This window comes from Synchytrium microbalum (assembly GCF_006535985.1).
Source record: "Synchytrium microbalum strain JEL517 chromosome Unknown SmJEL517_scf0018, whole genome shotgun sequence".
Classification (NCBI taxonomy): domain Eukaryota; kingdom Fungi; phylum Chytridiomycota; class Chytridiomycetes; order Synchytriales; family Synchytriaceae; genus Synchytrium; species Synchytrium microbalum.
In genome coordinates this window covers 282,884-424,999 of record NW_022158367.1, presented here as the reverse complement: position 1 = coordinate 424,999, position 142,116 = coordinate 282,884, and the positions used below count along the sequence as shown (strand labels likewise).

The following is a 142,116-nucleotide window of genomic DNA, read 5'->3' as shown; positions in this document are numbered from 1 at the left end:
AATGTGATGACTGCAAATGAGGGCAAATATATATTTAGGAGGGTGGGATTTGCCATTCAGAAGGGTTTGGCTGTACAATTAGTAGCCAGGTTCTAGGGCGCGATAAGGCCCAGTATTTATGAAATATTGTAACAATTCTCGTAATAGAGAGGTTGCGCAAGTGCCCATATGTTTGTGTAGAATGGCGCGTAAATGCTGCGCTCAATATATAATATATGTGTGAAAAAGGCGTTGCGCATTTTAGTAGTTTGTTTTGAAAATTATGTGTAGACGTTTCAGGGAAAGACACGTATTGGGAGACCTCAAGGAGTTAGAAAAATCGTGTCGTTCAATGTTAATTCAACATGGATCCATTATATGAACTAGGTATATCTGGAATACTGCGTGAAAGATTGTGTAGTGTCGTTTTTGTCGATTTAGTCATTTGATTTACACACCCAGCAGGTGATGAAACTTCAACGGTAGATAGCTTAGTACGTGTTCGTATCGGTGGACTAATGGAATTGACCTTCTTCCTACGACAATGATGCGTGTTACGTCTCCATTCATCCACCACGAATATTAAACGTACTTTGGTGGTATCTATGATCACGGGTATAAAGTGGCCAACACGAGCTCGGGTGATAAACTAGTATCATATGACAACGGTGCATTCTTGGTTAAAAGATCCAATAATGTCTATCCACTGGACATTAGTCTGCACTCTCCTGTAGTTGCCAATGTCTCTCTCTTGGACATAACAACCCTATGGCATCGAAGACTTGGCCATCCATCTGTCAATCGTATGAAAAGCACTCTTCCAGACATCGACTTTGACTCTCATTTGCAAGAATGCCGCTCTTGTATTCGTGGAAAGATGTCAGAGGACTCGTATCCAGCATCTAAATCACCTAATCCATCTGTCTTGGAAGTATTAGCAGCCGATGTTATGGGTCCATTCCGTAAAGCATCTAGAGATGGGTCTATTTACTACTTGGCTGTCATAGATATTGGTAGCCACTATGGTTGGATTATCCCATTGAAGAACAGGGCAGATGCTACTCCTCGCATTGCAGATCTCATTCGCCTCCTAGAGACTCAATACAGCGACCGTAAAATCAAGGGCCTAGAGACCGATAATGCTCCTGAATTCACCGGTAAAGTCATGCAGGAATTCTTACGTAGTCGAGGGATCATCCATCGACTCACTATGGCTTACTCGCACGCTCAAAATGGTGCTATAGAACGATACAACCGCACTATCCAAGAACGTAGTAAAACAATGTTGGATGCTGCAAATTTGGATTCTCGTTTTTGGGGTTGATGGTATGCTCACGGCTGTCTATTTGGAAAACCGGACTACTACCAGTGCTCTCAAAGCTCATATCACACCATACGAAGCTCTCAACGGCAAGGCTCCAACTTGTGATAATCTTCGTATCTTTGGGTGTGATGCCATCTGCCACGATCCAACACAGCTCGATAAACAGAATCCACGAGCCATAGATGCTGTCTTTATTGGCTACGAACCTACTCCATTTGAATCAATTAGAGGCTGGCGTTTTTGGGATGTAGAATCACGAAAGATTTTTTATTCACGAAATGTGATTTTCTTGGAAGAATCTAATGATACCATGCCAAAATCTAAATTGTCAGACGTAGCTGGTATAGATGCATCTGGCAAACAAAGCTTATCTCCGGCATCACGTAAATTGGCTGCGAAAAACACTGATAATCAGCTCTCGACGAGATCAGACTTTATGGAATTCCTCGATGAATCAGCATCCGACACCGATAAACTTGAACCTCCTTATCGTGCTCCATCTCCTCAACTGGTTTTGAGAGCTTTAGCCAGGAATCCTGGCCAGCAACGCCGTGTAGAGGTCCGAACACCTTCTCCAGAGTACGAAGATGCTAATAGTAACCATGATGGAGATCGAGGCGACGCCTCTCCTGAGCCAGATCCTGCTCCTGCTCCAGGTTTTAATGAAGATGAAGAGGAAAACCAACCTCGTCGTAGTCGTCGTGAGAATGCTGGGAAGATTAAACCATGGTGGATCGTCAATGCTGCTACCCTTAAAGACGCACCCAGTAACCATACCAACAGTGTCATCGTACCTCACTCCTTTAAAGCTGCCATCAAGTTTGATGAGGCTACTTCATGGATCACTGCTATGTCTGAAGAAATATCTGCAATGGTCGCAAATGACACTTGGGAACTAGTAGAAGCTCCTCGCTCAGCACGCATTCTTCCTGGCAAGTGGGTATACACTCCCAAACCAGATAAGTATGTTGTTGTCACTCGGTATAAAGCTAGGTGGGGTAGTCCACGGAAATCGTCAGATTGACGGAGTCGACTTCACCGAGACGTTTGCTCCAACATCCCACCTTCCAACTCTCCGAATTCTTATCTCGTTGATTGCTGCTCATGGCTGGCATTCTAGCGCTTTCGACATTACTACTGCTTTCTTAAACGGTGAAATGTCTGAAGAGGTGTATGTGCGTCAACCAACTGGGTTTGACGATGGAACTGAACGTGTCTGCCGTCTTCATAAATCACTGTATGGCCTTCGTCAAGCTCCTCGTGTATGGTTTCAGCTGCTATCCTCTTGGATGTTGGAACATGGTCTTTTGCCGTCTAATGGTGATCCGTGTCTGTATGTTGGCAAGTCTAGTCATGGTCAAGACATGTATGTCCTAGTACATGTTGATGACGTTTTGATCGCATCGCCTTCTGCAGAAGCAATTGCTGAACTAGAGTCATACTTGGAGTCATCGTTTCGTTTGGAGAAGGGAGGGGACCTTGTATGGTTTCTGAACATCAATTTCGAACGTGACTTCAAGAGGAGTAAAATCTACATGTCTCAAGTCAAATATGTTGACGACATTCTCGGAGCATTTGGAATGACTGATTGTAATGCCCAACCGACACCTCTAGCACCAGGATATGATACTCCACAACCAGACTCACCACCTTGTGAAATGCCTAAATATCAAAAGGCGCTTGGAATGCTGCTCTATTTAGCACGATGCACTCGACCAGACTTAATGACTGCTGTCTCCATTTTGGCCAAGTACTCATCTAATCCTACCCAGTATCATTGGGCTGGTATCATCCATATCCTTAGCTATGTAAAAGGTACTCGTGAATACCGACTAAGTCTTGGTGGTGCTGATCTGCTAGTTTACTCAGATGCGGACTGGGCCAAAGACGTCAAAGATAGAATCTCTAGATCTGGTGTCGTAGCATTGATGGGGACTGGAGCCGTATGTTGGAGCTCTAGGAAGCAACAACCTGTAGCCCAGTCGTCAACTGAAGCCGAATACTATGCTTTGGCTGAGGCAGTAAAGGAAGTCTTATGGCTGCAAACTCTGTTGAAAGGCATCAACCAACCAGTAAAGCTTCCAACTACCATTCACGAAGATAATAGAGGTGCTCAGCTAGGATAGTGGCTGAAAACTCAGTCTTGTTAACCCGTGTAAAAGATATAGATATCCGTTACCACTTCTTGCGACAACATGTTGCTAATGGGACTGGAGTCTTGGTTGCTATAAGCCGACAATTGAACATATAAGAGTATTTGGGTGTGAGGTATGGGTTCTTGTGCCTCCTGAAACAAGGCGAAAGTTAGACAAACGTGTCACAAAGAGAATTTACGTTGGCTGGATATCCAAAACCATAATCAAAACCATGGACGGTCTAACGGGGCGGGTACAAGCTGCTAGATTACAACACTGCGTGTTTCGAGAAACAGTCTTCCCATCCATCAAAGATCATTTCACATATGACAATGATGACTTTGACGATGAGCCAAACGAAGAGGAAGCATCGCAACGAGTTAAGTTTCTACTGAGCAAAAGAAACCAACTGTCAATTACAACAACAAAGAGAAAACGAGATGTCGACACATACGATACAGAGGAAGAAGACTCCGCATAAGATTCACAATCTGAGGACGAGAGAATGCCTGATAGTAGCAGTGACTGACTACTCAGACGATGATCTGCATGACACAACAGGTGTTAACAGAAACATGAAAAGTGTACCAGTCAACGATCCCAACGAACTACCTCACCAGAAAAAGAGCTCCAATGTCAAAAATACACTGTCTGCTAGTAATTCACCGTGGCGAAACCCCTCTTTCCGTCAGGGGGAGTTGGCTAGGAAACCACCGATTGACGTGAGCAAAAGTAGGAGCACAGACAAACAACAAAGGAAGCAAATAGCTCCGAAAGAATTTGTTGTCGATACAAATATACCTCGACTTCGACAAAACCCAAAGAAGAAAACAAATTCAATAGCAGCAGAGGTTGATGAACCAAACTACGTGAATATGTTCACCATCGAGAATGTCGATGTGCGAACCGCAAGTGAAACAATTCCGAGATCGATTGCTGAAGCGATGAAACTTGCGTCATGGCAAAGTTGGAAGCAAGCAGTCGAGAAGGAATACAACAGTCTCAACGAAAGACAGGTGTTCAGCGAACTAACGGAACTACCGAAAGGTAGAAATGCTATAGGTAGCCGACTATTGCTGACACTCAAGACAAGCCCAAGCAAGAAACACAAAGCGAGACTGGTTGCAAAAGGGTTTATACAGCGACATGGTGTAGACTACACGCACACTTACGCTCCAGTGCTGCATATCAATACATATAGGTATTTAATCGGCATTGCAACTCAATGAAATGGGAAATGAGAGCACTTGATGTGGAAACGGCATACCTCCATAGTGAAATAGAAGAAGAGCTGTACATGAAAGTGCCTGACGGAGTGGAAACTCCCCAAATATCAAAAACCCTTGCGTTAAAGTTCAAAAATCACTCTATGGGTTGAAACAAAGTGGAAGACAATGGTACCAGAAGTATGCAGATGTCTTGAAACAACAAGGATTCATCACAACCGAGGAAGCACCAACAGTATTCTTCAAACTGTCAAAAGATGGTCCGTGTATAACCAGTATATATGTTGACGACACCAACGCAATGGGGACACCAGCAGCAGTGGATTGCACCACACAAATGCTGAAGAATACCTTCAAGATGAAGGACTTTGGGACAGTAACGGCTTGTATAGGCGTTCAAATTGATCACTTGAACGGAGGTACATTCTTACATCAGACCCAAATGGTGGATAAAATCCTCAATGCAACAAACTTGGTTGACATTCCAACAGAGACAACACCATTGAAAGTTAAAGGTTCGGTGGGATGATGATATCTACCGAAGTCTAACAGAAGATGAAGAAGCATATACGTACATTGAGTCTTATAGATCAATCATAGGAATGTTGTCTTATCTTGCCAATACGACACGGCCTGATATAAGTTTTTCAGTAAACTTGTTGGCGAGATTCTCGAACAAGCCCAGCAATCGCCATTATGAAGGGATTAAGCATATTTGTGCGTATTTGAAAGGCACAAGAGATTATGGGTTGTTCTTCAGGAGAACGACAGATACAACTGTAAAAGTCATGGGATATTCTGATGCTGGTTACTTGTCAGATTCGCGTACAACAAAGTCACAAACGGGATATGTGTACACGGTTAATGGAACGGCCTTCTTGTGGCATTCATGCAAACAACCCTTGAATACAACATCCTCGTATGAAGTAGAGCTTATGGCAATGTACGAAGCTTGCAGAGAATTGACATGGTTGATGAAGTTCTCAAACACAATGCAAGACACGTTGAAAGAAGGAATATTACACAAACCAATTCCAATGTACATGGATAATGAAGCTGCCTTCAACAACATAACCCAAGGGTATATTAGAACTCGTGCGAACATGCATATACAACCAAAGTTCTATAAGACTAAAGAGTACATTACTCAAGGTCTAATGAGACTCAACCATATACCTGGTGATGACAACCCAGCTGATATCTTGACCAAAACACTACCCACATTGGCGCATGAGAAGCATGTGGCAAAGCTAGGGCTTATTTCGCAGAAATCCCTATTTGAAGCTAGCTAGTGTTGAGTGGGAGTGTTGATATCTCCGTGTGATAGACAACCCTAGCTGCGCTTCATCCATTTGTAGTGGTTCCTGATTGGTATCTGACAATACAATCATTCACACACATTGATCAGTGCAGTTTCGCGTATAGCTCAACACTCAGCTTAATCATCTTCACATGTCTGCGCACTCATCACAACCAAAAAAAATTAAGCTATATGCCTCCAGGTTCTTTGTTTAGAATCGTCTTTTTTCAAGGTACTTTAGCTGTTCAGCTCGATCTGCTGCCTTTGGTCGTGATGCCCTCGTTTTTTGAACGTCAAACTCAATTTCACTGCCTCTCAGCTCTTGCCATATAATGTCCTGCTTTAATTTGAAACATGGGAGATTCAGCAGGGTCGCCATGCTTCCTCTGTTGACATTGAGAATTGTGGAAGTTGCGTTTGTGATACATGAGCGTACGTGCGAAGCGAACATTTTTTAAAAAGTATTCATCTGATTTTTTGATTTATCATTGGCCCTTCTGTGTCCGTATAATCATTCCATTATTATTATCACTTATTATACAGTACATCTGACATATCAAATACTTTGACTCCAGACTTCCACTCTTAAATCTACTCTCAAACACTTCACTCAAAGTCTACTACACTACACTCAAAATGACCTACTTATCTCTCTCTATCTCTGTGCTTCTTATCACTTGTTGCCTTCAAAGGCTAGACGTGAATTGGTTTGTCAAGATTGATTGTATTGTGTCGCAGTCTGAATCTGGAGCTTCTGCTTGGCAGACTTTGACTCGGGAATACATCGTCTGTCACCACTCTCTTCTATATTGAGGTAACTCAATAGACAAAGAATCGAATAGTCAAGAAAGTCGACACGATCAAAACAACACGACGTGTCATAATTCTACTCATAAAAATCATCAGGTCATTTATATTTTTTTTTTTTTTTTTTTCAATAGTNNATAGTATAATAATATAAAAACCATAGGGCCACATACACCGGCCTATTATATCCCTTGGGATACAGACCACCTATACACGTGGTTCAAACACCTTAATGTTTAAACCACACTAATTTATATCAGGTCATTTATAAAGAAGCACGGCAACAGAAGGACTAGTACTATGGGTAAAACTGTTTCAACGAGCTCTCAACAATACCTTTGATGAAGTTGAAGGCCTACAGGCAGCAGTAAGGCTACCAGCAAATCGTACTGTCTATGACCTGTTGGACTTTCTCAAGAAAGATACCTTCAAAGACGATCTTCCTGGTATCGGTGCTGCTAGACTGGAAGTTTTTGTGGATGATACGTTTCAGAGGGCCTTGCTATCATCGATCAAGAACTTCAGTCCACCAGACGAGGCCAATATGTATTGTCAGGCCACCTCCTCGTGACGGTATGTCCCTGCTCACTAGTTGAGTACTCTTTGTCAACTTAATTCATATTTGCAAACTATTTGCAAACTTTTGGCAGCTACCAATGAAAACATCGTCGCAGAAGAAGGACGTATTGCCAGGGAATCTTGGGACTCGTCTAGGCGAAGATGCATATGGTGCTCAAGGTGGTGGAAATATCCTTTCTTTATTTACGGTAAAAACGTTGAACTTTCTATGCACTTCAGATTTTTCCAATTTATAACGCTCCGTTTTTGCAGCGTCCTCGACGCTCTCTGGTCACGTCTGAATGGATCGAATTAATGAGCGCTATATTATCTGTATTTGGGGGTATAGTGACCATCGGTATCACCGTGTTTGGTTTGGAACCTTAGGAGGTGATCGTGGTCGCTACTATAGCTGCCATTATCACAGCTTTGTTGATGTACCCATTGGAGGTACATACGAGTCAAGGAGCATATATCTGGAAGCTACGCATAAGTATTACACGTGCTGTTCGACCAGAAACAGCGGTTCCTCCTCCACCAGCTCAAACGTAAATTCACCAAAAACATTTGGTAGAAATAACAGAATGCTGATTCTATATTTCATGCCCAATAAACATTTTCAAGCATCTGAAACCCATCACATGTTTATTGAAATTGCGTTTTTTGTTCTCATGGCCAAACTGGGTCATAAAATCTACACATCGACCGAATGTAATTCTGCAGAGGGTCAAGAGCTGGCACTCTTCTTCTTTTTCTTTATAGGCTGAGCCTCCCCGCCAATGAATTTTAGCAATTCGTCGACTGGAAGATGTCCTCGTGAGGCTCCATTTTCTGCCGTCACTGACTTGACTAGTTTCTGTTTCCTTTCTTGTCTCTTTTTGGATTCCTGTTCCTTTTTGGCCTATGTGGATGTAGATTGAGGTTGTTAGAGTTCAGGTGTTATGTCAGCAAAGAAAAAAGAAGGCTGTTGATGATATAAGTATGGCCCAAAAAAAAAAGCTAGGGGTAGGGTAGGGGTAGGGTTTTTTTTTGGGCCATACTTATATCATCAACAGCCTTCTCAGTAATGGTTCTCAGCAACGCTGCAGATTCCTGTGTTCGAGGATCATTCAAACCAAGCTTCTCCTTGTAAAAGTTGAAGGCAGCTCGTTCAGAAGCTAATGCTTTGCGATAGTCACTCATCAAGAAATACGATTTCGTCAATGACTGATATTTCGTCAATGACTGATATGATACTGCTGTCAGAATAGCATCACGACCAAGTAATTCTTCATTTGTTGCTGCTGCTCTTTCAAAGAATAGAGTCGATAATGGGTAGTCCTTGAGTTTTTGAAGCATGGTAGCAATATTGGCCTAGATTTTTTGAAAAGGAAAAATGAGAACAAGAGATTGAAAGACATTTTTGATGAAGCAAAGTTTTCTTACATCTGCTGAGGCATCCTCAGGATGTTTATCACCTCCAGTCAACATCTCCCAATACTGAAGAGCCCAACGCATATACTTGAGACCAGCATGCAAGTTGTTGAGTGAGTATTCAAAGTATCCCAAATTCATCTGTTGAGGGAAAAAAGACCACAGTTGTTACATTAATGTGAAACACATCAGGATCTCAAAAATTGCATCTTAACGATCACTAACTTAAATGTTGTTGTAAAGTATCAGGATCATCAACGCCCAAAGTCCGTTCCAAAACAATAACACCCTTTCTCTGCAACTCACAAGCAGTCTCAAAATTCTTATTGCTGAAATGTATCATTGCCAATTGAGCCAACGCACGACCCGTCTCAGGATGCACAGGTCCATATACTTGTTCGTTAATAGTGACAGAGTCCGTGATGAGTTCTACACCAAAATCTTTCTGGCCTTTCGACAAGGCCATTTTACCATGCTCGGCAGCTTCTTCGACCATACCAGATCGGGGTTCTGGGGCTTTTATGATTGGATACAGGTTGATGACATCGGATGGTTGGAAGGATACAGCTTGTTGAGCTAGACCATAATCCCGAGCTTCGATTTGAATACCAACTTTGATACATATAGATCGTAGCAGGCGTAGACGACGGGACTTCCACCATGATGGTGCGAGGGTGTATCGGAATCGAGACAGGACTTCTCGTTGTATACGTTCGTGTAGTAAAGCTGGTGTTAATGCAGCAAACGGTGGTGGTGCATTGGAGTTTGGCAGGAGCTAGTGGTGTGTGTTGTGAGCAACTACGTTTGCATATGACTTGACCCGTCATTTTCGAAAGCGACAAAAAACGAACCAATGGACTTTTCAAGATTACTTACAGAGGAGTGCAGAGATTCAACTGGTGCCGTAACAGTGACTCCGTCATCAGAAAACAGACAATGCAAAAAGTGACTGACACAATGAGACCAGAGATAGCTTGGAGTATCCTTTAGATAGTCTCGTAGCACCTTCTTGGCACCTCGAGCCATCATTTCCTGTTAATATAATTCCAAGGTATACTTGATACCATAATTTGGAAGCTTGGTTTCAAAGAATTCGGCGAGGTATCCTAAATACCTCATATTGATGCCTCTGGCGTGCATCTTTTTAGTCAATGCTTTTCCATCCAAAGGGTGTGTAGAAGGGTTGTTGATTACATCGACGATCTAATTGCGATATGAAGTGAGACCTTCTGTGCACATTTTTTTGTCTGGTAGAAGAGCTCTGAATTGAACTTACGAAACCGGGTATCATTTGGTCAGTGATGTACTTGGAAGCTTGACGGACGATTTCATTTTCAGCCTCAATGACCTCTTATCTGAAGAATCCTTTGTTCCATTTTGCTCAGTCTCAGCGACACCATTCTCATCTGATCCATTTGCTCTTGATGAATCGACACCATTTTCGACAGCATGACCATTTCCAATGGCTTCAACTGGATCATTTTCTACAGCATTGGCCCTTTCTGCCTTTTCTGCAGCAAATTCTGCCTCAAGCTAGGACACAATTCATAGGAAGATGTGTTTTAGTTCAGACTTGACAGAACACGAAAAAAAACCTTACTAGACGATCTGTCATTCAACTTACTTGAGGACGATTAGCCAACAAGAACTCTCTAACTTTAAACTCCATAAAGTTTTCAATGAGCTCATGACGTAAGAACACCATCTTGTGCGGATATGGGTTCTCAGCAGCTTCCTTCTCGACTCTTTCCAAGAATTCACAACCCACTGCTGTCAATCGATACAAGTCCAGCAAGTACATGCGACCATCATTACCCAAAATTCCTTTAGTATCTACTGACGTCCATAACGAATGCGACTTGCCATCCCCGTCTTCAACGACATGTTCGACCAGATGCAAATCGGTAGCAACTCGTTGAGCCAATTCATGGAACTTTGGATCGCTGGCAATCTCTTTACCAGAATCGACCGCACCATACGTGACTGCATTCTGCTGCTGCTGACTTTTACGTAGCAGGCCAGGTATGATTGTTTGAGCGAGAATACGACGACCAGCATAGTCAATCAATGCACTCTCTAGTGTATAACACCCTTCAATTTCTCTCGAGTTCAATACACGGACACCATCAACGTCTTTTGATATAGTGACGTGGGCTGCTTCTGAGCCTCCAAAGCTTTCCAGTCTACGATCAGCATCTGCACCAGCAGAGAAGAAGATGTTTTCGTGGATGAATATTTGATGGGATTCAGGCTCTTGAGGATTGATTGGCTGTAGGGCCTTTTTGGCAATAGCCAAGGCACCTTTGATGGCAGCATCAACGAATTCAACATGTAGTTTGGTGGATGTGGCGTCTCTTATTATACGCTCCTGTTTGTGCGAATATTGGCAGTTGTCAGTGTTGAGAAAACACATCACCTCTTTTCTTGTTTGTAAAACTTGCCTGTGGTGTAGAATGTGGCAACTCCCGACTACTTTGAATATCTTCATTCCAATCACGAGCGCCCCACAGTTCCATCGCATCAGTAGCTGACATATACACATCTAGAGTTCTAGCTGAATCAGCAGAGTGTGGTCGAGACTTTACACACGAAGGATGAGATACGACGTTGGAAGCCACCAACATGATTTCGAATGGATGACGTTTAGCAGTGATTTCTTGCAATATAGTAAAATGCGATGCAAATAATGGAGATGCGGACGATAACATGCCAGGAAGTGTATGCCAGTGATGCGATTTCGGTAATGCTGGAGCTGGATTAAAGACTGTATCGGTTGAGCTGTTTATGGAAAGAGCGGATGCTGAGCAAGTTATGTGCAATTGTTCGTTTTCTAGCGAGGTTGCTACTAGATATGTAAGGCCGCCCATCATTCGACGTTGATGAGGTATAGTAGGTGATCGGACGCCATCTGGTACAGCATGTTCAAGGGAGGATGTTGGTATATCATCGAATTCATAGTCATGAAAGGGATGTTTGATTGATGGATTGGCAGTCTCGTCAGCGTTTGCTGCTGCACGAGAAGGAGATGGTGCGTTGTGTACATTTTTTTTCTTGCCACTGCTCTTTTTAGGTGTCTTTGTCTCCATTAAAGTTGCTATATCGACATTCTCGCCAGATATGGCAGTCAAGTAGGAGATTCCAGCATCGACACCGTCTTGAGGCAATATATTGTGAAAGTAACTTAACACTTCCCGAAACCTAGTTACGTGTATCCTAACATCTGTCCGAGTATGGATCTATATGATGACGAAAGTGATTAATCTGATTCCAGTATTCTTCGATTCCAATGTTGGTTATATGTTGAGCCCACTGAAAGGGCCAGCAAGCGTGTTCGGCTCAAACTGGCTTCTTTCAGAAGGCATCATTTGAGAACAAGGTTCAAGAACACATTCAAACTTCGAGTTCACACATTTGCTGCAGCAACTTGAGGACGATCTAGGACGATCATATTGCATGTTAGCATTGAACAAATAGGACAGTCCTCTCAAACTACATTCAAACATCAACATTTCTCAATAATATTCAGACCTGTGTTGCTTCAAAGCATATGAACAGGGTGTCGAGGAAATCAGACATTTGGCACCATTTGATCCAAGAAAGGGAGCAGCAAGGAGTGAGTTTATGATACCGGATCGATTGCCGTTGACCGGACCTCCTCGAAACGCCAAAACTTGGTTGACTGTCAGGCTGAACTTCGCTTGAGTTGTCGATGTTCTTGAAGAGAGTGCGGAAACCTAACAGATTTCACTAAGAATGATTGTAATATGTTAGTTATGTGTGCATGCATGCTCTGCGCTGCATCCCTCCTCCTCCTTCTCGAAAACTGTGAAGCAGGTGGTTGGTTTTGATGTTCAGAGTTTGACTGTCCAGTTCTCCATTGATCCATTGGGGGAGCAGTGTGAGAAGCGGTAGCGGCTACGTGTTGGGCATGCAGAAGAAGCCGTTCTGGTCGAAACCGCTACTGATCCTTGTCTTTTCTGAGCGAAAGTTAAAATCATGAAAACACGGTTTTGGATATATACTTCTAATGGAGGAAGTAGTCGCATGGGTCAAGCTATACGATGGAGGTCCCAAGAGTGTCTTTGTTCAAGTTGAAGGCATGCGTGCAGCTCAAGTAAGGCTGCCACCAGATAGGAATGCTTACAATTTATTGGAATATCTCGTAGAGGATACATTCAGGGATGACTTGACTGGTTTTGTTGCTGCTGAATTGACTGTGTATATGGACAAGGATACAGAATGGAAGACGCCTGTGAGACCAGACCTATCATTCGCCAACATTGCTAAAACATCATCTTACAAGTTTCCGCTCAAAGTTGTCAGACCGAAAAAACCACAAGGTGTGTCCATGCTCCCTATTCAAGTATGCTTCAACAATTTTATTCATCCCTCGTACTCCTATCCCCATCAAGTTTATTCATCTCGTGTTCCAGTTGCCCGACCACGTCCACGTCCAGCTTCAGCTCCAGCATTGGGTCCAGGTATTTATATATACGTTTAGATTCATTGGTTTCACTAGTCTCATATGATTTAACGACTTTGGTATTTCTTGTCTCATAGGATTACTCAATCGGTTCATGGTAACTCAGAGACAGCCAAACAAAGACAAGAGGAGATTTATGGAACTCACATTTGGTTCAGACCCTTTTAGGAATCATGGGAAAAACTGACGCTCGCGAAGCGCAGCCTAGTTCTGGCAGTGACGACGCCTTGCGCAACAATGGGATACGATACGATTATAGTGGGGCGCTTGATGGGAACAGTGGAGGAGGCAGTGGTAGCCTTGTGCAGACTGTTGGTGGGGATAATCGTGGGAGTGGTATTGGTCGAGTGGGCACCACCCGAAGGCGCGGGTTTGTGAGACGCAATTTGTAGCTACAATTTATTTCGCAGAAAGGATCATTCATCTCTTAGAGTCAATCTTGTAATTGCGGCTGTTGTTAGTTAAAACTAGTCTGAACTGCAGGATTTTGATTTCCTGTTTGGATGTTTTTGTGGTGACAGAGCCACATGGAGCAAACGAACACAAGCGGCTACATGAATCATCAAACATACCCTCTCGATGGTCTCATCACCTTCAATGAGCTCTTGATATCCCTTCTTGGATGCTGGATCCAACAATGAATAAACATCTGGCTCATCTTCTTCTTCCAATACAGACTCTGCTGGTGAACACCTAAGAAGAATACACAACTTAAAGGAATCAATATTTAAATGGGCATATTGATATACGGACATACGGACCACTGCTAGGTAGCTTTATAGCATAGTAAATGCTTGCTCTAAAAGACTGTTTGCAAAAGTGCAAACTCGAAATTTCAGGTCCTGCAATACAAGATGAACGAAACGCGCATGTTTATGTAGAACTTGGTAGTGGCACGTAGACATGCTTAAATCAGTAATTAGCGCGTAATACCTTCCATGGACCCTCTATCATGCCAAAAGTGTTGAGAAGCTCGTCGTTCCTCAATTTTTTGCATCCACGCTTACAAGAATCATACATATCAAACTTGGACAAGGAGAGCACACACGTTATAATTAGACTGGTTCCTAACTGATCTTGGTCCTCTCCGTCTCCCTTAGTAGTCGAAAAGGCTAGAAAGATGACGCAGCAACCAGCAGATCAGATGCAAATTGGACGTGGCAAAGGATCATCGATATTCGAAAACGATGTCATTGGTCGTGACGAGCTTCGCTATGCTGGTAAAAAACTCACAGACCCAATCAACACTGCCGAAGTCAGTTACATTTCTTGTGTAGTTTTTTTTAGTCATTTTTTGAAGCTTTGGTGTTGATTCTTGGTCAATAACTCGTTACGTGCCTAATAGGATAAATGGCGTCTATTACCAGCATTCTTGCAAACAAAAGGGCTCATCAAGCAACATATAGATTCCTACAACTACTTCATCGAAACGGAATTGAAGAAAATCATACAAGCAAACTCGAGGATCGAGTCTGATGTGGATGATCGATTCTGGCTAGAGTGCGTCTAACTTTTTGAGTACATCTGCTATTAGAGATGCTGTCTCGTGATGCACCGCGTCAAAGTTTGATACGCGATAACGTACTGACTCATTCTCAACACCCCTACTTAGATTCAAAGACATCCGTGTCGAACCACCCACAGACTATGATTCTCAAACAGCTGTTGCTCTCAAAGTCACTCCTCAGATCTGTCGATTACGAGATGTCACTTATGCTGGTAACATTGTCGTTGACTTTCAATACACCAAGGGCCTTCAAGTTGTGTCTGCCAGAGGAAAAGCTATTGGTCGCATGCCAATCATGCTTCGATCATCCAAATGTGCTTTGAATGGATTGAATCCTGAAGAGGTCGCTGGCAAGGGTGAATGTCCACTTGATCCAGGTGACTACCTTGCTCGCTCTGTTGCGTTTTGTGCTATCATCGCGTCATACAATAAATGGGAACATTTGAAATCCATGGGCGGCTTCGTTGAATGAAAGACCATTCCTTCATTTGGAATTTATAATTAACTGCATTCGTAAACCTCAACCGCCACCTCACTCATTATTACGCCGATTCATTTAGGGGGATACTTCATAATAAAAGGTGTCGAAAAGGTTGTCTTGATTCAAGAACAATTATCAAAGAATCGTATTATTGTTGAAACAGATCGTCAAGGTCAAATCTCTGCCAGCGTCACCTCTTCAACTCAGGAAAAAAAGTCAAAAACCAACATTGTATATACTAAAGCTGGTCAAGTTGTATTAAAACACAACTCTCTTACTGCTGATATACCCATTGCCATAGTAATGAAGGTGTGTGACTTGTGCTGAGAGACGTGTTACGGTGTGGATGAAGGTGTCCCGTAGGAATGTTGTGGGCTGCTGCGTTTTTGCCCCACCAACTCCAGATTCTCTAATCTCCCTCCTATAACTTAGGCAATGGGAACTCATGCTGATATAGAGATTGCAGAGTTGGTCTGTGGAAGTGACCAGGCCTACTTGAAACTCTTTGAGCAATCGATTGAGTGCCCAACGCCATCGGACTCACCAGTCCTTACTCAAACACAAGCACTACGATATATCGGTCAGCGGGTGCGTCTTGGAAGTAAAACCAATCGTGTGGGATTCAAGCTGGACTGGGTATCGGAAGCACGAGATGTGCTTGCCAATACCGTCCTCGCTCATATACCAGTAGAACCAGTACATGGTCGTTTCAACTTTCGACCCAAAGTTATATATGTCGCATTGATGGTCCGTCGTGTCTTGCAAGCAGTGCTAGAAGGTGGTGCGGTTGATGATCGGGACTTTGTCGGCAACAAACGTCTCGAACTAGCCGGTCAACTCTTAGCTCTACTCTTTGAAGACCTGTTCAAGTCGTGGACCACGTTTGTAAAACGAGCTATAGATACCCAACTCAAAAAAACCAACCGTAGTTCAGTATACGATGCAGCCACTTCCGTATCGCAATCAACACGCTTCATTACTGAAGGTCTCTTCCGAGCTATATCAACTGGTAATTGGAATGTGAAACGTTTCAAGATGGAACGTGCTGGAGTGACTCAAGTATTGTCTCGACTCTCATATGTGGCTACTCTTGGTATGCTCACTCGTATCCAAAGTCAGTTTGAAAAGACTCGAAAGATCTCTGGGCCACGTTCACTTCAGACATCACAATGGGGAATGATTTGCCCTTGTGATACTCCTGAAGGTGAAGGTTGCGGTCTCATCAAAAATCTTGCTCTGATGACACATATCACGACTGACTCGGATGATGCGCCATTAAAGCACCTGGCTTTCCAATTGGGAGTCCAAGAAATATCTAGGATGATAGGTCTCGACTTGTGGAATCACCCAAACACATATCTTGTATTTTTGAACGGTGTCATAATCGGCGTCCATCACTCTGCCACTGTATTTGTACGTCAACTCCGTCTATTGCGTCGTCGAGGACGTATAACTCCATTCGTATCTGTCTGTAAATCCGATCCTCAAAAGTCTGTACATATAAGCGCTGATGGTGGTCGTATCTGTCGACCATTGATTGTTGTCGAAAAGGGCAAATCAAAGATCGGTAAGAAGGAAATCCGAGATATCATGCGAGGATTTCGTACATTCGAAGACTTAGTAGCTGAAGGCAAAGTCGAATACTTGGATGTGAATGAAGAATCAGATGCTATGGTTGCCATGTATGAAAGGAATGTCATACACGTAGCTGAAGATCATCCTGACTTTGAAAATAACACTACTCATTTGGAAATCGCTCCGTTTACAGCCTTGGGTGCAGTAGCAGGATTAGTACCCTTCCCACATCACAATCAATCAGCTCGTAATACCTTCCAATGTGCTATGGGTAAACAAGCTATGGGAGCGATAGCTTATAATCAGCTCAATCGTATTGAAACTCTCTTGTACCTGTTGGTGTATCCAGAAAAGCCGCTAGTAAAAACTCACACAATTGAAATCATTGGATATGATAAATTACCAGCTGGTCAAAACGCTACCGTCGCAGTCATGTCATACTCTGGATACGATATTGAAGATGCTCTGATCTTGAACAAGGCATCATTAGATAGAGGTTTTGGCAGGTGTCAAGTCATGAGAAAGCATGCTATCGTCATGAAGGAATATGCCAACCGAACACATGATCGTATTGCTGATCCTCAAAAGAATGCGTGGAGCCAACTTTTCCCCAAACACAGTATTCTAGATCCAGATGGTATTGCTTATGTAGGAGCCAAAGTTGAACAGGATGCTATCTTGATCAACAAGGAGGTCCCCACTTCCATATCAACACGGGTACCCCGTAGTGATGGAGCTCCCGAATTAGTGGTTGATCCATCAACCATCCCACATAAGCCAGAACCACTTGTATATAGGTATCCCGATACATCTGTAGTAGACCAAGTAATGACATCCATGAACGAAGAAGGCCATCAAGTATTCAAAATGAACATCCGACAAACCCGTCGTCCCGAAATTGGAGACAAGTTCTCATCTCGTCACGGACAAAAGGGTGTTTGTGGCCTGATTGTAAGTCAAGAAGACCTCCCCTTCTCTGACGCTGGAATTGTACCCGATATTATCATGAACCCACACGGTTTCCCATCTCGTATGACGGTTGGTAAATTGATTGAATTTTTGGCTGGTAAAGCAGGTGTATTGGAAGGAGAGTTCCAATATGGAACTGCCTTCAAAGGTGCCAAAGTGGATGACATGTCGGAGATCTTGGTGAGAAATGGATTTGCGTATTCAGGGAAAGATTGTTTTACGTCTGGGATTACTGGCGAGCCGCTAAAGGCTTATATATTCAATGGGCCAGTGTATTATCAAAAGTTGAAGCATATGGTTGTTGATAAGATGCATGCTCGATCAAAGTAAGTTCTTGAATGCGTGAGAGAAGGATGTATAGTCTTGAAGGCCCAAAAGCCTCTGCAATAGAGAGATGCATGAAACCTGGATCTAACACTCGTTTCCTTCAATACTTTATTAGAGGTCCCAAAGCAGCATTAACTCGTCAACCTACCGAAGGTCGTTCCCGTGATGGTGGTCTTCGAGTTGGAGAGATGGAACGTGATTGTCTCATTGGTCATGGAACCGCTTCTCTCTTGATGGAACGACTCTTGTTGTCATCAGATGCATATGATGTCGAAGTATGTCGAGAATGTGGAATAATTGGTGCTTGGCATGGTTATTGCAATTACTGTGAAAGTCGTGCTGAAGTTGTGTCCATCAAGTTGCCTTATGCTGTGAGTTTGCAATTTTGAGTAGCTCTTAGATTTGTTTTTGGTTGCTTGCTTGCTGACACTGTTCCTTGATAGTGCAAGCTTCTCTTCCAGGAACTGATGTCGATGAATGTGGTGCCTCGAATCACTGTAAGTTGCGTGTGCAAACTGCTGGATTTGCGTGTAACTTTTTTTGGCACTCACTGGAACCAAACACAAACTTATTAGGTACAAGAATGGGAATAGAAATCGAGTTGCTCTCGTGTATAAAATCATTGCTCAGGTGTATAAAGGATGACGTAGAACCTCAAAATACAAACAGAATAGCATCTATGTTTGCTACGCGATTTCACGACGGCAAGGGTCAGAAGCAATTGATCCAACTGACGTTAACATTATGTGTCATTCCACTTTGTTCCTTCTCTTCAGAGATTCTGGGTATTCCTAAACTCAAACTCCAAACACCCCAGTATTCACAAACCCACTCGAAAGCTCAATCAAGACACCACATTCGCTCAATCCAAGGGCCTCATCCCCTAGCAAGGCACACGAAAATGAGTAATCCCAATGCAGCAACAGCAGAAATGGGTGCTCTACGTCTCTTTGTCGCAATGGTTGGAAGAGCAGTCTATCCAACGATGCCTGAGCAAATCATCGCCCTGGATAATATCTCTGCTGTACCATAGTAAGACTTGTATTATTAATCGGATTTGGATACGATTAGACAGACTTGCCTTCCGTCTTCTTAGCATTCGCGACATTGATCTTGCACGATTAATGTTGATGAAGATCAAGGATTTACATAAAGTCGCTGGGCGATTGAAGGGAGATGGATTGATTAAGATGTAATTTGATTCGTTTTGTCGCTATATGAGCAAGTTGGAACTGAAAACGTTTGTCTGCTAGGGAAACACGACAATACCAAGTTGCAACAAGTACACATCGAGTCCCGCACACATTCTACACTGTCGATTACGCTCAATTCGTCAACGTTATCAAGTACAAGGTTGCCAAGGTGTCTAGTACGCTTACGCTTGGTGAAGAAAGGGTAATGTTCTTGCTATACGATTTAAGTTTTGGCAGTTTTTTTGACTCATGATGATTCTTTAGGCACAAAGCGAAGCAGGCTACAAGTGCCCGAAATGCAGCTGGCGAGTCGATGCAACAGGAGCTACACGAGAAATTGATTTTAAGACTGGACTGTTTTTGTGTCAGATGTGCAAGACTGTGCTGGAAAGTGAACATGATTTGGATGATCGGGTTGGGAGATACAAAAAGTAAGGATTTCTACCAAGGACGTGGTATTTTACAAGTTTTTACTTTACTTTTTTCTTTGGTAGGTTTATGAATGGGATGAGACCTATTGTTGACAAGCTGAAGGAGTTTGAGAGGTTGACTTTGCCAGAGTATGTTATTAGATATGATTCGCAGAGATGCAGCGCATTGTTCTCACTAGCTATTGAATAGATACAATCCGGGTATACCTCCATCAACTGGTACCAAAGGTACGATGACGAGTCTTGTAGAAAAACAGCATGAATCGTGAAAGATGACCTGAGCAATGGTTTTACTCTCCATTCTTAACGTTTAGGATCTACTCCTGTCCCAACACCAGAATTATCACACCAAGTTGCTGTGGTTCTCGCGTAGGTTTCTTTTCGTACAGAGAATGCACTCAGTTATGCTCACCTTCATATACATTTGTAGTGGTGAAGACAAGACACCACCAGATTCAAGAGAAGGATCGCCTTCTGGTCAGTTTTAGAAGTTTTGCATCAAATACCACATCCTGCCTTTATATCACTAACTTGGAACATACTTCTTTGATTGAACAGTATCATGGTACGACTCCTATCGAAAAGAAGCAGCAGAAACAGTCGATGAAGATGAGACTCAAGTCATGGCTAATGCCAATTCCACTTTGAAACGATTGCATGAGGCAGATGAGTTTGCCGAGTAAGTGATACAAAAAAAGACACACTGCTTCCCTCAAAAGATCATAATAAACTCAGCCAATGGTTTCTCACAGGTTGCGTAACGTCAAGATGGAATTCGAAGGAGAAGACGACGATGACGATGATGACGTGTTTGAGGAGGTCACCATGTGAGAATTATGTACAAAGAAACACACACAATAATTTAAAAACGAAACAATTGTTTGCATGCAATATGATACAATCACTATGGTATGGATGTCTTTACGTGGTGGTATTTGGGCAGTACTTCGTGTAGATAGTCGAGGTGCCGTTGGTGCAAGGCGTTTTGTGATGTCGGTTGTGTTCGGCGACCTGTTCCAAAGATTATCGTATTGTTTGGCAGGGTTTCGTCTGGGCGTGTTGAGCAGTGCACTCCTATGATGCAGTCGTCTCCTATGGTCGTTCCTGGGGATACTCGACCTGATGAAACAAACATAGTGGTGCTGGTGGTGAGCTTTTGTGATGCACAGTTCATAATTAAACCGTTTCAGAGCACTGAAAATTCCGAGTTGCGCAAATTGGCATACATACTCTTAGCTTCAAGCGTACAATTACTCCCCATTCTAACTCCCTCAAAGACGCTTCTCACTCCGAAATGGTTTCCATCTCCAATAATCAATGGCTGGATCGTTCTACGCCACAAAGGTAAGAATCCACACGTCAAGCAATAGATCCCAGTTTGCATACTTACTTGTTGATGATAATTGCATTCTCCTCAATGATATTGTTCTTGCCAAAGATTATTAGACCATCGTTCATGCTCATGATTGTGCATTTGGGGTGTAGGACGTTGGACTGGCCGATCTGGACGGAGCCGGTAATTGTACACTCGCAGATGGTGCTGGTGCCGTCGTCGCGGGACTCTAGGCTGTTATGGGACATTCTTGCGATGTTTGTGTTGCTTGGATTGTTGGACAGAAGGAGGGGGAAAGAACTCAATTGCTCAATATGACGAACATAGGATACTTTACCAAAGGATACAGGATACTTTAAAAAGGGGTTGGCTTCATACTCTGTTTATTGTTTATTTACTTGATCGCGATATTTGCTACCTTAGAAGATGCAAAAGCCCCTTCCTGTTTGCTGCTACACGACAAAAGACCACTGAATAGCTAACCACTGTACGTTGATTGTATCGCTTGCTTTCAATCCCTCAACCTTCCCGCAATGGCACGTTGCACGAAGACTTGACTTCGCATGGGGCAAGTCTTTCATCAGGAGACCCGGTGCTGACCCATCCCAAGAGTTACGAAAAATGAATCTGAAAAAGCTATATCAGCCTCATTTCACAGTGCTTATGCTGTGACTGCTGTTGGCGAAGCCGGCTTTAAATCGGTACGCTATCTTTTTGTTTCGTGTGATAGTCATGCACATTGTAGATCGCAAGGGATCAAGGACAGGGTGATGTTGCCATAAAATTGCTACGTGATGCAGCTTGTTAAGATGGCTGGATTCTTCTTCAAAAGGTTCATCTCGTGACTTCCTGGATCCCATCCTTGAAGCAGGAACTTTCTACATAGCGCGGATCGTTGTCTAAAGAATTCCGTCTGTTCATGACACAGTGAAGCCCCTTCGGGCTTCTCATTGAACCTGTTACAATCGGGTGTCAAAGTCACTGCGGAAGCTCCTCCAGCACTCAAGAAGAAGCTTCAGAGAGCATATGATGGATGGGATGTAGAATTTACTGAGAAGGGTAGTGTGCTCACAGCACAAGCACTCTTTGCTTTGGCGTGGGTCCATGCTATATTGCAAGAGAGAGTGTACCTTTGAAGAGTGCAGTTTGGAGTTGGAGAATCAATAAGTGAAATCGCTCAATTTGGCAGAGGAGTAGATTACGTGTCAAATCAATCTATATGAACATCAAACATTTCACCCTTGAATCTATCATCGAAACGCCGTCTAGAATCTACAGCTTCGCTCTGTCAATGTTTAGATCACGTCTGAAGGATCATAGTCAGTTCTGCCTGATCTTAGACAGCGAAATATGTGCTTCGCAAACCGATGAAGTCACCGCTAAATTCCTATACTGATCTCATAGCTGTCCCGCAGATTTGAGACAGAAGGCACGTGAATAATTCACATCAACCACCCTCGATGGCGGAATTGAAGTTCGCAGTAACAAGGAGGACCGCGGACAGGTTCACAGAGTGACTTGTATCCTACCAGAGTTGCGATATTTACTACTTGGACTTGGAAGGCGTGTGGACCACAGGCTTCGCAGAACATATTCAGCTCTAACCCGAACGTCTAACTATTGGAAGAATGCTGCAAACATTACAAGGTGGATGAACTTGTCGAATTGATTATCGACTTCGTTGTCCATTCAAACTCTTAAAAGCTCAAAAGGATGGACAATATGGATAAGGATCACCAATGTTGCCTAATGAGATCAAGCACCAGGTGCTAGAATATCTTCTAGACAAATGGGGCTCGAAAGAGTACGTCAGTCTTGGTGAAGTAGCTGTGCTCTCAAAGGAATGGAATGAATGTGTATGTTTTTTCACTGCTGTTGTCGTTTTATTCCGTCACCACATTATGGACGTCACTCTGCCAAATCAGACATCATTCGGCCAAGATGCATTGAGTCATGTCAAGACGCTGGTGATGTATGGAAGCCCTATTGAAGACGTTGATGTTGTTGGTACGTGGTGAGTCACAACTTCGCTACAATTCATGTTACAATTTTGTTTGGAATATCTCGTAGATCCAAATCCGTGAGTTTGTAAGCACTTTTTGCTGTTGCTCGAGTAATCATACGAGGCTTGCCATCATCGTGTTTGGTCTTGACTGTGATTCGTTGGTCTGAATGAGATTGGTAGTACTCTTTGCGACAATCCAAGCAGAGCTGAAGGGTGAAGTCCATCGTTGTTGACCAAGTATTTGACATGTAAGGCAGTAGATGCTCCTCGACCGCGACAGAGTGTGTGACAGTGGTCCCATAGATTCGGAAAGTATTTCAAGTAGACTTAGTATCATCAACAGCATTAGTACTGATATTTTGATATGTCTAATCTGAGGGAAAGATGATTCAGTACATGGAAGTAGATCTTGATGATTACATTGTGCACGAGGCTTTGGTGGTGGTAGAGAAGCTTGTTCCATGACACCCTTCTGAAGACGAGGAGTATAAACAACCTGATACCTTTTGCAAAATCGAATAGTCAAATGGACTGGAAGCTGAACACCGCCACTGCTTGTTGAGCACCTGTTCAAAGCTTATCTACCCTCTTGAAAGCCAAAGATATTAAGGGCAGTCCATATAGTAGTCCAGAATATGAGTAACGACATCAACGCTATAAATTTGCGGGAGTGTCAACACACTGACACCAAACTGTCCAAAATTACAACGTTTTCACTTCAGGGTCAGGCTTCTTGAACCTGACCTATGCAGGCTTCCTAGTCTTTGGCTTCGTTTCCGGCTTTGGCTCGTCTGAGAGTAGGTATGGAAGATGGATCAGAAAATGTATGGCGCCGTTTGAACGATTGATGTCAATTGTACAAATAATTGCTTGTACAAATTGCGCGATTAGTACAAACCTCGAGTCGTGATACAGGCGACGGCTTTTCGAGTTCATTTGGGGTATCGGCTTGTAGTTTCCGCATCTATGACCCAAACAGAAGTGTATGTCGATACAAGCGAACGGCCACTTTCTACTCGAGACGCCTTCAAAAACAACAATTTTTCTTACCAGCGCCAATAACGACAGGCTCACTTTGGGCAGGCGATGGCTGACTCTCTGATTCTTCAGCAGCCTGACTGCGCTTTTGACGCTTTGCTTGTGCCATTTTGTTTGATGCTGGATTGATTGTGGATCATACTAGAAAGTTGTGAGCGACGAACGAATGCTTCCAAAACGTGTCATTAATACATATTTGGTATCTTTTATTTCAAAAACAAGCATTACTATACACTATGCTATATTTGCATTTGCATGTGCAAATACAGCTTGGCGAGGTTACAGTGAGGATCGAACGTCAGAGTTGGAAAGCTTAAACTCTTCAAATTCCGCCAAGTCCGGTCTATTGGGAGCCAAAAACATCCGATGATGCGTCACGTCCATAATTATACCAAAGATGGTCTCAAGGCGTAGTTCTGGTGGGTAGTCAAGATTTGCACAAACACAGATGCTAACACACGAATAATAACCTTTTCAGCGATGGAGCACGCCTGCATTTTACTCAACACAGTATACTCACCTATGAACACCATCTTTCTTGTCCCTCAAAAGCGATATGAGATGGTTGACATCGACTGTACCATCGTTTCCCAGTATTGTTCGAGCTCTATCGTATCGAGGAATGGTACTCGGCAGATTGATGTTTTCCATTTTCAGAGTCTTTGGGTTCAATAAGTGATTCGTGTGAACCACTCGAGAGCTGTTCATAGGAGCTACAAAGTCTGCACCAGCTGGTGTCATTTCGGCACACAAATACGAAGTGGCATCCGCTATGGTTATGCAGGAGCTGGCTCCACCCTTCATGTGGCGAGACAAGTAGGCTTTTGCTTCAGCTACACTCTTCTTCTGCAGGACGGCTCGTAAGGCAACGTGAACTGGGAGTCCTGGTTCCTTTGCTGCGTCCATGGTGGTTATGAGGATGTTCAACGTTACGCCGAGATATGCGTTCATGCCACATTTTACTAGCATGCCTAGTGAAAGAAGTGTGGTAAAAGTGAGGCCAGACGCCGTTTGGCAAGTATTCTACATACCAGCTTCAGCGACACACATAACTTCCGGCTCATTCAGTGGAAGTAGATGGAGCAGCACACAATTTTCTCGCTGTTCTGTGATATTGAAAATGTACATTATTTTCTCTGCGACGCATGCCAGTAACACTAACACATACCTGGAGCCCAATCCCAGCTCTGCCCAATGTATGAGGTAGGCCCAATAACCGCAAAAGCAGTACATTCGTTTCCAAAGATAGCACCAAGTTCCTCGTTTGCTTTTAGAGCTGCTGCAGCGTTTTCTGATGCAGCTTTCCCGAGAGTACCAGCCAGCAACTCGGTTCGGACATTCTGAATTGAGAGAGAAGTGAGATTGATATTAGACCTGCTCAAAATATCCCATACCAACGCCAAAATGGACTCAAATGTTTGGCCAGATCCAGCGGCAATCCCTCGCATCTCGTCCAGCAGATCGGGCGAGAATTCGTTGATGACTGGTACATACGCCTTTGCCTTCTCACATGCTTCCTTCCATGATAGACCATTCCTCAAGGAGAACATGTTGGCATCTAACGAAGTTTTGATTGTGATGATGTGTGTCAGCCAGCCATGGGTGAAGCTCGGGAGTGACAAGGCATCACGAAAGGTCTGACACAGGAGACATTGAAACAAGATTCATCGTTTTTCTCTTCCACCATCGTCCCACCATCATGAAAAACACCTACAGAATCGGAGTGATCCACGAATCTTGTCTGGGACTTTAGCACCATATTGTTTTCCTCGTTCGAAGGGTCCTCCTGACATCTCAACGTATGGGAACATGACTGGGTACCTTGCTCTGTGCTTCAAAGCTCCACAATAACTGCAATCGTGTTATCACGTTCCAATGTAAGTGTGACAAAGAAAATCCAGCCGTGAATAAGGCGATTCTTGAACGGCCTCCAACAGTGGAAGGTTAGAGCCAAAGGGCTAGAAGTGCCATTCAATGGGTGAGTCTAGTATAAACTTCCGTTTTGAAGATCTGACACGCCAGGTGCATTTCGCTGCAAAGAGGAGACGACGAGGAAGATATGAAGCAACAAGTTGAGTAGGGAAAGTTTCCCCACTTTTTTTGGAAATCTATCCTCTATTCTTTTAAATATTATCTTTCAGACTCCTTTGAATTGAATGTCATGAATTTCGTTTTGTTAGTTTTTAATCAACGACTGCCGCATACTTGAATTGCCAAACGATTTAATAAGCATTTCTTACGGACAGGTGGTATCATACTATGTACAATGCGAGTAGAAGTATATCCCGCTATTCGCTTGGATCTTATCTGGCTCATCACTTGCATGAGCGCCATTTGCTCCAAAACGTAAGTGTTTCGTGCAAAAGCATAAGAGCACTCATCGTTTCATCATTACATTCGACTTATAAAAGGGGCATGAGACTACATATCATCACGGATGCACCTTATGGACTCACCAAGACTCTTACTTCCACGTAGATCGAACACCTTCAATGTCTTGTGTCTTGCTGGATCTTGTCATTGTGGAACTTGTGGAACCAAGTTCTGAAAAGGGTATGCGCATGGTGCCGATGTTAAAAAAGACTGTCGATTGGGTTAAATGGTTGATTTTTCTTCGACTAGACGCGAAATCACGCTAATAATGGCCGTAAGAGGGGGGGGGGGGTGGTTTCAGGTAGCGGACTCGTAGTTATCATCGTATTATCCCAAGCAAAGTAATTTCATATATGTGCTTCGACCGTGAAACCGCAGTTGGTTTTTCTTGCTAGTAACGATCTTCAGCCTTCAGCCAGTCAGCCAGTCAGCCAGCAACCTCGTGTACTCACTCTAAAAACTGTGATGACTGCCATGATAGAGACGCAAAAGCAACTAACTCTTATATGGGCCTTTCGTAGATGCTGTTGTGAAACCTGTGCACGCAAATGTGCACAGGCGCAAATGTGCCAAAAGTTTCCATGAGCTTTTCACGGATAATGACGTTAAAGCTGATATATGTCTTTGCATTTCGTATGCCGAAGCCAATAAATTGCTTGGAAAGACCAAAAGAACAAAGCATTACATCAAGGAAGATGTCAAAGTCGCTCAAGTAGCATGTAGAGTTGCCTTCGAATCTGGTAAAGAGGAGGAATGGCTGGCTACTTGATCTCCTCGTGGCGCTCAAGCTCGTGTTAGCATCGAAGAATTCCATTCAGCTCCTATTAAATGGAAGGCTTTGATCAAAAACAAACGTTTGACCCTCATCATGCCATCGTTGGACTCAACTTCCCTATTTTAGAATAACGGATATACATATGGTTGTATTTCGCTTTGAATTGGAATATATTTGCAGATTATTGAACTTCGACTTTAATGAGGAATCCATGTAGTATTCGCGCCTGCGCCATGAATTTTTTCAATGCATACTGGTCCCGCAAACTTGTATTGTTGAACAGATCAAGAAGCATCTACTGCCAAATCCCTATATAATACTCCGTAATATGAGTGCAAAATTGTATCTTATTCTTCCATCTGCTTCTCTTTCACATGTCAAAGGTTGAGCAACATTTGCCCCAGAATGAGAGTGTTTTGCGTCAGAGTATAAAAAGCGTGCAAAGTCTTTCGTCAGTTCTTAGCATCAAACTCGACATATAAAATGTATGCAGAATGTTAATTCACTACTTTCCAGCGCTCGAGACTCACCAAGTACATTCCTCTACTTAGATCGAACACTCGATAAACCAACAGCTAAAGCAAACAGCTACAAAACCAACCACTTTCTAACAGGTAAGTTCTCAAAAGAACATGCCTTCCTCTTTTCCTCTTAGCATACTTCACTGTATTTCAAAGCAATCGCAAGATTTTTCTAATTCCACTTTCTTCGTCATCACTATACAGCTCATCATGCCTTGCACCTGTGTTTCACCCTGCAAATGCCCCACATGCACCTGTGATGCTACTCCAACCAAGACAGCCAACAAGTGCAAATGTGCTCCAGGAACATGCCAATGCAAAACATCATCAGGATGTGGGTGTGTTGCTGCCAAGGTTGGAGTCTGTGTCAAGTGTGGTGGAGGATGTCAATGTCCTGCTGGATCTTGTCATTGTGGAACCAAGTTGTGAGGAAGGTATGTGCGTGGTGCTGATGTTGGAAAGAAAGACTGTCAATTGGTTGACTGATTGTTGTTTGTTGTTCTGTTAGACGCGATGTCGCTCCAGTGATAGTAGGAAGGGCATTTGCGTGTAGTCATGTAGTAAATAAAGCAACCTTAGTAGGATAAAAGTCAGTTTCTATCTCTGCTTCGATTCCATTGCGCCGAATGAACCTTGTATATCATTTACAACTTCGCTTCTGTCTGCTTTCCTACTAAGAACCGAGTTCTGTCCGACAACATCTCAGGTAGCAACATGGTCGCATATCATACAGCTCTATACGATGCAATCGATCCCCTTAAAGGACTGAAGGATTCTGCTACCGGCAAAGTCGTAAGTCACAACTGCGTTGTGCTTTGGCCCACCATGATGGAGAGGAAAATCAAACCACCAAAACTAACTTTTGCCATTGAATGTTAGGTCATCGTAACCGGTGCTTCTCGAGGCCTAGGCCGCATTATGGCAGTTGGTACGCTCAACTACTGTTAACCCGATACATCAAACTAATGTCGTGCAACATGTGCTCACACGTTTCGTTCAAAAAATCTAGCTTTTGCTCAAGCTGGAAGCACTCAAATCGCAATCACTGGACGAACTGTGGAGCAGCTTGCTGAAACCGCCGCCGAATGCAAAAAGGCAAACCCAAAGTGTGATGTTTTGTGTGTTAAGGCGGATGTCTCTGTTTTGGCTGATGTCAAGTCATCGGTGGAGAAGATTGTTGCCAAGTTTGGTAGAATTGATGTTCTCGTAAACAATGCTGGTAGGTCCCGCTCTACTCTAGTATTGCTCAAATTTAGTCTTCTGACCAAATGCATCGCAAACAGGTATCTCTGAATTATGGGTCGATTTCATTGATGCAGACATTGAGGAATGGGCTAGAACTTTTGATGTGAACGTCAAGGTGAGCTGACCCGTAGGGATTAGGCTTCAAGCTACCAAATCTCATACGATAAATTCGTAGGGCGTTGCGTTCATGGCTAGAATTGTCTTGCCTCACATGATGAAGAATGAAGGACCAAAACGTGGAGTCATTGTCAACGTAGCATCAGGAGCCGGAACGATGGCTTTGCCGACGGCCTCATCATATGGAACCAGCAAAACTGCTCAAATTCGATTCACTGAATTTTTGCACAATGAGCTGTACCCTCAAGGAATATACGCATATGCCATTCATCCTTGTGCTGCTCGTACATCTATGCAAGATCAGTTTGTCGGGAATGAGAGGGCAAAGAAGGGGTAAGTGCTCCCTGTTTGAGGTTGATATGTTCTTAACCTGTAACTTTGTTTTAGTTGGGCCATGTTGGAACCATTCCTTAACGACGATCCATTAATTGCTGGAGGCTTTACTGTCTATTTGACTACTGATGGAGCAAACCATCTTGCCGGACGATACCTCACGGCTAACGATGACGTCAATGAAGTCTATGCCAAACAAAAAGACGATATTGTAACCAACGATCTCTATAAGCTAAGAGTCACTGGAATACCTGCTCCACCAGCTTTCGTTTAATGGCGATAGACTGAAAACTCGATGAACACTAAAACATAAACATTCGACAGAAATAAAGCTTCATCGAGTTGACAACTTAAGCACGATCAAATTATTGTTTCGCGACTGAAATCATTACCGTCACCTTTTCCGCGAGGAGCAGAAACACGGCTGGACCATGGTTGGTTTTTGCGTCCAGAATACAAACTGACACGTCGATAACAGCAAACCCGATACACAAAGGAGAAACCTCATCCTTTTCTTCCGAAAACAAGAATGGCTGCTTATCGTACGGCTCTATACGATGCGATTGATCCCGCCAAAGATCTTAAAGATGCAGCAGTGGGCAAAGTGGTGAGCAAATATGTTTTTTGTTGCAAATCCACGAAAAGCAACCAAACCAATGCGCTGATATGGACAATATTTCTTACTAGGTCGTTATTACGGGGGCTTCTAGAGGATTAGGAAGATTCATGGCAGTTGGTAATATACTCAACGCTCTAACATCGGATTGACATTTGACGAACTTCTCATAACGCTGTTTGTTTTAGCTTTTGCTCAAGCTGGCTGTACGAAAATCGCTATTACTGGACGAACTGTCGGCCAAATGGCTGAAACGGCCACAGAATGCAAACAAGCTAATCCCAAATGTGATGTTTTGTGTGTAAAAGCTGATATTTCAGTTTTGGCTGATGTAAAGTCCTCTGTGGAGCAGATTATTGCCAAGTTTGGGAGAATCGATGTTCTCGTAAACAATGCTGGTAGGCCTTCATCCGTTTGAACCGTTTAGATTCATCTTTTCGTCAAAGAGTTGACCAGCTTTTGTCGTTCTCGCAGGTATCTCTGAGATATGGCTCAACTTTATTGAATCGGATCCGGAAGAGTGGGCTGGAACTTTTGACGTGAATATGAAGGTAAATTTATCGTCGAACTCCCGTGTCAGTCAATTGGAAAGTATCAAACGTTTCCCAATTAGGGTGTTGCCTTCATGTCTCGACTCACTCTACCTCACATGTTGAAAAACGACGGGCCTAAACGTGGAGTCATTATCAACATTGCTTCTATTGGAGGTAAATGCGCACAAAGAAAACTTCAAAAGACGAGGCTTGAAACAAAATACAAACAAGCTCAAATTATGTATGAATTGACATTTATGAATTCATTAATCAGGAACGATTGCAATGAAAGGTGTATCGGGATATGGAACCAGCAAAGCAGCTCAAATCCGATTCACCGAGTTTTTACATAACGAGCTGTATCCACAAGGAATATACGCTTATGCCATCCATCCATGCGGTGCTAAAACGAGTATGGCGGATAAATTGGCTCAGGATGAACGGACAAAGGAGTAGTAAGCATTTGGTGGCAGTGGATAAAAGTGTCGAAAGCGCGGTGATTCGACAATTTCAGCTAATCAAACCAATGTTCCCTTTCTGCCATTAGTTGGGCTATGCTTGAGCCGCATCTTATCGATGATCCAAAGCTAGCTGGTGGTTTCACGGTATGGTTGACAACTGACGCAGCAAACCATCTTGCTGGTAGATATCTGTCTGCCAACAATGATGTGGATGAAGCATACGTAAAGCCGAAAGACGAGATCGTGAAGAATGATTTGTTCAAGTTGAGGGTGACTGGGATTCCAGCCCCACCAGCCTTTGTTTAAGTTGAATCAACGTACGTTCTTCTCTTTCAAATGAAGACACCTCATTTCCAACCTGTTAGAGTTTCTGTTAAGGTGTTCTTTAGCGTGTTAGCTTCACTGTTTGAAGATGCGGTGATTTGACAACGACGTGATCAACACTTCCGGCATTGCCAACGCGATAAGCCCGCAACCAAAAGGTTAGAGAGCGAATATTAATCTAATTGATTGTAAGAGGCCCAAATAGCACGTGCAATGCAGAATATTGAGGTGTTTTCAAGACGTCTTTGTCAGCAAATTTCAAATGCGTGCTTCTTTGAAACTACTACAACGACATTTACTGCTGAGCTCACTTACTCTATTCGCCAGAAGAATTCGACAGTCCTTCAACAGATTCATACTGCGAAACATGACTACTGTAGGCGGCGTCAAGCCTGAAATCAGGAAACAAATGCAGGCTGTTGTGAACGCCTCTGAAGATGGTATGTACAGGTGCTGAATTGGGATGGAAAATCCATTTGACTTATGAGGATGTGAAGAGCGCTTGAGTTTCCCGTCAAGTCGACAGCTGGATTGACATAATCATGTCACCAGGTGTGGTGTTACTATCCACTCACCGGTTTCATAAATTCACATATAGGTTGGGAACAGGCATGGCAAAAGAAATTGACACTTGTACGTGGTGGTTCCAACAAATTACGTGTACTTGAATTGCTCAACATTGTCACTGCTTAGTGGGATCAAGGAGTCTCCTCGCCAGCACTTGTAAACCTATGCAAAGAACCGGGCCTTGTTCCCGAAGGCAGAGCTCTAGTTCCTGGTTGTGGAGGTGGATACGATTGCTTCCTGTTTGCCAGTAGTGGAAACAGAACCGCTGTTGGAGTGGATTTAGCCCCTTCTGGTGTTGCTCTCGCCGAACAGGTATGTATCTCCTGATTTTGGGCAAGTATACATTGCATTGATGTTTTCAATTGCTTAGAATCGAGACAAACTCGGCATCTCTGAAGACAAAGTAAAGTTTATTTGTGGAGACTTTTTCAAGTTTGATTTGGAAGACCGCTTTGACGTTGTTTTCGGTAATGAGTTCCGTTTGATTTCGCCTCTACTACTTCAGTCTTTGACCCTCCAAATTATAGATTACACCTTCCTCTGTGCTCTGAGTCCATCACTACGAAAACCATGGGCTGCTAGGATGTCAGAAGCTATAAAACCTGGTGGAGTTCTGATATGTCTAATGTTTCCACTCGCCTCGTATGAAGGAGGTCCGCCCTATGCCTTGAACGTTGATTTATATCACGAACTATTGGATGAGACCTTTGAATGCATGTTTGTCAGAGACTGTGAGTCTTTTGCGCCACGTCAAGGGCAAGAAAAGATATCAATGTGGAAGAGGAAGTAGATAATAAGATTTTGCTTGAACTGCAATACATCGTATTTGTTCGTTTGTCGTCGCAACACCATGAACAAGATCATCTTGTCAAGATATACAGGATGAGCTGAATCGCGATGAACGGCAAGATGACGCGTTTTTTGCCTGGAATTGAAGGTGTATTGGCGAATCAGGTCTCATAGTTCTGTCCTCATCAGGCTTGTCAGTTGGCTTCGCATCCTACGAGCTAGTGAATAGCGTCTACGACTGTAAAGCATCCGTCAGCCGCAGGCACATATTTCCAATAGGTCCATTCAAGTAAATCCTTCTAAGAACTGTGCGTCTTGTAGAGGTACATCCTGCGAACAATTTCTTGTCGTAGTGTTTGCTTGCTTGTTATCTTGCTTGTTATTTGGGAGGCTCAAATGCAACAAACATCGTTTATTTTGCTATCTCGTAATCTCGTCTTCATTTTTCACCTTAAGAGCCTGCAATGTCTTTTTTGGAATTCAACATTAAATAAACATCAACATTTGCTTTAAGCGCTAACACTGATAGGGTTTATTAGGTTCAAGACATCAACACGTCGATTAAGCTATGTAAAAACGGAGTCGCTCTGCCATGCCTCCGTTACCACTAGTCATGTTGGGCATCCTCTTCGACCGTCCTTTGGAAACCAAGACCTTGCATTCAGCACCTCTTGTTTGCAAAGACTGGTACTATGCATTAGTCCGGCGTTTGTATAAAAATCTCTCACCTTTCAGTGGAAATAGTAGGTTTTTGGACTCCTTTACCTGGATGTACTAGGCAAAGAATTCACAGAAGCTGATGTCATATCAACAACCGCTACAGAGCATAAAAGTACTTTCTTTATGGAAATGTCCAGATCAGCCCATCGTGTGGATATTATCCTTTGCAGTTGCCTGCTATCAGAAAAACGGTAAAAACGTCCAAGGTTTGACCACAATCCCTCGATTGTCAGTGAATTTCTCCAATGGTATAGAATTAAATCTCAAATCACAATATTTCAACGCGTCAGGTGAGCTGATTGAATTCAAATACTTATTGCGCGTGTTGTTCCATTCCTCCACAAACAACCAAGATGGACGAGACGAGCCGTGCCCATTGAGATTATTGACATAGTACTTGGATATGTAGAAGCTGATAGATATTTGGATACCAAAAGTCTTGCTCAAGTAGCATTGGCATCTAAAGAAATGAACGAATGTGTAAGAATCTCGAAACTTCAGTCAAGCAGTTGGTATTCAAGTGTGTATTCATAAACACTTCAAATAGGCTCTTTGTCTACTCTACAAATCATTCCCTCCTCCGTCTGGTGCTGGTGGTCGTCGATTCTGTATCACAACTTGGATGTCATACTTGCAAACGATACAGGACGGCTAGGATGCTCTAAAACACGTCAAGGGACTCCGTTTTAGTAGCAGAGCTTTTGGTTATGTTGACGCTATTGATTCAGAGTGTAAATGGTATCTTTACATGGGGAACCTGAAGTTCGAGAATTGTTCCTCATACTTCGATTTACCTACCACTGGCAGTGATGGTCTTTTGTATCTTGATGAACAACGAGTCGCGCTTCTCGAAAATGGTTGCAATAGTCTACGTAAAGCTGACGTATGGGCCCACTTTGTCAGCCTGATGAAGTACGCTCGAAATCTGGACAAGCTTCGCCTTCATGGCATGCACGATAAAGATGATGACGCTATATAAGATGGAGTCACTCAGACGTTGGCTACCAGGAAATCCGCATGGTATACCAGATGTTTTGATGCATAACGTATCGAAGTGGTCATCCAATACTTGAACTTGGTCCCATTCGGTGTCATGGTTGACAGCCAGGACCAATATGACGCAACAGGATCAGTATTATCAGCCATAAGATTCACTAGCCGTCGTGCATTGGAACATATTATAATCATGCTGGCAGAACGTCCGTGGACCTCGCTGACGCCTCTTGGGATCCAGCACAGTTTGAGAAGCTCTTGTGGGCTAGATTTAAACAGGATCCTTCTCATGCATTCATTCTTAAGTTGAAAGCACAGCTGGAAATAGAAGGCTAACAAAGGAATGATGAAGGATACTCATGTGTAATGGTTGATAGTTGCGGTATAATAGGGTACGTATTGTTTGCTTCAATGCCAATATTTGTGTTTCCCTGCGTATTTTGTAGAATAAAACGTCAAATTACTAGATTATAAGACGTTTGACACGTTGAAATCTAACTCTTCGAGGTCTTCATGTGGCAAGTTCCCCCAACATGTCATCACAACCGTCCAATTTATATCACATCACAACAAAACAAACTACCCACGACACGCATAATTCCAAAATGCCGGCTAGGAGTACACAGACAGGTGCAGCACCAAAGCGAGCCAAACGTCAAGAAGCAGACGAGGAGGAAGAGGTTGAAATGGTTGTCGAGTTTACACTTTCTGGCCCTGTTATGTCTGTGATGTTTTTGCCGTCGATGTAAAACGTAAGGTAAAGAAGGGCTTGGTGAAGGAAGTCAAGATAGGGTCCTCAAAATAAGTCGAATACTCCAGCTTCTCTGCCTTTTGATTTTATGTCGTTGATGCTGTATTTGTTGTTATCTTACACGTCGATTATCATTGAACATTGGACACTTTACAGGAGAAGCAGTGCAAGTAAAGACGAAGGAATAGAATTCGCATTCAGCGATTTGAACAATTGTTTTGGATTGGAGGCTATTGGTGTCAGTGTGAAGGAGGAAAACCACTGGGAAATTCGATGTTGTTGTTTGGACTTTTGTCATTTTTGTGCTAGTACTTTGATTATGTTACACTAGGTCATAGAGATGTGTACGTCTGATATTTGCTCTAACTGCGGGTAACGGCATACTTGTCGATGCTGCACTGTATTGACTGCTTGGACGTGTATCATGCCAAAGGGGTACGACTATGATCGACGAAGTTGGAGAGAAATGAATGAACATATGCAATTTTAACATCAAATGACCGTCACGAAGCGCGACATCCGCATCATTCCATCGTTGGACTCAACTTTTCTAGTTTAAGATGTCGCCTATTGTAAAAGGGTCTTATATACGTTTGTATTTCCCTTTGCCCATTTGAATATATTGCACATTATTGACAAGAAGGACTTGGACCCTTAATAAGTAAATTCTGTTGACCCTGGCTGGATATGGTATTGGTGCAAGGAACAACATTGTGACGCCAAAATAGGTAAACATAAAATGCCAGCTAATACTTCAAACAAGTCCAAACGCAAAATAGTCAAAGAGGAGGATCAGGAAGATGACGACGATGTAGCTTTCGTCGACGAGGACGATCTACCCGTAGTTGTAAAACCAAAAGTCAAGAAAGAAGTCAAGGCAGAGTCCTCAAGGTAAATTCACTCGGTCTTGATCATATCACTTATTTCAACAGTATTTCATGTTATCCTGTATATTCGTTGTCGTGTTATGTACTGATTCTTATTCTCATCAAACCATCTTAGTAGTCATCACACCAGCAAAGGCGGTGCCAGTACAGAGGAAGGAACTGAATTGGCATTCAAACAATTGAACAATGTTGCTGAATTGGAAGTTATTGGTATCACTGTCGCCGAGGTAAAGCACTGTTATATAGATCTTGGTTGTCGAAAAGGTTTTGATGCTGATGCTTTGATTCTTACATCATACTAGATTATAAAGATGTGTACAACCAATACCTGTTACAAGTGTGAAAAAGAGGTGTGCTGGTCTATGCCATACTCTGGACGTTTGGAATGTTGGTTGGATGTGTGTACTTGAAACACGATCTTACTCACGAAACCTAAACATTTAGCCCGCTCTAGGCATGCTCTCCCGACTCTTCGCATTCAAAGGAAACTTTTGCTACGATTGCCTCCGATCCAAACTAGTAATCACCCACAAAGCAGCCCTGGTCAAGATTGTTGGATGCACCAAAGACGAGAAAAACTTCTTTTTGGAAGGTCTTCCAAGCGTCACGGGACAGCAACTTGCTGGATTTCCAGCGAATGAGCATTCAGGTGTCTTTTATTTGACATCGGAATTCGAGGAAGCGTTTGAGGGAGAGAGGGATGCGTACACGCATGCAGACCCCGCAAAGTACCAGTACTGGCGGGGGGAATGGGCGCCTCGCAAGCGTTTGATTGATACGGGGCTCGCAGAAATCACAGCTGCAAAGAAGAGGTGGGACACTTGGTGTCGGGAGAATGGGCACGCTAATGCTGATAATGATCAGCAGGCTGCTCGCGGCAAGAGACGAAGGAATATTTAGAGCTGTGTGATCTTGTTACGTAGCAATGCAGAAATGTAGTTGTGTATTCATTCTATTCGCTTTCTGGGGGATTGTTTGTATAGTTTTGATTGTCTTGGATCCAGCTTGCACCCATAGTATACATATGTCCATAGTGTAACGTTTGATTTTGCTATCCGTAACCGTTACTCTTTGTACTGAGACGACTGTTTTCGGGTGGTAGGCACGAGACTGACACGTCTAGCTGAGTGCAGCGATCAAAGAATCGACAGAGGAACAGCCAAATGACGCGTTCATTATTAATCTAATCTCGAAATCTTAGTGTGCCAGATCTTCATACCCTTCGAATGCTACGAGGATTAAAACATTATGAACTTTTTGAGGCAGTTCCTGCCAGGAGAAGAAGAAGCCTCACCAGCGCCACCAACCTCATCGTCGTCATTATCGCGTCCTCAGTCTACTCTCATAGGCACCAATTCTTCGCAATCGTCACGACTTCATACTGAACTAAACTCACCAACCGTTTTGAAGAAATCATCATCAAACTCGCTAAGTGAGGCATTATTGCTGGCTGTAAATGCACCGATAAGTGACGTTATGGGCTCTGCAAATCAACGAGATCCATGGAAGCGGGCTGTAAGGAAACATTTGACATTTGGCTGTTTCAAACATTTGATACTGATGTTTAGACCTTAGGGAGGTATTGTCAAAGTAACGGAGGCCAGCCTGTCGCCTGAAGAAGATGAAGAAGAATTGAAATTGTTGAGCAAGATTCCGAAGGTTTGTGATTTGATCAAAGCTCTGTGAACGAATCTCACACATTCAACCAATGCTAGTTTGATCCGGTGCTTCCACTATCATTGGGACCTTCATTTTCATTTTCTGGACTCTTGACTGGTGCTATGCCACGACGTGATCTTGACCTCGCAGGTAGCAATCCTACACGCTTTTGATATGCATGGCAATCTAATTCCTTCTTCTATTAGTTGGAGGACTCAATCCAATGCATGTCGACTCTATGTTCCACAATTGTCAAGTCCACATACGCAAATGTGCTGAACGGGTGTCGAGGGATCAACAAATACTGGTTTCACATGTCATTGATTCTGATGAGCATTGTGCCAAGGTACCATACCTAGCTTTGGTATTGAATGATTGTGCTGATTGCTGCGATCTCAAACGCAACATTCTCATTTTAGTTGGCAAATACTTTGGCAAACCGTGTCGCTCAAGCTAGGACGCAACGAGATCAACTGGTTGCAGGTTTGTACTAATGTGAAACATTATCTCTCTATAACAATCAATCAGATTTATAATTGCTTCGTTAGTGAGCAATATCAAGAGCCACGCACAGCACACTCGAGATTTACTAGGTGCTATATCTGGAGCGCTAACAAGGCTTCAGCCGCTTCTACCAAGAGATTCCAGGATACAGCTTCCGGAATCATTGCGTACTCTGACACGATCTTAGAATTCATACTTGTATAGTTTGAATCTTTAGCTTTAGCAATGTAGATATTATCACTCGTCGGGTTTAGTTAGGTGGATTTGGACATGCTGCGATGCTAATTACTCGTCCTATGACGGTGGGGTGCCTTGCATAGGCATTCTTATCCTCTTTTGTTGCTTTTGTTATTGGATTCGATGCCAAAAGTCCAAAAGTGAAGTGACTCATTTCATTGAAAATAAACGCGACATGTTGACTCCGCGAGACACAAAACACAAAACAGCAAGATTCGCATAGAAATTCCAATCAGAAGCCCTATGAGAACACTCCAGTTGGCTCTGGACGAGCTTTCACACCGAAATTATTTAGCAATATTAGTAACGTGTCAGATATCTAATTCGCTTCTTGACTGTCGCGTGCCTTATTTCTGCTGCAGTTTTGCACCTGTTTGAATCGCAGTAGTATAGATATCGATGCCAGCTAGTAGTTCAAAGGAACGAGCAAAGAAGATGAAGCGGACAATAGTCAAGGAAGAGGAGGAAGACGTCAAGAAGGAGGAAGAAGACGTTGAAATGGTGGTTGATGTCAAGCTAGATGACAAACAAGAGATCAAGACGGAAATCAAGAAGGAGATCAAGCAAGAACATACAAGGTACATCGGTGAATTGATCATTTGGATTGTATGATATCAGCTACGCAAAGCTGCTCCCTGTTATTTGGATTGCTCGCATCGCATCTGGACTTGCATCACTCCCAAGTTACCAGATTAATTCGTTTTCACAGGAGGGCAAGTCTACAGGACGGGATCGATTTCGCTTTCAAACGATTGAATAGAGTTGATTTGGATCCCCTTGGAGTCACTGTCCAGGAGGTGAATTGGCTGTATCCTGGTATCACGCTCTGGTTTTGATACTGATACTTTGACTCACCAGATCATAGATATGTGTACCTCCGAGACCTGCTACGAGTGTAAAACGAAGGTATGCTCGTCTTTATTCCACTCTTGCTGCTTGGAAATCGAATGCTTCAGTGTGAAGGCCTCAAGCTTACAAAAACCTAAATTTCTTAAGCCAAAACGTCGCATGAAACTCCATCCCATATTCGCATTCCGAACTACGCTTTGCACCGAGTGTATCAACAAGGGAATCACCAACAAAGAGATTATCAATACTGAGACTGTACGAGCAAACCTGACCAAATGTACACTCGCTGAGAAAGACACACTCATCACAGGTCTTCCAAGCGCCACTGGTGAAGAATTGGGGCGCTCTGGACCTGAATTGGTTTATTCAAAGAAGAAAGACGAGGAAGATGACGTTGGAGATGCCGGCAAAGTGCTGTTTTATTACAAGCCGCATTTGAAGGTTTTCATTAAGGCCGAACAAGATGCGTACGCGACCAAGAAGTATGATGAGTGGAAGAGGAAGTGGCTGCCTCGTAAGGAGGCGATTGAGACGGCGCTTACTGAGATCAGGGCTTCGAAGGTGGATTTTGATGAGTGGTGTCGAGAGCATTCCCAAGCTTTGAATGTGGTAGATCGAGTTGCTGGTAGTAGTAGTGATGTGTCGAGTAAGAGGAAAAGGAACGCTTAACGGTTAGTGCCAGCATTGGCAGAAAAGTAGTCAATGTGTTCATTAGTGTTTGCTCATAGGATAGCTACTACAGATCGGAGCTTGCAAAGATAGTATACATTGTAAATATTACGATCGTTTGATTTATTCGCACTTAAATATGATCTTTTCGCCAACACGAAGTTTGCATTTCACGTTATTGCTGCTGCTCTTAGAAAATCAAAATTCATTCCAAGTAGCTCCTGCAACGAACAAGAACGGAACGAGCTTTACACTCGCGCCGAATAATTGATTAGATCGAATGGAATTAGCGGAGACAGAAGAACGTACCGAATTGGACGCATCGTCATCAGATACATTGACCACAGTTGACGAAAACACTCAACCCTCATTCTTTGGGAAATTACTGGCTTACGCTGTATCGTCGGCAACGTCATCTCCTGTATCTGGTGTCAGAACGGTATGTTTAGAGGACTGATTACCTTCTTTATTGTCCAATTCATTGATTTGCTTGGTTGCATTGCAAACATTAAAAACACATTTGTTGATGTCGGCCACAATTGCCATTGATCATTTGCAAGATCAATTGCTCATGCATTATATTCTATTTAGATTGCCGAAGAAGCAAAGGATATAGAAACAAAGATATTAGAACACAAGCTGCTCTCACCATCACCACCAAAAGCAACTCCGAGCAAGATCACATACAGTCGTCCAACTGGTCAAACCAGAAACATCACTCCAAGCTCATTTCTACAATCACCAATCCGTTGGGGAGGGGCTCAAAACATTCCCCTGGCTGGTTATTGCCCCAATCTAGTCCCGGGAACACCAGTGCCCGAACTCGCATTGAGTGCTGAACCGCAGACTGATAGCAGAATGAATGTATTGGCACAGTATGTATTAGATGATGACATAGATCTAGGTTCCGACCTCGTATCGTCGCAAGCTGATGATGTGACAGATCCCGCAACTCCCAGAGCAATCACCACAATGTTGCCATTATCAACACCACTGTCATACACTCCCAATAGTTTAGCTTTAGCTAGATCCGTATTGCTGCCCGACAGTCCAGTTATATATGAAGAGGACGATACTGGTGAAGATGATAATTTGCATAATCTACCAAGACCTGAACATAAAGCTTCGAAGGAATCATGGATTCATGCTACAACACCACCAACATTCAAGCTATCAGAAGCTTCTCAGAAACGTCAATCTGGTGCTCAACCGAGTCGCTTGCTAGACTTGAGGCATAAAGCAGCTACTAGTGGTGGTGGGGGTGTCGCAGCTGCAGCAGCTGGAGCAATAGCCATAGGTAAAAACAGTGTAGATGACTTTATGAACGAGGCTGATGTGACATTATTGGACGAGGCACCACCATTCAATAACTCGCGAGCACAATCCGACTTGTATCTACCTGAAAAAGACCATCACCACAACAATATCTTATCACAGTCAACTTCAGTATCGTCATTTGCAACCGCTACAGCTACTCCTACTCAAGCGACTCCAGAACAGAGTCCAGGGTCTGTGGCTAACAGTAGAGAAGATAATGTAGCAGAAAAGTCACCGGTAGTTGCCTTGTCTCGTGAATTCGATCCATTAGCAACGCCAGTCAATAATAGTGTAGAGATTCCATCAGATTGGATGAGCATGACTTCGTCAAAGAACTCAGTTGTTGAATCCTCAAACTCGACGACAAAGCCATCCAAAGCAAACGTTATTCCTACTGGTGCTTTGCTCGATATTTTGGCATCGCCTGCTAGTGCGTTAAAGTACTCTGAAAAGGATTTGGAAAGAGTTAGGCAAGAGATGCGACTTGAGGTAATCATTATCGGTAGATATACTCAGGGCTTTTATACGGGGTACTGACACAGTCCATTATTGTAGTTCGATAGAGAGTTTGAATTGGCTCAAGAAGAAATACGAGAATTGGAAGCTGAACGAGCAGCAGGTGCTGAACAACATCGTAAAATTCAGGCTACTCTTGCTGAATGGGAACAAACGATGCGTGACATGATTGTACGTAATACAGTAAATCCACCCGGTTTTCTTGGCAGTCTTGGCTCACTACACGATTACTTCGTTAGGCTGAATCACAACGTGAAAAGGAAACGTCACATAGGATGATTGAGAAGCAACGGCTTATTATCGAACAACTCAAAATCGACAATGCCAAACATGTCAAGGATAATGATCGAGTGGCATTACAAGCTAAACAAGCTTCAGTTTTATTGGAGTCAAGTCAGAAGGTATGTGAGAGTTTGACACGTCAACTGTGCTTTCACTTTATTCAACTGTTTTTTGCATGGTGTAGGATATGGAAGACATGAAAGAGAAAGTGGATCTACTGCAACACGATTTGGACATTGCTCAGCAGCGGTATGATCAACTTCGAGCTCATGCTGAGGCCAAACTGGAAAGGTTTGTTGTGATCTATTATGCACACGGATCGATGTTTTTTCGCATGTCGCTAATTCTAACATTATTCATAGTGCCAACGTTGAGATTGCCAAGGTTCGAGCCAATCACGATAAGGAGATTTCTGCATATCGAGCACGAATCAGCAAAGCAGAACTAAACGTCTCTACACTCGAACAACAAGTAAAGACCAAGACAGCAGAGAATATTGAATTGTCTCGAATCTGTGATGAGCTTGTGGGACATATTCAAGCTGGAACGCCGTCAGAATGAGGAGACATAAAAGACGGGTGATGGTGTGAATTGTTTTTCTATTTGAGGGGTTTATACAGTCGAGACATTTTATATACAGAGATCATTGTTTACAAGGATTGAGAGGGGGGTGAGGAAGTGTGTGTTTGGATCAGAGAGCTTCAAACATTCGAAGTGATACCTCTAGCTTTGTGTTCGACTCTTGTATTTGATCGTCCTTTTGTGACACGAGTGCTCTATGGCGTTCTATCGATGCTAACTTTGCCTGATCTGCTTGTGCCGTTGAGGCCTTGATCTAGTTTTTTTTGTGAGCAATTGTCTGCCTCAAAAATACAACACGGTAAGATCTTCAAGCGAAAAGTCCTACCTTTTCATCTTCCTTACGTAAAGCACGTAACAGATCGTGGTCCAGCGACTCTAGCTTGTCCTTTGGGATGAATTTGGGTCTTTTATGTTGCTGGGGTTTAGAAATACCACCCTTCTTCACTTTGAATACATTCTTTTTGGTAGATTTCGATTTAGATGCTGGCATTATATAGATCTATGCTTCCTTAACGCGTCTCTCCTATTCAAAGAATGGTGTTTTTGCGTTGCTCTTTCGACAAGCACTTTTTTTCTTGGCCAACTTTTATTCATCAAAAAAACCTTCGCAACGAGCTCTTGAGTATTAAAGAAGCCCAAAGAAGACAAGTCAATAGCATTATATATTACAGAATCATCATATAATCATGTCTGGATATAGCAATGGATGGGGAAGGTATGCAAAAGATGGCGCTCCTGCGTGGCAAACCAAACACTTTTTTTGTGAGAATGAAACGGAGGCATTAACGACATATTGTATTAGTGGCGGCGGTGGAGATTATGGAAGCAACTCATACTCTGGAGGTGGTGGCTACAGCTCTGGGTATGTATATTGATGCTACGGAAATGACATTTGGACATTTGATAGAAAAAAATTCTTGGTGTACATTTTGCAATGTATGAAATGAAGATAAACGGAACTAACTAAACCTTTCGTTTATGATAATAGTGGATATGGTGGAGGCTCGTATGGTAGTAATGGAGGAAGCTATGGCGGTGGTGGTGGATATGGAAACGGTGGTGGTTATGGCAGTGGTGGTAATGGAAAAGCTGCGCTCGGAAGTACTTTGAGGAGCATAAATTGGGAAGAAGAGTATAAGACTCTGCCTAAATTCGAAAAGAATTGTAAGTTTTGATGTCCTTTCCTTTGTTTGGGTCCAGTAATTGAGAGTGGAATGAAGGATGATGATTGGCTTGATGGTATTATATTAATGGTCATTTAACTAAAATGCCATCATTCGTTTCTATCTAGTCTATGAAGAACATCCTGACGTTGCTGCGCGCACTGACGCTCAGATTGAACAATACCGTCGAGAAAAGACACTCACCATTGCCGGAACCTACATTCCCAAACCAGTCCAAACATTCGAAGAAGCTGGTTTCCCAAATTATGTCCTAAAAGAAGTCCAGTCGCTTGGGTTTACTGCTCCTACCGCAATCCAATCTCAAGGCTGGCCAATGGCACTCTCTGGTCGTGACGTTGTCGGTATTGCAGAAACTGGATCTGGAAAGACATTAGCGTATGTCCTCCCTGCCATTGTCCACATCAATGCTCAACCCTTGTTGAAGCCTGGTGATGGGCCTATTGTCTTGATCTTGGCTCCTACTCGTGAATTAGCTGTACAGATTCAACAAGAGTGTGCCAAGTTTGGACATTCTTCTAGGATTAAGAATACTTGCTTGTATGGTGGTGCTTCCCGTGGTCCACAAATGAGGGATTTGGAACGTGGTGTGGAGATTGTTATTGCCACTCCTGGACGTTTGATTGATATGATTGAAAGGTGAGCCGCGGTGAACTTTTGTTGTTTGGTCTGTCTTGGTGCCATCCAATGGCATGCCAGGAGAGCACTTTGGAAGTTTTTTTCTTTCTTGCTGTTCAGTTGAACTCAAATTTTCTTTTCACCTCATAGCAAAAAGACCAACTTGATGCGAGTCACATACCTTGTCATGGACGAGGCTGACCGCATGCTTGATATGGGTTTCGAGCCTCAAATTCGAAAGATTGTCGATCAAATCCGCCCAGATCGTCAAACTCTCATGTGGTCTGCCACTTGGCCAAAGGAAGTCAAACAATTGGCTCGTGATTATTTGAAGGAGTTCATTCAAGTCAACGTTGGTTCCATGGAATTGTCAGCTAGTCACAATGTGACTCAAGTGTTGATGCTATTGTCTGAACCTGAAAAGAAGAGCAAGTAAGCTGAGACTAGTGTTTGTAACAACCATGCGCATAGTCAACTCACTGACTTTCCTACCAATTAGATTGCTTAACTTGTTAGAAAATATCGAAAGGGAAGGCGGTGGAACCAAAACTCTCATCTTTACGGGCACAAAACGAGTTGCTGACGACTTGACCTTCCAATTACGACGTGATGGTATCAATGCGTTGGCTATCCATGGTGATAAGAAACAAAGTGAACGTGATTGGGTAAATATTGTCGTTGATTCATGATTACTTTTTTTTGGTCCGACCTTCCCTCCACGCGTTCTTACGTTTCCATTTCTCTTTTAGGTGATGGCTGAATTCAAATCAGGAAACGCCGGTATTTTGATTGCTACAGATGTCGCTGCTCGTGGTTTAGGTAATGTGACGTGGCAAGGATCAAGTCAGGTATCAGAAAGCCAAACTGGAACCAAGCTGTAGCACATCAGTGGAACGAAAGGGAAAAGAGATTGAAATTTGGAAGATTCTGTTTTGAAACTGGTCAAAACCCTTCTTTCCAAACCAAAACTTGTAGGGGAACGTGTTTTGAAACGGAACTTTTTCATTTGCCTTTCATGTAAAAAAGTCAAGCAATCTCTATGTGAATGACCAAGGGAACCAAGAGAGCACAAGAAGCATTCAAAAACTTCAAACTGTGCCCTTCCCATCTCCTTGTCTTTTCATTGAGATTGGGGTCATTCTCTCGTGATTCAAAAAGACTTTTTTCGAAAGGAGGGGAAAAGCTACCATCAAAGTCAACTGTTCTCGAGTCTTTGTGTCTCTCCTTTTATATTCCACCAAGCTTGTCATGATGTGCTGCTCTAGGATTATATTTGTTTTGGACCAGGTCTTCCGAAACAAATGTTTCCTTGGGGTTCTCTTTTGGTCATTTTTGGTGCTCCTGTCTTGTCCCTTTTGTTGAATTGTTGTACCAAGGAGACTCATTGTGGTCCTAACATTTGTTTCCCTTTTCTTTCTCTTTAATTGCAACAGACGTCAAAGACATCAAGGTACTGTTTGGTGTTGTTGTTATGTAGCTTGGAAGTAATCATTGACTAACATTTTCTTATTTAAATCGTTTCCTAGTACGTGGTCAACTACGGTAAGTCTATCCCTTTGCATTTTCATCTTCAAGTGTCCAAAGACTGATCAACTTTCCATTTCTAGATTTCCCAAATAACATTGAAGATTATGTACATCGAATTGGTCGTACTGGTCGTGCTGGAGCCAAGGGCACAGCATACACCTTCTTTGCTCCAGACAACTACAAGTCTGCTAGCGACTTGTATAAGATCATGTCTGAAGCTGGTCAAGAAATGCCGCCAGCCTTTGTCGATATTGCTCGAGTAAAGGCTTATGGTGGTGGAGGTCGATCACGATACGGTGGAGGAGGAGGAGGCCGAGGTGGTGGATACGGCGGTGGTTATGGAGGTGGAGGTGGTAAGTTATTGTTGAATGTATCTTGTGAATATGGATTGTGTTTTAACTCTGTCTTGCTTTGTTTAGCTCGTTACAATCCTTATGGCAGACGTTAATTTAGTTGCTGGAGAGATTCTTTGCTTTGTATAGTTAGAAGTCAAAACATCATAGATCTGCTTTTCATATTTGCAAACCTTTGTGTTTGTTGGTGGTTTGTTATTGTTTACACGATTGTTTCGATTGCTGTTACTCAGTTACAGAAATGACCAATTAGCAACGTCCTTAATATGAGAAGATGACCTCAAAGGTTTTCTCGGACCAAGCTCCAAAAGTCGACGCAGCAGAATGGGATCTTTCCCAAATATGGATATGGAGAGACGATTTCACCTCATTCCAACGCGTCCAGCGCAAGATCTGTATGCCGATGTTGAGTAATTCACTTCAAAATCGCACTTATTGACCTTACCAATATTTAGGAGGAACGACTTCTTCACTCTCGGTCGATTGGAGATAGTATCATCTCGCTTCAAAGAGGTCATTGCCGAATTCAAACTATACGACAAGATAGTACCTCCAATGCAATACTCCACCCTTGTCCTTCTCTCCTGTTGACCTTCAAGAATGTTCTCAACTTGTGTACTCACTCTAACAAATGTGATGACTGCCATGATAAAGACGCAAAAGCAACTCTTATATGGGCCTTCCGTAAATACTGTTGTGAAACCTGTGCACGCAAATGTGCATAGGCACCAAGGTGCCAAAAGCTTCCATGAGCTTGTCACAGATAATGACGTTGAAGCTGATATATTTCAATGTATTCCGTATGCCAAAGCAAATGATTTGCCTGGAAAGACCAATAGAACAAAGTAATACGTCAAGGAAAATGTCAAAGTCGCTCAAGTAGCATGTAGAGCTGCCGTCGAATATGGTAAAGAGGAGGAATGGCTTGCTACTTGGCCTCCTCGACCCTTGTTGGCATCGAAGAATTGCTCGCAGCTCCTAGGAAGTTGAAGGCTTGGATCAAAAACGAACGTTTGACCCAACGTCGTGGCGAAATTGTAAAGCTGACTACACAATCACTCAAGGAATTTGACTGTACTGAAAACTAAATCAGTCAAGTCAGTGGACTCGAGGCTCTGGCCAATAGCAACAAGTCACCAGATGAAATCTATGACCAGGCAATGGATCGTTTCACCAAACAGCTTCCAACGATCAGAAGCGGTATGGTACGAGCTGCTGCAGATTTGGCACGCTCTCGCCTCGGACACCTTCAGCCAATACTTGCCGTCGCTTTTCCAATGGCATGCAATGTATATAGAACCCACAACCATGGTCCTGGCACCGTTTGTCCCTCAATGGAACAATGTCAAGTCTCTCCTCAGTATCAATCACTCTTCATCACGGAAACTACCGATATGTCTCAGTTTGAAGTAAATAATACGTATCAAACAGCTCGTTATGGTGAAGCTTTGCCTGAATGGTGGGTGAATCGCGTGCGAGCCCTCATGTCGCCATTGATCAAGGACGCCACGAATGTCAAGAATGCGACACTTAGACGTGGCAATTTGACTATGGTAGACGCAAAGTATTTGGTGTTTGCTTGCATGTATGAAGACAGAGCATCTCAAGGCGAAGTCTTGCTCGTGGCCTTCAAGCATGTTGTCGGAACTCACTCGAATTTGGCCGACAAGGACGTGAGTTTGAGACTGACAGTATGTTCAATTAGTATTTGCCTCTAGACTCTGGTTGCACTCGCCACTGGTGATGAAGTGCCGGACGATATATTGGCTGACCGCGAGGAGTTGGTTTTGTATATATACCGTAAACCAGCTCCCTCGAAATCGCTCCCAAATACATTGAAAACTACATTCCTACTTGACCAGCTCGTGAAATGATGTCTGAGCGTTGATCAACACGTCAATGAATTACTAGGTCACATTGGTACCATCGACAACTCTTTGACCAAAACATGCCAGCGTCACTCACTAGCACCAAATTAGGCTCGATTTACGTGTCCAGGCTGCGCTAGAGGAGCACTGTTATGTGTGATAGCATTGAAAACGAGGTATATCATATAGTATTCAAGCATCCCAATAGTGACAAAGATTTGACTGGCTTGTTGGATGTCAAGAAGGAGAGGGAGATGAGTACTGAAGTTGCTGCACAATTGCTGCAGGACAATACGGGACCATTCTCAGAATTGAAGGTCTCGCTTGGTTGTAGAGTAGCATGTCGAAGATGCAAGAAATATGCTGGCCGAACCTGGCATTAGGTCGTGAATCATATTCGCGCCCACCATAACATGGAGATTGAGGAACATGATGTGAAAATCATGCCGTCAAACTGATTGCATATGTATCAAACGCTCTCGAGCTTTGGAAACGACCAAACACCAAAAAATAGCCAGCTATAAACCAAATGTACATCAATGTATTCGCGCATTTCCTACATATATATCCGAAATCAGAGCAACGCCCTCCTCTATGGAAGGGTCGTGTTTTGTTCCAGGCCCTAGGCTCTCACATGTTAACAAGTTCTTGAAAAACACAAAACCTTTGGCAAGCACTTATTACAAGATGGACCTGCCCTCAGTTCCGTTTCCAATAGTTCTAGAGGACTTTTGGACGGTGGGAGCGGGGATCGCATTCACTGATACAGGCTCGGAAGAGTTAGCTAGCCCAAGTCCAAAAAAGTTCGATAAAGTAAGAAGTGCTCTCGGAGACGACGAATCCAACGGTGTTTAAGCTAATGTTTTCCGGTCGCTAGGTCACTTTCATACTTGATGAGAACGAGAGAGAAGGAGAAGCTCGATCTTGTTGGCATGAGGTGAGCAGCATTGTGTACATCATTTTGCACGAAAAGGGGTGGTGGCCAGTCCCAGTCTGATGACTCGAAGGGGGCTGAAGTTGACTGATGAACGACGGCCCTTATGCTTCAAGATCTTGTAACGATGATCGGACTGCCCCGTTGTTTACGCTTTGTTGTTATATGGGCTGGTGTTTATCACAAGTTTCCACCACACCGCGAAACAGATCAATTGGCCGGACAGTTACTAACCGTGTATTGTGTACGCATTCATTTAGATATCATCAACAGTATTCGCACAACTTCCCGGCCGGTGGTCGTTGCGAATCTCCAAGAATGTAGCGCAGGCAGCACAACTAGCAATCCTTGCAGGCTCAGACCTGCTCGTCGCAATAGGCAGCGACAGGACGCTATCCCATGTCGTATCTGGGTACATAAGCGCTCAAGGGCTCTTACGCGGGGCGTCGGTGGGACACGTACCGATACATGGGAAGTGCGCGTTTCTGAAAACTGTAGTGAGGTGGGAAGAGTCTCCTAAAGCTGCCAATGTGGATACAGATGCACCGGATAATGAAGATTGTGAGCAAGAAGAATGTATAGGAGATCCAACGGATATGGAAATTAGTATGCTGAATCCGCATTTTGCGCTGGATGTGATATTGAGTGGAGACTCGGTCTTGTTGGATGCTGGACATGTGGTGTGTACGAGGGACGAGAGTATAGTGTCTACAGAAGAGAACTCGGAGGGTGAAACAGGGCCGCCGGCGTCGGATTTCGTTGAACGGTATTTTGTCAATATGGCTACATTTGGTGTTTCGTAAGTTGGCAATGGTTTGGTTCATATGGCGTCGAAGGGATTCTAAAGACAGCATATACACATATAGAGGCTCTGTAGCTAAGCATTCGAGTCGGTGGGACGGTGTGAGGGATATACCAGCGTATTTTTTCAATGCGTAAGTCTTCTTTTATTCTGTTGCCTTGACCATGATCCTGACTCATAAATTATTCAAACAACAGGATATACACAGCGCTACGGTACAAGTGCAAACCAATCGAACTCGCTCTCAAAACCAAGGACAGTGTAATTGAAACCCGAGTAAAGAATGACGTGTTTATGGTCGCAGTAGGAAACGGTCGATGGTATGGCACCCAGTCTAAAGCATGTCCTGATGCTGATCCGCAAGATGGTCTTGTATGTGAAATTGATCTCGAGATATTCTGCGGCCAACGCAATACTGATTTTTTTGCTTCACGTAGTTTGATTTACTCGTGACAAAGGACCTGACTTTCTGGGAAGGCATAACACGACTCTGGCCAGCATTTACAGATGGACAAGTCACAGCGCGTCTTGGAGACCAGCATTCATCTATGCAACAAGTGTCGTCCGTGACGGCCAGACCAATGAAGTTTGAAGATGAAATCAACGTTGAAGTCGACGATGAATATATAGGTATTCATCCATCTCAATTCAATCCGAACTTTCAAATTACTAACATCCTTGTATTAGGCCTCCTCCCAGCAAGCTTCACAATCACCAAACAATGCTGGCGCCTCATCGTCCCCTCCACATCACCTCTAGTCCAACGAGCAAACAAGCTCCCATCAACCAATAAAACACCACAGCAACCAAATCTAGCAAATCTAATACCGACAACCCGAACAACATTAACGGATGAAGGTGATAATATGTCGCAGGTCGGCTCACCATTTAATGCCGGAACGAGGCCCGGGTCGCCGTTAGATTCAGGAGTCAGTCAGCTGTCATTCTCACCGAGTCTGACGCATGAACGGATAGTGAAGAGGAGGCTGTCGTGTAGTAGTATTGATGATCGGAGGGCGTTGTCGCCACGTTAGGACAAACACACAATGTGGTTGATACTCGTTGAATGGAATTATGGACTCATCACGATTCCTTTTATTTTGAATTTATTATTTTGGCACATTCTCTCATGTTTTTTTTTTCTCTTTCAATGTAAAAACTGGGCAAACATTGTTTCTTCAAATTAAGTTTAATACAACACATCAGACACGAAACATACTGAGAGAGCAAGGCTCTTCCTTGATGTAGCGATGCATGTTGTATCGTAGCGTCTCCCATATCCTACGAGTATCGCTACCTTCTAGCCGTATTCATCAACATCAACAACCAAGACGCTTATTAAGAGTTATGGGCAAGGACAGCAAAAAGTCTGCAAGTTCCAGTAAATCCAAGGTTAATGAACCTGTAAAAGAGGCTATAGTGGACTCGCCGATATCGCTATTGAAGGATGGAGGAGTTAAAATCTCTGTACATGTCAAGCCTGGGGCGAAAACCACACAAGTGACGGATTTTGGGGATGATTCTGTTGGAATTCAGGTGAGGCGCATGTATAAAATGTTGTGATTAGTCTCTTGCCTTCGGATTGTGTCGTCTCGTGGTTGTAATGAGCATTTGGGACTTTTTTTGCAATTTCTTTACGGTGAACTGGTGGAGAGCCGCGAGTTGGATATTTGAACTGATCATTTCAGAACGTTAGTCACAAAATTTTACTTCTGTCTTGCGATTTCTCGGTTGTACGTTCGCAACCGTGATTTCGCATGAAATGCCCCTAGGTTCGAGTAGACATTCACGTTTTCTTACCATTCCCTCCTGAATCTAGCTGGCCGCACAACCGAAAGAAGGAGAAGCAAACCAAGAGCTAGTTGATTTCCTGTCTGAAGTCTTGAAGCTTAAAAAGTACCAAGTAACATTGATCAGTGGTCATAAATCGCGAGAAAAGGTCGTCAGAGTTGAAGGAATGGATGTTGAGACTGTACAGAGGCTTCTGCAACTTTCATAGCATGTCTTTCGCGTTGCACGTTCGTTTCACCCAACACACCAACGCCCACACAAACACACTGTCTGCACTTATGAATCAACCCAGATCGATTCAACCAATAAACTCCAACAATATGGCCAAAGTATTTGTTACTGGAGGGCAAACTCGTATGGGAGACGCAATATGTGAGGAGATGCTCGCAAAGGACTCCCCGACTCGTCACTGTTTCGAAGAAGGTTTGTGTGCTGCAGAAAGACCCGTACGCTCGTATTATAAGTATGCTCAAATCTCATCCTCCTTCTCTCTCATTCTAGTCCGCACAACATATACTCCAAATCTCGAATCAGTCACCTTGGAATCGATGGGCGTCAAAATCTACAGTGACATTGACGTCACATTCGCAAGCGTACAACAATGGAAGAAGATGATGGAAGGATGTGATGTCGCTGTTGTCGTACCTGAATCATCTCCTCACAAAGTAAGTTGTTGTTATTCATGTGATGAATTGATTCTGAAAGGTTTTTCTAAAATCTTTTGTTTCTGCATTATTAAAGCTCAAGATTGCAATCAACTGCCTACGAGCTATTGCTCAAACTGATATCAACAATGTCATCTTGATTTCCGCTCAAGGTTGTCCTCACTACGAATACCATGCATTGCATGAATTCGCTGCCATTGAGCAAGCTGCGAAAAAGTGTCTTCGTGATGCCAATCTTTGCATTTTGAGGTCAGCTTGGAGAGAGGTCACACTCGGTTTTGCATTGGTGCCATTCATGTTCTGTGTCTCATTACTGTGTTTGCTTTGGAAAATTAGGGCTGGACACTACTATCAAAACCTGTTCTTGTATGCTGATGAAGTCAAAGAAACTGGTGTCCTCGCTCTTGCTTTACGTAAGTTCACACTTCCCCGTTCCATGGCCGTTTGCTAATGTTTTGTGTCAATCATGCTTGAAAATTGGTTATCGGAGTGCATCTGATCACTTTGAGTTTTCATTCCTACTGTAGCACATGATGCCGCACTTGCAATGATAGACGTACGAGATGTTGCATCGGTAGCATGTCACATCGCGTCACTATCAAACGGACCAAAGAAGGAAATGAATCCCAATTTCAAGAACAAAACAATCACTTTGACTGGTCCTGATGCATTCAGTGGTGTTGATATTGCAAACTGTGCATCCAAGGCTCTTGGCAAGAAAATTGAATACAGGGAATTGAGTCGTGAAGCTGCGTACGAGGCACTTTCTTTGATTGAGGTGAGTGCGTGTTGGATTGAAGTTCCCACTTGCACAACGACGCCTCTGCTCAAAACTCATCTCTCTAGGGACTTGATTACTGTGAGATTGAGCTCATTTTGGAAGAATTCGAACTGGCTGGTTCTGGCACGTTGGGATATGTCACCAAAGATGTCAAGAAGATCTTGAATCGCTCACCCAAGTCTCTTGAAGAATGGTATGTATGTTTTGCTTTGGATAAACTTCTTTAACCTTTGGGATTGCCAAAGGAAACTGGGACCGACAGTGACTCGATAAACCTTTTTCAAATGTCAGGTTCCAAGAAGCCAAGGATGGCTTCGTCAAGAGCGAAGGCACAGCACCAGCCCCAGCTACTCCCAAAAAGGTGTTTGGAAAGAAGTCGGGTGACACTACACCAATGGAAGAATAAAGAGCTTTGAGAGACGGTGTGAGCTGTTGGCGGTTTTTATCCTTTGTGGTCTTTGTATAGCAATGTTTTGTATTAGCATAAGTAACGTTTGCTTAGATATAGTGCAATTGGAAAAATGGTCGTATTTTGATTTGAAGCACATGATGTGTTTCGACCACAACAGTAAAAGAGTGTAGATACATCATACTGCTAAAAGGAACTCAAGTGACGCGATAATATGCCTTGTGGATGCTTTACACGACGCTTGAAGGACTGTAACGACCCCTCGTCCCTTGCTGAATGCCAACCCAAGTCATACGGCTGAATGTTGTTATTTATGTTGTTGGATTTCGAGAACTAAAACAAATGCATCATACGAGCCTTGCAGAGCACGAAGCAGAGCTGCTAGTTGATGAATATTGAATGTTTGGATGTCAAGGTCAGAACGAGACTTTACATAAGTTCGTCAAGAAAGTCAAACAGCACAACAAAATATAACATAGTAATATAGTCATTCTTTTGCTCGTTTAAAGCTTGATACACAAATAACCAGCAAATCGCTAGGAACAAGCGACACCCTTTGGTTCCACACGTACCTCAACAAGAAGGCACAGCTCAGGCCAAAAGTACACTTGAATTAACTTGATTATATTACTTTTGCAACTGATGCATAGGTTCTTTGCATCACTAGCTTGTTGGGAATCAAACATCGAAGGGAGGCGTACCAGTTCTACCAAAACAAGACCAACAGGACCAAAGTTTTCAGATGCAGACTCAGATATCGCGTCATTCCTACAGTCTCACTGTTAAAATATGGCGGACGTTGATGTGGTTGCGTTGCAATCTCTATCCATTACAGCACACGCAAGTGTGACTTGACCAGGACCTTCTTTTAATCGGCCCAAGCAAGGATGTGGTTTTAAAAAAAGTGCTCCTTTTATTTGCTCTACACTATATACGTTTAGAAGCATTGCTAACAGTTTCAAGTGGTATCGTTGTTCCAGACTCCGTTCAATTGCAGAGCTGTTTTACATCTTGGGTTCAGTGGGTTGACTTGCGTCCCAAGCAATTCGGTTTTGAGTGCCAATTGCTAGCAGTTTCTTAAAGTAAAATGGGATTGAGTGTCAGTTACTATGGTCAGACCCTTCCAAATCCGAGTACTTACACCGTCAGGCGCATACATCTTCTCTCTAAGCTCCAGTCTACCGTCTGTCATGATCTGTAAGGGCGTAACCTTGACGAATTTCATGGGTAATCGGATAGGATTGAAGTAATTAATTATCCAATTCACAGTTCCGGAAGTCTTCATTGGAGCATATTGGCCGATGATGTTGATTATTGTGGCGAAAACACACATATCCGATACCCATACCAGAGAACCATAATCAACGTGTCTTTTATGAAACTGAAAGTAAAAAGCTGGTATTACTCCATCTACTTCTCTTGCTGCCTTTCGTGCAAGTTCAGGCTCCTGGTTTGGCAAATTGGTCAGCCACTTTTGAAAAACAGAGGTTTTATCTAGCAAAGCTTGATCATAATACATTTTTCCGACATATTTGACCATAGGATGGTTGTTAAAAGCTTCGGCTAGCGCACAGTTCTCTATCTACTTCGAGAACTATGAGCAACACTCTTGATACTAATGGTCGTCAGATACATACTGGTTCAATAGGAGGACATTCAATGGCTTTAAGATTAAAGTTCTGTTTGAGCGGACGACTATCCATATTTGTGGCTACAACCTGTGCAGTCCAGATAATGGTACCCTTGTCTTCTGTAGAAGCTCGTACAGACGTAAAGGCCAAATTGCGTCCAGATTTAACAACGTCCACGTGAATTCGCAAGGGATTCGGAGACAAAGATACAAGTTGCAACTAGGAAAAAAAGCTTAACGTTTTTGTAGACATCGGCCAGTTTTAACTGTGTTACCGTGGCTGTTAATGGATCTGAATACTGCTGAGGAAATCGTGCTTCCAACTCTAACAGAGCAACTTTGACAGCAAGGGCTCCAGTAATACCTCCAACGACACCTAAAAATGATAATATCTGGTTATCAAAAGCCCCGTACGCTTGAATCAATCGTTTGGATGACTATGATTCCAAACCTCCTGTTCGAATTACTTCAGGAATGGGACGAAACCGGTAATCTCCATTTCCCAGAGCCTCCAGTGTAATAGCATCATCTATTGACGTTGGTGCCATCTTTACTTGAGCCGACATTGGATGAGAGCGTTCTCGCGACTGAGCCTGCTCAGTGTCTGCGATTGATAACACACATGATGTCATCGTACAAATTTTAGATCTTTCTTGTCTCTTCTTTGAACAATATATTGCTCACACGTCGATTTTGAGCAGTTCCTACGCGTTCGCTCTCAACAGATTAAGAGTCTGTAGTTCTAGCATATTCAGGCAAATCGATATCCAATCCTATCAAAACATCATCATTAGTTCCAGGTATTTCGGCAATCTTTTCTATTACTTCGACCAAGATTGTACATCTCATGGCTGTTTCTGCACAGCGTTTCTTGACAGCCTCTGCCTTCTTCCCATTTTCTGCTACGATCACGATCATGCTGGCAGCTAAGCGTTTCAGAGCCTATGTTTCACTGAAAGTTAGCACTCATAATACCTTAATGGGGAATTACACAATCACAGAAACAGCATGCTTGTTTGTCTTTTTGTCCAGCCTTCTTCTTGTTGACTGGCTTAGCGGTCTTCCTTAAAACCTTTGGCCCATTATTGCCTTCCTTAAAACCTCCCCAAATAACAAGAAAATTCACCATTGACAGATACACTTTGTCGGAAAAGTGCTGGAATGTAGAAGGAAGCGCCAGCATGGCACCAGAGGAACAGAGAACTCACGCAGCAAGCCTCAGATACGCGTCATTTCAACCGTCTTTTCACATTTTCGCCACTTGAATACATTGCTAACATTAATTAACCTATTTCAAAGCAAATTGACCGCATTGTGCTAATCTAACAGCTGGTATGCTATACGAAATAACTGTCTTCTCCTCATCCCTTCTTCACTTCTTCTTTTTTACAACATTTCCAACCTTACTAGATTTCTTCAAATTCTCTCTACACCACGCGTCAAACCTCTCCTTTGAACCTCGAACTCCATCAACAGCATCCTGCACCGGATCTCTTCGTTCTGCCCACTTCTCATGCCAGATATGATATTTTTTGTCAGCGATATATCCTGCTTCAACTTCCATTTCATCTTCGAATTGACGCTTGTCATAGAATTTCTATTAATAAATTGTTGGATGTGAGTGACGGAGCAAAGAACAAAACAAATCGGGAATGAGGAATTTATGGATTGCACACTACACATACAAGATCAGATCCATAATGAGATCCAGCAAAATCAGATCCAAGTACGGCTGGCAAACCCGAGAGTAGATGAGCAGTTTCCGTCTTTGAGCAGTTGGTTGTGTTGGCGAATGCTGTTTTTCGAGGAAGGATTCTCCCGCTGAGACATTTCTCGCAGAATACTTTGCGGAATGCAAAGACGCGAGATAGAGTGAATGATGAGGCCTGCAAGAGACAGGAGTGTTACAGAGGGCGATCTCATGTTTAGAAGGAGGAATAATCGCTTTTACCGTTTTCTTGCATATGGTGCATTTGTCTGTTATACACATCTGGATCACCTATGTGAGCAAAAACATGTTAATGAGGAGTTTGACTGATTGATTCATGAATCATCCAAGTATTACCTCCTTGACATTCAAGCCGAGATCAGGCCAACCTTGTACCGCAGGATACAAAAGTATTTCTGTTTTTGGTAAATGTGATGTAAGCAACAAAGTAGCATTCAATAGGAGATGAAACCGCTTCGCAAGTCGTTTCGAGTGAGAATCCAGTAATCTTCACTAGGTAAAAAGTACGGACCATAGATCCAAGTCCATCGTTTCACCCGTCCTGACTATTGTTTGCTCTATCATGACCCACATGGTTGATAACTTATGGCACTCACCCCAAGCAGCCAAGAAGCCTTCCCTATATTCAGGTCCAAACTTGAGTTCATATCGAGATAGTACTCTTGGCTTATGGTTACTATAGAGAGAACGAGAAAGAACGTGTTAGCATGTGTAGGTTGATTTCGAGATTTTGATGATTGGCTCCACGAAGAACGATTAACAAACTGAAAGGATACGGAACGATGGATTCAAACTTACGCGGCCATAGCAAATATCTTTCCAAGTACTTTATCTGGAAGATCGTCGAGGGGGAAGCCTTCGTCGTTCTTGGTTCTTCTAGCTCGTTTCCTTGGTGGGTGTTCTTCAGAGTTGTTGTCTGATTCAATCTCATGTTTGATGAGACGAGCAGCTCTCCTGGGTGAAAGTACTTCTTTCATTGTTGCCTGGATATGTGATATTTGTAGTTTGTGGAAACTTGCGAAGACGAGGTACTTTGTTAGTGATTTCGTGTTGGACAGGACAGGGACCAGGCTCTTTGTATTCGCGCTATGTATCGCCAGACGCCATTCTCAGCCTTTCTTGGTAAGCGACCGCTATAACAAACTTATCGTGAGGTCAGAAACAACCAACTTCTTTGTGATTACACGTGAATTACAAGCTTATGCTACCACATTATCAACGCCATCCCAAGCTACAAGCTAAATACACGTATGTTCGAAATTTGGCGTATGTGAACTTGCGATCAGCTTCATCTGGGTCTCCTTGTCGCTCCACACACGTCAAACAACCTAACACACGGAAAGATGAAAGGCATCATAGTCCTCGTCACGCTAGTGCTAGCCTTGATCCCTGTCAATCACGCCAAAGACATCCCTCTTTACAAGTTTGTCCCAAACAGTCTAGATGTCAAACCAAACTTATTGGATTCATCTACTCAAATAGTCAATGTCCAACATCATGGTCTCATCAAAAGAGCTGATCCTCCATCTCAATCACCTGGAATGCGTAGATTCTCAGTACTCGAACCACTGAAAAAGGTGTTGGATGTACTTGTCATCATCGCAATCTCGCCCATATATCTAGTGTTGGCTGTCATGATGGGTTTGGTAGCTGTAATAGGGGCAATTACTAGATTTGCTGCGACAGTAGCTTCCGTTGTAATTATGTCTCTCACTCTTGCTTTTATTCGTGAAGCTTTCTCCTCTTTGGCATTGCTCGTAAGTTTTGACAGGTGTTGCATTTTCTCGATTTGTGAAAATAGCCTTGATTAGTGTCTGAGTCTAACACATATGATGATGGCTTAGATTGGTGCTGGTTCTGAATGGCTTGCTCAAATGGAAACTATGCCTCCGGTGGTAAACAAAACAGGCGTTTGAGAAGGGTCAAACGGACTTGAAACACTCTTGTTAACCCTTCCTTCCATTTTAACGAAATAGGCGCAACTGGGAGCCCTTCTTGTAACAGATCCGCAGTATATCGCAGAGCATGTCCATGCTAGAAAAATCATCCCAGCCATGCATCTCGTCACATTGTTTGCACTGGGAGTACCTGTCCTCCTTGGCTTTGGAGTCGCCGTTCTCGGTACAAAAGTCACTGATATTCTAGCCAAACTCGTATACAAGGGCATTGATATCCCATTCAGTGCCGTAAGTCGAGTCATGGGTGACCGAGTAGCTCACTTGAGAGGACAAGAAGGACTACCAGGTCGTGGAGGGTCGATGGAAGATCAACATCATTCTGCACGACCACCACCGCCGCCACCACCATATGCTCCAGACGATTCTAGTATGGCACGATTTGAGACGTTTGATAGGTCTAAACTAGTAACTGAGACTGAGCAGCAGCCAAGGACAGAGACTGAGCATCATAGTACCCTACATGATAGTAGTACGTTGGCAGAGACTATGCGTTCGAGTGCTGGTGATCATATGAGTAGTGGTTCTGCAGCCAGTCATCATTCGTCAGTGAGTATTGTGTTTACGCTTGACGGCTGACAAGACATCACATAAAGCTTGTTTGTTGACGTTGTTTTTTTCGTAGGCACATCTTCGTATTGATCGAAATTGAAAAGCGTGTCAAGCTATTCCACAACATCCTCGCCTTCCTGTTGTTGCGCTCTCAATAGAAAAACGTCTAGAAGAAAGAAGCCCGTTTCATCAAATCTGAGATACGAGTCCTCTTGGATTTGCCTTGTTCGATGGTGGTTCTGAATCTAATTGTAAATATTGTGGTTGATAACTCTTGTCAGCGAAAAGGTGGCCATCACACTTTCGAACGTAAAGGCCGACGTGCAAATACGTTCACCAAAATATGTATCATTAATATCATGTTTGATGTTCTTCCCTACTATACAACTGTACTCACTATTAAAAAACGAAGGTCAGCGAGTCGCGATTACTGACTTCAATATGGAAGATGCGACATTCACCAATCTCCAGTCCACCTTCCAAAATTATGCTTCTGCTTCTTCCATTGTGGTTTAGATATGCGCCGTTTAGACGTCGCGTGTTTTGTGAAGGAAAAATCGTAGCAAGGTCCAGGCACCACTTTTTAGTGCTCGACAGTACAAACTTACAAAATACTCTTAATCGCATTAAATCCATAATGCACGTATTAGTGACTAGCCGATCGCCATAACAAACTCCATGCCAGACGAGACCAAAGCGACAACAATCAACCCTATATCTGTCCCTGCCCATCAAACTCCAAGTTCGGATATGACGGTGGTAGTAGCATTACGGCGGCCAATACTGCGTTGCCTGATAGTATATGTATTTCACCACCAGTGTTGAACTCCATGTGATAGTACAGTCTGAGACATGGCTGTCCTGCTGTAATCGACGTTATGGTTTCTTCCGTGAGTTTAGGACGAGTTCTAGGAGAGCGGTGCCCAAAGACTTGGAGATTGGGAAGCACTACCGGTAGGCTCTTATAGTTGATTTCGCATTTTCGCGTCCGTAGACACTCAACGTGGTAACCAGACTAAAAATATCCGACTGCCTAGAGCTCAGTCTCGTCAAGGTGCGGGAGTTCTTCAGCACCAAGGCCTCAAGAGCTAGTTTCGAAAAGTCGAATCAGCTGCGGGTATCAGAAAAGTAGAGGAACCCGTATTTACCTGCTACATGCTGAATGATGGGAACACTGTGTTCTAGCGTTTGAGCTCAAATCTCTCCAGAGATTTTAAGAATCCCAATGGCAACCCACTACCCTCGACAGTAAAGTTACAATATTGGTGAATCCTCCAAGTGCTGCACATGAGGTGATCGTGTGTGGTTGTGAGCTCGAGATACAGATAGTGCGAAGGGACTCCTTGCTGCCCTTCAATAGACCATTCCATAAAGCGTCGTCTATACGTCATGAGTCACAAACCTCCCAAGCTTCCAGCCGTCCATGGCCTCCTTTGGATTGCAGCAAATGTAATTACAAGTCTATGAATATTTGGATGGCTTGATACAAAATACGACCAGTCGGCATGCGAAAAGTCCCAAGCTCCTTCGAATGGCATGAGATTCGGCGTACCTATACTTAATTCAACAAGTGTCGACGATGCATTATGTAGTGAAGATTATCATCTCCGAGACTAAGGCTCTGAAGAGTAGAGCATGCTGATACCAAACATGTCTCAAAAGAGTAGCGCTGACAGAAATGATCAACTATATGATCAGGGTAGTGGTTTGTGTCAAGCTCTTTTCACGTTGTAGTGGATGTTGCAGATACATGGCTTTGGGTACGTTTCCTTTCAGCAGCCAGCTTAAAGACTTGAAGAAACCCTCCTCGTGTGGAGCAGCCCTTCTATAGAGTTTACGGACTGCTGCAGCATTCCAGCCCTTGGAAACGAGGGCTGCAGACTTTAAAGTTCTCCAGTTACAGTCGATTTCGTGAGGATAGGAGAGTATCATGTCCAGTACGAGAGATGGTAGGGCATCGTTTTTGGTGAGGTTTCCAAGATAGATGAGCGTATCAGATGTGCGAATCTAGTAAATGTCTCTATTCATAGCACAGAGAGTGGGGTTGGAAAGAAAAGCAGCAGCAAAGGCTCAAAATATACAATTCATCACAAAATGCGATGCGCTTCCTCACTGATGGTTTGCCATAATCTTCCCAAGCGACTGTAAACGGTTTGCTTGAAAATATAACTTTCTCATACCTTAGCAAGAGACAAACGTTCTCAGAGTGAACCGAAGACTGCAAAGTTTCCTATCTAAAGTGCATAGCTGCTTGACTGTTGGGTTCAGTGCTGATATTGTACTATGCTGTTTTTCAAGTTGCATCCCTGCTGACGTAATTTGAACTCGTAATTTGAACTCACATTCAATTCGACTGACGAAACCGAAACCTGCTTACGAAGAATCCAATTGTTGTTTCATATCTTTGCAGTGTCTTGGAAAGTCCAAAGTTGGATGCTATTTGTGTCTTACATGCCCAACACTCTCAGTGTTGGCGCAAACTGCATTCACGCTATTGAGAGGGGCTTATGAAAGGTTCCTCATGATGTGTATCGGCTCTACCGCCAACGCATGCCTAGAATCCCTCTTGCTGTAATTCCTCAGGGTGAAAATAACGAAATTTTGCTTGCGAAAAGTTTTCAAATTTCGAAGCACGAGAAGAGGCCCTGCTTTTCGTCGTGTAAGAAGAAGTCTGAGTTTTAAACGTATAGATGGATGTAAGTCCTTTATTAAGAAAGGACCGACCGCATAGTGTAAAGCCGTCCAAAACTGGTGTCGAACATTGTGATGCAAACACTCAGAATTTCAACTTTAACATGTGAACCGCGTTTTTGACACCGTTTTCTGGAAGTGAAGTGTAGTTACTGTAGTTTCCGGATCTACAATTTTGGACGATGTTTCAGCTCAACGTCAAAAGAAATAGTCCACCAACTTGACACGCACCGAGATGAAGGCTTTGATAGTACTCGTCACGCTACCGCTCGTCTTGATCCCTACAAGTACTGCTACAGACATACTCATTCTCACCACAAGATATGCACCTGTGTTTGAAACGTAACTTCGTGCTTATTGCTTCGCGTTTAGAAACCGAACCTGAACAGAAAGTATCTCAACAGACCGACCTCAACAACGCCAGAAAGCGATCTGGAAGCCGATTGCGCGCTACACTTGCACGTACAATTCAAATTACTGATCCTTGTTTATACTGAAGCGCTGATACAGGGTACGATTTCAATCACTGATCACTGCTGCACAGACGATTTCACATCAGTTAGAAAGTGCCGAAGGTATTTCAAGATCGATGTTGTGAATTAATTTATAAGCTTCCTGTGTTTAACAACCGTAAACCTGCTCAGAACGTACAAACCTCGACGAGGGAGTACCCAGCAAAAAAAAATCACCATCGATCAACAGCGTGCCTCCAGTGAGAAATCCAATTCTTTCTTCCAGTGCATCATGATCCTCATCTCCGCGATCACCAAATAACCCTTCTGTTTATCTCCAACAACTGCGATCTTTCCCTGCCCACCCGACTCAATATTCAATATTCGGGTATGAAGACTGTCTTTGCCATACAGCGGCCATGATGACAGTTCCAGAGAGCGCATTGGGTTCGTAAAACGTGTTTATGAAGTAGTCGAGACTTTCTAGGCTTGCTGGACTTGCAATTATCGTAGTCAGGTGTTGCTCAGACAACTGCCGGTCACTTGTTGCCCAGAATCTGAAGACTTGAAGGCTGGAAAGTACTGGGAAGGTGTATTGTTTTGTGTGTAATTTGAACCAGCGTTCGTACCGGTCGCTAAATCAACAACAGGTATTTGGATACTTGGATAGGGTGATTTTATGATTGCCATCTTGCCCTCTCTGACTTCCCTATAATTACTTTATAAAATAACTGACAAGTGAATTAAATTTTTATTATATTGGTCGACATAAAGTCGATTGGTCGGTTTTTGGACTGACCAAAATAAAGGATTTATAATAAAAATAAATCTTTACTGCAACTCACAATTTTCGTGGAAACAGGTTGGATTTTGTAGTTTCGGGAGACTCGATGCGGGAAGAAAATGGCTATATAAAAGAACCGATTACAACAAAATGCATCCGCGAGCTACGAGACAAGGCAATGACCAGTATTTAACGTAAGATTTATCATCATTTAAGAAAATTCCCTTGTTGCGTCCAATCCGATTTATGAGACGAGATTTGTTAGATAGCATTGCGGCGTCAAATTACTTTTGTCGTTTCAGCCGCCGCAAGCAAGGACACTGGGCTCTATCACGTCGTGAATTCTTCGTTGTCGAGCTTTTAGGGCTTCACGACGTCTGTCGAGGCCCACAAATCACAAACCACAAGTTTTCAGCTGTTGTTGACGTATCTGGCAATAGTAAGGAGTTGCAAGGCGGCAGCAGCAACGAGTCAACAGTGCTTTCAAGGCTGCTCCTTTCGTTGCTTCTAGTCGCAGTCTACGTGGTTTTGGTGGTGCATCCCGAAGAAAAATCCCCAAACATCCCCAAAAATCCTGACAATTCAAACCGATAAGATGTGGGTCATATTTTCCGTCAAGTTTATCAAATTTCAACGATACGATGCAAAATTCTGCAGTCATTACTGAAACCTCTCTGTTTAATCCACATCATCATGCGCACGTAAGAATGAAATTGCAGTGTGGTTTGTGAACTTTTACCAGGCGTTGTTTTTTGTTGGTGGAATCTGCTCAGAACTCGAGCTTTTAACTTTGCCAGTTCCGGACAACATCAGTCCACGTCTAATCATTGAATAATCTCTCACATCCGCAATCTCCGTTAGCATAAAGCCAGTAGTAAGGCGCTTCACAATCCCGATTTGGGCTGTGTTGCTCAGTGAAACAATTCTAGTTTCTGGCAGCTTATGTCTCATTATCGGATTGCTCTTCTCCAGTGCAACCACTACATCTTTAACCACATTTGGATCAAGTTTGAGAACCTCCCTGATTGATCAAGCCATAGGAAATGTTACCGCTTCGTTGATCAGTATGGAGGATGGCTTGTTCTCAATGTCGGAAAATTCTCAAATGATGGCTTTTGCCAGTATGGAGCCAGCTATTGCTACCACCGGTCTCTCATCACGTATGTTTGTTTTTTTGACTTTTTTGGTTCATCGTTGAGATCTTGTTCTTGACACGGAAACGTCACAAGTCACTGACCCCTCGGTTCCTTATCCTTTTAGTCAACATCAGTGGCAACCCTGCTTTATTGGCGCTCTTGGCAGTAGCCAGTACGGCATCTTACCCCCTGTGAAGCAGCAGGATATAGTCTTGGTGAAAACCTAGTGATGGGCTATTATCACACTACAAGCACTTTTGCTGCTCAAGACGTCACGACTGGATCAGGAGCTTCTCAGACAACAAATTACTATCAATATGTTCTGAATCCTCTGACATATCAGGCTGTAATGGTACGTCGTTCTCCTAATTTGCCGCCTTCGCACTATTGTTAAACGCTTCACACCAATTTAGAATTCTACTACATTCTTGTTCACTCAAAACTACTACTACAACATCCCTGTATGGCTTCCCGCTACTGGATGGGTTCCAGCAGTTGCGTTAACTCCTATGTGGGCAGGACACAGAAGAGAGGCAATTCCAGTAGTTGGGACGTCGAACTTTGTGGTTTTTTGTAAGTTTACTGTTGCACCCTTGCGACTTCTATTTCCAAGTAATTCAATTCTTCCATGTCTTCCATAGTGCCATACTTCCGAATGTTTTATCAAGACTTGCCACTAGACGTCGGAAATCCTGCCCAACACTACACTGCATTTGCCTGGATTGCCTTTTCCATATCTGCTCTCGAACATGCATTGGGTGATTTCTCTGTGACTCCGAACGGACTGATCTATATTGTTTATCCGTCTTCTGGAGAGATGGTCACATCCTCAGTCAAGAATGTTTCCCAAGTAAACTATGGTGCTACGTTTTACAACGCAGCACAGTCTCCCAACACGTACATTCGGGTAAGAAATATGATGGGTCAATAGTAAATACAGCAGCAGACTAACCTTTCACCAGGAATCTAATCTGTACCTCACCTCGCAATACGGCTCTTTGTCAAACATTCCAGCTGAAGGATTGTCTCTCACCTTCTCTTCAACAACTGGCGAGTCTCTCCTTTGTGATGTCAAATGGCTCAACCGAACCAATCTCAGCTGGATGGTTATTACCGTAATCCCTCGAAGCGACATTTGGGGCCTGGTGGATGCTAATTCTCGCAACATTGTGATCTCGACAACCATTGTTGGAGTACTTGGTGGCCTCCTCAGCGCCGCCATGGCACTCGTCTTGAGTCGCCCTATCCGCTCTCTGCAAGCTCAAATGGTCAGGGCTCGTGAATTCGATTTTCGTGATTTGAAAACCGGGGTTCTTGAGTCCCGATCTGTCTTTACTGAGGCAAGCATCATTTTGTGTGCGATCAAGCTATTCTACACCTTTCGTCGAATTAAATGCTGACCGTCACTCGTGTTATGCCAGATTGAGAGCATGCAAACGACCTTTGTCCAAATGTTGCAAAAGTTCGCCGATGGAATCAAGCAAAACAAGGAGCTCTTCGCTGGCAACGCTCGGAGATCTGTACCCATGAACAGCTGTGATGCAAATAGAGCCTTGGCTGGGGCCGGCCGAAAAACTGCCGATGTTGATTCCGATATCGCTGGATAGGGCTATATCCTTGTAATAAGAATGATGTCAAAGAAAAACTTGTGCTGTGCAACAGTTTACACACTACCATTTCAATCATTTCTCATCTCCGACAGGAGAGAGCTTCCTTTCCTTCCTGCTTAGTATCATGTGCTCGAACCACCTTACATGCAAACAACTCAACTCTATTACTGCAACAAAACTGATAAGCCTCATATTCCATTCTCTACAATTTAGCCACCCTCCCACTCCTTCCACCATAATACTCAACAACACTAACACCCTTCATATCCCTCAGCACCCTCCTCAATATCTTCCCACTAGCATTTTTCGGTACCTCATCACACCACACTATACCTCCTCGTAACCTCTTGTGAATGGCCACACGTTCATCAACAAACTTCATTATTTCGTGCGCAAGGGACACGGATTGGAGGGATGCGTCTTTGAGGACTATGAAAGCGAGTGGTAGTTCTCCTATGTCAATGTGAGTGTTTGAGATTGCGCTTCTTCATATTTTTGCGGACATCCAAAGCACAATACCTGAAAAATCATCTGGTGTTGGTATGACGGCACAGTCCGCAATTGCTGGGTGTGCTAGAAGGTGTGATTCTATTTCCGCTGGTGCGACTGTGTAAGAATTTGTAAGGTGTCAGCAACTTATTAATAATAGAATATGCCGACCTCGAGTTTTCTTTGTTCTGTGACAGCAAAAGGTTCTCTACCTTGAAGGGCATTGACTTTAATCAAATCTTTCAGTCTATCAACTATGAAGAAGTAGCCTTCCTATAATAAATAGTATCCATCAACACAGATATTGAGCAATTTCAAGTGCGTTCGTAAATGGAAGATGTAAATTTTTTGCTTACCTCATCGTAAATTGCTTGGTCACCAGTCCTCAAGAAACCATCTTCTAAGAATGTTTCTCTTGTCGCGTCCGGCCTATTGCACCGGTTGTTATTTCATTAATTTGCATGCCTACAAAAAAGGCCTCGAAATTCCCGACATACCTGTTAAGATACCCAATCGCAACATTCGGCCCCCGATAATACATCTCGCCCGGCTTGTTAGGCCCATCAACCTCTCTACCCTCCTCGTCGATAAGTTTAGCTTCACTGTTAGGCAATACCATGCCCACGCTCCCCAGCTTCGGTTTAACATGTGCAGCAGTAATCAATCCAGTACGTGAAAGCTCTGTTTGTCCCCATCGATCACCCACGAACTTGCTGGTAAGATTGTATTTTTGACCGACTTCGAGCGAGAGAGATTGTGAGAGTGGAGCTGCACCCGAGATCACTGAGCGCAGCGATGAGAGGTTGTATTCCTTTGTGAGGGGGGATTTGGCGAGCATGACTATTATCTGGTGGGTATGGTGAAATTTGAGTCGTCGCTTTTTGCAGATGTTTGGCAAAAAAAGCTATAAATAGGAGAGGAAACCTTACAGGAGGAGAAGCACCAATCTCTGTTATCTTGTAGTCTTGAATAATCTGGCACAATCTCGTGAACGAGAATTTGCGTGTTACTATTAGTGTGTTTCCGTCTGATAGCATTGTCTAGTTGTGACGTCCATGATGTTGAAAGTCGTCAGTTGACATTTAAGACATTTGCGTATTTGTTACGAGGAGCAACAAAATGTCTTTTTACCTGAACGGCTAACAATCCAGCAGCATGATACATTGGAAATATCGCAACCTGATATTTCGACGATACGGGATACAGTGATTTCCATTGTGAGATGTTTGCCGTTACGTTATAGTGACTTAGTAGTACTCCCTCTATGGTAGACCAAAAAATCGGATCAAAAATCTAGTATAATCATTTCAGCAAACGTTTTGAATCTTACTTGGCTTGCCAGTAGTCCCACTGGAATAAATAATGAATGCCGGCTTCCTCTTAATATCATCTTCAGTCCAAGTTATCCTTGGAGCATCATGCGCATCAACGAATAAATCAGTCCAGAATTTATGACCTGTGCAGCGTTCATGGTATGTGCATATACAATTTGCAGAGATGCCTGCTTGTGCAGCTGCTATAAGCGCAGTTGGTAGTAGGTCGGGCGTAGTGAAGATGTACGATGGTTGAGAGTCACTGAGTTGGTATGCTAGTTCATCTGCAGTGTACCTAATTGCAAAAATTGGTGAGGATTTGTTGATGAAGAGTAGCGAAAGGTATGATGCTTACACTGGATTAGCGGTCGTTATAACACCACCACAATGCAAAGTGGCCCATACGATTTGTGGGAATTCTGGTCCGGACGCACCTATTAAATGGGATTTGAATGTCAACGGCAGCATTTTTTTTGCATCATACCACTCCAAATCCAGCATCAAACCCAATCCTCACAACAGAATTCAATAAGATCGACTCACCAAACATCTGAACGACGCATCCCCTGCGAACACCCATATTCTTCAATCCAGCACTTAATTTCAACACATTCGACTCCAGTTCTCCATACGTCAGCTTCTCGCCAGTCTCGTGTAGGATCATTGCGATATCATTTCGCTTAGACGGATTTGATCCCAAAGGGTTCAATAATAATCCTACGTTTTGTACAAACTGTGTTAAACGTGATGTTTGTGAAGAATTTGAAACAACGTTCGTACCGGTCGGTAAATCAACAACAGGTATTTGGATACTTGGATATGGTGATTTTATGATTGTCATGCTTCCCTCTCTGGCTTCTCTCTGCAGTTCACAATTTTCGTGGAGTTTGGAATTTCGGGAGAAGCAGGAAGAAAAAGGCTGGTAATACGATACGAGTCTCGATTACGACAAAATGCATCCGTGAACTACGCGTCATCGTAATAATAAGCATTTAAAGTAAGATTTACCATTCCATCTTATTTCCCTTGTTGCGTCCGATCCGATTTGGAAGGCGGAATTTTGTGAGCGTTGCGTCAAATACTTTTTGTTGTTGCAGCGGCCGCAAACAAAGACTAGATGATAAAAATGGAAAGCAATTACACAATGAGGCAATCACCAAGCCCCGTTATCTTGTAATCTTTCATAATGTTGAGTAATCTGTCATAATCATAAATCGTGCAGACGCTCTTGCGTGTTAAAGTTAGTGTGTTTCCGTCTGATACCTTTGTCTACGCCTGTCACAAAAATAGAAAATCGTCCAACACAAAAATGTGCGCATTCTATAAATGACAGGACTGACTTCGTTCGAATATATCCACTACCACATCCCGTCCTCTTCATCTCCTCTTCACTCCACTGTGACGCAGCGCAATCATGCACATAATCCCAAGAAAATCAGTCCTGAATAAACGACTAGTGGGTCCTTCACAGATGAAGTGATGATAAAACTCTGCACGAATATCTTGCTTGTGCATCTTCTTTGAGACTCGTTGTGTGTCGTGACGACGTTATGCTGGTTTGCTGTCAATGGCATGAAACTTGTCGCCTTCACCATTTCCTTTGCGTACAGATATTGCGCCTTGAAGGTAGAGAGGGTGCGACACTGCAACTGGTAGCAGTAACTACACCAATAGATGCATCGTCACCCCGACGAATTATACAAATTTCCAAAACACGATGGCACCTATTGCAATACATTCACATCATAAGTATCTCTTTTATTCATCAAAAATAACAATCAAAACAGATTCCAAGCGTATCGAGTTGACATGAACTCACCGAATCATACGAACTCCAAATCCCACACTTCTTCCTCCACTTCAACTCAAAACCTCAAACACACACACACCAGTAATCATACTAATCATACCATATATATTTTCAAGCAAGGGGGGAATTCCAATAGTCTCAGTTTAACTCACACACATTAATATCAATTCAAGAGGTTTTCCAACACACGACATCATCCATTAACAATAACCCATCATCATCCAGTCATATCCATAATTCACATCATCAATAATAATATGTACACTCATGCGCAAGGGGGAAGATTCATTTCATTTCACGAGGCTTGCTTTTTTGATTTGGCCTTGTTTTAATATATATGGCAACGGGGGACTTCAAGAAGAAAAGAAGAGGAGGTAAAATATAAAAAGGAGAGCCTATTACGAGCCAGCTAAGATTACTGGAAACAAAAAAAGTTTAACGAGACTCGAAATGAATCCCATCGTATCAACCACAACAACTCACCATATAGATCCAGAATAGCACCACCACAATAAAAATTACTGCGACGCAAACCCCCGATTAGGCGAGCTAGCTGGCGTAGGCAGCGCATGATTCACACCATTCCCACCAATTCCACTCCCACTCCTGTACATATACCCACGCGTAGGAGCATACGCAAAATTCTGATACGGATGCATCAACAAATTCAATCCCTGCTGTTTAGCGATATTTAAATAGTGGTGCTGTTGTGCTGGTCGAGCACCACCGGCTACATTATTATAACTTGCAACCATATCACACCGTGCATACTCATTGCCTTCATGACGAGCATACGCAGTATATACTGGTTCTGGAGCCTGTGAATCTAATATAGCAGAGCAGAACTGCGATAGGATATCCAACGGTGATAATGGTGTGTTTGCTGCTGCTGTCTCTTCAGGTGGACATGGTGTGGATGTTGTGGATGAGGATGCTATATCGGGGACGCCGTCTTCTTCTTCTTCGTCCATATCATAGATACCATTATCGTTATCCGAGTCATGGGCAATAGCAAATGAGAGACGACGAGATGTGCTTCTCATTGGTCGGGCAGATGGAGGAGGAGATGAAGGAGGCGTGCTGGGTTTTGGAGCAGTGCGGCGCTTTTTGGATGATTCGTTGGTTGGTTCATCGTCTCCGTTATCCTCTATGTAAAAGTATTGTGGTTAAATGATCTCCAACAACCAAAAAAGAGCCATGGCATATAAAATCAATGATTAACGCAAACTAACCTGCCCAAGACCACTCTCCACTCGACCCATTAGCATCTTTTCTCTTGTATGGACCTCTCTTGATACCTAATGTAAAACGAGCGTTAATAATGTGACTGAATCAGCTGACCAAATATTCAAACGATGATTCGCACAATACAAAGTACGGCGTTTTTAACATTCAACCATACATACCCTTCTTGCGTTCCTTGCGTACCGAATCCCGACAATCAGTCAGTCCATATCGAACACATCTCGCACATGGTCGTCCCATATCGCACTTTTTGCATGCCTTCTGGCAGCTGACTATAAAACGAATAAATATAGCGTTAAAAGTCATATTCCGCATATCAATCGTTTGTTCCTTGTGTTTTATCCATCATGTCTTAAACATGCTGATGGAGTCCTAACCCAGTGACTCAACACATCGTCACCCACGACACTCCAAGCACAGTGGGAAAAATGACAAATGATGATTAAATAGCAGTATGATTCATCGTACACCTCCACGCACTCTCCATTCTCTATCTTGTCTCCATTTCACATCCCCAATGACCAAACATCCTGAGTTTGAAATCTGCACTTTTTGATGGCTGCGCAGATAAACGATGTAGTAGATCTACGGTGCGTTCGTACACATATAGGTATTGTTTCATAGGATATATGCTTTGCAGCACTGCTCCCGTCGTCGTCATCCCACAATCCAACATGCTCGTAAAAGTGAGGTGAAATAGTGGAGAACTTACCACATGCATTCTTGACTTGCTTTCTCTTTTTGAGATCTTGCTGTGATTGGGTGTATGTAGTCATATTGTATCGTCTTCTTGCTGTCTTTGGTAGGTGGAAGTGATTGTGCTGAGTTTCTGGTTGTGGGATTTGAGGCTCCGTTCAAAATTCGAAATTCATATTAGTTTGGAGGCGCGGGACACGCGGTATAAGAGTAGATTTACATTGAAGGAAATATTGTCATGCATATGGTAGTGTATTTGAGCAGGATATACATGGAATGTCACGTCGCAATTCCACTTTTTACAAAACCATGTGTTTTGAGGTGTGCTGTTGGTCCAGATCACAGTTACATATTAGTAAAAGACACTCTTTTATACATAAAATCACTTAATACGCGTGTGGAACTTGTATATCCTGCATAAACCATATCCTCATCTCCTCTTCGTCATAGGTCGTGTGATGCCTCTCAAACAAACTCCGATTTTTTTTGGTTTTCTTCAAATCCCAACTAGAAGCAACCATGGGAGCAGCTCCAGATACACGCCCGTCGCTCCTACTACAACTACTCGTACTCCGAAAGGTAATCCTCCTGACAGACGGACGAGACAAGGTCCTCAAAATAGCTCAATATGGTGCAAAGACACTGCTGTTTCTCGCGCCATTCATACTGCATCATGACATCCTCAAGGTACCGTATTGCAATACATTCATACAACATGTCTTATTATTCTCTTTCATGCTGTCATGATCTCACATTCACCTACCGCGCCCATCATCAATCCCAGACACACGCCCTCCACATAAAACGCACCTCAAACATGATCTCCACATTCAGCACCACCCGTAAAACAATCCGCATCGGACACGCCCTCGAACACCTCCCGTCGCTCCTCGCACTCACATCGCCACCACCGTCAAACATGACACCTCACGAAACAATGTTGAATGTCATCCGCCGTGTAATGGTGCTCGTCTCCATCGTACAGGATACATCAGATGATCTAGTCGTGCTGAGCAGGATGGGCGCCCTTGATCCGGGGTATGCGGTGCGGTTTGCACCGTGGAGTGATGCGTTATGGTTTGTTGGAATTCATTGGGATTTGGTTGAGAATAGGGTTGCTGCCGGGGTGATTTGTGAGAAGATCGCGTCGCATAGCTCTAGTAGTAGTAATGGTACTGGTGGTAGAGGTAGTAATGGGGGTGTACAGACACTGACATCTGACAAGTCAGCATTAAACGGAACTGCCAATGGAACAACTACATCTGCTACGTCATCAAACATACAGGAACTACAGCACGATCTATTAATGACAAATCTATCATTCATCAAACTACTAGCTGACTGGGTATTCTGCGGATATGATGTCTTTGGGTTGGGTAAAAAAGGGTATAATGACGGGTGGCAGACTGTTAGTGCGCTCGTCAGTGCTGTACTGGCTACGCATAAGCTAATGGTGAAGAATTGGTAGCATGGATATATAATAGAATGTTTGCATTAACTTATCAGTTGATGTGATGGTTTGAGTCAACGTCAAAGAGAGTAATCATGGAGCACAACAACTAAAACAACAGTCTGATGATGAGGAAATGTATCTAAAATACAGGTCTGGATTGGGTTATTCGGTAAACCGAAAGAAAACCAGCAACTACAACGGCCTGCTCGTTTCCTCAAACAACATACAATAGGAGCAAGTAACAGGGAACATCACCTTCACGATTTTCTGCCATTCTGGTAGTGTTTCCTCGTATCAGAGATTAATATTTCGAGCCCTCTTGTATTAAACCAAACGAATGTTACGAGGGTGCAAATTCATGATTTCCACGCAAACCTAAATGGAATTGAGCACCCAAAAACCCACCACTCGAGTAGAATCTTAATTTGCAATTCGGTTAGAAAACGGCAACTCAATTGCAAAACCGCCTGCTGGGAAATTCCCAGTTTGCAATTGGCCGAAGGTGTGCGCTCAGTTAGAGAAGACACACCCACAAACGACACCATGGCCACACCAAAATCCAAATCCTCGTATCTCAAAACACTTGGGGTGTAAATATCACACGGCGATCGATACTCGGGAATTACAAGTACACACGTCCGTCAAGTTTTGGATATCCACGGGTTTACTTGGATCATGCCAAGTTGTGAGGCTTAACTACCAGAGTCCACATGGTATTTCCATTACCTTTTACTTGCAATGTCACTTTCAACTAGGCAAGAAACGGGTCGTGGACGAAATGTATGTCTCGCAGTCGTTTGACTTTTGGATTGATGCATACAGGGATTTGGAGCGGTTTCATTCATGGATGGAGCAGGGAAGGATACCAGGAAAGTCCGGAACACATCCGAATATCTCTACTTTGGTGTCTGACCTGCCAATCCTTGTGTTTTGAGGTACGTGCATTTCTTGTCGTTTCAATGTTGGGTAAAAAAAGGCTGCATCTGTAGACTGGATTCGTCATTAATAATATCTAGTGTTGATTATCTCAACATAGGGCAGGTTTCTCCAGGCTGTGACTGTAACTGCGACGAGAACCGTGAAGAGAAGAAACTACAGGAGATCTGGTTGCCATAATTGCTGCCCATGCCGGCATGTTCAACCATGCGTGTACCACTAGAGCTCCAGTACTGACGCATTAGGTTCTTTTATGAGTTGGGTAGGTCAGGATTGAGAGGGTATGCGATAACTGCGACGTACATACGGCGATAGACAAAGTGGATTGCACGACAGCGGCAGATGAGATAGATGATGTTGTTGTGAAAGATGACCTATTAGTTGATGTTTTACTCGCAGAGGAAGATGTTGATGTTGGAGCTAGACAATAAAAGTGGTGGATTAGATAGAAGAATTGTGTATTGCCTCAATGTATGGATAGCTTCTTGGAAATGATGAAACAGATGAGAAGACATGCCTGATGGAATGCGAAGTAGGTATAAAGGAGCTGAATCGGGGTTGGCTGGTGGAATGAGAGAGCCTCGTGTTAGAGGTTCCCCTCCAAGAGCATTGGATAGTATGAGTTCGTCGGCTGGGACATCATTGAATCGAGGTGCCATCTTCCTTCTAATAGATTCCGTGAAATCATCAATGTGGTCGCAATTGCGATTGAGACTTTTATCCTCTTTTACAGGATGAAGGTCTTGGTACTTGACCCAACGCGTGGGAGTGCTCACTTTGAGGAGAGATTGGGGGCTCAACCAACACTGACGGGGGACATTGCAAGTTAGACCAGCATCCAACATTGTTCCACTAGGATTTAGTCACTAGTCACGTGTTTTGTCAGAATGTTGACAGGTTTTGTTCGCGTCCAGCTCGTGTATTTGTCTAGTTGGATGCAATGAAATAGATAAAAACCACCATAGCTTAAATAGCCTACCCCCTACATGGCTACATCTGAATCCTACTCGCAACGAACTTGCTTTCCCTCACATCTCACATCACACTTCGGAAAATGTTCTTGCACTCACATCAAGCAAACATGTCATTCGACGAACTAGAACCGCTAGACTCCTTTATCGACCATGACGAACAACTCATAGCACAAAAGCTTCCAGTTGAACCTGCTGTCTTGTTGCTTATTCTAGCTTGGTATGACTTGTTGCGTTTCACGTTTACTTTGCAGCCATGTATTGCATACAAGCATGAACGAATACGCATCATCATTACAGATTTATCGTGATGCCGTATTCCCTTTCTGCAACCCACCGCTCCCCTATGGGTGCCTTATTATCCAACTCAACATCAAAACTCTTACATTCAACTACCTAGGCTCGACCCAAAAACCCTCATACGAACTAAGCGCACTTGCAAACAGCTCGCCGCCCTCATATCCGACAACTCGACTACCCTTTGGCGTTCCATCATACCCGGCCTCTGCTCTTCCGCAACACTAGGCATATCCGAACACGATGTCGTCAACCTCCTCAACAGCTCCAGCTGCGAAGGTCCCGAGTGCAGTAGACAGGCCACCAGTAAAATCGTCTGGGAGTTTAGAGCCAGGTTGTGTAATCGCTGTGCTGTTGATGTGTATGTATTTGATGTGACTTGTTGGGTTGATTATAGTGTTTCATCACTGACACGTATGCCATCTATGAATAGGTCGGTGCCTAAATCAGCAATGGAGGGATTCACTGATGATATATTCGAGAGTCTGCCGTGCTGGGAACTTGATGGCCAGGCTTTTTATTTGGAAGATGATTTCACTGAGCTGCAGGCGGAGAGAGAGCAGAGTTTTCGCGAGAATGGGTATGATGCGTGGTAAGTTGTGTGTTGTGCTTGTTTGATGCTGCTCGACTCGTCGAGTTTGATACGCCTCTGTCTTGTTTTTTGGCGCACTCCTGGTTCACATCACACTCACCCAATACTCCTAGGCTCGCAAAACGCCAAACATTCGCCCGCGACTTCCACACCGAAATAAGCGCCCTAAACACCCTCCAAGTCCGCTTCATGGAGGGCGTCCAATACCAGGCTGCATCACAAAAGGCCGCACGCAGAAAACAGCTCCTCATCCTCGCACGTCGTCACAAGTGGAATGAAGACGATATCAAGGACACGAATGCGTATAATTCGTTTGTTAATGTGGAGGCGGATTCGTCGGATATTGATGAGGCGACGTGGGATGTTTTGAGGCGGGAGATTGAGGAAGAGTTGAGGGAGAGGAGGATGGCTATTAGAGCTGCTATTGGGGTTGATGATGAGGAGGAGGAAGAGGATGAGACTGCTGGGGATGGAAATCGTAAGTTATTCTCAAGCCAATTCATATCCTTTGTTCACTTCATTTTGATGAATCAGTGGAAACCAGGCAAATGATTTTTGATATTCATTTTATTTCATTAGATAATGCTAGAAACAAGAAGAAGCATAAAGGCAAAGCTACAGCCAATGCTAGTCTGAATAGAGATACTGCGATTAGTTCTATTGTCAACGATGTGAGTCTCGTGGGTGTATTTTTGTTCTAGCTTAGGGGTTGCAGCCCAACAAAAGCAGTATTAGAGGTTTTCAATGACATATTTCTGATGAATATCGGCATCATTCTCTAAATAGGTTCGTCGACGATCAATTCTCAAAACAGCACAAAAAAGACTGCTAGATGGCGACGGAGACGAAGATGCTGATATGGATGTAATCATGCAAGAGTCTCGACGTATGTATGAAGACGAAGAAAAGTTGCGCAAATACTCTCTCAAAGCCCGGGAAGAAATGGACGATGGTGAATTTGAAAACATTTTACGTCGTATAGAGGAATTGAACGATCCCTCTAAAACAGTGGTTGGGAGGAGTAAATCAGCAACATCTGTTGAACCAAATACGAGTAAATTATCATCGACACCAGCACCAGCAACTAGTAGTAGTGCACTTAAAGCATCGACTGTAAAGGCAGCTTCAAGCAAGTCGAATGCTTCTGGTAGGAAAGTTGTTATTGATCTTGATACGCCGTCGCCGCCTACTCCTACATCAATCATTATTGATACCACGATGCCAGGAAACACGTCAGGTGTCAAGAAGAATAAAGTTGGTAGGCCACGCAAAAACCCGAACCTTACTGGTCCTGCTGCTACCAGTAGTGCCAACAAGAAAAGTGCTGGTATTGATGTAATAGCATCACCACGTATACCTATTCCAAAAACTGATATAAGTAATAGTACTCCCAATACGACGAGAGCCGTACATAAAGAGCATGGTGGAACACCCATACCATCGACTACTGCTACAAAGAAGGAAGTAGTACCATCATCATCGGCAAACAAGCATGTATCAACCAAGAAGGAAGGTACTGCGAATGCTAAAGCAACAGGTGGTCCTATACCTACTCCGCTCACTATCCCAAAGATTACATTGAAGAGACAACATGCCGATTCGTCGTCTAATGAGAATAGTGTTGCTAGTAGTACTAATAGTAGTACTAGTGGTGGATTGAGTGGGAATGCTGCTAACGGTGTTATTGCACAACCAGCAAATGGTGCTGGTAAACAAAAGGTCGCATCAGTAGACTTTTGGTGTTATGGACCAAGCAAACAACTTGGACAAGGTGGAAGACCCTTTTATATGGTTCATTGGGTTGGTGATGATGCAGCAACAGTACTGCCAGAACTCATCACACGAGATGATCCACGTGTTGATTCGGATGCCAAGAAATTGTTTGAAAAGGCACCATTACAACCATATAAAGTGCCTGCTGATCATCCTGCATTGTTGCCAGAACGCGAACCAGAGCGGGAGGTTAAGAAACGTAGGGTTGTTGATGAGGATACAGATGATGAGCCAGTTAGTAGTGGGAGTGATGATCCGTTTTTGAAGAGTTTGAGTAAGAAAAATGCTGAGAAGGATAAGAAGGTTGCAACACCAGTAACGGCTGCTTCTGGTAGTAATGAAGGGAATGGTAAATATGCAAGAATGCATGATGATGAAGATATGCCTTCATTCGATGATGCTGCTATGGAGACTGAGACTGCTCTTCAACAGCATCAACAAAACATGGATAATCAAAATCCCATCAGCCACAAAGTATATACTGAAGAACCGGTATTACCTACTACTCAAGAGCCAATAGAACCAATCCGTGTTGTGCTACGGCGAGCACCGCAACCAACACAACCACAACAAACAACACCAAAACACTTAAACAGCATCCCATCTACAAACCCAACCACGCCTATACCCGAAACCAAGGTCGAGTTTCCTGAACAGGGAGACTATGATGAGACGATGGCAATCGATGATAGTGAAGGGTCGCCTACGCTTGATGTCGACGATGGTGATGTTGTAGTTATGGGAACGACGAGGCAAGTGCTGTTTACACAGCCTATACAAACGGTTACGGGGTTTGTGTTGCGTAGTCCGTCGGTAGTTAATGGTGGTGGTGGGTTTGGGAGCCCGGGTGGTGGGAGTCGTGGGGCGCGTAGTAGTGCTAGCATGAAGGTGAATGTGGGGAGTAATAGCAGGCATGCATCGTCGGCATCTACGACTGCAAATCATCAGCCCGTCGTTAATGGCATCAATAATAATGGTGCCAACAACAATAACACCAATAATCATATCCGTGACAATGGTGGAATGGATGTAGGACAACGTCTCACTACCCAATTCCGACTAGCACGACGCCAACAATCAGAATCGGAATCTACCGAAATCGCACGTCTAGAAGCTCAGCTAGCATATACCCGCCGCAAGAACGAATTCGGAGTTGCATTGACACGATTCCTCACATCTAAAGAATCGCTCTTTGATGAATCCATGATTGACTACCCATCACATGAGGAGATTATGACGCTACCACCAGTCATTGCATACCTCCAATCGAATGCCGCCCTGCCCAATGCAGTCTCCGCTTGGCGTATGAAGATCGAAGACTTGTGTGAAGCCCAAGTTAAATTCAATAAACGGGATCGTGTCGCGGTTTATAAACGGCTTGGATTACGCAAGGAAAAAGTTGCCATTACGCTCGAGTATCGGTGTAGTGGATGTGATGACGGGGAAGTGTATGATCATGGGGAAGTGTTTTGGCACGTCAAGTGTGGGCATGTTAGAGGAAGATATGTAAGTTTTGAACATGATTTTGAAAGGTGTAATGGTTGGTATTGATTGATGGGTTTTTTTGTAATAGGAATGCGTGGAAGTTACGATACCGATTAGACAGCATGAAAAGTATAGGATTGAGTGAGGGTGTGGTTGTATGTGTTGTGTTTTGTATATGATGGGTTTGTATAGGGGATGAGAGAGCATGGTTTAACACATTTTATAAGACATAAAACGCTAGATGATGTCTTGGAAATATAGAACAAAATGTTGACGCTTTGGGGTGGATTTGGTTTGAATCTTGTCGAAAGCTTGAGCAAAGTACCTTTGAGTGAAACGGCAAGTAAGCGTGAATCATCATAATAGACTATATAATATTTACAAATCACACACAAGCCTTCCTCTACCTTCTTGTCCCTCTCATCTCATCAACCTCACTCGTACTTTAACATCGCACTTTCGTCACAACGCAACAACTCAACCTAGAAGCTTCATTTCTTTCTATATACAAGACAATAGCAATCATGAGCGCCATGGAAGTAGACGGCCCCGAACCCACAGACGACGCAGGAGCAGCTGGTTCAGCGCCAGCAGCTGCAGCAGCAAAGGGAAAGAATAAAGATGCGAGTAAGAAGAGGTTTGAAGTCAAGAAGGTACGAGTTATAGTGTATATGTTGGTGTTTTGTATGCTTGCTTTCGAGTTGATTGAATGATGGGGAGGGGATTGAGATGGGCCATTACGAATGAGCTGACATTTGGACTCTTGGGTTGTTACTAGTGGAATGCAGTCGCACTATGGGCATGGGATATCGAGGTTGATAATTGTGCTATTTGTCGTAATCATATTATGGATTTGTGTAAGCTACTGTTGTCTTGGTTGGTGTGTTTGGACGGACACTGATTGAACTTTGGCAATCAAAAAGGTATCGAATGTCAAGCAAACCAAGCGTCAACAACCAGTGAAGAGTGTACTGCTGCGTGGGGGATTTGTAATGTGAGTTTTGTGTGTCCCTTCAGCATCGTGTTGAGGTGCTATGGATTTGTCCAATCATTGAGCGATCTGGATCAATGACTTTTTTTGGTTGGGCTTGACATTATAACGCTTTGATTTGCTAACTCTTTTAAATATGGTTAGCACGCATTCCACTTCCACTGCATTTCTCGATGGTTGAAGAGTCGTCAAGTATGTCCGTTGGATAACAGGGAATGGGAGTTCCAGAAGGTACATAACTGTTCTTTCATATTTATATTCATATGGTACTGACGATTGTTATCCTCTAGTATGGTCGATGATCTACTATGTGCCAAGAACAACGAATTATATGAATGTATAGATCCTTTTGAATGTTGTTTTTCTTGTACTATTTGCTTTATTACAGTGATATCGAGATATGTGGTGTGGTTGATTAAAGGGATTTTATCGCGGTTTATTTCATACAACCGACGCGTATGTGGTTTTTTTGTTCGTTATCACTCCGCAAATTCACAAAACGTGCTTCTTGGAGGGTGTAAGCTTTACGAAGATGGCGGCTGCAGGACTGTAAGCACTCTCATCACAATATCCACGCATTCCATATCCATCTCTTCTCTTTACTGACACTCCTGTACATAACAGAAGAACAGCAATAGTTGACATCCACACACACGTCTACCTGCCTCGATACATGGATTTGCTGAGACAACGCAGCACCGTGCCGCGTGCATTCAAGAATGAAAAGGGAGAAGAGAGACTATTGATTCTGCCGTCTGAGGATGTGGATTTGAGCACGAGGTTTGGTGAGTGCATGTGATTTTAAGAGAGATTGTGGTGTTTGGAGAGGATGGATAGGATTTTAGTATTACGCTGTTTTGGTACTCGAATTGGAAGGTGTCGGATGACAAGACAAGAGCGGTGGTGCTGGAATGGGTTCTAGAGATTATTACAAGGACATTTTAAAAACTGGAAATACGATTATCGTGCTGTTATATTGAAAAGGATCAAAAGGAGAGAATGGAATCGCTGCTGGAATGGGTTTTCGCAAATGTTTGCTCTCGCTCAAGACGAGTCCACTTGTTGTAGGACGCCCTATCGGTCCTGAATACTATGATATCAACGTGAAGCTGGATTTCATGAAAAGGCATGGGATATCAAAGTCGATTATCAGGTACGACGCTTCGATACGTTCGCATCCTTTGATTAAGATTTTTTCTTTGTCGTTTCACACCAACCATTCCACACAGCATCGCAAACCCATGGCTAGACTTCCTCCCGCCCACCACATCAACCCCGCTCGCAACATCCCTCAACAACGACCTCCAACACCTCTGCACATCCAACCCATCTCTGTACGCATTCGGCATCCTACCAACCACTGTTCCCTCCATGGTAGCTGAAATACACCGCATTGCAACCCTGTCGCGTCTCAAGGGCGTTATTATAAGTACATTGGGTGCTGGGAACGGGCTGGATGATGATGCGATGGATCCTGTGTGGGGAGCTTTGGAGGAGAAGGGGTTGACTGCGTTTGTGCATCCGCATTATGGGGTTGGAGATGCAGCGTTTGGAGGCAGGGCGAATGGACATGTTATGGGGTTGGCGCTGGGGTTTCCGTTTGAGACTACAGTTGTGGGTTGGTGGTTTGTTGTTTGGATTGTGCACGAGCAATTATGGGACTGACGTTATGTTTTGTTTTTCGGTGGTAGGCGGTTTCGAGGTTGATTTTGGCTGGAGTGTTTGATCGGTATGAGAAGCTAAAATTGTTGTTGGCTCATTCTGTAAGTCATTTCGATATGTTGAGTTTACTTTTTTGGCTTGAATAGTCTGGAACATATTCCAATCTGATGGTTTATCTATCCCAACATAGGGAGGTACACTCCCCTTCCTCGCAGGCCGTCTAGACTCTTGTGTCGCTCACGACCCCGTCGTAAAAACGCGCTTAAAACATCCACCATCGCGCTACCTACGCAAACTATACTATGACGCTGTCGTGTACCATCCAAGTGGTGTCGCCGCGACGGTGGATTTTCTTGGTGGATGTGAGAACATGATGTTTGGTATGTGAGAAATAACCGTACATTGTCTCCGTGCCTATTCATGAACTCATGAATTCTGATGGGTTGTAGGTACAGATAATCCATTCTTCCCGCCTCTTAACGAGTCGCCGAGTACGACGCGGTGGGAGTCCGTTGACACGAATTTGAGCGCAATTAGCAGTGCGTTGGGCGATGTGAAGGAGCAGGAGATGGTGCTTGGTGGGAATGCAATGAGAATATTTGATCTGGAGTAGGGGGTGCTTTTTGGGTGTATAAATCATGTATTGTAAATTGCATAAAGATACAAGTCTAGAGACTGCTACCACACAATTTCTGATACAGATGTCTCCCTTAACAGCATCAACAACAAACAACCTTGTCTCAGTTCCATCTGACGCCTGCAAATATGTGAGGCCAAGACCATAAAGAAAGACAGCACATTCCCTTGCGCTATTAGTTTTAGTGTTAATTCCTTGTCCAGATTCGTCAGAGGTGTGAGCCGTATATTGTGTTATTCAGAGTACGTCTTGGATGCCTGTATGGATTTTCATATTGGTCAAATTGCTATATCACATGGGCAACACTACTTTCGAGGTAGATTGCACGATACGGAATACCAAAAAACTCGTGGAAATCGAGTTTGATACCCTCCGAACATACGTTTGCTCTCCGACAATCAAAGATGAGACGCGAAAGCAGTGACCGTTTCCGAAAGTGATTACTGTCACGACTGATTTCCTGTGTAAATGTGAGCGGGAAGAGTACTTAGTAAGAATGCATGATATCTATATTCCGTAATGTCTTTTTTGTTGTTGTAAAATTGTGGTATCAATATTTGTAAATTGCATATATTTACAAGTCTAAGTAAGTATAAAAAATGACATTTACAAGCATTAAGAAGAGGGTAAACCCTCAGGTATAGGCAAAAGAAGGCTTTGGATATAGACGGAAATATATCTTCTGCAACCATCATGCATCATCATCAATAACTCCAACATCTCCCATCAAAATGATATAGTCTCGATTACGGGCCATTCAAGTACTAAACTGCTCAATGCCAAAGCTTGATGTCGAGTACTTGACTTCAACTTCACTGGCAAACTGAGAGGAGAAGACGAAAAATGGTTAAAACCATCGGAATTGATGATGAGGAGAAATCAAAACCACCGAGAGAGTACGCATGAGTATGCCTCAAACGTGTCAAAGCACATTCATCTCACCTCAGACAGAGCAACCCCATTAACAAATCCATCGCAAACCAGAGTCGATAATAACGGGCACTTGTTCATCAATTGTTTCAACGAGTCTGGCGTCACTCGCGGACAGTGATCAATGGCAAATCGTTTCAAATTCGGGCATTGACTGGCTACAATCTTCACTAGTTCATCCCTAGCAAAGCGAGAGCAGTCTGATAGGGAGAGTGATTCTAGTGATTTGCCACGGATTTCTACTAGTGCGATGATTGCATCTTCTGATACCTACGAAGACAAGAAAGAAAAGGTTGGTGATAGAGCCCCCACGACCAAAAAACGAAGACGGACGTGTGAAAGATCACTTTTCAATCACGCAACACTCACATTATAGGCATAATCGAGATAAATCTCTCGCAAGCTCTTACAGCCGTCAACAAGGAGAGCCAAGCCAACATCAGCAACGGGTATTTCACTGAATGTTGTGGCACACATCGAAATGGACTCAAGTTCCAAACATCCTTCAGCAATAGCCCCAAGTCCAGAATCCATTACGAAATGACAACCTGTGGGTGTCGCGAGAACATGTTAGAACACACCCATTTGTGAAAACTAACCTTCAAAGCAAAACGAGAAAAAAGAGACTTGGCAAACCATGATATACCTGACAGATTCAGCAACTTGAGATTCGGACATGATTCACTGATGGCTTCCATACTGTTGTCCGTCACGTCCGCGTCCACCATCCATAATTTAGTCAATTTACGTAATGGTTGAATCAAGGGTATGAACAAGGCATCATTGATTTTCGAAGAACTCAAGTCCAGTTCTTGGAGGTTTGATAGACTCGAAGCTGCCAATGCATGGTATAGTTCGTTGTTACTGCTTGTCATGCCGTGTCGGATTGGCTGTTAATATAAGAAGCGTTTAGTATCTGTGGCGTTCGGCAAAAGGCATTTATAATTCACAATCATACCAACTCCAGTTTCAAGCTCTTCAACTGCTTAAACGATGCAAACGACGATATAGAAGACACTCCAGGTGTAGCGACTCCATCAACAACAACCGAGAATGAAATGACAGAATCCCAGCTGAGCAATGTGAGTTTCTTCAATGCCGGACATGAAGCTACAAAGGTATCCAGCACACGAGCTTCAATTATGAAGGCACCCAGCACTAGTGTTGAGAGTTTAGGTAATCCTCCAGTTAAAGTTTTGAGTGCTTGGTTGGCTTCATCTCGCATCACTATACACCCCAAATCTAGACGTGCGAGTTCGCTTGATAGTCGGTTTGTGAGGCTGAGGGTTTGAATGAGGCGTTTTGCACGGCTTATTAATCGAGATTCTAGGAAAGGAGGAGCGAGTTAGATTGCTTCGTGAAGCAAAAAAACACGCAATATTCGCATTGTATTACGAGCTGGCAATAACTCACGGTCTAATGCAACAACAGGAGGAGTACGACACCATAGTGTTGGAGCAAAGTCGTCATCACCAGGAGCATAATTCAAGACAGGATTATGGTATAACAGCGGGTATGCGACATCATTCAAATACTTTGAAAGTGTGCAACATTTCTCCAGGGACGACTGTGGCAGAGCGGAAAAGAGAGCGTTTACGAGTTCTGGCGGTAGCTCGTTTACTTTTGCAGATTGCCTCGGCGACATTGACAGAATGTCGTCAGTCGTGGTGTCTAATGTTGTAGAGTTTGATGTTTGCCGAATTTGGACGATGGAGATTGTGAGGGATGACGATGAAGCCATTTAATATGAGGGAGCCGTGATGATAATTCTAGTAAAATTGTTTGAATTGTCCCGTCTAATAGATGGAAGCATTGGAGGGTTGGTTCAATGCAAATTGGTCAAAATGTGCTCCACTTTCTTTGCAGCAAGATAAGAACGAACTACAATAGATGTGTTTGGGAGAGACGGTGGAGCAGCTTACCTAGTCTATATCGACAGTATAAGCTGTCTGCGAGCCTTCCTTTATGCGCAATAATTCCAAGTTCTATTCACGTGCTAAAATTGTTTCGAGTCAGATGCATGCGGTTTCAGCAGATGAAACGCGGCTGTATTCGCTCAACTTTCAACCTTCTACGCGATGATGTACGTGATATCTGGTTGGGAATTTGAATTTTGTATTGCTACCATTGTACAGCATGTCTCGTCAATCTAAACGTGCGTCCAAGGTTTACAATGTGCCGCTTGGCCGTAAACACCGTCGCTTCTTCAATTGAGACGCTAGGAGGAGCTCTAGATCACCATTCTGATATAGCATGAAATCACGAATCCACGTTCCAACACTGCTAACGTTCCCACAGATAGTACTCTTAGCACACATGGTCAACTTGATGTCACTATCTTGCATATACGTAAAGCTCTTCTTTTCTGTGATGAAATCTTTACGCCAATAGCAGACCGGTTAGTCAACACCGGAGAGGCGCTGGTTGATGCTCTTGATTGGGAGACCGTGTAGCAGAAACTTGCTCAACTTATGAAACACTTATAACACTTTATTCCTCTCACGAGACATCTGAAATCTAAATAGAACGAGTATTGTGAGTATACAGCTACGTATTTGATACTCAGATGAAACGAATACCAGATCATCAGTTCTAGGCTCCTATACGAAATGTTGGAGGACAACTAAATTCGGAGCCTTCTCAACTTACTCCTGAACAACAGCAATTGCAATTGGTACGCGATTTCTCAATGATTGAGACAAAGAGTTCAAAAAAGAATGGTTTGACTTTTGCCGGCCATAATCTTCACTCTCATGCCATTGGAATATTCGCGGTTCGCGTCTGGTTGGTCTTGAAGCTGATTTGTTGGAAGAAACTTGTTGAAAACTCAACGTTCTATTTCGCATAACCCTTCCGGCAACGGGCAAGGGACCACGAAGGCCTAGTACTGTTTGTTTTCGAGTGTATTTTCGACACGGTTGCTAAGCAAAGAACGCAAAGTGATTGGCAGACCCTGGTTCCAAACCTCAACAACCCAAATCCTACATTTTACGAGATTCTATTTTGGAAACATCACGAGACTATAAAACCTCAGAGCGCCACTCATATCACCATCATCTCCAAAAATCAAAGTGATTACTCCTCGTTGACGTTTGTCGTTTACTTCAACAACACTAACGACAATGTAAGTTTAGTGTTGCACGTCAACCACATCTTTTGTTTTAGTACTTGCGAGAAGAGAAGCTAACTCTACCTTACTAACATCTTCTAGATCAGTACGACAACAACGTCACAGGAGTAATCATGGATACTACGATGAAGAAGAGTGGTTTGCGTCAACATTTCCTCAACTGGGTAAGAACCAAGATTTAAGTTCCTGCCATGATATCTACTTCTGCTAACTTTACTTTCGCTCTCTTTTAGTATAACAATACCACCTTGATCAGGTCTGACGCTCAAATACAGCGTGAAAAGTATCTATTTGGAACCTTGGGAATCGAAAAGGGGCCAGAATTTAACAGATGGGCTCTTTTACCAGCTGCTGTATTGAGTAAGCATCAAGTATTTGATTATCAGTTCCTTATACTAACCGTCGTTTTCATTTCTGGAAAATAGTCCAATTGTCGGTTGGTTCGCTATGTGAGTGCTCCATTTGATAATTTTCAGTCTGTCAACCAAGCTGACTCAAATCTCATCGAATAGACGCATGGTCCAATTATAATTCACCACTCGATTCTCTAATGTGGGGTGCCGATAACTTTAAAGCCAACCCATCTCTCGCACAAGCACCAAACGTCTTTTACGTCGCAGTCGGATTCTTTGGTCTAAGTGCTGCTACATTGGGACCATGGTTGGAACGTAGAGGGCCAGTACAAGCTCTCCTCCTCGGTGTCACCCTGTTCATGTTGGGACACATTGTCGCTGCTATTGGTGCCTTCACTCAAGTCTATGCTCTCGTCTTTATCGGATATGGATGTATTGCTGGTATTGGATTCGGTCTGACTTATATCTCCCCTGTCTCGCCATTGCAAAAGTGGTTCCCTGATAGACGTGGTCTTGCTTCTGGATTTGCCGTCGCTGGATTTGGTGAGTTCAGAAGTGATGACGATTGTCCTTGTGGCTCTTGACGATATGAATCTCTTTTACTTACACGATTTCTCTTCTGGAATTTTTTCATTAGGTGGTGGAACAACTGTTGCCTCTTACTACATTTCATACTTGATTACGACGTACGGTGTTGGTTACTCTTTCTTGATCACTGTAAGAATCGATCCATTTGAACCTTTTTATGTTTAATTTTCATTCGGCTCTGTATCTAACAAACGATGATTGGTCATCTAGGGTATCACATACGCTGGCATCATGTACACCCTCATCCCCATCTTCCGAGTCCCCCCACCAGGCTACACCGTCAAGAACATTGCCGTCGATGTCGTCAAGGGTGCTGAAGCCGTTGTCGCCAGCCCAGTCAACAGCCCAGTCTCATCCCCCACCCGTGAAAAAGCCGAGAAATCTGAAAAAGATGTCGTCGTCATTCAAGAAGACACCAACATTGCCATCAAGGATTTATTCAACCGTCGTGACTTGTTGGAATTGGTTACATCTATGGACTTTATCTTGATGTATCTGATGCTCATGGCCAACAGTATCACTGGTCTGTTGATCGTGTCGCGTTTGTCGAATATGGTTCAGCAGTTGTTTGGAAAGCCTGCTTATGAAGTAAGTATTGTCTTGAGGCTGGCATGAGAAACGTGAATTCAAGTTTCTGACAAACATTTAACCACATTTAGGGAACTACCATGGTCGCCATCAACTCGCTAGTCAACATGGCTGGTCGTATTATCTTCTCCTCCATGTCCGACATATTCGGCCGTCGCCCCATGTTTATCTTCACTCTTACTGTACAAATTGCTTCCATCTGTAAGTCTCTACGCAGAGCGCCATTTTGAGATTTTATGGCTTCCAAGTCACCAACCATCTGAATTCATCCAGATGGTATCTTGGCCTCAGCACACCAAGGAGTCTACGGTGGCTTCCTCTTCTGTATCTTCTGTGCCACAATGTGCTATGGTGCCGGATTCGGTCTCATCCCTGCCTTCTTGGCCGACATGTTTGGTGCCAAGATGACTGGTGCCACTCACGGATTCATCCTCACCGCCTGGTCATTCGACGGTGTCGTCGGTGGTCTCATCTTCACAGCCATCTACAACTCGCAAATCCACAAAATCCCAGGAACCACGCTCGTCGACCCAGCATCATATGATGTCGACTTTTACTGGGTATCTGCTATCGTTATTATGGGATGGATTGTCACCGTCTTGTTTGTACGAACTGATCTTAAGGCTAGATTCTTGCCATTACACAAGGGTGAAATTATAAGATCAAGGCTGTTTGGATCGCTCTTCTTGATTGGTACTTTTGGTATTCGAAGGATGACCAAAGATGAGGAAGAGAAGGAATGGAATGAATATCTCATCAAGGCGCAGACTGGACAAGTTATTGTCGGCAAGCTGCTCAATGGTGGTCGCCCACGTGGTGTCACTGCTGGATCAGCATAAAAAAGCAGTAATAAAACAATGGGATGTTTTGATTCCTGATTCTTTAATATATGGCACCCAACTCTGTAACATTTTGTGTGAGCGCGAAAATTGATCTTTTCGTTGGAGCTTCAAGCGAGGGTAGTTCCCAGATCTAAAATACGATATAGTTTCCATTTCAGCTACCAGAATTGCAGTTATTCGCCGTTCTTTGGTAGCTTTGCCAGCTTTGAACATCAAAGCAATAGCACAGCAAAGAGAAATCACAAGCAAGTTGGACTAGCGGCAGTAGCAATATTTGTTGCGAAACAATAAAATCGCGAAATCCAGGTGGTAAAACACAATGATATCTCTCTCAGGTTGGTAAATATTCAACTTTTTCAAAACCAAGTTTCGGAAGAAAGTCACGGCAAATTGACGTGACCAGGATCCTGGTCGTTTTCTTTCCCTCGAAATTGATTGCATTTGAACCACCTTCTCCTTCGTTGATTGGCTGTTTGAATCAACACAGCCAAGTCGCCTACTCGTGACATCCATCCCAACAATCTCCATACTTGTAAACTTTTAGCAAACCTTTACAAGATGGAAGGCAAGGAAAGCTGGGGCTTGCGAGACCGCTTCCTATCATGGTACAATGATACCACCTACATCCGTTCTGAGGAACAAATTGGTATGTATAGTGCATGTTGACATTTGCACATGTTTTTGTAAAATTTGATCAAAACAGACTATGGAAAGGATCAATAGACTAATTATTATCATCATCATATCCACTCCATAGAACGTGAAGAATATCTATTTGGTGTCCTAGGGCTCAAATCTGGACCCAAGTTCAATCGTTGGGCGCTCCTTCCAGCAGCTGTCCTAGGCAAGCTTGCCTCATCTTCAGTCATCCTTCAATCTTGATTAAAATGATCACTGATACGCATCTCTACAGTGCAACTGTCTGTGGGCTCTCTGTATGCATGGTCAAATTTCAATACGCCCCTCGACAATCTCATGTTTGGTGCGGCCAACTTCAAGGCAAATCCTACATTGGCTCAAGGTCCAAATGTGTTTTACGTCGCGGTTGGTTTCTTTGGTCTCAGTGCAGCTACATTGGGTCCATGGCTTGGTACGTATGATGGTTGCTATTGGATTGGTTGATGACGTGGCAAACTTGATCAAGTCATGATGATTCTCATCTTAAACTCATTGAAATAGAACGAAATGGACCTGTTAAAGGATTGTTACTCGGTGTTTCGCTCTTTACTCTCGGTGTAAGTACATAAAGTTGTTGGTCTTGTTTTGTCACATGTCAATGTCCATGTCATCATTCGTTCGTTATGAAAACTAAATCAATCTCATCATCATTCTCAGCATATCATCACTGCCGTCGGCTGCTATACAACCATCTACGCTTTAGTATTCTTGGGATACGGAGTCATAGGAGGAATTGGCTTTGGCTTGACTTACATCTCTCCCGTATCACCACTCCAAAAATGGTTTCCTGACTTCCGAGGTCTTGCATCTGGATTTGCAGTTGCTGGATTTGGTGGGTTTGAAACCTTGTTTCATCCATTGGCAACGACATGCTGTTCTTTTTTTTTGCGAGTAAACGTTACTGTTTCTTAACCCTGGCTTGAATTTTACTTTAGGTGGTGGAACTTTGATCGCTTCCTACTTCATCTCGTACTTGATTACTGCTCTTGGTGTTGGACACACTTTCCTCATTATCGTAAGTTGGATTGGTGATGATTTAGCTTTCGCTCTCTTATAGTTGGTGACCTGTCACACATCTGCTAATGCTTCGGAACGTATATAGGGACTTACATATGCTGGTGAATATCTACTCTACACAACTTTTCAGGTTGCGTAGTCTCATCCTCATTTATCTGGGTTTAGGAATCATGTATCTCTGTATACCAATCTTCCGTGTTCCACCACCTGGGTACACTGTCAAATCTATGGCTGTCGATATGATCAAGGGCACAGAAGTACTTGGCGCTCCTCCACCAGCAAATGAGACTCAAACATTTGTTGTCGAAGATGAAAAGCAACAAGCCGATTACAAGGATCTCTTCAACCGTCGTGACTTGCTTCAACTTATAACATCAGTCGACTTTATCATGATGTACTTGATGATGATGGGTAATTCAATCACTGGACTATTGATCATTTCTCGTCTCAGTAATATGGTTCAACAGTTGTTTGGAAAGTCCGTTGCTGAAGTAAGCCATTCAGAATCTTTGTAAGTTTTTTTGGCGCCCTCGAACCAGCAATTGTTTTAACCTAGGGAACTACTATGGTTGCCATCAACTCTCTATGTAACATGGCAGGTCGTATTATCTTCTCGTCAATGAGTGATTTTGTCGGAAGACGACCCATGTTTGTCTTTACATTGACAGTACAAGTTGCTTGTATTTGTGAGTAATCCTTCGTACTTTGCGTTTGCTCGTTTTTGTTGGCCATCATTCTTGCCTTCAAAAATAATGGATACAGACCATAAAAACATCATACTCACTACTGCTATTTTTCATCATACTCATTTAGATGGTATACTTGCCGCAGCTCATCAAGGAGTCTACAGTGCTTTCCTCTTCTGTATCTTCTTTGCTGGAATGTGTTATGGCGCTGGATTTGGGCTTATACCTGCCTTCCTTGCCGACATGTTTGGCGCCAAGATGACTGGTGCTACCCATGGATTCATACTTACTGCTTGGTCATTCGACGTAAGTATTGGTCATGTTATTCCTCTCTCTTTTGCTTGCAAGTGTTCCAAGACTTCGTACTCATATTCTCACCCTCACACTCTCAATTTATAGGGTGTCGTAGGCGGATTAGTCTTTACGGCGGTCTATAATTCGAAGCTTGTCAAGGTTCCAGGCTCAACTACACTCATCGACCCATCTTCATACGATGTCGACTTTTACTGGGTCTCTGCTATCGTCATCCTAGCCTGGATAATAACTGCCTTCTTTATACGAACGGATCTTAAAGCCAGATTCTTACCATACCGCCATGGAGAACTCCTTCGATCAAGGCTCTTTGGCTCTCTCTTCTTGATTGGTACATTCGGTGTCCACAGGATGACTGCCAAAGAAGAAGAGATGGAATGGGCTGATTACATGGCAAAAGCCCAGCGCGGCGAAGTTGTAGTTGGTAAATTATTCAATGGTGGTCGTCCAAAAGGAGTCACTGCTGGATCAGTATAAAAAAATCAACATCAAGAAAGTAGTGATCTCAAATAAGATGTAGTTTAGTTGTTAATGTAAAGAAATTGCTTTTTCAGTAAAGTTGTTTATATCAATGTGAAAAATAAATACATTTGATTCACCCCCATGCAAAAAATGTTTGGTCTATGTTCATGGAACGACTACATCACACATCGCTGAATAGTATACATACCAACCGTTGTTCACTCAGACTTCTCTTCCACATCCTAAAAGTGCCTGCTAATCAGATTGCATACCATATTTCATGTTAGTCACTAGTGATACCCTTCCGCAGCCACATGATCACTATAAGAGGAATTTGTTTGATCATCTAAGAGTCTACTAGTGACTCTTATCTCATTAGTAGCGCTAATCCAAAATGCAAAGAAAAACCTGCCAGTTTTGATTGGTTTGATGTTGCGACGCGATCTTAGATCTTGGCCAAAGGTAGACGATCAGACATCAACATTAGAGTACAAGTCTATACTTTTTGGTTTGAAGTCAAGAGAGGTGTCATGGTCGTCCTCTTTGAATTGAATGAGGACGCAGACGCGGTGTCTCGGACGACCAGACGACTAGAATACACGCAAAGTCGAATTCTTTAATCATTTGATCTGAAAAGCTTCCTGGACGTTGAAGTTTCCCAAGAAAATTCATTGTGAGCCAGTCTCGTAATATACTATCTTTTATCTAGGCTGTAAAAAAGCTTACCCAATGTATTCAAGAGAGCAGTGCCAAGCACAACACCTAGCTTTCTGAGTAGTTTCGTGAACCTGTTCTCGAACGTGAAGCAAAACATAAAAGTCCAAGGACTCACTCAACAGAAAGAATGATCTCACTCCTATCAAATGGCTCTCAACAGATTATATTTACCCCTTTTCAACTACATTCAATACTCATCCCTCAAATCTCCACCCACCCTCTTCATACTCTCATACTCCCCCGCAGCTTCGCCCAACTCGCACCACATATCCCGTCTCCTCGACACATCGCTCCCACACTCTGACCCAATATCAGATCCCACACTCGCCATCTGATGTGCAGAGAGTTTCGTCGCGGCTCGTGTAGCCAGTCGTGCTATAAAAAACAAGGCCGAGCGTTAGCGAGGGGCATTGCAAAACCCCAATTCCTTTTTTCCCTTACCAGCCCGCCTCGATGCTAATTTATCAGCCAAATCCCGCAACCCCACATCCCGCTCAATCAGCGCCTCCCTCTCACCCCCCGTCCTGCTCGAGCAGTTACTTGCAGACGACATGACGCTAATCGGGCGCGACAACAGTCCATCGGCGTTAACGCGTTTCAAATCACGTTGATGTTTCCTCAGATATCGTTCCCGATCGATTTCCTGTAGCTGTGCAGCAACAGCCTCGAGTTTCTTTTGCTTGGCGAGCATGATGGTTTGGCGTTTCGTGTTTTCAGTATCGATGAGGCGGGTTTTGGCACGGATTAGACGTTCTTGGAGCTATGTGTTGTAAACATTAGGCACAAAAAAATTTGTAAAGATGTTATCGTAGTTTCTCACCTCAAGAACAGACATCTCGCCAAGCAGCCCAAGCCCCGCCGTCTCAGTCAAATCCACAGTCTTGACGACAAATCCCGCAGGCGTCACATTCCGCTGCTCGAGCAGCCGTATCTGGGCAATCAGTTCCGTCTTGCGTATCCGGTCTTCCTCATGTTGCTTGTATGCCTGTTCACGTAGTTGCTGCGATTGTAACTCTACTTCAGCAGCTAGATCCAAGAAAGCGTCAGTATGTATTACAAAGGCTCTTTTTTTGGCAGACATACCTCTTCGTAAATTCTCATCAATGACTCTTTGCTTCGCCCGATTAATATTCTCCTGCAAGTCCTGCACCTGTTCGACTTTTCGGCGCTTTTCGAGATCGGCTTCGTGTTTGGCTTCTTCGGCGGCTCGTGCGAGGACTTCTTTTAATTCTTTGGCTTCTTGAACTCGTTCTCTAATAGCGAATGACGAAAATACGTAAGTAAACAATATCTGCAAAAAAACGCCATGAGATTGTACAAGAAATCCTGCTTGGATCGTACCTATTCTCAATCAATATCCCCTCTCTCGCAACAATAGCATCCTCATGCGCAAGCTGCACTTGCAGTCTCCTTCTCTCCAGCTCAATCCTCTTATCTTCCTCCTCTACGAAAAAAAATTCATCAAAATCCCCTCTATATTGAATCTCTCACCAACTCAATTACCCACGTACCTTTAACCCTCGCAGCCTCCCTCCAATTCCCATACGCATTATTATCCCTCAGTCGCACCTCACTCTCATTCATCTCCTTAACTTCCTCGTCCCTGCGTTTCTTACTGAGTGCGTTTTCTCGAAGGATGGCGCTCGTGGTAAGTTTTACCGGCGCGACTTCTTTGAAAGTGGGAGCCGGACGTGCGATTATGCGTTTGCGTGCTGGGTCTGGGGTGGTTGGCTTTGGTGGGAGGGTTTGGGATGCTGCCTAATTATCCAAGATATATTCAAGTTTTTTGTTAGAGGAAAGAGATGGGCTTGGAATTACCTTCTTGGCAGCAGCAGCGACTTTGGCGGCGTGGAATTGCATACGTTGGGCTTCTTCATAGAGGGTCTACCGAAACAGAAAAATATCAGCTACACCATCAGGGTTATATCAGTCACAAACCAAAGGTACCTGCGTCTTGTGCCGATTCTCCACCTTTGTCTTCTCCAAAGCAGCCTGCTCCGAGCTCCCTTCATAAACCGTTTTTGGCACAGGCCGTGCTTTCGGAACAGTTGATATACGTTCCGTGGGCTCAGGTAATCGACGTGGTCGTGGCTTTGTAAGTAGGAATGGTTTTGATTCTAACGGTAAGAGATGTGTGTTTAGCAATTGATAACTCAGTATTCGGCAGGTGTGCGATTTGCTTTTCTTAAACCTGTTGGTGGTTTAGTAGACTTAGCAACCGTCATCCCACAATTCAATTTTTCCAAGAACTCTTTGGAGAGCTTGTGAATGTTGGATGCGTTTTCAAGCAATGGCGTCACCAAGTTATCCTAAAGTTGGAAATTATTACTACCGACCACGGTTCTTTTTCGCTTCCAACAACGACTTACATGCACCCAACTAGCATCCAGCACCCTGCACCAGCACCCCCTCAGCGCGCCCTCAACCGCAACCGGATCCGACAGCACGCTCAAGAACGACGCGATATGGCGTGGCTCCAGTCCACGCACAAGACCCGTTAGTCTGTCAAGCCCGATCTCGTTAATGCGAAATAGGATCAGGTATCCCAGTACTAAGATCAAACGACAGATCAGCAACAACACAAAAATGGACGTAAAGTCCATGGAGTGGTACCTGTAAGAACAGCCCTTTCATACTGTGGCCTTACACCCCTCCCACTGACACCATTAACAACAGCTATAGTGCCCTTTAAGATCTTGACATGTCGCACACATCCCAAGAATATCTCTTCCAGAAACACCTTTTCATCTGCATTCTCAATCTAAAATCAAAAACCAGTCAGTCAAAAGATCTCGACATATGTGTGCTCTTCTCTAGTTTGTTTCTTTTTGCACTCACCTTCATACTCTCAAAGTAACCCCTCAAACACTCCATTTCACCCACCACACCCTCAGCTTCAATCTCATCGTCCATAGACATTCCACCATCCTCATCATAATCCTTTGATGTCTTCTTGTGCTTTTTCAATTGTGGTTCAGCGATAAGATCCGGTCTAAGCAGGACCAGCGATGTAGCGTGCTCCATAAGCGTCTTGTAGTCTGGCATTGCCTGTGCGGGTTTCGGTACGGGCGCCATATGTTGCTGCATATCAGATCTTGATATATTTGCGGTTTTGCGAGCACACTTCGCTTCCACAAAAACACCTCCCATAATTCTCCGAACTAGACTCATGATTCAAACCACACATATAATTTACCCCACACACAAGATCTATACAAAAACCACTGCCTTCACATCTTCCCCCTCCTCCTCCACACTCCACCCAGCTCGGGCCATTCAGGCATCCACGCCTCATCAACATCGACATTGCGCACATCGAACAGTTCGATAAACTGCTGATCCATAGACCGGGATTTGGGGTGTGAGAAGCGCCGGTACTCGTCGAATATGGATGTGTGTGACCAGTGTTGGAATTTGCGGAGGCAGCCTACGAGGCAGCCTGTTCGGTGCTGAGGAGAAAGTGTTAGATTGGGTTGAGAAAGGTGAGGGATGGAGGGTGTACCTTTCCCTTGTTACAGTGTATGAGTACTAGAGAGGTATTGTTAGTGAATGGTGGTGGTTGAGATAAAAAGCACGTACAAGGATGGTTTCTACGATCTAAATAATAAAAGCGTTAAAAACACACATCACAATCACATAATAAAACACAAGAATACCTAGTATAACAGACAACGCAGCAGATATAGTCTCCTCAGGTATATCCACGAATGGTTCCTATCCAGAAAATTAGCTGCAGTCTTTTTGTGCGCATTCCGCAGTAACCACACATACCTTATTCCCAGGCACGCCAAACTGAAACAACCGAATTCCATTCTCATCCAGAAACTTCTTATTTCCTTCTGGATATTCCTCTAATATGAGTGTCCTGCGAAAAAAGACACCAGATGTTACAACCACACGTTCAACAACACGACGTTTTAGCAACACGGTATACGAATACATACAAGACAGATCTCAATCGCACACTCTTCAAAAACCCATAATTCTTCTTCTTTGGCATGCTGCTACGATACACGCCCTTTGCCACCATACTCCAATTCTCGCATGGGACCAGCTCTTCTTCGATTTCCTCGTTATTGTTGATTAGCTCGTCAAGCTGGGCCGTTTCGTCAAGGTTCCAGTCCATGTTTGGTGGATGCGGGATGGAATGTGGTGGAATTATGGTGCTGGATATGGATGTGGGGGAATGCATTATCGAGTTTCGTGATGTTGTTGCTGCCGATGCAGGGACAGAGGATGAGAGCTGGGGAGTGGTTTGCGAGGTAGATATGCGAGGGGATGTGAGTGGGGATTTGAGCAGTTCGGCTGCTGGCGGTGGTTTGGACGCCATTGCTGCTTGGTAAGTTGTTTGTGTTTTGGTGAAAAGGTTCAAGTTGAAGTAGGAAGCTTCGCGAAGACGAAAAAAAGCACAATCGGCTATCGAAAATTGTCTTGTTACGATGTCAAAGAAATCGGACCCACGCGAAATTCTCGTCGCGTGTACAAACACGTCCAGTCAAACAGGAATGTGTTTCTTATATTTCGTTTGGGTAATAGTAGAAAAAGGGAATGGAAGATTTGCAAAGTAATGGAAGAGCATACTTCCATATCTACGTTCGGTACCACATTCTATAAAATAGGTATGTGAGAACCAAAAAACAATACTAGATCAGCGGATATTGGAATCGTTCGTACCTCGTTACTCTTTCACGCTTAATCTTCTTTTGAAGTGCCAACACTCCATACATCAATGCTGTGGAATCAGAGGGTGGATTAGCATGTCGTAGCATTGTATGCAACAAGGGTGATAATGCAGGTAGAAATGTCTTGAGAGGCTCGTTATCTCAACTACCAATGATCATACCTTCAGCTAAACACGGATGATATGTTAGACGTCATACAGTTGCATCCAACAGAAAAGTTCAATTCATCACATACCAGTAGGAGGACATCCAGGAACATAGATATCAACGGGAACAATTCGATCACATCCACGAACAACAGAGTATCTGCATGCAAGGAATATGTGTATGAGAAGATGAGATGTGTCAGGGAGGACACTTGAAAATTACGAAGGATTGGCGTTTTGTTCTTACGAGTAGTGATAGTATCTAGAAAGCAAAATAAGAATCAGATACAATCAGGATACATTCAAATGCAACAACAAACACATACCCTCCACCATTAGCACAACTTCCCATACTAATAACCCATCGAGGTTCAGGCATTTGATCATACCTAGCCAACAAAAAGTCACATTCACTAAACTCGAATCGTGAACAATGAATCTCAACATACACTTTTCTCAACGCAGGAGCCATCTTATTCGTCAGTGTGCCAGCCACAATCATGACATCGGACTGTCTCGGACTGGCCCGAAACACAATACCAATACGATCCTGATCGTATCGTGCAGCAGCCATGTGCATCATTTCCACAGCACAGCACGCGAGTCCGAACGTCATTGGCCAGATGGATGATGTGCGGGCCCAGTTGATGAGCTGGTCGATTGTTGTTAGTGCTACGTCTAGTGAGGTATGGTTTAACAGTTGAGTTTATGAGTTGAGATGAAGCAAACTTGAGTAAAGATACTTCCTCCTCTTTTTTGCATCCAAACAACAACCTATTAACACACATACCAGCAGCATTACTAACAGGAGCAGGCAAATTGAATGGGTTTGCAGGACGTAGTGGTGCATCGGCTTGATCAAAGGCCGTCAATGATTTATCCTTCATAATCAGACGGGCGATAGAGCGTGATTGTTGAGTGTTTGATGGGACTGGGAGATATGATTCTATGACAATGAGATATGTAAGATGAGTGATGATTTAGATGGTTTGATGGCATGTCTAGTGCTCTTGTCTCACTTTGTTTGGATGTATGGTTGATGGATGATATTGAGCGTCTGTTTGTTTGTGGGAAGGAGCGGGGCGTCAGTATATCTGCGCTTCCAATATGCATTGCAAGCGATTCTGATTTCTCCTCGTCTATCTGTTCCTCCTCTAAAAGCAAAATAACTTACATTCCCATCTTGCATCCTAAACAAACAATAATGTGTTAATACTACTAAAGCTCATATATGAGATACTAGCTGCTTGCCTGTTGAGGTACCAGCTACTCGAAGCAGCATCGAGAAAGAACGTTGTTGCGTATTCATTCTTCTTGCTATGTTTTTGGCAACGCTGTCGGAAGTGAAAATGTGAAAACTGAAGCAGAGTGGGGAAGGATAAAGAGGCATTGTTTGGTGCTGGGTATTATTTTACGTGTATTCTAAAATGCTTGGCATATGACGATGCGTGTTTCATCTTCTATATACCGTCACAAAGTCACGAAGATTGACAAAGGTGTTGGTGCCGTGAGGCTTTCACCCTCTGAACTCCGAAATAATCAAATGACACGTTCCTCCATCTATCCGCTGTCCTATCTTCATACTGTCACCTCAAGCCATATGTTTGACTATCTGCACTTTTATATTCTCACAACGTAGTATCCTATACAAAAGAGCCCAATTCTAGCTAATATACACTTGCTTCGACTTTTCATTTTATATGGGTGTGAGCCTTTAATCAATTTGCGATTCGAGATCTAGATTTCGAATTAGTATGGTGAGCTCTCTGGTGTTGTGCTGCGTAGAAACAGTCAACCTTGCAAGTTCAACTAACCTCAATCCATAACATATGGGCGCAATTCAGTGATCCGTAATCTGCTTCTACAAGCAAGCTTCCCTCGTTCTCGTAGTATACGATCAGACCCTTCTCCAATTTGTATGGTCTGGACTATCGTTCCAACAAATACCAGGAGTCCACATCCCCCAAATTCCAAGCCACGATACAATGGCGGTCGTAGCATCGCACTGCTCATGATGGTATTACCAGAGATCACAAGGTTGCTCTCGTTATCAATATAATACAAGAAACTTTCTAGACACGTTGGTGTGCAATAATCAGACTTGAGGTTTCCCCACTCATAATCTGCGGAAGGAGACCAGTATGAGAAGGATACAAGATTGGGAAGAACTATGGGCATTCGTCCGTAGTTGATTTGCGAATTCGGCTTTCCATAAATAGTCAAGTGGGTGACTTTCTCCATTCGGCGTGGCGTGTTCTGGTGAGCAACTGGCCCACTTGCAAGTCACTCTCATCCATATCCATTCCTTGTAAGCATGGCAAGTCAGTGAGAAAAATAGCCTTTGAAAGTGATGGCGTTTCACCCATAGTCAGCGTCAGCAGCGTCAACGTGCTACTGCTTTTCAATATTACATCATCAAGTACTATTAAAGTCCAGTCAGAACGTCTTTCAAACAAATATACTGAAGACTTTCTTACTTGAAGTTCCCAAGACGTCGCTAAAATCAAGGTAAAGATTCTCGAGCTTGCAATCGGTGACGAACTCCAACACTCCAGAGCTATAACCCATGACACCTACGTCTGTAACATTCGTGAAAGCTCCTATGACTTTACAAGACGAGGATATGTGGGACTGTTCCATATAATTGAATGCAGAGATGCCACGTAGAGACTCTTTACTGCCCTTCAACAACGCCCTCCATGTAGCTGCGTCGATAGCGCCGCTCGAACGAAATTCACAGAGCTTCCACCTTCCCATTGCTTCCTTTAGGCTTTCAGGAATACCCTTGAAATGTAGGCGAAGCTTTTTTTACATATTGGTGTGTATCGGCAAAACCGGATAACCTATTGTGAAGTGAAAAGCCCCACACTCTTTCTCCAGCTGGAGATACCTCAAATATACTCAGTTTGACAAGCTTTTGCGATACTCGGTGAAGAAGCTGGAGGTTGTCGTTATAAATATCAAGGCTTTGCAGGTTGCACGCCTCTGATACCAGGCTGCTCTCCAAGTCGTGACGAGCGTCCTGTAGTTCCCCGGGGCAGTCAAGTAGGGATAAGACTTTATAAACTTTAACGGGCGTTAATAGTATATGGGCTTTTTGCAATAGGTTCCTCGGAATATCCAACTGAATGACGTAAAAAACTTTTGGTTGAGCGGCGACACGTCGTGATACAGATGCCTAACTGCTTCGGAGTTCCAGTCTTTGCAAACGAGTGCTGCTGATTGCAAAGTCTTCCTGTCATCAGCAGAGTACTCGAAGATTTTCTCCAATACTAGAGATGGTAATGGAGGCATGGTTGATGGATTACGTTGGTTTCGAACTATGAAGAGTTTTATAAGGGTATCGATGAGTTGGAACCATTGGACCTGTTGAAATAATTGCGTTATAGTTAATGCAAAGTTGATGTTGAATGTTTTTGAGATGTGAGTTTAATAGCAATGAATGAAACCAAAGGAAGCAATGGGACATCAAGGAACTCAACCTTCATTGTTCTCATAATAGTAATCCTCTCAAATATCAAAACACGGTACCATGAACAATTAGCACGATTCTTGAAGCTATACCTCAGTAGAAATGCAGAGCTTTCAAGAAGAACTGATCCTTGTTAAAACCTAGTGACATGTACAGCTGCACAGCTATCACTGATGCCTCATGCTCCTAATGCGCCACTCACTATGTGTGATGTTGTGATGTTTGGAATGACGTGAACAGCCCAGTGAGAAGACGAAAGTTCAAAGGTGCCGAGTTTTTTGCTCTCTGAACACTGATCAAAGTACGCTCTAAACCGCTTAAACAAAAAACTCTTTCACCTCTTTCAAGATAATCACGTACCTCTACGTCAATATTCAGCCCTAGGAAGAAGCAGTATATTTGAAATGAACAATACAAGCATATACGCGATATACGAGTATGACTGATGCGTACCTAGATGAATCCCTAGTCTCTGCCGGAATAGGACGATTGAAATAGTGGATGCGAGGACAGCGTCATTAGACATTTTGAGAGACAAGGATCGCAGTTACGCGGTATTTGAGCCATTTGAGCATTGTCACCTTATCCATAATGATACGCACATAAATCTCCATCGAACCTTTCAAGAACAGCAACTAGAACTTAGCTAGATCAACCACAGCCCACAGCAGTGTCTTCGCATGCTTTCGCGAATAGACAAAAACCGACATAAGTGTGATATGCCATTTCTTATTGTCCCTTACATCGTCGCAATCTCAATACCTGATACAAAGCAGCATTCATCAGCAGCAAGTTTGAAATCCCTCTTCAACACCATTTCAGACCATTTTGGTATGCTGTGAACCACATAAGACACTTTCCAAGCTCTCAGCGTCGATTCGATATGCTCAGATCTTGGCGAGCCGTCCCACAAATTGTGATTTGACATGTGCGAAATCGATGCTGGCGCAAACAGCATTTCCGCCGTATCAAGGGGCTTCATCAAACTTTGAGTATAATGACTGTCTTTCGTAAGCTTATAAAAAGAGCCTCCAAACACTAATTCATCCCTTTCAAACCAAAGTCCAAGACATTCGTACCTTTAGGAATCATTCATTTTCAATTCAGTTATTTAAGTAAGTCGAGTTCAGCTATTCACATTATCTCACTAATTCAGACTGTAGCCACACACAAAAGCACACACTAAACACACATATTCACCATTTCTCTTCAACCCCACAAACCCATCCCCACTCAGGTATTCTCCAACGGCGGTATCTAGTATAATCAGTATCATAAATCACTGATTCGATCCGAACTAAAAACGAAACTTTACCTCAGCAGCATTCAGCACGTCCGCATCCTTGATCCGACAATCCCCCAACGTCTCCCCCGATATCGTAATCCCATCATTCGACACCAGTTTCAGCTTACTTGTCGCGATACCAGTTACGTTTGACACGACTGTCAGGAGTGATTTTATCGGTGTTGTGGGTGTGCATCTACCCAAACCGACTGTTAGTCCAGCGTCACACCCCGCTAATTTTTCCCACATACCTGACATTCAAACTCGTTGTATCCCCATGCAGCACGGTAATAATCATCCTCTTCTGTCCCTGCGGTCCCGGCGACGTGCCCACACTACTACTGCTATTCCCATTGTTATGGGACGATGAGCTCGACATGCATGACGACGATGACCGTGGCCGCGTGGCAACCGTCGACGATGGCCGTGTTCGTATGGGCCCTGTAGGTACTACCGGTGGTGCTGATATCTCGAAATCTAGGATTGTCCAGTTGTGTGGCTCGTCGCCGAATGCTTCGGATGCGATGCGGAGGAGAGAGTCGATTGTGGAGACTATGCAGCCGTACACTATTTTGATTGCCTGATGTACACACGTTTTAGATGAATGGAAGGGATTATAATGTGTGTAAGAATGCATACTTTGGTATTCCGATTCCTCGCACGGAACTCCCGCAGCTGTGAAAAGTACGTTCCGGGCTGATCCCAGTATTTCAGTATTGGTTTGCAGCCGGGCTGGTCGTGTATCAGTGACATTGCTAATAGCCTCCCTAAGCAATTGCATACTAGTGTTGAGCAAAGTTCGACTGTGCGAATATGCGAAGCTCTTACCATGCGCCTTATCAAGTTCATTCGAATATGTGAGTTCCGTACTATGATATATAATCGGTACGCCCAGCATGGCGTACAATCCTTCAGCAATCTTAAAAAAAAGACATGTGCGTAAGAAATGTGCAACCTCAAAACATCACACACCCAAGCAATCAAAACCACAATGAAACACCAAACTGCGACACGTACCGCATTATTCAACAATGCAAAATGCCATAAATAATCCAGCAAGTGACCAGCTACTAAATGTTTCAGTGGATGCATCTTCTTGATAATCAAAAACCGTAACAATTCTTCTGCAAGTGCCTGTGCATACTGAGGATCGAATCTACGTGCACCGTGTACTAGTTGTGCCATTGTTTCTTGTTGGTTTAGCATCGTCTTTTCTATACGAGGTGTACTAGTGTTGTAATAATCACGGTTCGGTTGTTGCTGTTGGGTAAGATAGTTGGTTTTTGTTGGTTGGATGCACGATAAAACGGGGTGAGAATTAGGAACTGGGCCATACATCATAGGACAAGCATTTACAATTGATTGTGTAGGTGTTTTGCTCGTGCTGGTTAAGATTGGGGGGTGACTGTTGTTTTCTTTTCATGATGTTTTTCAAAGGTCACTGACTTTTCATGTCACGCACGGTGTCACAAAACCAAGAAATGCACAACCTTGCGTTCAAGCACCCACGGGTCCATAGTCTCGGCTCGGAGTATGTCAAGATCTGCACATGTCAATCATGTTGAAGGCAATAATCTTATTTCGCTCTCCAGACCACAGATGTTGGCATCAAGGTTCAAACATCTGAACCCGTCTTAGTAGAGTGCTTAACTTACTAAACCAACCTATATATACTTTGTTGGGAATCAGCTAAATACAAAAGCCCAATATCAACCACCAATTATCCCCCTTCATCATCTTGTTTTGCGACCAACTGCCAATCAGCACTACTCATACTCTCCACTAACACTATACACTATGTAAATTGTTCATCTCCTCCTCAGACACTAATCATGACATCACATTTTCTTCGTACTAGATGCAACCCACGCTCCTTATAATCAGCCAGCTTTATACTCTCAAGATTCACATCGTCACCACCAGCACCAGCCTGCCACTCACTCCTATCAAACCCTTCAACAACATGTGCCAGGTAATCTAACGCATCTGCACCCGTCTCGCCTCCAAAACACGTCAACCTCTACATTGATTCTCGTGTTTTGATTGTTAGGATGAATTCTCCTTCTGATATCTTAGCGGCAGCGGGTGTGTGTGGTATGATGGTAGCAGATGGATTGTGTGGACGTGGTATACCGGCATGGTGATCAAAGTCGAGTATTTGGTATTCGTTTGCAGCGCCACCGAATACGGTTGCTGCGATTTCTTTTAGTGAGGATTCGGTTGATATGAAGCTACCGTATACAGTGTACTATGTAATAACGAGTGTAAGTAGGGTATTGCCATGTCATGCATGCATGCAGAGAAAGTCCCACAACCGACGATCAAGTCGCATACCTTGACGTCATTCCTAAACGCCGTATAACCCCTCAAATGATCCATCACACTACCCGGCTGCTGCCACCAACGCAAACACGGGTCTGCCTGAAACTCTCGTTTCATCAATGCCATTGTCGTCAACCTCACATTCATCTTTTCGATTTCGTCCTTGTACATTGGTGTGAATGTGTGCATGACAGTCATCACTCCCAGCATCCGATATACCCCAGATGCGATCTATATATTAAAATGGGTCTTAGCAAAAAAACAACGTCATCAATGACCGAAATACGTTCGCGTTGACACACCACAACACAGAGATATACAATACATACATCATGATGATCCAATATGTAATGCCATGCTTCATCTACATACGTTCCTGGGGATGTTTTGAGGAACTCATGATCGACCTTGACTTTGAGAAATCGCAGTAATTCAATGGTTAAGTGACAGGCGTCTAGTTTCGTATTGATCTTGCATTTTTCTCGTATATTCGGGTCCAGCCATAGACCAGCAGCTAGTCTGTCCATTGTGCTGAAGGCTGCTTCCATCGTCGTTGATTTATTTGTTGACTATTTTGGATTTTGAGGAAGAGAGAGAGAGAGAGAGGAGGTTCCTATTTATATACAGACTATGTTGGATTATATGCTGCTGCCTGCTGTACCTCTCTCTAAGCCATAACAAGGTACTGTCTTATTTCTGTCAAGATTTTGATGGTGCAAAGTCAAATAGAAACCAGCTCTTGAATGCGATAGAAACGCTTTAACCATACCAGATACGCGCTCAATTCATCATATATATATACGTTTAAATAGCAATCTTAACTCTCCACAAAAAATTCCGTAGCAACTGTCACAGCAGGGTCTGGGCTAGCTTAAAAACCAGGTTGCTCACTCGCCACCACCAGCAATTGGAGAAAACCTCCCAAAATCACACAGAAGCGACCAACCACTCCATTTAATTGGATTCAATATCTGAATATCGTTCCATACCAGCTCCTTGCCCATCCATTCCCAAGGTTTTTCTCATTTGCGTCTTTCGACGACACAAAAACACATTTCTTTTCACGAGAAAGCTAACACACTTGTTTAACATAGATGGGCATCGCGTTATCATCAGTCTTCCCAACAGACACGTCATCACTACCCAAAGACCCCAAATATCAAGGAATCGGAAACCCGAACTTCAATAAACAGGGTGTGGCATCATCATCATCGAAATCCAAATCTAATAGTAATAGTAATGCAGCACGGAAAGCCAAACAGAATTCAGCTGCTGCTGCAAGGCTACGGAAGACGAAAGGGTTTAGGGATAAAGTAGCTGGGGGGAAGATTGTTATTGGGGAGCCGTTGAAGGAAACGTTTCGAGTATGTTATGGTTATTGGCGGTTTTTCTTTGGTCAGGTATGGTACTGATACTCGTTTGGTTTGTAGCATACAACACACGTCGGTGCTGCTGACTACAAGGCAGGGAATATTGATGTAAGTTGAATGTGGGATGTGGTCTACTCCGACCGTAAGAGTGATTGAGGAAAACTTACCTTTTTCGCCTCTCTAGTCAAAAGCATTGGCTGTTACAGTTCTGTAGTTATAAAAAGTCTTTATATAAACCACCTTTCGCCATATTGTACATCACCCAAGGTCGGACTTCTGTTTGTGGAACGATTGCTGAGAGAGGTATCCGGTCAGAGTAAATGGATGGCAAGTATAAGCATGGTGCACTAGATGTCATTTGGTGTCTATTGAAAACCATTACAGTTGGGCTTACAAACGTTTCTGGGCTTGACATCTTCTTATAAACGAAACCACACAACCATTACAAAGACGCCAATTGAGTGTACCCACAGCTGCTAATGCAGCTCTCCTCTTCGTCTCCATTTGGAGGTTTTTTTTTGTGCTGCCAAACCTCCCCAGGTTTTCTCAACCAAGTTTCAAGAGAACAAAAAGCCTCTCCAATGTATTAGTTGCATGATATTAAAGCCACCAAACCACTGTAGCTCGGCCTCAACCCTGCTGCCACAAGTGCAGACGAGTAGATGTGAAATTCATAGGTGGACGAAGACTGCTGGCGTCGAAGGCCTGAAAGATGGCCATGCTGATACGGGCGTTCAGTTAATGTTGGTGACATGGATGTACATGGAAAACCCAAGGAGTCTTATTTCCGATGCTCTCGAGCACTTTTTTGGGTTGAAGGAGAAAGGGTGTCGAGATACTCACCGAGAAGAAGACAATGACAATCAGTATCCAAAGAGATCGGGTTTATGGTCCATCGCCTTCAAGTTCTTCTTTCTTTGCAGTTTCAAAGATTACTGCGTTTGATATGCAGATCGAGATGGCGGCAAGTTTGAATTCTTGAATGGTTCGAACGACCAGCTGTTGTTTCGACTTCCGGTTGTCTCGAAATACTTTGACTTGCTTGCTCGCATTTCAACTGGTACGAAGATGGTCGTTTCGCATTTCAACTGGTACGAAGATGGTCGTTTTGTTGAGATGCTGGGTGGTTGACTAGGTAGACGGTGAGAGCAATATATGAAAAAAAAGTGAGACAAACAGACAAACACTGGTTGACGCATGAAGGTGATTCAAACAGCACGGTGCTACGTCACAATAGCCTTACTCCTGGTTAGCTCGTGGAATGTACTCATCAAGACAATAACCACCGACATTTCCAAGACAAAAACACCGACATTTCGTTATCTGTAGTGGGTACTTTTGCCCATTCAACGCCCACCACCATCTATCTCTCCACTGTTCCGTGTCTTTCAGCAGTAGCAATATCTCTTTCAAGCCAGTTGAAAGATGATCCAGATAGAAGGGTAGCAAACAATGGAGGCGCAACCTTTTAGTGTCGAGGTGGAGTAGACTTCGACCACTCATTGTAACAATGGCTTCGATATAAAGGCCAAAGGTGAGCGAAATAGTGCTTTAGCCACCATCAAAATCCCAGTTGTTATGCTCACCTCTTACGACGAATTGTACCCTCCTCGCACTTTGACATTGAGCAATCACATTGAATAGCACCTTCAGTGTCTGAGGTGATTTCAATGATACACAGTGCGAAAAGCTGTAAGCTTGGAGTTCAAGTTCCGAGCAGTTTTTGAAAGATTCGTAAATTGAAAAAACGGCTCATTTGCCATTGACACTGAGCAATAATAGTCGGTTTAGCATCTGTGAATCACATGAATGACAAACGACACGAAAAGCTCTCCACGTGAACTTCAACTTCCTATAAATCGAGTGGAAGGTTTGTACAAAAAGAAAAAGCGGGTGGTCTCTACATCTTGTTGTTTGTAAGCTTGTTCTCGTAGTTGGCGAGAGCGACGATATAACACGTCGTTTCCGGTGACTTGAAATACAGCGCATGATACCCTCAATAGCCAAAAAAAGGGCGCAAAACTTGATATCATGAAACTCTCTGACTCTTTCGTTGCGACACCTCATCCGTACCATAAGCAATATTCACCTTAGATGTGGACATTTTACGGTAGTAAAGCAACCTTCATTCTTGAATCCGATTAAAGTAAACGATAACTCCATGACAAGACGATGTTCTTTAATGTCCCCATCCTTGTTTGATCTTGCTACATGATTTGCAATGATATGCGTATAATATTTGAAAAGAGCAGGAGATCAGTCTTTGAATTGAAATTTCATAGGTGCTTGTAGTAAATTAGAACGATCCGATGCTCTTTGGCGCTATCGTTCCCTTCTGACTCTTCAGTTTCTCCTTGATGACGTGTACAGCAGCTTTCACGGATTCAAGTGGACCCGTAAACTCAAGCAGCTACATGCCATAGTATTACTCGTGTGGTCACCAGCAACACCAGCAACAACCTTCCTCTTCTTTCCAACCAACAACATCAACGAAACCAACCATATTCACAGTAGTATCCAGCGCCAAAGATCCTCGTCAGGGCTAGCTTATACTCACTACCATAAAGATGACATTTTCGAAGTTACTTTTCTCAGCGAGGCCTTGTCTTAAGAGCGCTTTGCGGCAGTTCTGCGTCAGTAACAAAAACCATCTCACTTCCCCACTTGCAGCCATTTCGTAGGCATGTGCAACATTTTAAATACACAAACATTTATCGCATCAACAATCCTCTATATTTTGTTACAAATTTCCTTTCCAATTTCGTTACTTTGACAACCAAATTCACAAAACACAATAAATCAAACAACTAGATACACTTCTTTACAACTTCAACTACCTTTATCATTTTTTTCGGTTTTACTTCTTTTCATAGTCTCGCACCACAAGCCAAGCTCTCTCAACAACGAAAGAAACAGCACCGCCCATTTCTATTCATAATGGGGTAGTGTATGATTGTTCAGCTTTTCGACTACTGTGACTCGGCATCAAGTCATGGGCCATCAGTGGAGACGAGTAGATGTGAGATCCAGGTAATGGATGGAGATAGTTGTCGAATGATCCCATATATGGTGATGCTGAGACAGGTGATCCAATCATTGTTTGTGACATGGATTGATATGTGTATCTGTTAAGGAGTGGTTGACAGTTATGCTTTGTGACGAAGACTTTTTTTGCTGCCATTTTGCTGCCTCACAAAGATATGTCACTTACCCAGAAGAAGTCAATGACTCAGTATCAAAAAGTGACGCGGTACGTGGTCCATCGTCTTCCAGTTCTTCATTTCTTCCGCTTTCACGATTCGCTGCATTTGATGCAGATCGAGAAACAGCAGCTTGAAATTCTTGAATGATTCGACGACCAGCTGTTGTTTCAACTTCTGTGCCATCTCGAGATACTTTGACTTGTTTATTAGCATTCCAGCTGTTGCGCAGATGCTTTGTTTGTTGAAACAGCAACGGGTGACTAGTATTGTAAATGGAATGAAAAATATGAGTGAACAATGTTGGCGTGTTGGCGAAAAAAATATTATCGCCATCAGTGGATGTCATTGAAACCACAACCTCAACCTCAGCCAGTTCACCACATACTCACATGACAATCCACTTGATCTTGAAAGGATGTCCCCATTTCGGAGGAATGTACTCATCAAGACGAGAAGCATCATTTCCAGGTGGTGGTGGTACTTTGGCCCATTCAATGGTCGTAGGAGTATCACCATCTGTCATACCAGCTGCAGAAGAAGAAGGAGAAGATGATAATTCAAGATCATCAAATCCTTCAATTCCAGATTCCATACGAGCACATCCGTAGAATTCACCACTCTTGTTTGCAGAGAAAATCAAGTAGACATTACGAGTATTATGGAAGGCTCGATTCAAGATTGTTTCGTTTTTGGGTTGAGTTGCCCAATAGCCTCGGTCTTTTGCAATGTCCAAGTCTTCAATGCTCAAAGATTCTAAAGAAGATACGAAAGGTAGAGATAGGCAAAGAAAAACGAAGTAATCGACTGTGTAAGTTGAATCCGAAAAACAGCTATGATGGTATTATACGTCAATTCAAAGACCTGATCATCACTTACTCATTATAAAGTAGCGATCTTCGTATTGAAACGCTCCTTGTTGTTCAGCAGTAGCAATATCTCCTCCGGACAAATTTGGAGATGATCGAGATGGAGGTGTAGCAAACAGTCGAGCTGCGACATTGCTATGACGAGGTGGCGTAGTATCAGTACGACCAGGTGAATTAGCATTGTAGCGATGACCAGGCTATATGTGGAGTGAAACAAGTATCAGTAGCTGGATGGCAGTTGCAAGGATCATGATGGTTCTTTTGGCTTACCTTGGCCTTGATACGACGAACTTTGAGCTCATTGCCATTCAAGGCTGAGCAATCGTATTGCAAAGCTCGTTCAACATCAGAGAATGATATCAAGGATAAACAACACGAGAAGCTTTCCACGTGAAGTTCAATTTCCTATGAAGTATTTGGACGTTGGTAAAATGCAAAAAAGGAGTAATTGAACTTAGAGCACACCTTGATGTCAATGCCCACAAAATGTTCACGTAAGACACGTTCACCAGCTCCAATAGGTAGATTTCCAACCTAAAAGAAATTGAACTATTGATTATCCAACAGCATATCTCCAACCATGTCAACAAAAAAAGGATGAAAAGCAAATATCTGATACAGGAAAGCTTGAAATAATCACCCAAACAACCAACACCGTATCATCAAATCGAGTTGAAATCTCTGGCATGGGTGAATGAACAGGAGATCGAGCGGGAGACCCATCATCACGTGATCGTCGATACGTGTGATCACGCATAAAAGTACGTGATGCTCGACCATTGTTGTCACGACTCAATGAACTGTGATTTGATCTGTTTTGACTATTGTAGTCGCTGCTGTTGTTGTAATTGTTGCTTTGATATTGGGTTTGGTTGTTGTAGAGGTGACCACGTCGTTGTGAAGAACGTGGGGGTGTGGAATAGTGGTGAGGCGATTGAGGAGAAGGTGAAGACGGGTTGTAACTGCTGCTGCTATTTGTACTACCCTCGCAATATGGACTTCCCAAGGGTGATGGTGAGTTTGGTAGATATGATGAACTGATAAAAGGCAGAGCTGGAGTTCTGTAGTAGTTGTAAAAGCCTTCGTAAGAGTTTGGGACGTTGGGTGGAGTTGGAGGAGGCGGAATGAACGGTGATTGCATTCCAACAATTCCTGGTGCCATGGGAGATGTTGATGCATCCGAACTAATAAGAAATGGAATAGTGAAAATTTGATGGGTTCCACATAGCGATGGCAATGTTCAACAGATGACAACCAAAACACAAACCAAAAAATAGAACCCAACTATTCCCATCAACATAGACACTCACTATGGAGAGCTGTCATAATACAGAGGAAATTGAGTAAAGTTTCGAGCTGGCAAGACAATGGATGTCGGCCTTCCAGTAGTTGTCCTAGGAATCGGTTGGGGAGTAATCGTCTCAGGAACTAAATGAATAGAAGTGAATCAGTCATCAATGAGAAAAGATAATCATTCATATCAACAAGATCACGTTACCAACGACATTTGGTGATGGTTGTACAACCAGATCCTTCGTTTCATCATTCTGGGCGATGATGTTGCCAGCAGCATCATGCCGCCCAATATCCCGATCATGAATCGAGGCTCGTCTGATTGCTGGTATCAATATATCCAAACTGTCGAGAGTCGGGGCAGTGAATCGGCGACTGAGTGCAAATGTTGCTTGATTCGTGTCCAGAGCATCTTCCTCATCCTCATCTAGCCACGAAGACGATACACGCGAAGATGAAGATACAGGAGCTGCGGTTCTCAAATCAGGATTACTTTCACGTCGCAGCATGTTTGCATGTGCCAAGATGTGGGTCGAATGATCACTGGGAACTGATGGATCTATGTGGGATTTGAGCAGGTCAGCCTGAAAATCGTAGTTTATGATGAATGAAAATCGATTTTAGAGCAGAACGGTACATCAAAATGACTTACCAGATTTCGGTCAAATGTTGGGTTGATGTTGCCTTAATAGCGGTATTAAGCAGCCTAGTAAGGTGATACCTTACAATACAGATAAATGCTAATTATAATAGCATTCGATTATAAAAGTAGTCCCTCCTTCCTGCTCTCGCAAACACTGTTGTTGGGTATTGTTGATATAAAAGAGTTTTTCAAGACCCAATTTCGATCGTTCGAGCTAATCTGTGACGTGTCAGTACAAAGTGACGCTAATATCGAAGTTTGACATCATATTATCCCTACCTGATGAGTATCAACGCGTCAGACAAGTTCTAATTAATAAAAACACGTACCCAAAAACCCTTCATGTGTGTGAGTTGTGAAATTCGGCATATGCAGTTTATTGACGACCTTTTCATCCGTATTCATTACAAATTGGGTGCTTTGGTGATATGCCAAGACGGGTCTGCATTTGCCTCACTGCCTGTTCCAGAAGCAAACTGCCTGTCCCAGAAGTGCCAGTTGACTGCAACACAATCACTTTTCTGCGAGGTCCACCGACTCCCGGCGCCAAAAGTTGAATCATTATAAGCAGAGGGCCCCAGAATAGTTCCCAACGTTGAAGTTCTGAGTTCCATCTTCTGTCCGTTATTTCCCAGGACTCAAAAGGATAACTCATTGGTTGCAAACCAGACTTTCAACTTCACCTCAAAGCGAAGCTCATTAATGGAAGCATGGTGAAGTGCGTTATATCGTCAAAGTTAACTCAAGTCCTCACAAGGCGGCGAAGCTCATTAATGGAAGCATGGTGAAGTGCGTTATATCGTCAAAGTTAACTCAAGTCCTCACAAGGCGAAAAAAAGTAGGATAATGTGTCATCACGGGGTGATGAACCAATAAACCTGAACCACTCCAGTTCAGTTCAGATCTGACGACAGAAAAGGTACATTAACAACATAGAGACCTTTGACACTGCAACTAGTGACCACATCGGTTCAAGTCCGTGAAGCGCAAAAGCCTGACACACCGGTGGTCCAACCTTCCGATAGCCATGTAAGATTTCATATATGACCTGAACGTAGAGAAAGGTGTAAGGAGCTTGGAAGCAATCGTATGGGCGTTGTTATCGCTTTTCTTGGTGTTCTTGTCCGGCGTGTCAAATGTCGCGAGTTTGACGACAATGTACAGTCGTAGAGATCGAGAAAGTCCATCATTCATTGATAGCGTATCATTCCAATTGCGATCCAGCTTCCACGATCTCCCAATACTCGACCATCATCACTTCTCGACACATCACAAATTCAAAACATCACTTGAAGAGGCATATCCAATAATGGAACTCTACTGCTTCCCAGCAGACAAGGAATTCCATGTTCCAACAAGAGATCCATTCAGTCTCGTAGTCCAGGTAAACAAGCACTTTTCTCTTTTGCGTCCAATTTGCCAAGTTTTCAAATGAATAGCAATTTCCTGACATCTTCTGGTGATTATATAGGCATACTTGAGCATGACTGGTGCTCAATATACATTGGTTGAGACCACAGATACTAATATATCTAAAACTGGTATGCTTTATCTTTAATTGGTGTGCATCAGGATTTAACACAAAACATCTCATAGGAGAGCTGCCCATGCTCAAGGATGGAGCTGACTCGATTTGTGGTGCTGCAAACATTATTTCGTATCTGAAAACGAAGGCTAGTGAATGAACAACGTGGAATTGGAGCGAAAAATGGAAGCTTGAAGCTTATACTCTTCAGTTGTGTCAACAGGGGTTTGACTTGGACAGCCATTTGACTCCAATACAAAAGGCAGATTGTTTGGCGTGAGTTTCTGTAGATATGTGATTAATTTGGTCGGATTTAAGCTGAAATGCACTGTATAGGTATACGACACTGGTCGAGGAAATACTCTATGATGCTTGGGTATTGAATACATTCATCATTTCTTTTTTCCCCTCATCTCACACGCTCCTCATCAGCTATACACTCGCTGGGTTGAATCTGCCAAAGCAGAGAATGAACGTACTGACGAAAGCCTGCTTTACAGAACTCTGCCAGTGAAACCTGTTGTGAGCTACTTTACTCATTATGATCCTGCAGGAGTTAAAGCTCGATTATCACAGTATCGTAATTCAGATGAGGTAGGCTGATAGACCTGTATTTCAGGAATTACGAGTGTCAGCTACTTGTTTTTTGTTGTTGACCACTAACCGCTCTTCACTCTTGAATACCAGGTTTACAAAGCAGTTAATGAAGCGTACGAGTCGATATCAGCTAAATTGGACAGCAAGGATTACTTTTTCGGAAAGCTGTAAGTGTCTTGGCTGCTTGCATAAATCGACTTTGAATCTCTCATTTTTTTACCTTTTCCATCCAAACGCTAGTGCAACATCACTCGACGCACACCTATACGGACACCTAACATTCCACGCAATCCGAACACTCCCAGCACCCCATCTCTTTGCCGCTCTAGACTTTTCTCATCCATCTCTCCTCGCTTATACAGCTCGAGTCAAACTAATCGCCTCAAAACCACCAACGCATATCGCACCCAAGAAAACAACTCTTGAAACTATACAGACATACATCACATCACTACCAGACCGAATCAGAAACAATATACAGCGTCGATGGGTTAGTAGTAGTGGCAAACTGGATTCTGAGGAGGTGAAGAAGCAGATGGGGAATGTTGCAGCTGTGGTGGGAGCTGTTGGAGCCGTGTTGGTTTTCAATTGGTATTATGGGATTATTGAAGTGTCGTTTGGTGGTAAAGATGAGGAGGAAGAAGAAGAGACGTCGCCGAGACATATGTATGTGGAAGAGGAGGAGGAAGGAGTAGAATACGAGCACGAGGCAGATGGGGACGACGATGAAGATCAATACAATGGGGTACACGAATAGTGTTGAAATTGTAAATACTTAATACATTCAGTGATTCCTCATCAAACACGAGCAAACCAAGGCGGCGGTTCCATCAGCTCTTCCAGAACGAGGCTGTTTTTAGATCAGTGTTAAAGACAAGCTCCACAAGGACAAACGGTACCCACTATCAATTGCCAACGTTTTTTTTCGCTGCTCACTCTTACTTACGACCAAACAATACATTACAGGTTATGTGAATGTGTGGCTTGGCGATATGACGAGCTCTAACTCTCCATCGAGGTTGTTTCTATCGTAGGCGAGAAAGCCCCTCTCAGGACACGAGCCGATCTTGCCTGACAATGTTTCTCCCCCATAATCTACTCCCACCGTCTAAAATCGCAGCCAACGTGATGAACTTGCACAGCACCTCCCAATAACAGAAAGAAAAATTACATTACTAGCCCATTCTTACAGGACTCGACATGTATTCGAGATAGATCCTTGTGCTGTCACCGTGAATCATCAAGTAGATTGTCCAGTATGATGGGATGTATGAAATCACATCAACCACAGGTCAACGTAGGTGCGACCAATAGAGCCAAGAAAAGTGCCGAACTAGCTTTGGCACCTACACCCTCAATGTTTTGACCACAACGATGCGTTTTATGTCACTATTGAGTTGACATGATGAATTAGAAACACTAAAAGCCTTGTACCAGGACAGTTGTTGTCTTGGTTGAATATTTAGTACTCCTCACCTTACCCTTCATGAAAAGTCCTTATCAAAATAGGATGTGATGGTATATAAATGTATGTACATTAGGATGAGCGCAGATTGCTTATTCCTGGATCTCATCCTAAAGAGCGAACAGCGATTACGTCTTACTGCTAAGAGCTAATTTTTTTACTGGTGATGTGGCACACAAACAGTGTTTATGAACAGTTAGATGCTGCATCCGATAATTCATGTCCTGCAAAGAAGTTCCTTACATAAGGATGAGATACTCAAGAGTTTGAGCGTGAGAGAAATAGACCGTTGGTCTTTCAAGAGTCACACCTTGCTCTTGGTAAACATAAGCGACCCGTCAACTCCATGGACAGCGAAACGCTGTGAAGATTGCCCTTAGAAATATCTAGACCAGGTGAAAGACTTCGCCTCCGTTTGTCTTTAAAAGAAAGGGAATGCGATACGGGCAAAAACCAAACGAAACAGCTTGGCTAATGCTTAAACGTTTGCACTAGTCACGACCTCCGCATTCCGTATCAGATCTAATAATCTCTAATACTGGTGCTGGTCTTCCCGAGATCCTTCTAAAGTCTGACATAAGGTCTGAAATAAGATGTCACCTCTTATAATAATGTGCTCAATTCATACCGAAGGTACGACACCACTTTCACAAGACAGGTATTCGAAGCAGCAATCAAAGTACTCTTGTTGGATACAAACACAAAGCCCGCAGAGTTGATCTTGACGAATGATTGTATCCTTTATATTGAGGTCTTGGCACTTCCACGTAAGCATACAAAATCTTGTCAGATAACTGATTCTTCGTCAAAGAAGGAGTAAATCATAGCTGCTGTTTCGTCGTCTCCTTCTAGTGCTAGGGCGATTTCCTGTTCACTGGCAGAGGCCAAGTTTCCAAAGGATTTGAAGTTTTGCTGGAGTAGTTCCAGCTCTACCGCCAACGATAGGTTATTAATCTAATAGTAGTTTAGACTGGCTATCCAAACTCACGATAAAACGACATGCTCGACATCCCAACACTCTTCATCAATGCATCCCAGCATTCTTGGCCTTGCTGACGTGACGGATCCTGGAGACCAAAGCACACATGTTAGGTGTTTGTAACATCGCGAAAAAAAACGTCAGCTATGTATCATCCACTTGATCATGGCTTACCAATGGAACAGCACCCATCTTTTGGCTAACTCCGTCAATAATACCACAAACTACTTGATAAACTTGCATAGCACTCCCAACAGAAACAACCTGTACATTGTGAAGCCCTTTCTTGCATAACTCGACATGTATTCGAGATAGTAGGTGTTGCCCACCCTCGCCATGAATCATCATGTAGATTGCTGAGTACGATTCAGTGTATGAAGTAAGTCTACGGAAGGTGATGTCAGAGAAAGACTGAGTCTAAAAGTTTTCGAGGGCCGTTGTGCTGACCTGGCAAGAATACCGTCCCATTCACGTACAAGATGCTCCGCAAGGAGAAACAGTGCTGAAGTTTTTGCATCCAAACATATGAAGTCCTAGAGGATGTGAACCTTGGAAGTTATTAACCCTGTACTAGGAGGCGGTTCGTTTTTTGTACCGGCAGAGACTCATCATCAGAATCTAGAGGACACGTTCAAAAAATTAGCACCATTCTTCTCTCGAAGCATCAGATTGACATATCATCACTTACACGTAACCTTGAAACCAGCCTTGACGCCATCATCCAGCCTCGTGAAATCAAAAACAGCATGTCCAGCAAACCGAGATTTGAGAATCACTCCCACCAAGAAACGAGGTTTTCCCTGCTCCGAATTAATACCATTATCATGAATAATTGACTTATTGACTGATGATGTTGTCAACGTTGGTGAAATGTTTGCAAGCCATGTTGATGATGATGCATTCGAATAAAGGAAGGGAGAATCTGGAAAGAATGATGGCTGAGATTTCGCATGAAAATTGTTTGAGGATTCAGTACGTCCGCCTCTTAGTTGAGTGCCTTTAGGACTGTTTGACGATGTCTGTTGTTGATGTTGCAAAAAGGTAGAAATTTGCTGCTCTTTGGGAGCAGATGAGCTCAGTGAATCCGATTGTAAATTATTATGATTTAGTCGGCCAGCGGCTGGAGACCTGTTCAACCACGCTGAATTATACATTCTAGTTCGAGTGTCGTTCTTCATTGTTAATGTTTGGACGGACGCTTTCATTTGAAGAGCACTAAAGTACTGTAGACTTGAGGAAACTACATAGTCATCGGTATGCAGCTTATATGATGTCAACAGCGGCGTAGCTCACAGCGACCGCATAATGGAAACATTCACAATTCAGAAAACCAAATAAACGTAAGTGGAAAAGGCGTCGCCATACACATAACCGATGTCACCAATCACAAACACTTCTATGCAAGATTCCTCACTATACTCCGTACATTAAGAATCAGAAACTCTGAAAACTGCCTTCTTCCATTACCACCACCACTGTTCTCCTCATCAAGTATACAACTCAACCGATCCATCAGTGTCGTATTTGATCGGAAGAGTATGTGATTGTTGCTAAGCCAACAAAAGAAGTACGTCAAGTCGTATCATTACCGGAATAAGGCCTTTGTAAACGCAACTTACGGTATCTTAGACAACTTCTGCAATAAAACCGACACGTTCTCAGCAACAGGAGCCATCTTATCGCCATGCCCGTTGATAGAGTCAACACATTGTCCAAGTGCTGCTGCACAAGAGTTTACTACGACAGGTCTTGAGCATTGCGTCAAGAAGTCTGGTAGCCAATCTGAAATGTGTCTAAGCGAGTTACCAGCCGAAGTTGAAAAAAAAACCGGAAATGGGCAATTATGTCTTTAGAATGACATTTCGAGTGTCTCTTAACGACAAACCTCCCACAGTTGAAGTCAAATCACCATCTCACCTCCATCAGCACAAAGATTTAGGAGCACACCACTAGCCAGCAGCGGCACACTAGGCCCATCACTTCTCCGTAGCAATGGATGTACATATTCAACACCATCATTCTCCAGAAACACATGCTTGAACTAACATCATGCAACGTCAATACCACAACAACAAAAAGACCCATGAGAAAGATGCTATAACTCACATGGCCATCAACCAATCTCGACACGACATCATCCAGCACAACCTCAATAACATTATATTGTCCAACAGTAGATAGAAGAACCATTTGCATTAACGCGATGGTTGTGTCATCCGTATCGTATGTTATTTCATGTTTCGTATAGACTGTGAAGATTACGTCTGAAAGACTATGTTTCTAAGAACAATGCGATATCAGGAACTCTTTTTATTGTTTGTGTCACCAGAATTAACGTACCTGCTGCATAGTTAGATTCCCATGTCGAACAAACGACAGTATGAATTCCATGAGATATGATGAGAGACACCGTTCATTTTGTTTCACAATGGTCATGATACTTGACAGAATCTGTCCCGAAAGAATCAGTATGGTCTATGTCGTTAGCCAAAAAAACGTCGCGACATTAGCAATTGCGTTTATACAGTTGGAACTCACATCACGAGATTTCCTCCTCATAGCATCAATAACATCATCAGCAACAAAATTCCGAGCGGAAATAAACGATTCATCTTGATCCTGTGTCTGTTGAACATTGCTGCCAAAATCACGCAAGGAGCATCGATGTATCTCACACAAGTAGTCAATCAGAATGTCCTTGGACGTATTCTATCAAAAAGGTGTTTTGTTTAGCAAAGTCATATCGAGATTATATAGGCTCCGAACACTATTTTTTTGATCAAAAATTGCAACGACTCACCAACTCAACATCACCCTTCCGAACCTGCCCCCTCTCCTCACCACCAAACACACTCCCGCTCCCCATATTCTCCACCGTCTGCGTACACGCAGTATACGTGCTCCTCTTATGCCCAGCCAGCACAATCCTTTTCAACTCATCCAACTTGTCATTCTCTCTATTCCTCTCCTTAACCTCCACAACCAGCGGCTTGACCAAACTAGCAGATTGCAAACTTGCTTTTAACCGCTCATTGCGATCTCTAGCTTGCTTCAATTGAGATGTGAGATCTTGTATGACTGTGCTTTGAGATTCGGTGTCGAGTGTAGAGTCTTTCAGTTGGGCGCGGAGAGAGCGGTTTACGGTGACTAGTTCACGGACTGATGATGACATTCGTTTGCTTTCTTTGGCAAAATCTTGGAGTGCTTCGTCGTATTTTAGGATTATTGTTTCGGCGTCCTGGATTGAGGAATGTGTCAGCCATTCAGCAAAAAATCTCGTAATATCTATGTATTACGAGATCTTTGCTCCAAAAAAACTCCCCGTGCAATACCTTCTTCCATGCCTGCTCCCGCTTCTCAACCTCAACACCAACGCGTTTCACAACATCATCATTCATACGCTGACTAGCTTCCTTCAATTTGAGTTCTCTAGCATCTAGATCTCGAGCTCGTTGATGCAGCATGTCTGATTTCTCCTTCAGTTGAGCTGATAGATCTGATAGTTCAGCATGTAGATGTGACGCGGTTTCCACATTCAGGAACGATGACCTGCGGATCAAAGATCAATTAGCTATTCATCGATAGATTGTCGTGATACCTTTTTGGTCCATTTCACACACACCTTGTCGATGAACGTATCGACGCTCTGAATGACGGCTCATGTCTTGCGAATGAGTCCATTCCTCTTGTCTAAAATGCGATATTCACAAGTTAGAAAAGGCAAAAAAACCTCCCAAGAATAAAACCTATCATACCTTGCTCTTGGTAGACATCATTGAATCACCAAACCCGTTGGGCTGTGATGGAATTGACAAGTCATCCATCGTCATATCTGGATCTTGTGGCAAGACTTCTCCTCCACCCTAGATTGTGCAAGGATAAAAGGAAACAGATATTTGAGTGTGTGTGAGAACCAGCAAAAATCAGTACACCAGGCTTTCCGTATGCATACACTTTCTACACTAATAACAGGCTCCTCGTTCCGTATCCGATTCAAACGACCTAATAAATCATCTAGATCTTGTTGATCTTCTCGTGCATCCTCTAAAAGATTCATTGTGAGAGTCCATCGTTTCACTCCGGTGATCAATTCCTCAATTCACACATACCAGAAGTACCACGTTCAAGAGACATGCCTCTACTAGCACCAGCACCAGTACTCTGCATACTATTCCCAAGCCCTTCATTCGTCGAATCATCACCAAGCAAATCCCGTTTCCTGACAATCTCGAAATGACATTGATGGAAATTATAAATCTTTTTATCCTTTTCTTGTTCTTTTGGTGTATTCGATGGTGGATCTATAGGTGGAGATGGAAGAACTGTTGGTTTAGGAGGTGGTTGACTTTCGGCTTGTTGTGGTCGTGGTGGTAGTCTTGTGTTGGTTGCTATAATTAATACATGTTCAGTCAGAACGTTCACATAAGATATCATGATTCATGTATCAAGTAGTGATACCTGGTCTAGTATTTGACGCCGTATTCACGAACGATCTATTCGTCCTATTGTTGACGGAATCAGGCAAGATGGGACCAATGTCCGGCGGTAGAGTACTCCAATCTAGTTGTACACGTCCCTAATATTAACAAAACAATTAGTTCCTGTCCTGAAACAATCCCGGTTGACCGAAAAGTTGACCAACCCCTGTGATGCGTTCTGATCTCGAGAGTTGTTCTAGTAAGGATACTTCAGATGTCGTAGATCTGACGTCGTCATCGTCAAGTCCATTCATATTTTGTATGGAATAAATTCAGTTCCACTATCTGGTCTTGTCAACTTGTCACTTTGAAACTTGTGATATCAAACTAGCTCCAAGTTACCACGAAATTTTTTCTCTAATCCCTAATTCTCTAATCCGTATACAATGGCCTCTAATAAGAGGACGTATCTTCTAGTGTTTGGAGTAAGTTAATCCCACTGTCTGTCAATACCTTAGTTGCAAAACTGCTTCATCAAAATGATCAAACTTAATTCAACGTCTTATTCTAATGTAGATGCTCGCAACTGGTACCTTAAACACAATTTTGAACAAAGCAAGTCGCTCTCGCCTCTTTCTATGACTCTCTGTGGTCATTTTGAGCATATCTTCACCATCAAACATTAACACAATTCCTCGCATAGTTCCAAGATCTCCAATGTGTTGCGAACTGCGATGATCCTGCCAATGCAAAGACATTCGAGCAGCCCATATGGCAGGTTCGTGCAATTCTCCAACCTTCTGCTATCATCAAAACGCCACGTCAACTCAATTCATACCATAGACAGCAAACATGTTCCTAGGCGAGTCATTGTGTCTTATAGTGTACTACATACAAGTATGGAACGAGTCACGACGGAAGCAGCAGGCTGTGTATCAGCCCATTCTTGATGAAGGACCAGTAGCAAATGGTGGTGAACACGATGATGAGGAGCTGCCACAATCTGCATCTGATCCGTTGCTGGCTGTAGTACAGCAGAGGTTGCCGCTTACAGGACACAGGAATTTTTATATGTGGTTGCCTACTTTGTGTGACTTGTGTGCTACGACGCTGATGAATGCGGGGTTGATTTATGTAGCTGCGAGTGTGTATCAGATGCTGGTATAAATGAGAGTGTTCTGCTTATTATGTCCGAGTAAGATTTTTAACTTTCCATGTTCCTTAGAGAGGAAGTGTAGTGCTCTTTACAGGAACCCTATCATCAGTATACTTGCGTCGCCATCATCCCATCTATCGATGGTTTGCACTATGTGCAGTGTTTGCAGGTGTTGCTCTCGTCGGTTCGGCCTCTATAGTCCAAGGCCAGGCACCCACAGCGCCTTCACTTGGCGACGACAACAAAACCATGTACAACACCCTCTCCAATCATTACAATACATACCTCATCGCCAACCCAAACGCCCCCATCGGCGTAACAATGATTATAGTTGCCCAAGTATTCACAGCCGCACAATTCGTAATCGAAGAGCTGCTCATGTCTCGCTACGACCTACCTGCAATGAAGGCTGTGGGCTTAGAAGGTGTATTCGGATTACTGTCTCTGGTTATACTAGTACCCATAACGTATTTCGGGTATGGGAGGAACGATCCAGGTGGGTTTTTTGATGTGGTTGTGGGGTGGAATCAGATGGTGGGACATCCGAATGTGTTGGGAGCGGGGATTGCGATATGTTTTAGTATTGCTAGTTTCAATTGGTTTGGGTTGAGTGTTACGAGGAGTGTTAGTGCTACGGCTAGGAGTACTATTGATACGTGCAGGCAAGGTTTTGGTCATGTATGGTTGCGATTGAAGCAATTTTTAGCTTACCTCCCATCTTTGCTATATTGTAGGACACTATTTATATGGGTCATTTCGTTATCATTGGGCTGGGAGAACTTTAAGAGTTTACAAGTTGTTGGATTTGCCGTTCTCTTATACGGTATGTGTTGTGATCTATGCTTACCTTCCAAGTCTCTGAACGAGAACAAAAAAGCTGACAACCAACATGCTTCGAATTAGGCACACTCCTATTCAACGATGTCGTTCGCCCTCCTCCACTAGCCATGTGCCGAAAAGCCATACTCGATGAGCAAGAGGTCGTGGTAGCAGAACAAGATGACGAGAGAGCTATTGCATCTGCCACATAAACAAATACTGTTTCTGTGACAGTTTCATGTATGTTGAAGGTGTTGGAACTGTCGAATAATAACAGGATCGGACAGAGGACTTAGACAACCATGAAAGGATATAATATATGATACTATTACAACGTTATACCAAATGTCTTGTTACTACTCTAACTGAATCCCCTTCCTAGCCTCCGCAGTCCATCTGCCATCATACCCCTTATCATTTATAGTTGCTAGAAGCGTAGCAGCACTAGCCAACGTCTTGTTAACACTCTCCCTTGCTGCACTCTTATCCTGAAGCCCACCAATACCCTTATTAACCTCAACAACATACTCATCTAATGCAGCCAGAGCAGACTTTTGATCCTGCGTTATATTGGTCGTACCTCCAAACACTAATGAGCTTCCTCCACCACCTAAACCTGAGATTAGGCTGAGGAGGAGTCCACCGTATGCCCATATCTTGGAGTTTCGTTGGTCGAGAACGGACACCGTGAGTCTGTGGAGGGTGTTTAGGAGTTTGGTGGATGCTTTGTCTAGTTGGTCCATGATGGGGTATGGAGTGGGGAGAGAGAGTTTTTGTTGCGTAGCAGTGAGTGCTATATGTGCATCTGGTGGTTTTCTATGCTTATTGGAGTTGTAGCAGCAGTTGAGGCTGTGATTTGTCGTGCAACAACGCTATTGAGCCTCAGATTCAGATAAGTCCACCCGATAGGCAGCCTGTCAGAGGTGACGAAATAGTGACATTTTAAAGGGATATCCCGCCTTTACCTGTCTTGCATCTGATCGTGTTGATGGTCGTGATCTCTCTTATTTGGCAGTTACGTCGGTTTGAAAAGCACCTAAATATGATAAAGTAACGCGTGAAAGCGACACGTTTTAACCTCTTAGATCATATTTTGCATTTTGCATCGTGCATTCAATTTATGAATATATCCCAACTGGATCCCAAGTGCCAAGTCATCGTGCACGTCGTGCTTTTCAAAACAACTTGCAAGCAATTATGACAAGCATGATCATCGACCCTCCAAATGGTGCCAATACCAAACTAGGTGGATATGATTTCTACCGTGAGGTGCTCAAGAGCCCGAAATATGTCGTTGCTCCTATGGTAAGCTATTGTGTTTCGTTTTTGGTGCTGTCTTTGAAGGCTAGTACTGATTTAGTGTTATCACGAATAGGTTGATCAATCTGAATATGTAAGCTTGGAAGGATGAAGCTTTCTTACTTGTCGGTGTTGGTGTTGGATCAAGGAGTATCAGTTCGCAATCTGACCAAAAAAAATCTGAACAGTACTGTTTCAATGCCCATCGAACGGCTATCTGACTACAGCATATGACTTCAGACGCTAAATCCATATTCAAACAACGTGTCTAGGCATGGAGAATTCTCTCACGACGATATGGAGCTCAGCTATGCTACACTCCCATGCTCCACGCTCGTCTCTTTGCAGAACAGCACTCGTATGCCCCTGAATTCTTTACTACTGGTGAATTTGATAGGCCATTGATCGTCCAGGTAAAGTATATTGAAGCAGCAAGATGTTAAACGTGGGTGGAGTTGCCTTGAATGTGGACTTTTGTGCTCACCGAAACACACTCCTTCACCCACAACAGTTCTGTGCAAACGACCCCAAAATCCTCCTCAAAGCCGCCCTCGCCGTACAACCATACTGTGACGCAGTCGACATCAACCTCGGATGTCCGCAAGGCATCGCTCGAAAAGGCCATTACGGCGCATTCCTCATGGAAGACTGGAAACTAATCGCGTCCATGATTACAATCCTGCATGAAAACTTGAACATACCCGTCACGTGCAAGATACGTGTATATCCTGATGTGAACAAGAGCATCGAGTATGCCAAGATGGTACAGGATGCGGGATGTCAGTTGGTTACTGTGCATGGCAGGATGAGGGAGCAGAAGGGACAGTTTTCGGGGGTTGCAGATTGGGAGCAGATTAGGAGGATCAAGTATGTGCCATGTTGAAGTCATTTGAACTGCTCGTTTTTGCTTAGATGGTTCGTTTTGTAGACAAGAGTTGACTATACCTGTATTTGCCAATGGGAATATCCTCTACTATGAAGATGTGCAGGCTTGTTTGGATGCTACTGGTGCTGACGGGGTTATGAGCGCAGGTGAGAATATCACACGATGGGTCGACACGTCAATGCGAGGCCCACCCATACTTTCTTTCGTATGTAGAGGGAAACCTATACAACCCAGCGCTCTTCGCAAACAAGTATCCTGTCATATACGAAATCGCTCAAGAGGTAAGCTCTCGTTTGATGTTACCGTCAAGTTTAAATTCCTTATTGATTTTTTCTTGCTTGATAGTTCCTCGACATTTGCACGTCAACACCCAAATCATCAAACCTCGGATGCATAAAATCCCACCTCTTCAAAATCTTCCACCCAGTAATCATCGCATACCCCGACTTACGCGAACAACTCAACAATGTCGCAACCATGGCCGACTGCCAGATTCTCATCGACAGTTACAAGAAACGAATGCAGCCATTGGTCAAAGTCATCAAAACGTTCGGGACTGATGAAGGAGGATATATGGTTATTCCAGAGTACTTGTGTCAGCCTTATATCCGTGACCCAACGTTGGGAAGGAATGGGAAGGCCGTCAAGAATGGAGATGGTGTTGAAGATGGTGATGCTGGAGTTGATGTGAATGGGAAACGCAAGTTGGGAGATGGTGGTGATGGGCCTGACAAGAAAGGTGATTTAGGAGGTGCATTTGTGAAAGCATATTCAAACGCGCCAAGGAATTTTTCGGCTCTTTTTTCTAACAGCCTCTTTCTATTACCACAATAGTCAAAGTCAACGATCTCTGTCGATGTGGCGTCAACCTCGCCTCCAATCGCTGCACTCAAGGCCTGTGTCGTGCATGTTGTGGCAAACTTGGCACATCACTCAACAAACGACAATTACAACGTCAGAAATTGAAGGCTAGAGCTGGAAACGGTGGTATGGTCGTTGATGAAAATGAGATTGATTGGGTTTGTCAACCTCATATGACACGACGAAAGTAGAGAGAGAAAGGGAGGTGGATAAGGATTGGGTTGATGAGGGAGTGGAGAGGGTTTGTGTAAAGAACATCATTTGAAAGAGAGGATTCCCATGTGTAGAAAATTGAAGGCAATAGACATTATTTTATTTGAAGTGGATTTGGTGTGGTTTGTATGGTGGTTGATTGCTGAGAGGATCTTGATGACTCATGTCCACGCTGCAAAGGAACTTTCTTTTTATGCTTGCAAGCTGTTTGCTAGACAAGTGTAAGCGGTGTTGCTACGGATGCTGGTGGGACGTGTGAGCAGGTGAAACGAAAGTCACTCAATAAGTCAGATCATCACAACTCAACCCTTCTTTTTTCTAGATCAAGAAGGGCAATCTATAAGATTCAGCAATAATCGCTTACAAGCATCCCGTTAGATACACGAGCTGACCTGACCGTCAATCAGATGGGATTTCTATTTCTTAACTTTTACTTTTTAATTTTCAACGGTTTGCACTTCCATGATAAGTTCGAGACTGATGAGGCTCTTTAACCTGTCTCGATGTTTGTGGCAAATACGGTTGTCGGTAATACTCTTGAGAGTCCGACCTCAAGACGGTATGGAGCTCAACTATGCTATACTCCCATGCTCGTGCCTTGTTTCTTCGCAGAGCAGCCCTCGTACCCTTTTGAATGCTTTACTACAGGTGCAATTGATAGACCATTGATTGTCCAGGTATGTGTATGGAAGCGGCAAGGTGCCCAACGAGTGTTGATTTACAATTATTACTTTTGATTGTCTCCGTTTTTTGCTCTCCCAACCACACTATTTTACCCCACACAGCTCTGTGAAAACGACCCCGAAATCCTCCTAAACGTTTCCCTCGCCGTGCAACCATGTTGCGACGCAGTCGACATCAACTGCGGATGCCCGCAAGAAATCGCTTGAAAAGGCCATTACCGCACATTCCTTAAATAAATGTCAGAAGTGTTTAATGGTATTGCTTGAGGAGGCGCGAAATCGGAAATGCACTGCTTAGAAAGACGATTGAGTACTCTACATGAGACGCTCTATATTCAACAATGAAATACAAGGGAAATTGCTGTTACAAGAGCTATGATATGCTCAGTTGCCACGAATTCGGGGAAACGTATCTGACTAAAGAAGGAGGATTTGTCAAATAGCAGTCATTCGAACAGTTAAATCCCAGCAAACTTTGTTTTACTTACAGACGGTCTAAGGCCACCAAGTCTCGAGGTACTCATCTCAATCCGACCAGTAGTCAACATGTCGCCGCCGCGGCTGCCACCATCCCTAATCAAACCACTCGACTCGCCAGCTTCAAATCCACCGCCAATTACAGGACCACCAGGAGGTGTCCATCCACGACCGTTGTATGCCTCAATTTCTTTTCGCGTGAGCCAGCCAGAGGCATCACGTGTTTCTGGCGCTTCGACTTCGATCAGACGATATGGTGAGCTTCGAAGATGAGTGACTCGGTTACGGATAATGGATGCCATATCGTCGAGAGTTTCGTCATATGCACTGGCCATATAGTCGGATACTTTATATATGATCTGGAAGCTCCATTTGAGAGGATACAATCCGATCGTGGATACAGGCTGGAGCACAGCATATCCTGCAAGCTGGAGAGCTGGGAGTATTTTTCTTCCATGCATGTTTTGTTCAATAAAGCGTCGATCAACTGCTTTTAGGATTGCTAATTTTTCCTTTTATAGCAGACAGTGTGTCAGAGATTCGAGCTTTTGTAATGTTGGGGTGAAATGGTGGTGTGTTGCTTATCTTACCTCATCTGAACGACTTATCAACAATTTATTCAACCAAAAAGTTGCTTGTGCATCAGAGGTAACCTATATCAAGTACTGGTCAGTATATTGGCTGCTTCGTATAAATACTTGTCACCATCTTTCTTTCGAGCTGTCAAACTCACCAACAGTAACACGGACTCGATAGTACCAATCAGACATGACATATTGATTGCTTTGATCATTGTCTCGAGCATCGTGTAAAAGAATCGACTGATTGAAGCTATAGCACCAAAGACGACCAGAAGGAAATGAAAGTATACATATATCGGTGACAGGATGGCAATGACGAGTACATCAAACACCTTTATCAGCCCTTCCTTTACTGAGAATTGACGCCTTTGACGTGTTTCAGGCTGCTCTGTCCTCTTGATGAGAGCATGACGACCAACGTTGGCTAGTTGAGCAGATGATGTTTGGATGTCAATGTTTTGTTTGACGTCTAGACTGTTTGAAGGAGTCTTCCAATAGGAGCTAGGGATTTCTTTAGAGTGATTTATATTGAGGAGGGCTACTAGGAGCGTGATGAGTACTATGATGTTTCTCATCCTTGTTTACGAATGATGGATGTGTGAAGTTTGACGTTTGAAACAAGGGAGACGACATAGTTGAGAATTTGCCCGGTTGAAACGATGAAATGACAGACATGGGTGTCGCGTAAATGCCACGGGTCGTAAATCGAATCCGAAGATTGGCTTAACTGGCTTACCTGTAGTACACTCGAGCGAAAGATCAACAGTGTTTGATGTTAGTTGACGAGCTATGAAGTGCAAGAGGAGCATAAAGCTGCACACCGGCGGTATCTGCACATATTAGAAGGAAGGATTGAGGCATTGATTCGTTCTGAAAAATTTGTTCTCTTGTTTGAGGTATGTGTTGAAAACATGGTGTTTTGCATGTCGTTTGGATTAGAAAAGCTCGTGAGGAGTAAACGAATGATTAATATTTCATCTCTTGCGACTCTGTGTCTTGCCTTTGTTATGTAACTGTCTATCTATGATGGACATCAACATTGAACACAATTCACATTGTTAGAGCACATGAACTCTAACCATATTCCTTTTACACTTAGAACTTGAAGCTATGTTGATCATTCTGAAAAGACCTCAGAGTTGATTATAGAATTGCTTGAGGTAGCGATGAAGGCACGAAAGTGGAAAGGAAATACCTCGACAGATGTTTGTGAGTCTGTATGAGACTAATATAGTCGACAATGAAAAACATGGAAAATTGCTACTACATGATCTTTGATATGTATGATATGCTCAGTTGCCACCAATGCGAAGGAATGCATCTGACTAAAGAAAGAAGATTGGTCAAACAACATACACGTCGAATTTGAACAGGTCAATACCAGCACGAGTTGGTATACTTACACCCGATCCAATACCAGCATGTCCCGAGCTACTCATGTCAATACGACCAGTGTCAAACGTGTTGTCGTCGATCCCACCCCCCATAAAACGATTCGACTCCCCAGCCTCAAATCCAACACCAATTGACCCTGAAGTACCAACAGGTCCTGTAGGACTACCATCACGTGACAATCCAGGACCGTTACGTGCAGCAGTTTCACCTCGACAGAGCGAAGAAGTATCTGTTGTATCAGTCACCTCGACTACACGATATGGTGAGCTTCGAAGATGACCTGCACGATTACGGATGGTATTTTCAATGACAATAAGCGATTTTTCAAGGACCTTGGCCACCGAGTCGGATGCTTTATATGAGATATGGAAACCCCACTTCACGGGAACGAGTGCGACCGTAGCTACAGGAAGGAGCCCAGAACCTAGAAGTCCGACAATTGGAAGTACCATACTGCGGTGCATATTTTCATGAATGAAGCTTGAATCAACTGCTCGTAGCAGTGTCTGTCGTGTCTTTTAAGAAAGGGAGTTTTGTCAGTTGTCAGAGCTCTTGTCACGTTGGACTGAAATGGAGTTTCTTATCTCACCGCTTCTGGAAAAAATCTCAATACATTATTCACCAATTCAATTGCTTCTTCCTCAGAGGCAGACTATATAAATAGTAGTCAGTGTTTGACTGCTTCGCATACACACATGTCATCATATTACTTTCGAGCTATCAAACTTACCAACAATACCAATGACTCGACAACACCAACAAGGCCTGATCCTACGACTGCATTAATCACTGTCTCAAACATCTTGTAAATGGTTCGAGTGACTGCAGCTAGAGCACCAAAAACGACCAGAATCAAAGTAAAAGCTGCATATATCGGTACCAAGATGGCAATGACAAGTACATCAAACACCTTTGTCAGTGCTTCCTTTACTGAGAATTGACGCATTTGACGTGTTTGAGGTTGTTCATCCTCGATTATTGCTCTCTTGATGATGGTGACAGCATGACGACCAGTGCTGGCTAGCTGCGTAGATGATGTATGGATGGCAGAGTCTTGTTTGACGTCTAGACTGTTTGAGAGAGCCTGCCAAGGAGAGTGAGGGATGTCTTTAGCTTGATTTACAGTGACGAATGCTGCTAGGAGCGTGATGAGTACTATGATGGCTCGCATTGTGCTCATCCTTGTTTATAGTATTGTAAAGAACGAAAGGGTTGAAGGCGTCCGAAGTTTGACGTTTTGATGGTTGACCCGAGACAGATGAAACGTTTGCCATGAAAGGTTCTGCCACGGTGAAAGCGACTGGTTGAACTTGGCAATCGAAACATGAGGGCCATTCCGTCTACTATCTACTACAAACCACGCTTCAACATGTCTCGAAAATGTTGTGCTGGTCAAATCATAAATGCCATTTTTAGCGACTTTGCAATATGCGATCACCACCTTGGAGCAAGCTAGGAACGCGTAGAATAATAATTAGAGCCGCTATGGTTAGTCAATACCCCGTCGAAAATATCAGCCTTCATTTTCTGTTTCTGCATCGATTTCAAAAACCAAGAAGCGTATAAGTGAATAAACCACAAACGAATCTACAAATGACAAGCAGTGCTTTAGTGGGAGTCAAACGGCCAAAGTCATCAAGGAAGAATGTGAAAGCGATTCGAATTCTGTCAAATAGCTACTAATTTTGGTGATTTATATTCGTTTTGCTTCACGGCTTGTCGCGAATGTTTAAACTGGGACACCAACGAATCTTAAATGTAAATTGAGGACAAAAAACCTATCCCAACACGCGGACTACGCGCACATAATTCATTTATTCAATTCATTCATATCCAAAAAACAGACTAAACACACACTGTTTCACTTCTCACCACTCTTCACACCCTCTTGTGTACCTTGAATTCACAACCACCTCTAAGCGATAACGTGACGTGGTTTCCATATCTGCCTTTTCTCAAGGCTGGATTCTCATTCCATTCACCCTAAAGAACAAAAAAAAACGATTAATGAAGAATACGAAGAGTACCAATTGGAGGACCACGTATACCCAGTGCTTTGGATCGTCTTCATTCGTAAGTTCTAAATGATAAGATCTCAAGATACTTGAGAGGAAGCAGACAGCTTCTTGGATTGCTAGCGACATTCGTGGATATCACAAAAGGGAAGGGTTAGATTTGTGAGGTTAATGGAGGATGGAGTTCAATACTTATCTAGACCTAGACACAGAGAGTTAGATTGTTGCGTCTTTTAAATATGCGAAGAGCTCAAAGACGTACATATTCGAGGTCCCAAGTTGAAGGAAGGATGTTTGGCAGGCGATGGTTTGTAAATGGATCCATCTGGTAGAATCCACCTCTCGGGCTAAAAAGAATCGACGAGAACTTATTACAGCCAACGCTTTACAAAGGCCTAGGTTGGAACACCTACTTTAAACTCTAAACAATCATCGCCCCATATCTCTGGCAAGCGAGCACGAACCCAAGAACTCCAAGCGACCACCTCTCCTCTGCGGACCTTGGTATTCGTACCAGGAAGCACATCATCTTGAGTGGCGAATTTGCCAGATTCAGGCACGTTTGGGTATAACCTATTCAGACAGTCGTAAGACAAAAAAAAAAAAAAGATGAGACGACTCTTTCACACTGGCACGAATCCAACAAAAGATGCCTTGTAGTCTCCATGAAGACGGCCGTAACATATTTCATATCACGACATGCTTCGTGGGTAGCTCGCCCATTAGGTCCCAAGACACGTTTTATTTCTTCAATCATTTTGGCTTCAATGTCGGGCCTCTGAGCAATTTCACGTAATGCCCATGTAGTAGTTTGAGCTGTGGTATCGCGACCTGCGATAACAAAGTTCAAGCAAATATCTCGCAGTTGTCTGTTTGATAGTTCTGAGCCGTCTTCGTTGCCATGTGTCATAAACAGATCCAGTAAATCTGTGTTGTTGATATTGAAGGGTTGACCATTGTTTTGCTGATTACAGTAACGAGACCTGATGCTCTTACCATTTCCCTTGTTCGTAGCCTCCGCAACTTGCTTCTTCTTGCCCTTGATGATATTTTCTGCAAAGGTGTCGATGACCTTGGTATACAGCTTCACCTTGTAACCAGCTTCAGAGCCAAAGAACTCTGTGTATTGATACCAAGGCAGACGTCGTGTCAAAACCTCGTTCAGGCCGTCGAAGGCTAACAAAAACAGTCAGTAAAGAATGTATTTCGCAACAATTGCCTCACACCACACCACATACCAGTCATGAATTCGCTTGGCTCGAATGTATAAACACCATTCTTTCCCGACGCCTTCATTTTGAGAGCACCGACGTTTTGACCCATAGCCAAAAGACAGAATGCGTCTATGCAGAACCATCAGTTCAAGTCGCGAAAAAAACTGCCAAGACAGTGCTGGATACCTAAAGTAGATCTAAGCAACAAGTCCTGAATCTCGATCACCAAACCAGCACCCTCGGCATTATGCAAATGGTCCAAGATATGATCCACCTCATCCAAAAAGATATTTGCGAAATTATCTTTAAAGTTCTTGGCCGTGAAGAGGTTTGCTGCGATCTTTCGTTGAACCTACAGATACAAGTTCAGCGTGAGCGTGAGGCTCCCGACCAACAACCACACAACATTACCTTCCATGCGTTTCCATCAACATTGAAAATCCCTTCTCCCAACAAGGGATGAAACTGATCAGCATCAGCAGGCTTCAAAGCTTTCGTATACTTGTACGGATCAGCGTAAACATGTTGAAGATCCTCGACATTGGTGGACACAATCACTGACAGAGCTGGGACTGTGATTTGATACACGGGTCCATATTTCTTTGCATCTTCCAAAGCCTGCTCCATTCGGTAGTTGACTTGTTTGAGACCGTTCAGAGCATGCCTATGTTTGAAGCAGGAGGGTCGGATATTAGATTTGATCGTTCGAATGAAAGCAACAGAAATCAGATGTATCGCAGATATATTACCCAAAGATTGGATCGTAGTTTGGGAGGTATTTCAGATCTTCACGGCGTGTTGTAAAAATGCCACGGTCATTATAGTATAAACGTAGCCCGAGATATACTGCGACAGCGGATCCAGTTATTCCAAGCAGTACTTTTCCAGCTGTTACAGCCAGATTCTGGTTGTTCTGTTTGCTCATTTTCTAATGCTGAAACCATAGAAACAAGTTTGGACGAAATGTCAGTTTGCTGCATTCAAATCGATTAAAACAGGAAAGGAAATCATGCGATCGCGTACTTGGCGGCTAGAATCAGACAATGCGGCCCTGTCAAGATGTAGATCTAACGGTTGCTACTGATTAGTACGACGACCGTTTTGTGGTACTGTGAAAAAACGTGAATGGCCAAAAAGAAACTCCACTACTAGATGCGTTTGACCAATGAGCGAATTGTGGCCTGGATTCAGGCAGATCTTGATGGTTTTGAGCAAGCAAAATGCAAAGTCTGAAGTTCGCGTTTGACACGTTCTTGCACCGTTGGCATGGTGCACCATCAAGCTAGCGAAAAAAAAGCCAGTACACGAATAAGAATTATATTCAAATATATTTACTAAACGTCTCCTTCATAATATTTAGAGAGTTCTGAACTCCATCTTCAGTTCTCATCTTCTTGCTCATCTGCGCAACCTTCTCCCTCATCTGATCTCCTTCTTTCGACAGTGCGATATTGATCCGACTCACTAGCGCAGCACTCGTAATTGATTTAGCAGCTAGTGGAGCAGGACCTAGTCCCAGTTTGTAGATTAGGTCGCCCCAGAATCTAAAGAGTTCAGTTGCGTTATTGTGTAAGTGTTTGATAATAGATAAGCCTCGGATTTTTTTGTATATACTTACGGCTGATCTGAAGACGGCGCACACGGACAAACCAGTATAACAGGGCCCTTCGGATCAGAATCATCGGTAGTAGCATAAGCTATAGAGGCCTGAGTTGATCCAGCACCTCCATGATGTATGATTACAGCACATTCAGGAAAGATTTCGTTATGAGGCAAGAATTCATCAGACTGCATAATCTTGTCTGAATACTGTGATGGCACTGTCGGTAATGTAGCACCATGCGGAAGACCGTTCGTGTTTAGAATAGCAGATATGCTACGAGTCTTGGCCACATCAACAAGAGCTTCCATTATATTTTGAAGCATCTTGGTCGCTTCTGACGGTGTAAAGACAGCGTCCAGCATAGATCCAAATCCGATGTAGATCACTGGCGACGATTCTCTTTTGCATCGTTTCAAGAAGCCTGTCAGTATCGGTGATAGTTTGGCTGCTTTGATTTGCTTTTGTGGGATGGCTCTTGTTCTGAAATCAAGTGGTCTATAAAGGAGTTGACTTCAAGAATTTGATGCTGAGTTGTAAGTTTTTTTGCTCTCCCGTACCCTACAACATGACACCATTCTGGCCAATCTGCAGGTTTCGGTAGCAGAAACGACGAGTATATGTAAAGTATTGGAATCTTTCTCGCTTCCTGTTCAGCAACGGGCGTAGCGTATTTGCTAAATCTGTCAATGGGTTTACCGTCCTCTTGAGCAATCTCCGTCAGGATAGAAGTCCATCTATGATTACCAAAGTAAGCGGATTGAAACAAAGACGATCTGCGAAGTAGACAGGCTACAACCACTTACAATGGCCAGATCATCCTGGAAGCAGAAAGAAATGTGAGTAGATCAATTTCATGAGACAAATGGACCTCTTACATATCACCCAGCTTCCATATAGAGCTATGGAGATAACTCATCGGCCATCCAAACTTGACACCTGCTCCAGTGGTCGGTGGGAGGAACTCCGATGTTGGGTTTGCTGGAACGGTATGAATCACCATTGTATCCAGATCATCAAATAGGTGGAGGCAAGTAAATGATGGGAATGTAGCAAGTATTACTATGTCCGGTTTGAATTTGTCCTTGGCTTGCTGCATTCCCGTTTGCCACAATTTGCACAGTGGTTTAAAGAATGCTCTTGCGACGGTCATTATGTTGAAGAGTCTATCAAAAGAATACAACGCTAATGAGTTTAGTTTCTCAATGAAGAATACATTTTGATCCGTTTTGTGCACATTCTAATGATAACCTGAACACTTACCCAACATTCCTCATAGCATTCCCCTCCGGAGTCTCGTGCAACGCTTTAGGAATAGAACCACCGACCGGTGAGAACTCAAATCCATGAGTGTTTACAATCAGATCTTGAAACTCTTCTGGACCTGCAATACAGACTCTCATGCCGAATTGTGCCTTCATTCCAGCACCAAGGGCCAAGAATGGTAGAATATCACCCATGGATCCAAGTAGACACATTAAAGCGGTGACCATTTTGATGGATTTTCACCAGTAGGCAGTTTGATCTAGTGTGATCTGCGTCACGTTTACAAACGTTACAAATGTTGATGAGTGTAGGTGATGCAAAAGGTGTTTTAGGCGTGCGAGAGGTTAGGATCTAATTGAAACGATGTAAATTAAGTGATTATGGTTTGCTTAAATACGATCACCTATTCATGTTCAAAAAACCTCGATTCATCAAAAATCCAATTTCCTCGCTGCGTTTAACAGCTTCTTTGCAGCTTAATCCCGAGTCGAAATATCGATTGCCAGGCACGCATTCATACTACTTACGGCTTCAGAATCACTAGAGTTGGGGATGGCTCCTACAGCAATCGATTCAGAGACAACATCGTCAAAAGCGTTGATTGCCATTGGACTGGGCAAGTTTTATGAATATGGTATTTACGTGCATCTAGATCACTTACTTCTCTTCCTTCTTTAGAGGGATCTGCCAACAAGCTTGGAGTCGGCATCATCAAAAGACAGAATGGCGAGACAACAGTATTGTCAAATGTCAGAAGAACGTATATAACACCACCAGGACAAGGATTCCTACCGAAAGATACTGCAAAACATCATCGTGAACATGCTATCGAGGTTGTTAAAGAGGCGTTGAAAGTAGCTGGAGTCAGTGGAAAAGATGTGGATTGTATTTGCTTTACTAAGGGTGAGCGAAAAATGCTCTACAAGTATCATTCAATTGCCTGTGCTGATGATCTTCTGTTCTTCAGGTCCTGGAATGGCACCACCACTTGTATCTGTCGCACTCGTAGCCCGAACATTGTCCCTCCTATGGAACAAACCCCTCGTCGCAGTAAACCACTGTATAGGCCACATCGAAATGGGCCGTATGATTACCGGCGCCAAGAACCCAGTCGTGCTCTACGTATCAGGGGGCAACACGCAAGTTATCGCATACTCTGAAAACCGATACAGGATATTTGGCGAAACCATAGACATTGCAGTTGGCAACTGTCTCGATCGATTCGCTCGAGTCATAAACATATCAAATGATCCTGCTCCCGGATACAATATCGAGCAGCTCGCTAAACAGGGTGAAAAGTATATCGAGTTACCGTATTCTGTGAAAGGGATGGACGTGTCGTTTTCTGGAATACTGGCTCATTTAGAAGGCTTTGCGAATACCATGTTGGCTAAGGAGGAGTGTACAAAAGCAGATTTGTGCTTTTCGTTACAAGAGACTGTGTTTTCAATGTTGGTGGAAACTACGGAACGGGCTATGGCTCATATTGGATCTACCGAGGTTTTGATTGTTGGTGGTGTTGGATGTAAGTGTTGACCACGAACCAAAAACAACAACTGCTCACAACTCCTCCATAGCAAATGAACGATTGCAAGATATGATGACCAACATGGTTTCCCAACGTGGTGGACTTGTCTACGCCACTGATGAACGGTATGAAATTCTGCATTCTCTTTACTCACTGGTTGATCTCACTCTTCACCTTCTAGGTTTTGCATTGACAATGGGTTGATGATTGCTGTTGCTGGATCATTGGCTTTCATGACTGGATACACAACGCCCATGGAAGACACGTGGTGTACACAAAGGTATAGAGTGCCCTGTCAAGGTTGATGAACCATCTAGCTCATGATGCACGGTTTTCCAAACCTAGGTTTCGCACTGATGACGTGTACGTCGCGTGGAGGAGGGATTGAAGTATTGAAGTAGTTAGTAGTAATTCAATTTTTAAATATACAGATCTTTGCATTTCAAGTAAGCTTGTTCATCATCCGAGTTTCTCATAACGCTTACGGCACAAAGCGCACAGAGGTCCGGTCCAAGATGGACGCCACATCACTCGCTGCATCGCTAGAGCCACTAGCGGCCAGAGATAGAGATAAGATAACTCACTGGCTCTCTCGAATCCAATCCACTCTGCAAAACCAACATCGCCCACCAACATTGAACAACACATCAGCAGCGTCATCCGAATCCTTCGAATCTAATGATAGGACAGGCCGTCATAGATCATCATCCAAAACGTTTAGGAGGAGAACTGCCATGACATTCTGTTTTCTCTTTCTGGCATTGGTATACATTACCGTCATTGTTCATCGAGCTGAAGTGAGTTTATGCAGTAATCGTATCGTTGAAAGTGAGATTTCAAAGGCATTTCAGATGTATTGACCAGTTTACTTTAGCAGGATATGGGGACACTGGCTCCTATTATAGCAGCAAATGATATTGTGGTCATACCATCGTCAGCTACAGACTCGGGTCCAGTGCCAATACCTGCACCTGTATCAACGATACCAGAGTCATCAGGCATAGCAGATGATAAGAATACAACCACGCCGATTAAGAAACCACCACAGCCGTATCTGCCGGATCCAGAAGACAAACACTCGCTCGTAATCGTCTTGGAGGCCAGTGTGACTATTCAAGCCGCATGGAGTGTAATACGAACACGATCTCGAATAGAGGACCGTATACGATGGTTTCATGGCGGAGTGCTGGAAAAAGCAGCTATAAATCACCCAGACAATAGCGCCGTGGTATCATTCCTGGTGCAACAGGCTTCCACGTGTCATGCAGTCGATATAGTGAAATCTCTGGGCCTTGAAGTGTTAGCTGAGAACTGTATAGACTTTGATTTGGCACTAGAGATATCCAGGACAAAGGAACGGCTAAAGGCTTTGAATGAGAGTATACATGCCTTTGAAGTTGAGGCTGCTAAGGCTTCGGATCCGTTATTCTTGAATCGTAGACTAGCTTCTAAGCGGGAGGAACGAGCACAGGTTATGATACGGTTGCAAGCTTTACAAACTGGTGCCGTTTATGGACGCGTTACGACTAGTATAAAACAAGGAGGTGATACGTCGTTAACCAATATCATATACTCGACGTCGCTGGTGGTGATGGATGTCGTGTTTTTTATACTGTCACCGTTGATACTACCATTTATCGTGGCACCGCCATTAGTGGGATTTGCGCTTTGGACTGAACGTAGAAAGCGCAGGGCTGGACGATGGCTGTTTTGTTGTGGTGTCGGAGCTAAGAATGTCGATCCAAGTAGTGAATGGACTGTAGTGAGAGGACACGTAGTACCGTCTGCGATGGTTGAATTTCGGGAGACGGACTGAAGCATTATAGTTTATTTATTGAGTTTTAGGCTGGGCCAAGGGAGATCAGGTTGTTGGTTGAGTGTATAGGTATATTAGCGTGTCAATTATCATAATTATAGCATGTCCTCATAATTGTAATGAACCAACAAGTGATTCATAATAGTCACGTCGCCAAAAACGTGATAATATGTCAAAGGCGAACGTGTTTTGAGCTTGATATCGGTTATCAGTTACATGCACTTGAGCGACGAAGATCTACTATATACGCTTCTACAGTATACCGGTGCAGTGATCTGGCAAACTCGTCATCACGTTCCAACTTGTCACAAACCGCAGCGCCAAAGTAATCTGTATGATTGTGTTAGGATATTGGGCTTTTGCAAGCAGATACTTGGTGTAGAACGTTACATACTTCGTTATCAGGCAGGAATGAGCTACTCTTACTATTCCAATCCCTCACCACCAAATTCTGGGTTTGCTGCAGATATAAATAGCACTTACAAAGGATATCAGCAATACGGAAACAATCATACCAGCGTAGATACTCCCTACGCCTCTGGCAGTCAGCCTCTAAAGTACCAGAACAGTAACAGAACAGCCCAAAGGACATCAACATCAAACTCATCGACTTGGAGCGCACTCGATCATTCTCAGCAATTGCAAGTTACAGTCCCGAGCTGGCCACCAATCCACGTACTGGCTTCTGTGCCTGTCGTAGTCATGAACAATGTACCTAGAGGAATCAAGAGGAGGTGGGAACGAGATGATTCGCCAATGGCTGATGTATCGGCTACTAGCAGTAATAGCAGCAGTAATGGAGGCATGATTGGAGATGCTGAGAGTGGCCATTCATCAGGGTAATTAGTTACCTCACTCTTGTTGTCTGTGTATGTTTGGGGTGGTGATTGACCAGAATCTTAAACCAAACTTTCCCATCTTAATTAGGTGGGAAGCAGATGAAGAGATGTCTGATACCACGCAAATGGACTCTATGATGGTGGATCGCGATGCCAATGACGCCTCAATGCAAACTCATCCATCACCATACCCACTTACAACATCAGTAACACACTATCAGTCCGTAACACGACCACAAGATCCATTTGATACCATGCTCGAAACTGTGGAATACTCTGTGAAAAGAATTCGTGTTACGAGTCCACATATAGGAGATCGTGGTCAGCAAAGTGCACCACGGACCTGGAGTGCGGAAACTGCATTTAGACAACAGCAACAACATCAACGTACTACTAGTGGTGGTAATAGTAGCACACTACAGCTGAATCAACAACAGCAACAATATGGTGTCTACCACCGATCACCTATGTCACAAGGACCATCATCACCAGAAGCCTTCCATCCAGCACTACGACCGATTAAGATATCAACACGATCGTCACATCACCAAAGTCAGTATAATAATAGCAGTTATAGTAGCAGTAATAGTACAAACCCATTAGCATCATCTCGACCACCATTACCTCATGTAAACACATCACCAACATCCCCCAAGAATGACAAACCATCAGGTACAGGAACCCCTCATCCATCATACGCCCCATTACAGTCCCATCATGTATTAGAAGAAGAATACGACGACACGATATCAAACTCACCATACTCGTCCATGAATGCACGATTACGAGACTCGTTCTTGGATGCGGCTTCAAAACGTAGTAAAGTATTAGCATCGTCGTTATCTTCATCTTCTGATGGATGGCTACCACAGCCATTGAGACATGAAGGATCAGCAGCGGGACTAGGGATCGTGTCGCATCATATTGTGGGAACACTCCCACCAGCACCAAGTGATGCTTATGCGTCTGTGAATTCGATTTTGGGGCAGACTGAAATTGTTAGGAGAGCCAAGAGGCCTGAGGGGCATATATCTGTGCCAGAATTGCATGGACAGCCATGGCCGTGAGGATTTGGTGGGTCGAAAAAGAAGGAGGATTGCTAGCATTGTTACATATATTGAAGAATACATTTTTATAGTCACGCAAATGGAAAATCGCAGTTTTGGAAGTCAAATCGTATGGCGAGAAACGTTAATAGATTCTCACCAACAGCCGTGTTTTTCAGACAGTCACTATGGAAGGTACCGAGCCTTGTAACTGTAAATCCTTACGTTGGCAGTAGAGGAAGGAATCAGGAACCAACGTTCGCACTCAAGTCCAGACCTAGATCATAAATCAAAATATGAGTAGCAATCAACTTCAATCGGCGCCACAAATCAAGACAAGTGGCTTAACGACGTGTATACACAGGTACTATGGCCAGTTTTAGCGGGACTGTGGTGGTTTGCTCCGGGAATAACACTTATCAGCTTGCACCTACAACTCTGCGTCACCTCAATTCTTTACAACAGAATTAGGCAGTTTCTAACAAGGAGAGTGATTCAAAAACTAGTATCCTCCCTCAAAATGCTCAAAATGAATTGCTCACAAGAGCAAGATATCTTGGAACTTGCTTTCTTAGTGGGAAACAGAAAGATTTACAAGTTCATGGGATTACATCCAAGGATGACGGTACTTTGAACTTGAAAGCATAATGTACTAGTCATTTTCAACTCATACATACGATTCATAATTTCTTTAGCTCTATCGTGCCACTCATCAGTCCGGCAACATCTTCATCGGCAGAATGAGTTGCTCAACTCGCGAGATGGCATCTCACAGGATGAAACATTCGTAACGGACAGGTGCATCACCTGATGTTTTCCACATGTATTCAACAAACCAATGCTAAACCAGCTCATCAACACTCCAGGTCCGCTCAACACGCGAACTCTTCACCACCAACTTCCACACCATCCAATTCGAAGAAACCGTGTCCGACCACCTCGCAGACGACTTATTCATCACTATTCAGCACTGTTTGGCTTCTCCCTTCGCCAAAGTCCGTGGCTCATTCATCGCCGTCGCAGGATCCAAAATTAACGAAATCCCACACTCGTTGCTGTTTCAGCACTTGGTGCTGCTGTGCAAGATACTGGGTGTAAAGATACTGGTGTGGTCAAATTTTCGGGGGTTTTGGATACGTTTACGTCTAAGCTGTTTAGTGAGAATACAAAGGGGTTTTTGGAGGAGGTGTTTGAGAAGGAGGGTGTTGAAGGAGGAGCTTGCTGAGGCGCTGTATCTGGCTATGAAGTATGGGATTTTGAATATTTGCTGGGCGTGTCATAGGAAGGCATACTCCGCATCACATCTCACAGTCCTCTCGCATCACATCTCA

General features: G+C 43.4%; 25 protein-coding genes across 25 annotated transcripts; 15 read left to right on the top strand and 10 right to left on the bottom strand.

The window, feature by feature from the left end:
* Positions 1-3,670: 3,670 nt before the first annotated feature.
* On the top strand, positions 3,671-5,956 carry SmJEL517_g03503 (DNA-directed DNA polymerase; the record flags this gene model as incomplete). The annotated part of the gene is made up of 4 exons (XM_031169431.1): positions 3,671-3,817; positions 3,900-4,160; positions 4,843-5,179; positions 5,217-5,956. The coding sequence occupies 4 exons, from the start codon at positions 3,671-3,673 to the stop codon at positions 5,954-5,956; spliced, it is 1,485 nt and encodes a 494-aa protein (XP_031024604.1).
* A 2,100-nt stretch (positions 5,957-8,056) lies between these two features.
* Positions 8,057-8,883, bottom strand: SmJEL517_g03502 (uncharacterized protein; the record flags this gene model as incomplete). Its single annotated transcript, XM_031169430.1, has 3 exons — positions 8,057-8,230; positions 8,383-8,682; positions 8,755-8,883. The coding sequence occupies 3 exons, from the start codon at positions 8,881-8,883 to the stop codon at positions 8,057-8,059; spliced, it is 603 nt and encodes a 200-aa protein (XP_031024605.1).
* Positions 8,884-8,962: 79 nt separating this feature from the next.
* Positions 8,963-9,768, bottom strand: SmJEL517_g03501 (uncharacterized protein; the record flags this gene model as incomplete). Its single annotated transcript, XM_031169429.1, has 2 exons — positions 8,963-9,517; positions 9,619-9,768. The coding sequence occupies 2 exons, from the start codon at positions 9,766-9,768 to the stop codon at positions 8,963-8,965; spliced, it is 705 nt and encodes a 234-aa protein (XP_031024606.1).
* Positions 9,769-10,029: 261 nt separating this feature from the next.
* On the bottom strand, positions 10,030-12,190 carry SmJEL517_g03500 (uncharacterized protein; the record flags this gene model as incomplete). The annotated part of the gene is made up of 4 exons (XM_031169428.1): positions 10,030-10,275; positions 10,367-11,110; positions 11,154-11,978; positions 12,152-12,190. The coding sequence occupies 4 exons, from the start codon at positions 12,188-12,190 to the stop codon at positions 10,030-10,032; spliced, it is 1,854 nt and encodes a 617-aa protein (XP_031024607.1).
* Positions 12,191-12,769: 579 nt separating this feature from the next.
* Positions 12,770-18,677, top strand: SmJEL517_g03499 (DNA-directed RNA polymerase; the record flags this gene model as incomplete). The annotated part of the gene is made up of 11 exons (XM_031169427.1): positions 12,770-13,082; positions 13,176-13,223; positions 13,394-13,561; positions 14,326-14,480; positions 14,571-14,725; positions 14,838-15,109; positions 15,293-15,522; positions 15,646-18,083; positions 18,200-18,455; positions 18,528-18,581; positions 18,660-18,677. The coding sequence occupies 11 exons, from the start codon at positions 12,770-12,772 to the stop codon at positions 18,675-18,677; spliced, it is 4,107 nt and encodes a 1,368-aa protein (XP_031024602.1).
* A 1,935-nt stretch (positions 18,678-20,612) lies between these two features.
* Positions 20,613-21,172, bottom strand: SmJEL517_g03498 (uncharacterized protein; the record flags this gene model as incomplete). Its single annotated transcript, XM_031169426.1, has 3 exons — positions 20,613-20,827; positions 20,939-21,039; positions 21,099-21,172. The coding sequence occupies 3 exons, from the start codon at positions 21,170-21,172 to the stop codon at positions 20,613-20,615; spliced, it is 390 nt and encodes a 129-aa protein (XP_031024603.1).
* Positions 21,173-31,749: 10,577 nt separating this feature from the next.
* Positions 31,750-32,739, top strand: SmJEL517_g03497 (thiopurine S-methyltransferase; the record flags this gene model as incomplete). Its single annotated transcript, XM_031169425.1, has 5 exons — positions 31,750-31,822; positions 31,981-32,015; positions 32,076-32,261; positions 32,320-32,416; positions 32,477-32,739. 5 exons carry the CDS (start codon positions 31,750-31,752, stop codon positions 32,737-32,739), a joined length of 654 nt encoding a protein of 217 aa, XP_031024596.1.
* A 6,149-nt stretch (positions 32,740-38,888) lies between these two features.
* SmJEL517_g03496 (uncharacterized protein) lies at positions 38,889-42,683 on the top strand (the record flags this gene model as incomplete). The annotated part of the gene is made up of 10 exons (XM_031169424.1): positions 38,889-39,067; positions 39,199-39,286; positions 39,355-39,384; positions 39,486-39,984; positions 40,283-40,446; positions 40,599-41,813; positions 41,880-42,011; positions 42,080-42,241; positions 42,307-42,413; positions 42,485-42,683. The coding sequence occupies 10 exons, from the start codon at positions 38,889-38,891 to the stop codon at positions 42,681-42,683; spliced, it is 2,775 nt and encodes a 924-aa protein (XP_031024597.1).
* Positions 42,684-43,390: 707 nt separating this feature from the next.
* On the top strand, positions 43,391-46,478 carry SmJEL517_g03495 (uncharacterized protein; the record flags this gene model as incomplete). The annotated part of the gene is made up of 11 exons (XM_031169423.1): positions 43,391-43,419; positions 43,507-43,566; positions 43,693-43,868; positions 43,996-44,524; positions 44,654-44,935; positions 45,003-45,168; positions 45,253-45,322; positions 45,937-45,953; positions 46,030-46,045; positions 46,111-46,383; positions 46,450-46,478. 11 exons carry the CDS (start codon positions 43,391-43,393, stop codon positions 46,476-46,478), a joined length of 1,647 nt encoding a protein of 548 aa, XP_031024594.1.
* A 4,856-nt stretch (positions 46,479-51,334) lies between these two features.
* Positions 51,335-51,986, top strand: SmJEL517_g03494 (uncharacterized protein; the record flags this gene model as incomplete). Its single annotated transcript, XM_031169422.1, has 2 exons — positions 51,335-51,523; positions 51,807-51,986. The coding sequence occupies 2 exons, from the start codon at positions 51,335-51,337 to the stop codon at positions 51,984-51,986; spliced, it is 369 nt and encodes a 122-aa protein (XP_031024595.1).
* Positions 51,987-66,374: 14,388 nt separating this feature from the next.
* On the bottom strand, positions 66,375-68,815 carry SmJEL517_g03493 (uncharacterized protein; the record flags this gene model as incomplete). The annotated part of the gene is made up of 11 exons (XM_031169421.1): positions 66,375-66,625; positions 66,692-66,778; positions 66,874-66,934; positions 67,018-67,090; positions 67,159-67,508; positions 67,591-67,701; positions 67,793-67,923; positions 67,992-68,269; positions 68,330-68,408; positions 68,518-68,691; positions 68,755-68,815. The coding sequence occupies 11 exons, from the start codon at positions 68,813-68,815 to the stop codon at positions 66,375-66,377; spliced, it is 1,656 nt and encodes a 551-aa protein (XP_031024600.1).
* Positions 68,816-79,756: 10,941 nt separating this feature from the next.
* On the top strand, positions 79,757-80,525 carry SmJEL517_g03492 (uncharacterized protein; the record flags this gene model as incomplete). Its single annotated transcript, XM_031169420.1, has 5 exons — positions 79,757-79,885; positions 80,011-80,089; positions 80,156-80,226; positions 80,368-80,454; positions 80,514-80,525. 5 exons carry the CDS (start codon positions 79,757-79,759, stop codon positions 80,523-80,525), a joined length of 378 nt encoding a protein of 125 aa, XP_031024601.1.
* Positions 80,526-80,755: 230 nt separating this feature from the next.
* SmJEL517_g03491 (aminocarboxymuconate-semialdehyde decarboxylase) lies at positions 80,756-82,498 on the top strand (the record flags this gene model as incomplete). Its single annotated transcript, XM_031169419.1, has 7 exons — positions 80,756-80,772; positions 80,848-81,008; positions 81,292-81,376; positions 81,453-81,837; positions 81,915-81,986; positions 82,076-82,265; positions 82,335-82,498. 7 exons carry the CDS (start codon positions 80,756-80,758, stop codon positions 82,496-82,498), a joined length of 1,074 nt encoding a protein of 357 aa, XP_031024598.1.
* Positions 82,499-86,695: 4,197 nt separating this feature from the next.
* On the top strand, positions 86,696-88,950 carry SmJEL517_g03490 (uncharacterized protein; the record flags this gene model as incomplete). The annotated part of the gene is made up of 8 exons (XM_031169418.1): positions 86,696-86,746; positions 86,816-86,942; positions 87,008-87,031; positions 87,095-87,478; positions 87,573-87,652; positions 87,734-88,111; positions 88,183-88,312; positions 88,385-88,950. 8 exons carry the CDS (start codon positions 86,696-86,698, stop codon positions 88,948-88,950), a joined length of 1,740 nt encoding a protein of 579 aa, XP_031024599.1.
* Positions 88,951-89,511: 561 nt separating this feature from the next.
* SmJEL517_g03489 (uncharacterized protein) lies at positions 89,512-92,123 on the top strand (the record flags this gene model as incomplete). The annotated part of the gene is made up of 11 exons (XM_031169417.1): positions 89,512-89,599; positions 89,711-89,767; positions 89,867-90,043; positions 90,133-90,188; positions 90,289-90,463; positions 90,567-90,646; positions 90,734-90,749; positions 90,814-91,139; positions 91,205-91,334; positions 91,462-91,640; positions 91,734-92,123. 11 exons carry the CDS (start codon positions 89,512-89,514, stop codon positions 92,121-92,123), a joined length of 1,674 nt encoding a protein of 557 aa, XP_031024659.1.
* An 889-nt stretch (positions 92,124-93,012) lies between these two features.
* Positions 93,013-95,900, bottom strand: SmJEL517_g03488 (uncharacterized protein; the record flags this gene model as incomplete). The annotated part of the gene is made up of 12 exons (XM_031169416.1): positions 93,013-93,200; positions 93,267-93,585; positions 93,646-93,851; positions 93,909-94,078; positions 94,167-94,269; positions 94,337-94,583; positions 94,644-94,709; positions 94,773-94,942; positions 95,017-95,134; positions 95,195-95,376; positions 95,439-95,586; positions 95,664-95,900. 12 exons carry the CDS (start codon positions 95,898-95,900, stop codon positions 93,013-93,015), a joined length of 2,154 nt encoding a protein of 717 aa, XP_031024658.1.
* Positions 95,901-96,055: 155 nt separating this feature from the next.
* SmJEL517_g03487 (uncharacterized protein) lies at positions 96,056-97,155 on the bottom strand (the record flags this gene model as incomplete). The annotated part of the gene is made up of 5 exons (XM_031169415.1): positions 96,056-96,274; positions 96,328-96,422; positions 96,482-96,539; positions 96,597-96,690; positions 96,770-97,155. The coding sequence occupies 5 exons, from the start codon at positions 97,153-97,155 to the stop codon at positions 96,056-96,058; spliced, it is 852 nt and encodes a 283-aa protein (XP_031024655.1).
* A 259-nt stretch (positions 97,156-97,414) lies between these two features.
* SmJEL517_g03486 (uncharacterized protein) lies at positions 97,415-98,766 on the bottom strand (the record flags this gene model as incomplete). The annotated part of the gene is made up of 9 exons (XM_031169414.1): positions 97,415-97,433; positions 97,500-97,557; positions 97,669-97,674; positions 97,743-97,813; positions 97,901-97,915; positions 97,980-98,042; positions 98,103-98,331; positions 98,444-98,599; positions 98,673-98,766. The coding sequence occupies 9 exons, from the start codon at positions 98,764-98,766 to the stop codon at positions 97,415-97,417; spliced, it is 711 nt and encodes a 236-aa protein (XP_031024654.1).
* Positions 98,767-105,826: 7,060 nt separating this feature from the next.
* On the top strand, positions 105,827-106,316 carry SmJEL517_g03485 (uncharacterized protein; the record flags this gene model as incomplete). Its single annotated transcript, XM_031169413.1, has 3 exons — positions 105,827-106,096; positions 106,163-106,210; positions 106,287-106,316. 3 exons carry the CDS (start codon positions 105,827-105,829, stop codon positions 106,314-106,316), a joined length of 348 nt encoding a protein of 115 aa, XP_031024657.1.
* Positions 106,317-113,263: 6,947 nt separating this feature from the next.
* SmJEL517_g03484 (uncharacterized protein) lies at positions 113,264-114,986 on the top strand (the record flags this gene model as incomplete). The annotated part of the gene is made up of 7 exons (XM_031169412.1): positions 113,264-113,491; positions 113,579-113,648; positions 113,704-113,764; positions 113,969-114,008; positions 114,065-114,226; positions 114,320-114,396; positions 114,470-114,986. The coding sequence occupies 7 exons, from the start codon at positions 113,264-113,266 to the stop codon at positions 114,984-114,986; spliced, it is 1,155 nt and encodes a 384-aa protein (XP_031024656.1).
* Positions 114,987-118,069: 3,083 nt separating this feature from the next.
* SmJEL517_g03483 (uncharacterized protein) lies at positions 118,070-121,405 on the bottom strand (the record flags this gene model as incomplete). The annotated part of the gene is made up of 14 exons (XM_031169411.1): positions 118,070-118,223; positions 118,293-118,455; positions 118,591-118,714; positions 118,780-118,953; positions 119,014-119,148; positions 119,212-119,382; positions 119,474-119,911; positions 120,006-120,222; positions 120,296-120,363; positions 120,429-120,536; positions 120,626-120,717; positions 120,783-121,061; positions 121,132-121,249; positions 121,316-121,405. The coding sequence occupies 14 exons, from the start codon at positions 121,403-121,405 to the stop codon at positions 118,070-118,072; spliced, it is 2,331 nt and encodes a 776-aa protein (XP_031024651.1).
* Positions 121,406-121,537: 132 nt separating this feature from the next.
* Positions 121,538-123,278, top strand: SmJEL517_g03482 (uncharacterized protein; the record flags this gene model as incomplete). Its single annotated transcript, XM_031169410.1, has 6 exons — positions 121,538-121,576; positions 121,795-121,869; positions 121,935-122,252; positions 122,317-122,903; positions 122,982-123,070; positions 123,151-123,278. The coding sequence occupies 6 exons, from the start codon at positions 121,538-121,540 to the stop codon at positions 123,276-123,278; spliced, it is 1,236 nt and encodes a 411-aa protein (XP_031024650.1).
* A 994-nt stretch (positions 123,279-124,272) lies between these two features.
* On the top strand, positions 124,273-126,303 carry SmJEL517_g03481 (uncharacterized protein; the record flags this gene model as incomplete). The annotated part of the gene is made up of 8 exons (XM_031169409.1): positions 124,273-124,371; positions 124,442-124,459; positions 124,638-124,778; positions 124,877-125,232; positions 125,294-125,397; positions 125,465-125,532; positions 125,597-126,002; positions 126,086-126,303. The coding sequence occupies 8 exons, from the start codon at positions 124,273-124,275 to the stop codon at positions 126,301-126,303; spliced, it is 1,410 nt and encodes a 469-aa protein (XP_031024653.1).
* Positions 126,304-131,339: 5,036 nt separating this feature from the next.
* On the bottom strand, positions 131,340-133,615 carry SmJEL517_g03480 (uncharacterized protein; the record flags this gene model as incomplete). The annotated part of the gene is made up of 10 exons (XM_031169408.1): positions 131,340-131,444; positions 131,510-131,595; positions 131,739-131,823; positions 131,890-132,049; positions 132,121-132,403; positions 132,473-132,652; positions 132,715-132,819; positions 132,877-133,042; positions 133,102-133,354; positions 133,440-133,615. 10 exons carry the CDS (start codon positions 133,613-133,615, stop codon positions 131,340-131,342), a joined length of 1,599 nt encoding a protein of 532 aa, XP_031024652.1.
* Positions 133,616-136,108: 2,493 nt separating this feature from the next.
* Positions 136,109-137,472, top strand: SmJEL517_g03479 (uncharacterized protein; the record flags this gene model as incomplete). Its single annotated transcript, XM_031169407.1, has 6 exons — positions 136,109-136,190; positions 136,235-136,459; positions 136,524-137,081; positions 137,134-137,209; positions 137,266-137,364; positions 137,430-137,472. The coding sequence occupies 6 exons, from the start codon at positions 136,109-136,111 to the stop codon at positions 137,470-137,472; spliced, it is 1,083 nt and encodes a 360-aa protein (XP_031024660.1).
* Positions 137,473-142,116: the final 4,644 nt, after the last annotated feature.